Genomic DNA, 144,179 nt, shown 5'->3' on the forward strand with positions numbered 1-144,179 from the left:
TTAAGAGACCTGTTTTTTTCATGTAGGATCCGGATTCCATTCCCAGCACACACACAGTTGCTCAAAACTGTCTGAAAATATAATTACAAATGACTGTACATAATATATGACCTCTATGTTATGCAAGTAGTTTATAGGCACATATATAGACAAACTCACATGTGCATAAAATCAATTTTTAAAGCCCAAATATTTATGATTAAATTTTATGCCATCACCATTATTTCACCCAGATTTATCTTGAATTTGATGTGGTATAAATATTTGTACTCCTTGGTGCTTTAGTAAAACGGTTTTATTTAATAAATTCTTTTTAAAGAAACCACACCTGTTTGGACCAAAGAAAAACAAGAAAGTCACAATATGAGTCTATATACAACATTCTGCGCCATTCAGCTCCAATTCCAGAGAGAGGTGATATTTCGATCCATTAGTATTGTGTAGGTTCATGTATTTTAGTGCTTTCTCTCCAAACAACAACTTTAGGAAATATAAAAGAGCAAGAAAATAATCTTGAAGGAACATGTTTACAGACTAGAAAAGTAGATTGCGTGTCTATCTGGAAGATAAAGTAGGGAGATGACATTTGTTTCATTTCTGTGCTTCAATTTTAATGCAGTTCTTCTTTCTAAAAACTGAACTTCTACCAAATGCAATCAATAATAAATAGAATCAGTGACACACACACACACACACACACATATACATATGTGTGGGTTGATATTAAAACAACACCATGTCATTGTTCTTTACCTGTACATGCCCAAATGGGCTACTCTACTTGAAGCAAAGACAAAGAAGTTATCCAGAATTGGGAACATACAATTTTGAAAGCAATGTTTTTCAGTGTTTTTTAGAGTTAATATTCTGTAATACTGTATGAATCCCAAGTAAATATATAAAGGATCAATTTGACTCATCAGTGTGAAGATCATTTGGGGCACTCAAGAATGACAGTGTTAGTATCCCTTTCATCTGTGTCAACTTCTGTGGATATCTGCTGAGTCCCATCAAATTTTAATGGAAACAATCAAGCAACAGATAACAGGATGGAATACGGTAGAACACAGATAGAAAAATATAAAATCAGTTTGGCTTCATATTAGAATAAATAGTTAAGACTAATTACTTTTAATTTAGCAGACTATCCTTCTATGGCATAAATTTTCCATTTCTAAAATATGCATTTTATATGGAAAAGTTCCTCTGTACATTTATAAATAACAAATTGATGTTGTAGGATGCGATTTGATGGAAACACCACATGTACTTACCATACTGTAAGTTACTTATTTAAAGCAATCTTCTATCATGATTGCTTACGCAGAAGACCTATGAGAGCAGTTATCAACATTTCACATGCCTAGGAAACCTGCGGAAACCCCTGGTATCTGCAGTGATTGCTTTTTCAGGAGACTCTGATAATATGCTGTCAAAAGCCAAAGATGTGCAGGATAAAAATCAAGAAATGCTAGAAGGAACTAAGGCCTTACTTAGCAAGATAAGCTGGCTCTTCACATTTCTTTGCTTATCTCTAGCCTGAAAGAGGTGATTTTTATAATGAGAAAATAATTTTACAATATTTCACTTGAAAGAATGAAATTTAGGTAACCAATTTGTTGATAGTGTTATTATTAAGGGTCTGCTTGCAAATCCAAAGTCCTCCCAGGTTTCTCAGTAAGAAACCTAATACCAGTGATCACAATAAGAAGCAACTTTACCTTACTGTAATTTAGATGATAGTTTTCTGAATGGAGTAGACCTTCTTTATGACAGTCATGCTTGAATACTATGTATTCTAACATATTAAATGAAATATTTACCATGTACACTGATTTGCAAATATATTTAATACGAAAAACAGATTTACTTGATAGATGGAAAAGCATTAGGAAACTTTACAAGAACTTCCAAAGTATAGACGACACATCAGGAAAACTAAAATTCTCTGAATTGAATGAAATAAGACTATACCCTACATTGTCCTTTGATTAAATCTGTATCTACAATCAAATAACATTTTTCATATTCTCCATATGTCTGTTTGTGCATAGATATACCTCATCTGAGATAAATATAACATAAGAAAATATATAGCCATCTCTTCCTATTTTACTTGACTATTGTATTTATAATACCTTGGGTTTAATATGTAAAAATCCTTGATTTCTACTTTCTCAATTTCTCTTTCTCAATTTCTTCCAAACTTCATTTGAAATCTAGAAAGGAATGCTCACTGATTCAGGGGAGAAGGTTCAGTCTGTAAGTGAACCTTCTAAATGTGAGGACCTGAATAACCCCAAAATATTAAAAAGACATGGTGGTTTCTACTTTCAATTCTAGGAATAGTGAGATAGACATAATCAGATGTTGTGATCTATCTATCTATCTATCTATCTATCTATCTATCTATCTATCTATTTATCTATCTATCTATCTAATCTCATTGAATCTGTCTTTGTTTCCACATTGGAAAGGTTTCTTTTCATTTACTGATGATTTTTAGAGAAGATAAAGAGCATTAACATGCAATTGGATGAATAAGAATGTGGGAGAATCTAGGTGAAGTTAGAAGGGAGAAAAGAATATAATGTTATAAAATATACAGTATGTCACTACTATGTACATAACAACATTTGATGATAAAAGTGTATTTGAAAGAAGTCAATGAGAATTTTATAGTAAGGTTTTGAGGAAAGAAAAGGAAAAGTGAAATGAAGTAATTATATCATAATCTTAAACTTAACAATTAATTAAAACATTTTATATGTAATTTTTTTAATTTTAAAAAAATTAGAAAGTAGTCATCAGAGGAACTTTCATAAGGTTGACCTCTGATCCCTAAATGATTAGACAGGCTAACCCTTGCACAGTCACATTCAGTCATGTATTTACAAATTTACACCGAGACACACACAGAAACACACAAGAAAATAATAACTAATAAGCATTAATAATATAAATAATAACTGTCTTTTTGATGTTTCAATTCAACATGAAACTTATTATTTCATAAGTTTTATGAAAGAAGAAAATTATTGCTCTGCTTGGTTGGGACAGGCCAATGAAGACATTCATCTTATTGCTCTTTATAAACTCCTCCAGTGTCTGCTCAGGTGTACACATAAGATTTCCACTATCTCTGTGTACTAAATTGGCAAACTGTCCATGACAGCAACGACTAATCACATATCCATTGCGTTTGCCAATGAGATGATCCTGGATCAAACAGACTTTCAAGACTTCTAATGTTTACCTTTTGTGTATATGCATGGCTATAATGTCTGTCTTCTTATAAAAATGACCCTTTATAAACGTCAAATTCAAACTGACAATTTGTCAAAATTTCCTATGATGTTCTACAAAAATTAAGCAGTGTTGTGATGCCTATAGACACTAATAGAGGTGTAAGGATCTGATTCCCTGGAGGTAGAGTTCTAAGGGCTGGATAGAAAGCCCATAGACAAACTTGGCAAACATATCTAACAGTTTATCTAGATTATTTTGTGATACACTCCAGTTTAAATCTTGAACACAAACTCTGAAATATTCACACATTGTTCAAATCCCACCCATCCATGGCTCACAGTTCAAGAAACCTGGTAATCTGCTGGAGCACACGCTGCAGTTTGCAGGGGATGACCTGCTTGGAGAGTCACCATTCTAGGCAGCATCTTTGGCCTCCAATTCTTCCAGGGACCACAACTAACTTCTGTTGTTCTTTTTCCCAAGCAATTGAGCTCATGTGAGCCTCTTCCAAGTAAACAACGTTGTTTCTTCCAGGCATTGCAGGGTTTCTGACAGCCATTTGGACAGTGCATTGTGTCTGAGTGTTCCTCAGCATTTCTTACAATGTATGCATGTTTGGAAAGAGGTTCCTAACTAATTTGGCCAGGTTCATGTTTGGAGACCCTTGAATATTTATTTCCTGAGCATAACGAGTTATCCTGCAGATTGGGGGACTGTTTTCCCTCCCATTAAAACCCATCTTGTTTCACCTCCTTCCATTTTAACATCTGACATCATAAGAAGCTTCCCTCCAAGATGGGAGGCTTTAATCTCAGAGTTCAGAAGTTATTCCGAACTCCCATAACAGACAACTGAACTAGATGAGCCCACATGGTTTTGACATCACACATGAGAAGGCAAATATAAAACACATACATATCAAAAAACTTTAAAAATAATAGAAACTGTATCAAAACAAAGGAGATCTCTACTTCTTTTGACCTCTTCATCCAGTCTCTGTCTTCATCATAGCACTTGGGAAAGCTTACCAGCATCAAACACTCTCTGACACAATGAGTCGCCTAAATGTCCTATATTTCAGCCACAGAGGCCAGTTAAATTAATTTATAGAAGAGTTTATGATTTTCTACTTCCACCCTTATCTGCAGACATCCAACACATTGTAAAATATACAGTGCACCTATGGGTCATACCAAAATGAAACTATGAATAAGATTAACTGATATTTTCTGGGGGCAAATGCTGTGAGATAAAGGTTGTTCCTGTTTGCTATTGTAGGGGAAAAATGGTGGGGTGTAGAAAATTGACCCATCCTGGATTTGTATAGTTCTGTCCTTAATAGGGAGATAATAAAAAATTCTTATTTCATTTTGAATGTCGGTTATCCAACCTCACTGCTGCATAGCTGATCAAAATGTGTCATTAAAATGTGTCAATGAAAAATCCCATGATCAGTTAGACAAAAGGTGTGGCACACTACCTGTGCCCAGAATGTGTTCACCCACATGAGAACACAAGGAAGATGATGGGTGCTGTAGGAGAAGTTTTTGGATTGTTAAGTATAAAAGCAAAGAAGATGGCAGGACAAAAGGAAAAGGTTCATAAAGGGAGTCACTGGAAGGCATGTGTGTTGAGATTAGACAGGCTATTCAAGGTTAGTTCTGCATCTCTGTGCACTTTTCCCTTTGACGTCAGTACACTAAAGGTGAATGATATACAATGACATCATAGGTTAAGAGATAACCTTGAGGCTGAACTGTACGTGGAAGTTGCTTTACTGGGAGAAATGGGAATATGCTAAGTTGAAATTGCTGATGCATCCTTCGTCAATTTGAGCTGAAATCTCGGACAATAAACATCCTGTTTGTACCAAACCATCTAGTACCTGTCAGAATCCTTAAGGTAGTTATTGAGGCAATAAGTATAGCAGAACAGAAATGGCCATGAATTTACTAACTACCTTAATGATCTATGTGTGACACTTCAACTGATTCTACTTTATTAGCGCTATACCAGATGGTAGCATAATGTTGAGGTCTCAGGCAACTGAGTACCAAGTATGGACAGCCAAACATAGTACAGTTTCTCACCCCGGGTAAGTTAATCTGCTCCAGTTCTCCATTCTTGTTAAGACATGAGATTTCTTCTTCCTCTATTGTACCTTGATACAACACTTCTGGATACTTATAGATTCTCAACATCAAGAGCATTATACATTGTCCTGAAGCTGGTCACTCACTGTATGCAAACTTTTCATGATATAATGCTAACCTCTTCATGGCTTGTTATTTTAAAACTATGAGGAAAAGAAGCAAAATAAAATTAAAGATTGAGTAGAAGATACCAATCATATTTGCTAAGCATCCCCCAACACTTTCAAGTTAACTGAAAGCATTAAATGTGCCCTTTGCTTACTTAACACTGAGGAAGTATCTAATATGTAAGAAGAAAGTCGTTTGAGTTTAGAGGATACATCAATAAATTCATGTCTTAATAAAATGTTGAGAACAATTAACTTTCTAGGGCATGCTGGCATCAAACTTCAAAGATAACTGAGGGAGGGCATTTGTCACCATCTGAAATTTTTGTGGTACTTTATAAATGACATGACAGAAAGAATATATAAGTCCCATCTAAAGAAAAATTAAGAGGAAATAAGTATATTTTCCTCCATGACATGATTCTGCGTCATTGATGAACTGAGATGACATTTGTGATTTCCAAAAGAATTTGAATCCTGAACATTGTTGCCCAAAGCAAAAATAATACATACAAAGATAGCACTGTGACAAGAGTAAGGATTGTTTGAATACTTCTTACGTGGATAGTCTTGAAACTTTTACCTAGTCAAAAGACACTGCTTCCATCTGCACTTAGACATAAATGGTCTTAAGTAGGGAGATTCTGTTAGTATATATAAGAGGAGGTGAACTGCGAGAAGACAGCATTCAGGTGCAGAAGCTTTCTTGTGCTGTAGTCTACACTGCAGCAGATCTTCTCAGAGATGCAGCTGTCACTGGCTCAACTGTCCTTCTGTAAGTAGTAATTCTTTAATGTTTCTCTACTCTATTAGTGTATTATTTTGTGAAAATGGGTTCGGATAGAATGCATTCTTTGGAGTTATTGGTGTTGTAATATTTGAGAAACTGATGCATTTTATTACTTACCTGGCGTCAGGTCAACAATGTGCTGAAAATTAATTGTTGAAACCAGTTGCTGAATTAATCTGGAGTTCAGTGGTTCTCTCAGGGAATTCTTTTGTAAAGGTGTATGCCAAACATTGTGCACATACTTATATATCACTTTAACTTAGTTTATTCTTATTTTCTTGACATAACAATAACAGTAAAGAGTGTAACTGGTTTTTGATGAGCACTTTTACCAGCACAGGACACTTTCTAAAAAAGAAAAAATAGTACAAAAATGACAAAATAGCTGAAATTGAGAAGTTGAACTTTCTTGAAAACACAAGCTCAATGGCATAATTGTGTCAATCACAGAAGGAGAAAGTAAATTATGGGTTGTCAGGGTTTGGATGTTTTTCTCCTCAAAAAATAATCCACCTGAGGAACAGTTAGATTTTGGCACATGATTTAAACAAATTGTGAGTTTACCAATTTGTTGTATACAAATAATTGGTGGAGAGAAAAGCTTGTTTGCTTTTTAAAGTCATCTTAATATTCAAGAGATGTTTGCATGAACACTAACTTTAATGAGATAGAAAATTAACACAAATTACCAAACCTTAAAATTATTAGGAAAAAATGGCTTAAAATCTCTGTCTCAAAACTAATTTCATCTCAAAATGTTTGCAAATTTTAGAAACTCTACAGGGGCAAGCAAAAGCCAAGGTGATTCTCTTACCTCACAATCTGTGGCTTTGGGAAATATTACTGTTTACCTGTGCTTCCACGTTGGACTATTTAGCCCAGATTTCATGTATATAAACCCAAGTATTATAGGACAGAGAACTCAGAACAGACTTGCAGCCTATACAGTGTCACTAATATATTCTCCATTGAGTGGATCGTCTCATTTTCATTTCTTTTTCTAGCTGGGACACTCCTTCTGCTGGCAATTTCAAATCTGCTCCTTTGGGAGCATGTGTCCTCCTCACCGAGTCCCCGTTTGTCCACTGGAAGCCTATACCAACGTGTGGTTGAACTATCTCACTACACCCACGATCTGGCCTCAAAAGTCTTCACTGACTTTGTAAGTACTGGATCATCTCTGAAGGGACAATCAGAACACTCAACTAATGAAAGAGTAACCTATTATGAATCAAGCTTCAAACACTATATATTTGATGGTGAAATATTAATATATTTCATTAAAACTTTAATATTAAATAATTAAAAATTTCAGTTGACATTGAGACATGGGCAAGAGACAATTGCTTCTTGAAAACTTAAACTTGTAAAAGATGAAGTAACTGTGCAATTTTTAAGATTTTTTTCAAGAAACTTAATTAGATATAAAGTACAAAATACATGGATTAGGGCCCTTTGAACTCCTGTCTTTTGTGAATGGGTCCTATCTTCACGAGTGCTTTCACTTTGCACTATATAGATATCTGACATAGGAGAATTATTTTGTAATGAATTGCATGAGTGGATTTGAACTAAATTACAAGAAACGATGTTAAACAGAAAGAAATAGCTACTCAGAACACCCAACATGCTTAGAATTGTTGTTTTTCTAAATGCCCCTTGACTGGAGAATGGATAAGGAAAATAAGTACATAATGAAGTACTACACTGCAGACAAAAATAATGACATCTTGAATTTTGCAGGAAAATGGATGGAGCTAGAAAGCATTATTTTGAGTGAGGTAACCCAGACCCAGAAAGACAATTATCACATGTACTCATTCATAAGTGGCTTTTAAAACAAAGCAAAGAAAACCAGTCAAAAAATCACAATCTCAGAGAACTTAGAGAACAATGAGGATCCTGAGAGAGACATCCATATATCTAATCTACACGGGAAGTAGCAAAAGACAAGATCTCCTGAATAAATTGGGAGCATGGGGACTTTGGGGGTGGGTTGAAGCAGAGAGGAAAGGCAGGGAGTGGAACAGAGAAGAAAAGGTAGAGCTCAATAAAAATTAATAAAAAAGAATTTTTGTTTTCAAATTTCCAGGGATAAAAGTCTCAGGGCAAAGTACAGGCTGGTTTTCATGGAGGAAAAGCAAGGTTTTCAAAAAAAAATTATCTACATTTGTAATGGATATGCTAGATTTCATGGGGGTTACTCATTAGTAGAAAAAAAGAATTCAGTGCAAAGTTGGAATATGAAGCATATATTTTCAGAATAGTGGTGAATATACCTTATCCTTGACTTTTTTCTCACAAGCATTTCTTTCATTCTAAAATCTATATCCATAGTTTTTCAATTGTACATTATTCCTAGACATTCATTAAACTTTTACAAATTAATCAATTGCTAGTACTAAAAATATGCACTATAGATAATAAATTCCTTAAGTAAATATAATCTTCAATTGACTGATATATGTGTGCGTGTGTGTAGATAGATATATCTTAATTCTTCATTCACTCACTGATAAATATTTCTTTAGAATATAACTAGATTTTTATGATTCCTTTTGGCACCATCAATACAGTTGCACACTACTTTTATAACTTAAATGGATACTTAAAGTAAATATTTATTTTACAATATCTGTTTAAAGGAAATGAACTACTGAGTGTCAATGGTACCATAACTATGAACATACATGTGCTATTGTATGACACTCATATCCATAAATAGAAAGGTGATGCTTAAATATTCGATGTTTTACAGTATATGTGTTACTTGGTGCTCTTTCTAAACAATACCATTTAGGAAGAGCAAAATGACAAGAGAATAGTAAAGAGGGGAAAAATATTGGTGGGTAAAAAATTAGATTGGTTCTCCCATGGACAAAAAAAAATGTAGGCAGTGTTCACATCATTTCTCTGTTTCAATTTCTACATACTTTTCATTTGCTAAGACATTTACAACTATAAAATCTGTTACTGATGTGGTTATAAATGTATTTGTTCAATGTTTAACGCTGAGATATCAGACCTTTCAATTTCTTCCAGAATATGAAGTTTGGTAGGAGCGTTTGGAAACAGAGCCCCATGATAAGCACCTGCCACACTGCTGCTATCCCTACTCCAGAAAACAGAGAACAAGTCCACCAAACAAAAGTAGGTTTCTTCCCTGATTGTGACAAAAACAACCAATGTAATATACAAGGGAGATCTGCTGTGTGTGGTTACTGAGGCCATAGCATATGTGACAATCTCGGAGTCAAGAGAAGGGAAGAAGAAGCAACAAACAGAAAATGACATCATATGGTTAATAATTTCTCTCTAGCAAGTTAACAAATTGATCATCTAGAGTACCATGTTTTAAAAACTTATTGTCTGTGGAGTTATCCTTAATAATATCTGGGAAGCTTTAATACCAGTTTGAAATTACCAGTTGACTCTAATCTTTGTCTTAAAACTTCTGAATATGATTTACCCAAAATTTATTATGTGTATGCCTCTTACACATGTAATGTATTTCTTCTTCATATTTGTTACCAGAACTAGTAACATATACAAACTCCTCTCATACACAAAATGTGAGTATGATATTGGCAATTGAAGGATGAAAAGGTACAGGCAGTGATCAACATTTCCTCAGATCTTCTTATAGTGAAGCCCCAAAAAGCAGTCCGTTTCATGGACTCATTTAATCCTTAGAAAAGTTCTCTATTATGTGGTATTATTAAGACCATAAAGAACTGAGCATCACCTGAACTTCAGATGGTAAAACTCACAGTGAAAACAAAACATGATCAGTTTCACATTTCACAGAAATTATTGTTAAGGAAAATCAATTCCTTTTGAGAAAATTGTGATTCTGTGATAGAAAATTATTTCTAGAATACACATCGCAGGCTAAGAAGGGTTTCTATACTCCTATTAATAACAAATCAATACTCAAGCTCATAACCATCAGTCAGTCTCTACATGCGTTAACCCTGCTGTGATTCACTTATTTCAATGGAATCCTCTTCATGATCATTTAGTCGGAAGACCTTCTGAAAGTGACGATCAGTATTCTACAAGCCTGGCAAGAACCTCTGAAGCACATGGTGGTTGCAGTGGCTGCACTTCCGGATGCATCTGATGTTATGATGTCAAGAACCAAGGAGTTGGAGGAACGAATTCTAGGCCTTCTGGAGGGACTACAGACCATACTCAACTGGGTAAGCCTACTCACCTTTCACATTCCTTTGCTGCTCTCCTATGTGAAAGAAATGATTTGTTTAATAAAAAGTGAATTTTTTAATACTTCATTTCTGGGAGATATTTGTATATATCTCCAATTCACTTACAGCCTTGCCAAAAAGGAGAGGCCATTTGTAGATTCTTTCTTCATTTTCTGTACTGAAAACCACAAATATGAGTACTCTCAACAGAAAACATCTACTCCTCATAGTAATTCAGAGAGTAGCTTTCACCGGTGGTCTGGCTATTTCTAAATAACTCAGAAACTCTGATAACAGTCTTGGAACTAAACTTTTAACAGTTTGAAAAATGTTTGATATGTTCATGAGTTTGAAAGAATACATTCTATAAAGAATAGATTGAATTTAAAGATAGAAGGTTAAAAGAATATTCTCCTCAAATTTACAAGTATGAATGGTGCCAGAGAGAATAAGTTGAGAAGGCATCAGCCCTTATATTCTCCTTTGGTTAAATGCATATACACCATGAAAAGCATCTTCCAGTTTGTTGATCACTCAGTCTTCTTTTACATGGATATACCTCTTCTGGTACCAATGATACATCAGAAAATATGTTTTCATGAATGATATTTACGAGGCTTTATGCCTTCTAGATAATATATGATAGATTCATTCTATACTAATAGATTTTCCTTCTAGTGTAATCAGTCTTTGTCAGTTTTATAGAATGAGGCTAAAGAAAGACTCAATCTATAAATGTCTTCTTTGGCAGCAAGGAATTTGATCTCAGAATTCACATCAAAGTAAAGAGATGTACTGAGTACTCTGCAGTATCTAAGCATTAGGCAGGCAGAAAGATGGAGATCACTGGTGAGAGTTGGCTAAAATATGAGTAGATGCCTCAAAAAATAATAGTGAAATATAAAAGCCAACTGTTGAAGTTTAAACAACACTGATTCTGTTCCACAAATACTGGTGCATAAATTGTTCAAATGTGTACCCCAGTCATATACATACACACACACACACACATGTGCGCACACACATATGCACATACACACACACACACACATATCCATGTACAATAAGGTATTACTACCAATTAATGATATTTGTAAATAATCTCTCTCATTTCTATGTTTAGATTCAGCCTGGAGCTGTTGAAAATGAAAACAGTTTCTGGTATGGATGGTCAGATTTGCAGTCGTCTGATGAAGACACTCGTAACATCGCTCTGTACAACCTTGGCCGCTGCGTGCGCAGGGATACACATAAAGTTGACAACTTTCTCAAGGTCTTGAAGTGCCGAGATGTTCATAACAACAACTGCTGAGCTTTTAGCCTTATCCTCTGTCATGGAGAAGGCCTTTAATAATTCAGGCCTTCAAAGCGCCACTGAATCTCTACCTTTTGGTGCATTCCTAGACTTGATGCATTTGTTATTCAAAAATAAACATTGACTATTTGAAAATGTGAAATTCAAAAAGAGGATTTGTCAATGTTCCTTTTACATTTAATGTAGAATTTAGTAATGGTATTATGACATTAATATCAAATATTTGAGGGCTGGAGAGATGGCTCAAAGTTTAAGAGCATTACCTGCTCTTCCAAAGATCCTGAGTTAAATTCCCAGCAACCACATGATAGCTCACAACCATCTGTAATGAGTTCTGGTGCCCTCTTCTGGCCTTCAGGCATACATGCAGACTGAATATTGTATACATAATAAATAAATTAAAAAATAATAATAATATCAAATATTTTTCACAAGTAAGTTTAGTTTGCAAAGACAAGAGAGTACTTGGTTAGTTAGAATGAGTGACCATGACTTAGCATGTTAGAACCAGAGCAAGAGTTTCCCAGTAAGCAATGGATCCATACTGCCAAGAACATGGATGTTTATGAAAGCAAATGACAGGCAATGAACACGTTCTCAAACGTTCAATTTGAGACAGACAGTACAATTGTTATAGTAACATTAAACATATTACATAGACACATGTAAACACATACTTATCATATATGCAAATGCAATGGAATTATAATATATTACAACATTTCTTCCAGTTTTTTCCTTCCTCCAAGCCCTCTGTATTTCCTTATTGTTTCTTTCAAATTCATGGTACAGCATGGATGCTCTTTATTGAGCTGGGCACTCACTTGTGTGCAGGGCTAACCTTAGAACCACACAGTCACGGTTCCCCAAGTCATTTTTTTTTGGTTTCAGAATTTCTATTTAATTTAGGTGGCAATAAATTTTGAGACTGAGGAGTCCTGGGGAGACACTACACACATGCATGTGCACTCTTCCCAGATAGAGATTCTTTGAGAGACCAAATTATAGAAATTGCCTAAGCTCACTATGGTGAACCAGTGACGTTTATTGTGGTTTTATAATAATATGGGTGAGAAGCACAAGAGTAGAAATGGCCCAAAGACTGATTCATCACCAAGTTGCACACTGACATGTATGACACCTAAGGAAACTGCAAACCTGGGGCACAATACACAGCCAGCATACAACTCAACAGGAGATAGGTTGTCCTTTCCCAATGGCTCAGTTGGTCTGATCCTTTTTTGGAAAACTTAGTTGGTCTTTACTTCTTCTATGCTGTTTAATGGTCACTGCTAGTTCTAGGCTTTTAGGCTCTGTCTTGAGTCTTCCAGGCTGCTCCCCAAGGTCTCTATCCCATCTGAGTAGCTCGACTCACCTTAGAATGATATTAGCAACCATTACTGCAAATATGCTTTTGAGAATGGAGAGGCCTAATGAATCTCTTCAGTTTCAGGGATTTCTGAAGAATTTTGAGGCGTTTGCTTCCTGTCCTAAGAGAACTTCCTTGCAAACAGTCAAGATGGCCAGGAAAGGAGGAAAAAGAGCAAAGACTTATTTTTTTAATTAATTAATTAATTTATTTATAAAAATTTCCACTTCCTCCTCTCCTTCCAATACCCTCCCAGTACCCCCACTTCCTCTCCTCCTCCCTCTCCAGTTCTAAGAGCAGTCAGGTTTTCCTGCCCTGTGGGAAGTTCAAGTTCCTCCCCCCTCCCTCCAGGTCTAGGAAGGTGAGCATCCAAACAGACTAGGATCCCAAAAAGCCCGTAAATGCAGACGAAACAAGACCCAGTGCCATTGCCAATGGCTTCTCAGTCAGCCCCCATGTCAGCCACATTCAGAGAATCCGATTTGATCACATGCTTGTTCAGTCCCAGTCCAACTGGCCTTGGTGAGCTCTCTTTAGATCAGTCCCCTTGTGTCAGTGGGTGAATGCACCCCTAGCGGTCCTGACATCCTTTTTCATGTTCTCCCTCCTTCTGTTCCTCATTTGGACCTTGGGGGCTCAGTCTAGTGTTCCAGTGTGGGTCTCTGTCTCTATCTCCATCCATCGTCTGATGAAGGTTCCCTCTGATCCTGCCTTCCTTGCTCACGTTCTCCCTCCTTCTGCTTCTCATTTGAACCTAGGGAGTTAAGTCCAGTGTTCCAATGTGGGTCTCTGTCTCTATCTCCATCCATCGCCAGATGAAGGTTCTATGGTGATATGCAAAATATTCATCAGTATGGTTATGGACCAAGGCCAGTTCAGGCACCCTCTCCTCTGCTGTCCAGGGAACAATTTGGGGACCTCTCCTTGGACCTGGGAACCCCTCTAGAATCAAGTCTCTTGCAAACCCTAAAATGGCTCCCTTTACCCGGAAATACAGGGCACACAGTAAAACTTAGATAAAGCCCAACTTAATAGAATCTTCCTTGATCTCAGACTGTTCCACGCAGTAACTGGTCTCTGAGGCTTCCGTGAAGCCCAAGTGATCTCTCTCTTTTTTTCTTTTTTTCAAGCAAATAAGTTCATGTCAGCCTCTTCTAGATATCAGACGGTCTCTTCTTTCTTCTTGCAGTATAGCATATCAGAGAACATATCTCAGCATTATTACAGTTTATACATGTGTGGGTTTAAATAGCCCTAATTAATTTAGTCAAGTGAAGGTACTTTCTGAATATATCCAGGTCCCCCATTTCCCCGGCACATAATGAACAGGATGAAATGTTTCTGTTTGTTAGAACCCCTGTTCTTTGACAACCTCTGCTTTTATTAACTGACATTAATAAAAAATAAACTGCCTCCTAAGATGGGAGACTTCATCTCAGAGAAAACTTTCAAAAGTGGGTTCACTTCCTAACTTCCATGACAGAAAACCTATCTCAGATGATGTCACAAGGTTTTAACACCACACATTAGGAGACAAAGATGAAACCCAATCACAGTAATATCAGATAGACTATTTAGAATCCAAAAAGCAAGTGCTCAGTCACAAAACCTAAGCTTTCCTGCTTCCTGGCCAACCTCTCCTTATGCAGATGGCTCAATAGACTATGGAATGTATATATTCTACAAATTGTCACAAAGAGAATAAAATAAATTAACAACAAACTTAAAGCATTTCCTACAATTGTGAAAATCATGAAATTCAACAATCTAAGCAATCTTTATATGATCACCATCAGGCTGAGAGGATAGATCTTTGGATAAACTGCTTCCCTGTCATCTTGAAGAAAAGTTTGAGATCTAAAATCAAAGTATAGACAGATACCTGGCATGCTGGCCTGTGCCTGAATACTAGTCCTGGTGTGAAAATCACAGGAGGATCCTGGCTCACACCCCGGCTATGCTACCCTGATTTATGAAATTCAAGGAAATGCAACTACCTTTGAAAAAAACGAGTAAAAAAATTCCTAAAATTGACAAGAAGGTTGTATCCTGAACTCTGTCTTTATGCATACACAGTATTTTAGAAAACCACACAAAAAGACCTAGAAACACTGGGATAATACCAAAATCAAAAGGTTCCCAATTCTTTTTAATCTGTCTATCCAATGTGTATTTATATAAAATGAAAGCCTCAGACTCAAATTATAGCATCAAAGAGAATCTATCAACAAATACAACTTCCTGGATTACAACCACAGAGAAGTTCATCATGAGAGTTCCTGATGGATGCTTTTGGACCAAAAGATCCATGTGCAGACAGGTGGATCTGTAAGCCCATAAAATGAGCTTCTATGGTCTCTATAAAGCAAGAAACAAGACGACAAAGATGACCTAGTTGTTGAAATTGAGAAGTTGAACTTAATTGAAAACATAGGATTCAATAGTCTAATTGTTTTAGCCACAGGAGGAAGTAAATTATGGTGTTTGAGGGTTTAGATATTTTATTCCATAATCCACCTAAGGAGAAGTTAGGTACTGCAACCTTAATTAGAAAATGACAGTAGATCTGGAACTTTACCAATTAATTATGTGAGATAAATGGCTAATGGAAAAGAAGGCCAGTTTTAACAAGTCACCTTAAGTTTCAGTGATATTTGCAAGCAAAATTAATTAATAAAGTAATTAAAATTTGTTTAATGAAGTTAAAAATGAATTTAAATTCCTAGTCTTTTAAAATACACAGAGAATGGCTTAAAGACTCTAGCTCAGGATTAATTTCAACTAAAATTTTATTGAGTTGTGAGACTCTGATGAGGCAAGTCTAAGCTGAGAGAATTCTCCTACTTCTCAACCTGTGGATGGGAGAAACACAGATATTTACTTGTTTTCTCACTAGACAGTTATTCCAAACTCTATCTGTACAAATCAAATATTGTAGCACAGAAAACTCTCAACAGACAGTGTATCCTACACATTGTTACTAACGCAACTTCATTTGCCTAGGTGATCTCAGTATCATTTCTCCCTATAGCCAGGACACTCCTTTTGCTGGCTGTGTCAAACCTGCTCCTTTGGGAGCATGTGACCACCTCACCAAATTCCCTTGTGTCCACTGGAAGCCTGTATCGATGTGTTGTTGAACTGTCACACTACACCCATGATCTTGCATCAAAAGTGTTCATCGATTTTGTAGGTAGTATACTCCCTTTAGGTTTGTATTATGAAGGGGCAATTAGAAAATTCTACTTATAAAACATAACCCATCATGAATCAAATTTCAAATGCAGCATTTAATAAGTAAAAAATAGACCTGATTACATGAACAAGGAGATTGGTAAGTTTCATGAAAACTTAGACTTGTAAAAAAAGAAAAGTAGTAAATGTTCAATTTTTATCAACAAACTTTAAAAAGAAAAACATGTAGACTGAGGATGTTTGTTCATTTCCTGGCCACCCAGACCTAAAATAAGCACACAGAAATTATATCAATTGCAATACCATTTGGCCAATAGCATAAATAAAGTTCTAACTATCTCTTACATCTTGAATTAATCCATTTCTATTATTCTGTGTATTACCACGAGGCTCATGGTTTACCCGCAAGGATTTGGTGCTTGTCTGTCTGGTATTACATGGTGTCTCTCTCTGTCTCTTTCTCTCTCTCTCTCTCTCTCTCTCTCTCTCTCTGTCTCTCATCTTCTTCTCCCTTCATCTCTGTTCAGATTCCCTGCCTGGTTTTACTCTGTTAAGCCACTAGCCAAAAGCAGATTCTTTATTAACCCATGACAATAAAGCAAATTCATGGCATACAGAGAGGAATCCCACTTCAGCATCATATTTTGATATGTAGTCCAAAAAGCATTGAATAAATACACTGTGAAATCCTGTCTTTTATGAAGGGGTGCTATTGAGAAGGGTGTTGACACTTAACAGTCTATAGATATCTGCTGTAGAAAAATATCTTGTAATGAATTGTGTAAATAGAGTAAAACTAAACTATGGAAAAACCATGTTAAAATGAAAAAAAAAGTTACTCAGAGGCATATAAATGCTGAGAATTGATTTGTTCTTTTTAATTCTCAAGGGAGGAATGTATAATTTAACTTGGAGGACAGGCTTAAAATGAAAATTTATTCTGTATTTATAGTGGATATATTTGATTGGATTAGGATCAATCAATGAAGTTAAAAACAAAGAAACCTCAGTTCAGATTTAAAACTATGAAGCATATGACATTAGGTTGCAGGGAATAGATCCCCCTTGCCATTCTCACTCACTAGTGTTCTCACTCACTTTCTTTCATGCCATAGTCAACTCTACACCATATATAAGAATTCATCACACTTCTACAAATTTACTAATTGCCAGTATTAAAAATATTCGTTTGAACTAATTAATTCTTTCAGTAAATGTAGTCTTATATTGCAGTGATCCTCAACCTATGAGTCATGTCTGCATTGGGATTGCAATGATCTTTTTACAAGGGTAAGGATATCAGATACCCAGTATACAGATATTTACATTGCAGTTCATAACAGTAGCAAAACTACAGTTAGAAAGTAGCAACAAAAATAATTTTATGGCTATGGATCAGCACAACATGTGGATCAGTACTAAAAGGTCACAACATTAGGAAGATTGAGAACCAATGCTCTATAGACTAGTGTACAAATATTTATAAACACTTTTTAAAACCTTCCTTTCTTCATTAGTTAAAATTTGCTTAGAATTTTATGATTTTGTCATCATTAATAAAATTATATCCTACTTTTTATTCTGTATTTTTTATTGATTTTTATTGAGCTCTACATTTTTCTGCTCCTCTCCCTGTCTCTCCTCTGACCCCTTCTACCCTCTCCCAAGATTTCCATGTTCCCAATTTACTCAGGAGATCTTGTCTTTTTCTACGTCCCATGTAGATTAGATCTATGTAAGTTTCTCTTAGGGAACTCATTGTTGTCTAGGTTCTTTGGGATTCTGGTTTGTAGGCTGGTTTTCTTTGTTTTATGTTTAAAAACCACCTATGAGTGAGTACATGTGATAATTGTCTTTCTGGGTATGGGTTACTTCACTCAAAATAATATTTTCTAGTTCCATCCATTTTCTTGCAAAATTCAAGATGTCATTATTTTTTATATGTTCTTATGTAATTAAGGGTAAATATTTAATTTAACAATGACTGGATAAAAGAATTAGACAACTCTGTGCCAACAGTACCAGATATTTTTATCTATGAATATGCATGCATTATTTTATAGCACTCACTTCAAAATTACAAAAAGTGATATTTGAACCTTAAGATTTAGAATAGTCTTGGTTAGTGCTTTAATTTCCAAACAACACAAGAATACTAACGATGGTTAGAGTATTGAAAAGTAGAAAATTATATTACTTATTCAAAAAGTTAGAAAACGCAGACAGATAGTTTTTGCTTCATTCCTTTATTTTTACTTATCATTTGCTAAAATAATTGCTATATATAAAATTAGTTACTGATATGGTCATAACTGTATTTATTCAATATTTATCCCAAATAAAGAAACCTTTGCATTTTTTCTAGAGTCTGACGTTTGGTGTGAAAACTTGTACGCAGAACCTAATGTCAAGCACCTGCCACACTGCTTCTATCTCTGCTCCAGGAAACAGTGAGCAAGTTCACCAAATAAAAGTAGGTTTCCTCCTGGTTTTCCCCAAATCTGAAGTAATGTACAGCATTTTTGTGTTGTGTGGATTCTGGAACCACAGCAGGTGTGGTAATCTCAGAGACAAGAGAAGGGAAAAAGAATCAACAATCATAATACGGTTGATAATTTCACTCTAAGACAAAGGCTTGTTCGTATGATAGCATGGCAATAAACTGACCATCCAGAGACGTTTTCACTGCGCATTTCCTGTGGGTTTATTTTTATGATGTCCTGAGAAGCATTTATATGATATGGAGTTTCCTGGTTGACTATTCATTTATATATGTGTGGAAAAGGTGCAGATACACAGTCTTTATGGAATAATAAGCTCCTCTAAAAACATATTACTTAATGACCATGATTCATTTCTTTTTCATTTGAAAGACTCTCTTGTTTGTACTTCTGTTTCTTCATTATTTGTGAAGAGTTCCACAGCTACTCAGTTTCCTCTTATATCTCAAGTGAATATGAGCAGAAGTGGGGGTTTCTCTCATCATTTATATTACTGTTGATGATAAACTTTGCTACGATGAGGACTGCATATCTTAGCACCTATAACATATAAATGTTTTAACATCTTTCCTCCTAGTTTCTGTAATAAACAATATAACAATAATTTACACAAAACTTTGAATGTGTGCTTGTCTCACACATAAAGTTTGCTTCTCCTTCATGGTCACTATTAGTACCAAACACCTAAACATAAGTTCTTCTTAGGAATAAGTGTGAGTACAATAATGGTAATTCAAGAAACAAGAGGTATAGGAAGACGTAAACATTTGCTCAGATCTACTTATCTAGAATCTTCAAAAAACATTCTATTGAAATTGATAAATTTAAGCTCCACAAAAGTTCTCTATATATAGTCTTATTAGGACCATGAAAAACTGAGGCTCTAAAAGTTTATACAGAGATTATATCATCTGAATCCTAAGAAAGAATATGAATCTGAAATTCATTCACTTCAGACATTCGATTCTAAATCCTAGACGACAAAGATCCAAGTAAAGGATTTTACTATCAACGTTTGGACTGTGCCTTTGTTTCACATACCTTCCATGTCTCTTGTCAAATGTCTATGAGATTCCCTCACCATTTCATTTTTATTTCATTACAAGAACAGTATCTAACAGACAGGGCATCATTATATTCATATATTTTCTGGCAGTGAATACACATTTATAAGGTCAGCATTTCATGCTGGGTTTAAATGCAACACTGTGTCTTTGCTCTTTTCTGGTATCATTAAAAAAATGGGATGCAATACTAGAAGCAAGAAGTCATCTTATACTGAGGGCATTATGATTCTGAATGTCTTCTTTCATTGCACTTATATTTTAATGTTCTCTAATGATATATAGAGCACAGGTACATGAATGAAATAACAATTGTTTCATCAGTGTGAAAATGATTTGGGCCACTGACCTTGGACAGAGTAGTCATCTGTTTTATGTCAGTGAAGTCCCACAGAAACCTATAGTGCTCATGCAAATCTGGTTTCCCAGGGACAAGTGAAGTAATCAAGCAGAATAATCTTACCTTTACTACGGACAGTAGAGTGTACAGTGAAAACATGATCCGCTTGACATTCATCAGAAATCATTGTTAAGGAAAAAAATAGCGATTCCATTTGAAAAAAAAGTTATAGTTCGGTGACAGAATATTGTTATTCCCATATTGTACATCATGTACTTAAAAGATTTTATACATTCCTTTTAATAAAAAATACTGGAGCTCATGACCTTCATTAAACCTCCCTATATATTAACCCTGCTGTGTTTCACTTATTTTAATGAGATATTGTTATGATTGTTTAGTCGGAAGACCTTCTAAAAGTGACCATCGGTGTTTGCAAGCCTGGGAAGAGCCTGGGAAGCACATGGTGGCTGCAGTGACTGCTCTTCCAGAGACATCTGATGTCACGTTGTCAAGACCTAAAGAGTTGGAGGAAAAAGTTCTAGTCCTTTTGGAGGGACTGAAGACCACACTCAGTAGGGTAAGTCCACTCACTCTTCAAATTTCTTTGCCTATCTCCTGCGTGAAAGAGGTGGTTTGTTTAAATAAAAATAAATTTTTCAATACTCATTTCCAAAATTGAAATTTTATATATACATATATGTTTATTCAATTCATTCACAGCATTGCCAACAAGGAGAAGCCATTTGTAAATCCTATCTTTTTTGGTTTCTTTACTGAGAACTACAAAGCCAGTATTCTCAATAAAAGCAGCTGGTCCTCCTAGTTACTCAGAATAGCTTTCATAGATGAGATTGTTATTCCTAACCAACTCAGAAAATCTTCTAATGATCATGCCTGGAACTCTGAAACCTTGACAACATTGTGGAAATATTTGATATTTTCAAGGATTTGGGAAACTAAGTCATATGAGTAACAGGTCAAATTTAAAGAAAGAAGAATAAAAGACCATTCTGTGTAAGCCCAGAAGAATGAATGATTCCTCAATAGTGCGCTTTTTTGGACCTTTTTACAAATACATGTATACCATGCAAATATTTTCCAGATTCTTTTTACTCAGTCTACTCCTGCATGGATATCCCTCTTCTGAAGCCAATGAAATATAAAATACATAATATGTATTATCATATGATGCCTACTTTTCGAGGGCTATTACCTTCATGCCTTAGCCCATATACCCGAAGAAGCCTGTCTATACTAATATATTTTCTAGCCAGCACAATACAATCTTTATTATTCTTACAGAATGAGGCTAATTAAATGGCTCAGTTTAGAAATGGCTTCCTTGCTTGAAGGAATTTGATTAGAGAATGCACATAAAAATAAAAAGGTGGAGTGACTACTCCTTGATATCCAAGCATTAGGAAGACAGAAAGACAAAGGTCACTGGTGAGTTTTCACTAAATACAAGGTATCTCAAGAGAACTAAAATAGTGGAAGAAAGAAGTCAGCAGTGGATGTTTAAACAATGTTGACTTCTAATCTTCTAATGCATGTGTTCCCTTTTGTTTTCCTCCTTTCAATATTGCCATATTGTCATATTCTCTTTATGGCCACTGTTTTTCTTAATTTTAATCACATGTGTATATATATACATATTTGCAGATTTATGTGTATATATATATATATACATAGTGTTACTTGTTGCTGATACATATGTTTTCAACATTCAACATTTGCTTTTAGACAACTAACTGGTGTGTATTTCCTTAGATAAGGCTATTTATCTGACCTTCAACAATCTTTAATTGCCTGAAGCTCTTTGTGTAGAGTTGGTGGCTTTTTAAACATTCTATAAGCTGTTCAGATACATTTATGAAACATCTATGAATCTTCCTAATAACATTTTTATTTTTGATCATCTTTAATTCCACTTTCAACAGATTCTGCGTATTTTATGGTTATGTACTAATATGCATCTAAAAATACCTCATCTTATATACAAGTTTATGAACATCCTACCCTCATGCTCCAGTTATTAATGTCACAAATCAGGAAAGGCAAATTTCATCTGGTCTTGTAACATTTCTGCCTTTTCTCCTTTCTACATGTCAATGCTTCTGACTTTTTCAAAATTCAGTAGTTAAGGATAAATGACACATGGTGCTATTACCCAAGTGCAGAATAAAGTGACTGAGGCTCAAGCTACGTTCCTCTGAGAATCAGAGGCTTATGCTATGGGCACACTAGTGTCTCCCCAACATCCCCAGTGTCTGTGCATAAAGAGACAGTTCTTTACCATGAGCATGCCCTGGCTAGGGACAGTGACTAAGGCTCAAGTTAAATTCCTCTGAGTATCAGGGGCTTCTGTTATGAACACACTACTGTTATCCCAACAGATCCAGTGTCCATGAAGTGACAGTTCTTTATCATGAGATCCCCTGGCTAGGGTCTGTTCTCTTCTCCCCAATTCCACACTGGTGATGTGTTTTAGTCTCTGCTCTGGTTTTCTCATCCTGAAAGCCCACTACTGCAGAAAGCATTAGTTCACAGGATGCTTCCCTCTAACGGATGCAGGATCACTGCGGACCTCTCTAACTGGAAACTAAAGCACCACAAACAATACTATCATAGATCACTCAAATGTATACTGGCTACATCTTCAAGTTGTTTACTCGACTGTAGTAATAATCTATTCTCATACATTCAAATGTTGATAAGTATCTTAACTTCCACATCGTACTCACTTACTAAGGCAATTGGAATTGGTTTTTTATTTAGACCTGTGAATATCTAATTCACAGGTGTTGCCTGAGTTCCCAATAGCAGCACTTATTTCTACCTGTGGAGTTGGCATTAAGTCTATTAAGAAATTTGATTTTAAGTTTTATTTAATTTAATTTACATGTATGAGCTTTTTTGCTTGCATGCATCATAGATATATCTGTGAGCCACATGTGTACTTAATACCTGAGGAGGTCAGAAGATGGTATTATATTCAGTGGAATTTATACTTATGGGTGGCTCTAAAGCACCATTTGGTTCCTGGAAAAAAGAAGTTGGACATCTACAAGAAAAAGTGTACTATCTACTGAGCCATTTCTCATCAAGTCCTTTCTTTCTGGTCTTTGGGAACTTTGCAAAAGAGGAAGTAGAAAGCCTTTAAGAGCCAGTGACAATCAAAAACATCAAGGAAAGAAGGCTTTCAATAAACAACAGGGGATTTCAATACACAACTCTAAGACAAATGTTTGATCCCATGATATCGTGTTCATAATTCGCCTGTGCAGAGTGTCATGTTTTACCATGATAGTTACTTTGGCATCATTCTTAATATTATCTGTACTGTTCTAATCTGAATTGGACATTCCTGGTTGAATATACTTTATTATGTATGTGGAGAATTGACAATACAGTATTGTTTAAGTTATAATACTAAACTTTATTCCTCTGAAAGCATATTATTGGTTGTCTCAGTTTTTCATATTCAAGAATGTCTTGGTCCTTTCTTGTCATTACTTATGCAGCCCTTCATAAAAAAATAGGTGAAAGGAGGACTCCTTTATATACTTAACTTGTTATTGATGATAACTTGTGGTCCTGATGAGGACTGCATACGTTCACATCTGTAACATAAATTCTCATGTTTTTTTTCTCTCCCTGTCTCTGTCATTACCTGAATATGATTTACTGAAAACTTACACACACATGTTACACATATAATCTATTTCCCCTTCGTGTCCATTACTAGAACCAGAAACCAATGAACAAACTATTCTCATGATTAAAGTGTGATTATATAATAACGGTAAATGAAGACAGAAGAGGTAAAGGTCAGAACTTGCTCAGATATACTTATCTAGAATCCTCGAAATTCAGTCCATGGGCACCGATTCATTTAATCCTTATAAAAGTTCACTAATGTGAGGTATTCTTAGGACCATACAGAATTGAGGCTTCAGCTCTTTATAGAGCTTATAGAGATAGCATCACATGAATCCTAAGTAGAATATGAATCTGAGATTTAGTCACCTGAAACCTTCATTCCTAATCCCTTGGCAGAATAGATTCAGGTAATAGATTTTGTTATCACCACTTGGCCTGCATTTCTCTCCACAGGCTATACATATTTCCTGTAAACTGTCCATTAGATTCTCTCAGCACTTCAATTTCATTACCAAGACAGTAGCTAACAGACATGGAAATAAGCAATGTAAATCAGAGATGGCATTGAGATATTTTTCTGACATTGATCACAGACTGAGCAGATCAAAATTCCATTGTTTTTGTCACTGATAGTGACATTAAAAGAGACATTGATTCATTTTCCTCCTCCAGTACCTGTCAAAAGCTGGTTGCTGAAGACAAGAAGATGTCGTCTCTACTAAGGACACTGTGATTTATAATGTGTCATTTTCTTCATTGTACCTCTATTTTAATATTTGCTAGTTGTATATGAAACACTATTGCATATGAGTGATCAGTTGGCTCATTTGTGAGACAGTTGATTTGGGCCACTGATCATTGAATTTGCTGACATCTGTTTTATCCCAATAAAGTCCTGTGAACTCTTCATGTTTCTAAGCAATACTTGGTTTCTAATGGACAATAGAAACAACCTAATAGATAAATCTCTCATAGAGTTCAGATGATAGCATGTACATTGAAAACAAATCAAGATCAGTTTGACATTCACCAGAATGTTAAGGTCTATTTTTCTTTGAGCAAATTGTAATTCTTTGAGAAAAAAATAGACATTTCTATAGTGCACATTATATGTCAAATAGATTTCTATATTCTTATTAATAACAAAGAGGTACTGGAACTTACAACCTTCATGCAGCCACCACATTTACCTACCCCAATGTGTTTTACTCATGTTAATGAAACTTTATTTAATGCTGTATACTCAGATAACTAAAATTGAGCATCATTGTTTTACAAATCTCTGAAGTACATGATGCCTGCACTGTGTACTCTTTCAGAAACATTGTTGAGAACAAAAGCGTTGGAGGAGAGATTTCTAAGACTTTTGGAGGAATGAAAACTGTGTGCAGCAGGGTAAACCCACTACTCTTCACATTTCCTCGCTTATCTCGTGCCCAAAAAGGTCATTTCTATGATGTGAAATAAATTTTCTTATACATTTGCAAGAGTGTAATTTAAATATCCAATTCATTCAAAGCCTTGACATTAAGGAACTGCTGTTCAAAAGTTCTTTTTCAAAGATCTTTACTGAGAACGTCACACACCCATGATTGCTACAGGAAGTAGGTGTTCCTCAGAAACCCAGAAAGTAGTTTTTTAGACAGAATGTATACCCAACTCAGTCCTGCCTTGGAGCCATACACCTTAACACAATTATGGAAATTCTCACCATATCTAAGAATTATGGAGAAATACACCATATGGAGAAAAGACTGAGTTTTAAGACAGAAGAATGTAAAAATTTTCTCCTATAACCCACAAGTATGAATAATATGAAAGGGAATTGGCTGAGAATAAAATAACCTTCTTACTGTCCTTTAGTCAAGTCAATGTCAGTACATTTTCCTCGTTCTTGGTTATTCATTCAACTCCTTATGGATATAACTTTCTGCGTCCAAGGTATAATACCAGGAAAGTATTTCCCCACTCAGGCCTAGTATTAAAATGCTAATGTCTTTATGATACCTTGGCCTATATACATGACAAATTCACATTTCTAATCAAGCTCTGTGCTCATAAATTTTCTTTCTAACATTTATAAATTTTTACCGAATGAGCCTAAGAAAATATATCACAAATGCCTGCTTTGCTAACAAGAGGTTCTGAATTGAATTCCAGAACCTACATAAATCAACAATGTAATGAGTGCTCCTTAGAACTCAAACATTAGGAAGGTGGGAACATGAAGCTCCATGATGAGTCTTTGATTAAAAAATAGAGATGTCACAAAAGAATAAAATAGAGGAAGTCAGAAATTATCTGTTGATCTATAAACAATATAGATCTCTGATTTAGAAATGCAAGTTCATGTCTTACCATAGATGAGCAAAACCATGCACATACATGCTTCTATATACACACCCATGAAGGGAATGAGGACCAAATAATGGTACTAATGTAAACAATCCCTGCCCTTTCCATGTTTAGGTTCAGCCTGGAGCTGTAGAAAATCACCATACATTCTGGTCTGCACGGTCAGACTTGTAGTCTAATGAATACACTTGCTATTTTCACTTTTTACCCTGTGCCATTGCATGAGCAGGAATCACATAAGGTTGACAATTATCTCAAGGGTGAAGTGCTGAGACGTCCACAGTAATAACTGCTAAGCACACATCCATCTCTTCTGTCAGTGAGAAGGTCCGTGAAGATCCAGAATTTCACACCACCATTTCACCTTTACTCTTTGGTGCATTCCTAGGCTTGAAGGAATTCTTTTTACAAAATAAACTTCAGCTCCTTTAGAAATATTGTACTTGATTGAAGATGATTGAACTTAGAACCAAAGCAAGATTTTCTTAGTAATCAATTGGTCTGTGCTGTGGGACAATGGCTTTACCTTGTAAAGATTTATTTCTTGTACTTGTTTAATAAAATGTTGATTGGCCAGTAGCTAGGCAGGAAGTATAGCTGGGGCAATGAGAACAGGAGAATTCTGGGAAGAGGTAAAGAGTCAGTCTACAGTGGTCACCCAGACACAGAGGAAGTCAGACATAGAGTAAGCAAGATGTGACTGCCTCACCGAAAAAGGTACCAAGCCACATAGCTATCACAGACAAGAATTATGGGCTAATATAAGTTGCAAGAATTAATTAATAAGAAGCCTGAGCTACTAGATCATTCAGTTTATGATTAATGTAGACCTCTCTGAGTTTATTTCTGACTAAACAGCTGAGGGACTGGGTGGGACAGAAACCTCAGTCAACAAATGGTGTCCAACGTGTGTGTCCAGGACTGCATCCAGGAACATCTGAGAGTACTTGAAAAGAGATTTCAACCACAGGTGCCAGTTGATTACAAGTTTTCCTCAACTCTGGTTATTTATGGGAAGGTTGACGCCGAACTCAAACCTTGAGTTTCTGTGATTTCCACTCAACCTAGGAAAACAAATTTGCTACAGAAAGAGGGTTTGTTTCTTTCTTTATCTTTTGAAGAATTGGGGAAGAGAGAAATATGTAATTTCTTTCATTCATACCTGGGGCTATTCTACAATTTATAGTATACATCATTCCTATGTGTGACTGTGAATCTGATTAACTGGTTCCTTCCTGAGCACTAGGGGACATGGGCCTCAGGTTGTTCTTTTTTTTTTCTGTAGACACACTGGAGTTGGGATGTAGAGTCTTCATGCATTTAAAGTGCCAGAGTTTTTGAACTCAGAGGTAGATAATGGACACTTCTTATCTCTTTTTGGATCTCAGGTTTAAATTCTAACTGTCACATATCTTTTAAAGGCATTAAAATGTGTAAGTTATAAAACAAAAGGGCCGGTCTGGTAGCCTGGAATGGCAGAGTGACGATAGAGTATAGACAACTAAATAAACCAGTGTCACCCATCCAAACGGAACTCATCAACTTTCTCTCTAGAGGAAACAGTTGATACATGTTTGAGTCCTATTTTGAACTGTATTAGAACCCGTGAACTTTTTATTATCCCAGACAGGTGCTGGATTCCAATGGCAATTTGCACTGTCTTGTATCTAGCATCTAGTCACCATCTGTAAAATTTTTTTGTACAGTTCCAGTATCAATGGTGATTACTATTTTGAAAATGTATCTTAAGAATAATAAAGACGGGAGTTAAAAAAATTGTAAGAATATAACCATCATGCATGGCAAAAAGTGTACTTGTAGTCATACGTTTATTGTACAAAATTTCAGTATCTAGGGTCAGTTTCTCCCCTAAGATTAATTGAAAGGGGAGGTACATAATGCCTGTAATCCATACATTCTACTGGTATGCTCACTGATTGCAAACCACAGCTAAATGGTTAAACCACACAGCTTAAACAATTACATGGTGATTTCATGACATGAAAAATAATTATTCTTAGAGTGATCTAGTGATGCTGATTTACTTTCATAGTGTCATAGGCATAATGAAAGTTATTTCAGAAGGACCATCACTATAGCTACTAGTGATACATATGTTAAAGTTATCATCAAGCCTGGAAAGTGTGTCCAGTTGGTAAACACTGGAATGACAGTTATGGTTTCACTGAAAGACTCTCTGATATGATTTAGGACCAACCTGCCAAGAAGAAACCAGTGTTTTATATTACGAGAGAACCCAAAAGCATGTGTGTTGTAGAATATTCTTTTAAGGTGTGTTACCTTTGTTTATGCTCTGGAACATTTGTTTATTGATGCAAAGATGTGTTTGATTAAATAAAATTCAACTGTGGCCAGGAGGTTGCGACAGGAAGTTGTGGGGAAGAGCCAGGTTGAGAAGGTGAGGTGGTGATCTAGGTGAACTGCTTTCTACTCAACCTCTCTTGGGAACAGAATTTTGCTTCACATAGTGGCATTTCATTTGTATTTAAAAAAATAAAGGTTAACAAATAAATCAGGGAATAAGACAGTCTTAAAGACCAGGCAGTGGTAACATATACTTTTAATCCCAGTAGTCAGCTAATTGCCATAGAAACCAGGTGGTATACACCTTTAATCCCAGCCCAAGAAAGAATTATAAAAACTGGAGGAGACAGCCACTCAGACACAATTTCATTCTGAAGTTTCCTGAAGGCAAGATCACCATTTTCAGACTAAGGTATAGGTAAGAGCCAGTGGCTGGCTGCTTTGCTTTTGTGGTCTTCAAATTGAAACCCATTATGTGACTCTGGGTTTCTATTAATCATGCTTCAACTTCAATCTTTGAATCTTCAGTTCTTTAGAGGGACCTAGATTTTGATAAACTTCTTTTGTAGTTTTGAGGGTTCTTGTAGTTGAACCACTGATAGTGTCTGTGGAGTAGTTTTGTTGACTAGGATAGCCATACCTTAAAAAGACAGCAGCAATTAAGAAAAGGGCATAGCACTTGTGCCCAAGAAAACATAGGTGCCAATAATGCTATTATAATCAGAGTTTTGAGAAATGGACATGCATGTCAATGTACTTTCTAAACACTTATTATTTTCATCCTATAGATTATGTAAGCTTTCACTGACTTTTTGGTAACACTTTACAATGTTTGTTGATTACTGGGAAAAGATTTTTGGTCAAAATGCCAAAAATAATTGACTATGACATAAATATGGGGGCCCAATACTGGAAAAAAATCATGTGCACTTACAACCTTATGAAAACTTAAGGAACATTATAGAAGACGTGACAGAAAGAACATAAGACCTTGGAATAAGGGAAAGGTATTAAGGAATAAGGTTGCTTCACCTGCCAGACAAAAATATGAGTCATCTCAGAACAGAGATAACGTTGATGACTTATAAAATAAGTTGGACAACAGAGACATCATGGCCCAAAACAAAGCTGTTTAGAGAGGTAGGGTATGGTAGTACTAAAGAGGATGTAAATATTCCTGAAGGAGCAGATAATTACACCATCAGCTAGATATATTGCTTCCCTTTGTGCTCAGCTTTGCTCATCTTTGCAGACTGTATATATAGAAAGGAGTGTTCGGGTAAGGCAGAACTCAAGTGAAGCAGCTTTCCAGAACTGCTGAGGAGACTGAGGAGCAACTTCTCAGAGATGCAGCGATCTTTGTGTCAACGATGTTCCTGTACGTAGCCCTTCGCTCATATTCCTCTGAGTAAGGTTTATAGATGCATTATATCCAAGATGGTTCTGGATAGTTCTTACAATTCTTTGTTGTCGTTGGTGCTGTATCTGTTGTAAATTGAAATTTATTCATGCTTCACACGCAGACACCAATGCTGCTGGAGCTCCTTCCGCTCCTTCAGCCAATAGCCACTGAGATACCAGCCCATTGGGGCGTGGTCTCTCTCGCTTTAAAAAAGCAGCAGCTGTCCTCCACTCTCTTTCTGGCTTCCGGCTCCGCTTCCAGCTCCTAGACTCCTTTCCTGTTGGCACAGAGGGGCTGCTGTCTGGGACGGTAATCTGTAAATTTTTTCCCCTTTGAATAAATAACCATTCTATTAATCATAATTCCAAACAGGTGTGGGATTGTTTGTGACTTACGCCTTCACACCAAACACAAGAGAACAGAGAACAACTTTCTAGAATGTAATTTCACAATAATATTTGAGGACAGTGGTTGGTTCTCTTTGAGAATGTTCCCTGTGGTAAAGAAGCATGAAAATGCTCTGAGAAATTTTGTATGGTCGAAATTGACATGAGGATAAAAGGTGGATTTTTACAAATATCTAAAGGGAAATGTTCTTGAACACCTTCCCGAATAAGACATTGCTCAACTAAAAGTGACTAGCTTCCTAATTGGGAAATCAGTCTTTACTGAGAACACAAGATTCAATAACACAATTGTCTCACCTGAAGAAGGTAGAAGACATGATCTTTTGATTTCAGAGTCTCTTAAATCTATTTTGTTACTTGAGTGAACCTGAATAAATGCTCAGTTATAAAGCCTTATGCGGGTAATGATGGAAGATTTGGATCTTTAACTAATTAATTACAAGTCAAGTCTTGTAACAATCAGAGAATCAAGCATGTGTTAACAAATCAGTCTCTATGTAGATTTTATTTTTATGAAAAATGTATTGATGACAACCAGAATTTATTTTAAGGAAAGTTAAACAGAATTATTTGCTATTTTACTTTATCTTTTTTAGATTTTAAAAAATACCAATCCAAATTTCCACTGCTTTTCTTCCTTCTATTCCCTCCACACATCCTCCTATCCCACCCCCTCTAATCCTAAGAGAGGGTAAGGCACTTATCTTTGTGGAAGGTCCAAGGCCCTCCCTACTACATCTAGCATGTGGGGGGTGGGGTAAAAGGAAGTGGAGAAAGGGAAGATGAGGGGAGAAGGGGAGAGTGTGGGGAACTTGAGGGAATGAGATAGTCACAATGGAGGAAGAACAAATATGAGAGCAAAGAAAGAGATACCTTGACTGAGGGAGCCATTATGGGGTTAACAAGAAACTTGGCTCTAGAAAAGTTCCCAGGAATCCACAAGGATGACCCCAGCTAAGACTTTAAGAAATCAAGGAGAGGGTGCCAGAATTGGCCTTACCCTGTAGTCAGACTGAAGATGATCTTAAATATCAACATAGAACCTTCATCTAACAACAGATGGAAGCAGAGGAAGAGACCCACATCGGAACATTAGACTGAGCTCCCATGGTCCAGCTGAAGAGTAGACGAAATGAGAGTATGAGCAAAGAGGTCAAGACCATGACAGGTTCATCCACTGAAACAGTTTACCTGAGCTAATGGGAACTCACCAACTTCTAGGAAGTTGGACTTCCCAGGAATGGGAAGGAACAAGCTTAGGACCAAATTAGTCCCTCTGAATGTGGTTGACAGTTGCATGGCTGGGGCAGACTGAGGAGCCACTGGCAGTGGCACTGGGATTTATCTATAATGCATGTACTGGCTTCTGGGGATCCTATACTCTTCTGATGTATTTACTTTATCTTATACTACAAGCATCCCTAATAAGCATGTTACATAAAGTAAACTCTTCTTTTTTACTTTTGAGATTAAATTTGGAATATTTCTCCCTTTCTGTTAATTCTTCCAAACCCTCCTCTATACCTCTTCTATACCTCTCATTGCTCTCTTTGAAATATATTGCCTCTTTTTACATTAGCTGTCATTACTTATATGAATATATAATAAAATATATATTACTAAATAGAACTGCTCAGTCTGTATACTATTACTTGAAAGTAAGTGTTTAGGGCCGATCATTTGGTATTGCATAAACAAATGATGTGCTTTTCCCTGGGAAAACCATTTCTCTTCTTCTCAGATCACTTAGTTGACTTTAGCTCTTTGTGTAGCTGTAAATTCTTATTTTTACTATTCTTTAAAGAAATTAATTAATGTAATGAAAATAGCCATTATTTTTATTCTATAACTAAAATAGTGTTTACTTACAATGCATGTTATACAAATTTTTGAATATTTCAAGATTTAGAGTATTAGTATTTAGCTGTGTTTCTGGGTACAAATTATCAGAAATTGCCTAGTTATATGTTTGCTACATTTGTGCAAGGTTGTATGAAACTTAAGTTTCTTCAAAATATACTTTGTGTTTCGGGAATTGTTTAGGAGGGTCACAAATGATTAAAAAAGTATGAGAAGCAATATTCCCCAGGGAACACCTCACCAGTTGGTTATCTGATACCAAATAGTAATCCTTGAATACATATATACAAGTAACATTATATAAACTTAACAGGTTATATTTAGGTTATATATTAGGAATATATATGTATACATATGAATATAATAATAATTAATGGGAAATGAGTCCATGAATTTGAAAGACCAAGGAGGAGTATATGAGAGAGTTTCAAGGGGTAACAGAAAATGGAAAATAATATAATTATATTATCATCTTAAAGCATGAAATAAATATTTTCTAAATCATACTAGATAAAAAATGTATTTATGATATTTCTTTTTGCTTATTGGGATCAGCCGTATTTAACCCCAAGTTTGGACATTTGTGCTTCTGATTTTTCCCCTGTATTAGGGCTCAGATGAATAGAAATGAATTTGAAATGTTACAAATCCTATGAGATAGCTGTCTAAGCATGACTTATTGTGTTAAAGAAATGTACATTTTAACACAAACTGCATTATAGCAATTATAACTTTCAGTTTGATAAATATTTGAATGAGTATATTCGAATAATATTATACATAGCAAAAATAAGGGAGGGGAGATTTAAACATGGCACTTACATATTTCAAACCTCTTGAGGCCATAACTATGGATATGTTAAAGTTCTGTCTCTGACCACGACTGAACCAACAAATTGATGAAATCATCACTTATCATTATCAAATATTTTAAAGGGAAGTGTTTTATATAACAGGAAAATAGATAATATGAAGTCTTCTATGTTATCTGTAATGATGTGTAGAATGTAAGGTTTTCTAGGATGTATGTAATCAAAGACAAAAGCATATGTTCTTCCTTGTAATAAGCGAGAATGATCTTGGGTGGTATGGAGGCAGGTTCATGGAAGTCTCTACCACACAGATGCATAGTGAAACACTATCGGTGTACACTGTGGGAAAAGGTGAGGCAACAAGTCTGTGGTGCAGGTGTTCTGACTCTCAGCAGTTTTGGTAGCACTGTGGGGAAATCACTTGCTCTTGCCAGCCTTATACAGCCAATAGAGTTTGAAGAAAATACAAAGATCCTGTGAACTCACAGATCAAGTTGAAAGGAAAAAGATCAAATGGTTTGTTAAATGGCAAACATACAAGATTATCATTGTAAGCTGGAAACTCTAGGCTATAACATCATTTTTATGACAGAACTCTCTTCCTTCTTATTGTCAGTAATCCAAAAAACATGCTTCTATTCTCAACAGGCATGAAACCAAAGCAAAGAGAACTGTGCTCCTTGTGACATCAGTGTCCAAAATGCAGGCATTAAAAATTTAGTTTTTAAAGTTACAGAATCCTAGAGGATGTTATAAATTAAAATGAGCATGAATTCACAAACTATTAAAATAAGTGGCGGACTAAATATTGTCGATCAGTATCAATGTACGCTTAAATGTTTGCAAAGTTGGAAAATAATTCAAGAAGAGCAAATCAAAGATGTGGGAAGTCACACAACTCTCAAATTACATTTTGGGGAAATATTATCTACATTTTCACCGTGAACAAAGCTTATGACCTACTGCAGTTATATACAAGCAAATCATGAAGCTCAGGGATTCCAGAATAGACAGAGCTTGTTAAATAGGTTAACTCATGTAACTTCACTTAAAAGAATCATCAGGTGTAATTTCTCTTTTCATAGCAGTGATGTTTCAACTTCTGCTAGTGTCAAGCCTCCTATGGGAGTCCGTGGTCCCCATGCCTATGTGCCTTGACTTAGAAGGATACAATGAGTTGTCCATTGAAGAAATCTTTGACCATGCCATTTTCATTGCTCAGTACACCTCTAACCTCACCACACAAATGTCTGAGGAGTTTGTAAGTACTTAATTTCCTTCTGGTTTCTTCTCTAGAGGGCTCTTCAAAAATTCTACAGATTAAACAAGAAAACATCAAGGACAAAATTTCAAATGATATGCCTTCCTGGGGTTAAAATCTATGTATCAGATATTGAGAAATGATACAGGAAGAATGGATAATTTGATGAAATCAGAAAGACTTGGAAAGATAGATCTTTACACAAATATTTTATATAATTAGTTTATTTTTGTAAAAAGTGATTTTCTCTCAACTCTGATTTATGACATTAAGTCTGGAAAGTGAGATTGGAGAGGAACTCTGGTTTGCTAGTATTGTATGGAGGGTCTGGTCTCCAGGGTCATTCTTTACTCAGAGGATATGGAGCATAAGAGATGTGCATTGCAGAGACTTGTTTGGATGGAATAGAAATGAACTAATATGAAGCCATATAAAGAAAAAACAACAAAAAACTGTCTAGTTAAGCCTCCAGAGAAAGGCCATCTATAGATTCCAGGTGCTAATTTCTAATGGCATAAGGAGTGCTAGTTTAGAAAGGAGATGTGATCTCTTTCTAATGGAGATACAAGTTCTGATCAGAAACAACATGGGGAAAACAAAGATAACTTCAACACAAAATTGGCCATTTTGATAATATGACTGTAAATTTCTAAGCAATATATATTTCCATTCTCCTTTTCGCTTGCCAGTGTTTGTTTCATTATATACTCTTCATATAATCTTTCAACTTCACATTATTCCTGCTATAAAAAGCAAATCACATAGACAGGATTCTTTCAAATGAAGTCACAAGAGTTAAGCTGTCAACGATTATACTGACAAACAGGCAATGAGTATATTGCCTCGATATGTAGTTTGAGAGGTGGATGACTTCCTGCATTTTTGGATTTTACAAATTTAATGATTGTTAGAAAAATTCTATGTTTTAATAAATATCCTAAGAAAAACTTCAATTGATCATCTATTAATATTAGATAATACTTTTAATCTTCATTCATTTTTGCTATGTTTTCTTTAAAATATGCCTAGATATTTTATTTTAGTTAAAATATAATTGTATCATTCATTTATCTCCTTCCTTTCCCTTCTTTGTCCTTCCATACTTGCTCCCCTTAATCCCTCTCAGATTAACAGCTTCTGCTGTTATGATTACTGTTTTGTTTCGTACATACACACACACAGCCTACTGAGTGCTTTTGATGTTATTTTACTTATGTACATGATCTCAAACACTTTGTGTCATATAACTAGGTATAGGCTCGGGATTCATTCCTAGAAACGTCTACCCTTCAATCAGTCATCTTTAGTTGTCAGTTGTTCTTTGTCTAGGAGTGGGAACCCCTGAGATTCCCCCTTTGGTTTTTATATGTCTGTTGGTGTTACTATTGTTCAGATCTTCATAAGGTAGTCGTTTTCTTGTGGTATCATGTGTATAACTTCCCTGTCATTTCTAAGAGATCTCATTGCAGACTTCCTATTTTTCTGGCTAATATAATCTTTCTGCTCTAATTTGTATTGTTTTCTAATTTTCACAATCAATTTTGACATCATCAACACAATGGCCTTACAAGTTTATCATGAGTTTGGTATTACCTAGACATAAAGATTTCATGATAAGTGAGGAACAACTATAATACCACAACACATAATTAAAACAAATATATCTTCTTAGACCAACAACAAAAAACAGATTCATAAATATGGATACGCAAGTTGTGGCAGTGTCAAAAAATGACCCCCAAATAAAGTGGTACTATTAGGAGGTGTGGCCTTGTTGGAGAAACTGTGTCACTGTGGAAGTCAGATTTGAGTTCTCAAATAAGCTCAAGCTACACCCATTGAGACAGGTCACTCCTCAATGTAGCCAACACCATGTCTGCGTGCACACCTTCATATTCCCCACCACCGTGATCCCCACTATGATGATAATTGACTAAGCCTCTGAAAATGTAAGCCACCCCAATTAAATGTTTTCCTTTACAAGAGTTGCAATGGTTATGGTGTTTCTTCACAGCAATAGAAACCCTAACTAACACACTAGTCTGTATTCACTCAGCTCACCTTATAAATAAAACATGCAAAACCTTTAGTATTTTAGACTGTTAAAATTTGTATGACTTTCTTTCCAAATTAATTTTCAGGAATGGCAAAAATAACAAAGGAATAGTAAAGAGTGGGAAAAGTTAGGTGGCTAGAAATTGATACTAAAAATGAAATTGTGTATCTATTGGGAAGAATATATAAGTAGATTGTTTGCTTAGTTATTCAGTTTTAGGTAAGGCTTATTTGTTATAAACTGCATATCTATAAAATGCACTTAGGTGCACTTATTTAATTCAGAACCTCCAATAAATTGAAATGTTTTATTATTTCCAGGATGAAAACTTTGCCGAAAGCCTGGGGGACAAAGCCAGGAACTCCAGCACCTGTCACACTGCTTCCCTTGCTATTCCAGAAAACAATGAACAAATCCAACAGACGCAAGTAAATGTTCATTCCTGGTTGTCACCAAAACAAATGAAGCAGTAAAAAGGTTTATAGTGATGTAGGTTATTTCAGGTATATTGGAGTGGTTTCAACATACAAAAACAAATATATAAAACAGAGAATGAACCGCCCCAAAACAATAGCATTTATACAGCTAGCAAGTCAGAAGCTAAAACTAATGCTAATTCAGACTGTAGCAGATTCATAAATGGTCCACCCACAGGACAACTTTTTTAGGCAGTGCCGTGCTTGTAGAATTGTGTTTCCTTTAATCTAAGTTAGATCTTCATGGATAAATTCATGCAAAGCTGGTATAGATACAAATACAGCTACATATATTATAATAAAAGGCTCCTCCACTGCAGCATATTTCTTAACTGATCAGAATGTTATTTCTTTCTAAGATTCAATATTCCCCTATTTTTGTTTGCTTTTTCATTGCTTGTGCATTCCTTCCTGACAGCTCTGCCTTCTTCTCTCTTATAATTAAAAATCAGCTAAACAAGAGGCTTTCCTCATACTATATCCTGTGCCTCAGACGAAACTCTGTTTTGATGAGGTTTACTTATTTTGGAAGCTGTAATGTGTAATTTTTATGGTCTCTACACTGTGACACCCTGCCAGAGTAAATCTCAATATAATTTAAACTAAATAAAGAAGTATACACATATCATACACATAATCTGTTTGCTTTTATTTTACTAGTAGTAGATATCACCCAGTTAGAAGGTATTCTCATTAATAAAAATATGATTATAATGAAGCAAGAAGAGAGGTAGGAAAGAAAGAACATTTCCTCAAAGCTAGACACTTCAAAAAGTGCTCTGCTGATACTGATGCACTTAGTCCTCAGCAAAGTCCAGTAAAACAAAATACCATTAGGAAGATTATGGAAGGAAGCTCCAAAAGGTTACACAGACCTTACATTAGTTGCATGCCAGACAAGAATGTGAAACAGTTCTTCATTCACCTCAGAGTATCATTCCTAATCATCATGCGGAAGTGCTCCCAGCAACCTGTTTTGCCAACACAATTTGTCCCTCTTCGTTCTTTTATGTTCTTTAAACATATATAGAATAATATTTACTTGGATTCTTCCCTATTGTCCAATATAATTACTACTAAAGTTGCTAAGAAACATCAAAGTAAATATTTTAAATTGGCGACAAATATCATGTGTGATACTGGCAATGAACACACACTGGTTGCATGTGTGTGTGTGTGTGTGTGTGTGTGTGTGTGTGTGTGTGTAAAATCCAATGCATTTCACATCAATGTTGCTAAAAGCAAAGATGTTCTTTTCATGTACATCTCCATAAATGTGCTACTCGACCAGCGGCCAGGTAAAGGAAGTAAAATAAAACATGAAAAGTCTATTTATGAATGTGTTGTTTTCTTTATTGCTGTTTTAATATCCTAGAATAATATAAAAATTATAGGAAGATATGAGTGAATAATCTGATTTTTTAGTACAGGAATGGTTCAGACCATTTGTCAATGATAATACTGGGGTCTTTTTATTTGAATCAGTTACTGTGGAAACACACCTAGCATTAACAAAACTTTGAGTTTTCATAGACAAGGGAAATAACCATATACAGAAGACCTCATAAAGAGGCCAGATGATGGAATGTAGAGAAAAAAAAAACACATAATCAGTTTGGCTTCTCAGGAAAAAAAAAGATTTTTTATTTATTATTTGCTTTTATTTTAACAAACTGTAATTACATGTCTCAAAATATGTATTTTTATAGTATGTAATTTACCATATCATTTTCTATATACTTATTAAAAACAGGTAGATATTGTAGTTCAGCATGACTGTGCAAATACTACATGTATCCACCATGTTTTATTTCACTTATTTTTAACTTGGTGTTCAAACATGATTGATTAGTCAGATGACCTTCTGAAAGTGATGATCAGCATTTCACGAGCCTGGTACCACCCTCTTGAACACCTACTGCATGCAATGGCTGCCCTTAAAGGGGCCTGTGAGACCATGCTGTCGAAAGTCAAAGAGGTGGAGAAAAAAAATGAAGAACTTCTAGAGGAATTGAAGAAAATCCTTGTCAGGGTGAGTGTTCTCTCTCTGTCTCTTTCTTTTCTTTTTTCCTTTTTTCCATGAAAAAGGTATTTTGTTGCAGTGAGAAACAAATCCAAAAATATCTAATTTTCAAGCATTAAATATAAGTTTCCCACATCTTAACAGTTGTTACAGCATTAAATTTAAGTTTCCCACATCTTAACAGCTTTTACAGTAGGGAGTTGTGGACATTTCCAACATCCTGAGGTTCCTTACTAAAAAACTCATATACCAGGAGATGCAACAGAAAAGCAGTCTTACAGTCATTTGGTCAGTGTCTCGATTTTGACTGAAAAATTTTATGTCTAAATTTTCCTCAAACTTTACTCAAAATTATAGGGAATATGGACTAGGACTAAGGAGATCTATCCACAATATATAGAAGCCTTCTTTCTTTTTATTGCCCTGAATACACATAAGAAATGTACATGGTGATTTATGCTTTCAATTCCAGTACTGGGGTGTGAGAGATCTACAAATACCTGGTAAAAAGAAGAAAACCTATGTAAAAAGAAAGAAAGAAAGAAAGAAAGAAAGAAAGAAAGAAAGAAAGAAAGAGAGAGAGAGAGAGAGAGAGAAAGAAAGGAAAAAAGAAAGAAAGAAGACAGAAAGGAAGGAAGGAAGGAAGGAAAGAAGAAAGAAAGAAAGAAAGAAAGAAAAAGAAAGAAAGGAAGGAAGGAAGGAAGGAAGGAAGGAAGGAAGGAAGGAAGGAAGGAAGAAAGAAAGAAAGAAAGAAAGAAAGAAAGAAAGAAAGAAAGAAGAAAGAAAGGCAGGCAGGCAGGCAGGCAGGCAGGCAGGCATGGTATAAGACACCCAAAAAACTGTATCCAAGTTGACCAGTGCATTCAAATTAATGTCCATAAACACTATGCACATGGGCATTCATGTGAACACATACTAGAAAGGAACGTATAAGAACTACTGAATACTACAAATAATGCATGTCTACCTGGTGATTAGGTTTATCCTGGAGCTGAAGAAAATGTCTACCCTGCTTGGATGGGATTGGCAGAAGTGAAGTCGGCCAATGAAGATACTCGCCATTTTGCTCTTAGTAACCTGTTCCATTGCCTTCGCTGTGATGCTAATAAGATTGCCACTTATCTTTTGGTCCTGAGGTGCAGAGTCATTCCTAACAACAACTGCTAAGCATATACCCATTTTGCTACTACTAGTATTGCCCTTGATAATCCAGACTATCAATGCTTCTTTTGATTCAGTATTCGTTTGTTTTTGTTGCTGTTGTTATTTGAGACAGAGTTTCTCTCTGTAGTCCTGGCTATCCTGGAACTTACTTTGTAGACCAGGCTGGCCTTCAACTCAGAGATCCAACTGTCTATGTCTCCTAATTGCTAGGATTAAGGGTGTACACCAACAACACTAAGCTTTGATTTTTATCTTTTGCATGCATACATGGGTATAATGAATTGTTTCTTAAAAAATAAAAATTTATTCTTTAGAAAAGTTTTTTTGTTTGTTTGTTTGTTTGTTTTTATGGAACTTCTAGTAGTAGGAGTTGGGCTATCTCTGACTTTTTCTTTTTACCTGTTCTTGGGATCCTTTTCTTCCTACTGAATTGCCTTGTCCTAACTTGATATTAAGATTTGTGTCTAGTCTTATGGCATTATACTATGTATGCCCTGTTCGATTGATATCCCTGGATGGTCTGCTCTTTTGTAAGGGAGACAGAGCAGCATTGGATCTGTGGTATAGTAGAGGTGAGAGGGCACTGGGAAGAGTGGGGGGAGGGGAGGCTGCAGTCAGAATGTATTGTATGATAGAAGATAAATAAAATGAAAAAATGTCAAATTCAAAATATCACTGTTAATCAGTAAATCCACTTTTAAAAGAAGATAGAAATTTGAGGGTAGGCTTTCAAAAAACTGCTCTCTACAAGCAAATTTTCAGTCTACTATAAACAAGGTAAGTACTGTACAAGTGTAGTCTCCTTAAGTCTCATAAATTGTAAACATTGCAAAGCCCCTGTTAGGACACAAGTATGGAATGACTTGCATTTCTCCAATAACAGTCCTCAACCATGCCCCCACTTAGCACCATGGCAGACAGATTCCACCTGTTCAGGTCACTGCAGCTCTGACACCTCATCTCAGTCTCAAGTTCCTCCGCACCCTCTCGTCGTCCACCACTCATTAAGGTCACACAGCAGGGAAGGCAGAGCTCATCTATTCTTACAGTGTGTCTGCTTCTCTCCCCTCTCTGCTTTGTGAGCCTTTAGCTTTCTCAGATTCAGATGAGGACAAACGAGAAACAGTGACACAGAATTTGACACCTGAAGTGTATTTCAACTCTGGCTCAAATTACATTCTGCTGAGAATCATGTGCATTTGTTTAGGGGACACAAGGGGATACCAAAAGGACAAAAAAAATGAAAAGAAGTTTTGGGAGTTTCAGTTGGACTTGTGAAAGAAGTTTTCATGAATATGCACACACCTTACTGAATTTAATATACTGCATGATGCTGGAAAAGATTCAAAGTATTTCAAAGCACAATAAGAAGATAACTGAACATCTATAGATTTACATACCAGTATAAGGGCTTTGAGATGCAGACATGAAGGTTTGATGGAATACAGATCAATAAAAAGAAGACAAATAAATACATAAAAATAAAAAGATTTAATTAATCTAGAACATTTCTATAGAATCGGTAATACAAGTAGGAGGAAAAGAATTCAGGGAATAATCCCAGACGTCTTTAAGCAAATACATGACAACTCCTTGTTTTCTGTGTGCATCACTGCTACACCGGGTAAATCATGGTGAAGACTGTTTTGCAGCATAGAGGATGATTAAAGAATCTGGAGACTGTTTATTTATTCAATGAGAAAATAAAAAATCATCACAATTTAAAAGAAGAAAATGTCATTGGAACTAAATATTAAAACTATTAATCTAGTTTGATGGTTTGTAGGATTAGGGAGCTGATATGAAATAAAAGGGTGCTGCTTGAGAATTAAGTTGAAAAACCATTTTGACCTGGATTTAAAAGGGTTCTCTAGAGTCACAGAGCTTATGAAATAAATCTCTCTCTCTCTCTCTCTCTCTCTCTCTCTCTCCCTCTCTCTCTCTCTCTGTCATACATATATATGTATATGTAGTCATTTCATATAAATATATGGAAATTTGTATGGAAGTTTATTGAAATGATTTACAGGCAGCAGTTCCAAAAATGTTTGGCTATATTAATAGAAAGTCCACTTCTTTAGAAGAGCAGAAAAAAAAGAAAGTCCAAGAATCTACGAGTTGCTCGGTCACACAAGGCTGTGTGTCTCAGCTGATCTGGGTATACTGAAATCCTGAAGAAGTAGGTTCCATTGCCAGTGAAGGAATGGGTGTATTGACAAGCCAAGAGCAAGCAGGTGAAGAATGAATGAATCTTTCCTTCTTCCACTGTTCTAATAGACTTCCAGCAGAAGGTGTGGCCCAGATTAAAAGTGTGCCTTCTGGCCTCAAAGCCTGGATTAAAGACATGTTGTCTTCTTGCCTTAAGATCCCAATCATAAGTGTATTCTCCATTTCTGGATTGTAGCTCCTTCCAGGTAGAGTCAAAGTAACAACCAAGAACAGCATCACAATGGGGTAGGTCAACAGAAACTACAGGGAAAAGAACATATCACGAGGAAGAGCTACATGGGGGCATCTACAGACCAGGAGTCCATGGAGAAATGTGAGAGCAGAGGTGTGAAAGAGATTGAGGAACCTGAAAGTAGATAAAAAAATCAAATGTACAAAATTCAAGAGAAATGTTGTTTGGTTTTTTTTTTTGGTAAACAAAGCTTTTTCCTAATTACCTATGAATTTGCTTTTCCTGTGATTCCTGTAACTCAGCACCAGAAATCATCAAAATATTCCTATTAAATCAAATTGCAGAAATGAGTAAAATCAAATGATTCTATTAAAGCATTAATGTGGCAGAATAAGAGAGTTTATACTGCTTAGAGATAATGATTTGTAAGCCTTCCACTTCCTTTAAAACTTATCTCAATATACATTGTAAGTGATACAGAGACAAAAGAAAGTAAGATCAGTCCTGTTCTTTACCAAGCAACCGAAAAACAGAATGTCAGGTTTACTAGACCCTTTTCAAGCCCTGCCCACTTTCTCATCCCAGTTGTCATCATTTGGATCTGGAATGTTCCCTCAAGTGTTATGCAGCCTGTTTCCCCTATGGGACTATGGTTGCCCTCTTAGCTTCAGCTGTCCAATTGACTTAGCCTAGAGTTAGATGAGGGGGTCTCAAGTGGGAAATTGCCTCACTCAGAATGGTCAGTAGTAATATTTGTTGGGTAATTCCTTAACTTATAACTGCTAAAGCAGGACCCAGTCACCTATGGGCGTTTTCATCCCTGAATAAGTGGACATGGATGTATGAAAAAAGAAGTTTTCCTCCATGGTTTTGACTTCAATCTCTGCTTCCAGATTCTTGCCTTGGGTGTTTGCCCTGACTTCTCTCGGTGATGAGCTGAAACCTGGAAACTTACTCAACTCAACTGATTAAAAATGAAGTTTTGAATCTAATACTCTGAACCATTCATTCCACTAAATAGTTCTAAGTCAATTAAGAGTAGTAGAGTTTAAGTGAGCAAAAGAACCAAACCATTAGTACTGTTTTATAATTTATCATTCTAGTTATCAGATTGGCTTTAAATTTATTATTTGCAAATACCATTTGTGTTCATGATAAGAAAAAGCAGAAAAAACTATCATAACTGTCTAAAATTACCCCCAAAATATTTTACTAATAATTACTAATATTCATTAGATCACAAAACTTATAAATTAGCCTCTGAAAGGTGTCATTGACTACTGAACTAATATATTCTATACTTTTATACATGAATATATTTAATATAGAAAATTTTTGAAATTATAATTATGACATTTTTTCCCTTTCCTTACCTTTCCCCACATGACTCTCTTTCAAGTTCATGGCATCTTTTTTCTTTAATTATGGTTATGTAAGTGTGTGAGTGTGTGTGAGTGTGTGTGTGTGTGTGTGTGTGTGTGTGTGTGTGTGTACATATACACATACAACTTTCCCTGTTTATATAATGCCAGTTTTAATTTTGAAGAGTCTGGGTTCATACTGGTAAGCAAAGACTAAGCCTCCTGACCTTTTGGACCTCTGATTATAACTTAAAAAGAAATAGAAAAAAAAGAAAGAAAGGAAGGAAAAAAGGAAAGAAGGAAGGAAGGAAGGAAAGAAGAAAAGAAAGAGAAAATTGAACACATGAACTTTGTGAAACATGTGTACTAGAGATCTCTGCTATAGGAAAAGAAATAAGAAGTACTGAGAGATACCTAGGAAGGCAGTTCTAGAGAATTGCTACAAGATTCTATTTAGAAATCTGCAGGAAGGGTAAACTATGATTTTCCTGATATGTCAGAAAAAGGTGTTAATATCTTGTCTAAGATCCAAATTCTCCTTAATTCAGTAAGATTTATCTTTAATTCATAACTTAAAAATAATTTCTCATTCAGTATTTAAGATAATTATGTGGTCTTCAAAAACATCCAAATGTTAAATCCACCCTTTTCAGTTTAACTCAAAAGATTTCTGAAGTATCTTGCTATAAACTCCCGAAAATTAAGTTTATTTTAATGAGGCAATTGTAAAAAATCTTTTAGAAAGCACTAATTAAAAACTTATAGTAAATAAGTGATGTAAATGTTCAGTGTGCCCAGTATTACATATTCTAAAAATATGTCATAAGCATGTGTGGTACATTTATTTATGTGTGTGCAGGAGAAGGGCTCCTGAGCCTCTGTACACATACTGAAGTTACAGGAAGGCCTTTACTATCCTTCTTTATTGATCTCCACATTATTTTCTTGATACAAAGTTTCTAGGTGAACTTCCATTTAACTATTTTCTAGTTGAGGCTCTCAGTCAGCAAATACAAGTATTCTTCCTGTTATCATCATGGCCTCTGGGCACAGACGTTACAGCTGTGCACACCTGGCTAATTATGTCACTGCTAGGCATAAAAAAAGGTCCTCATGATTGTGAAATAAGCATTCTAGCCCATTAAAGCCATATTCCTAGCTCTTGTGATTTAAAACAGCAACACGTACCCCAATCATACATTATATTATTAGATTTTAGCATTTAAGCTTCACACAAAGTATAAATGATTAAACAGATATTAATCGTAAAAATAACTATGCTAAAGGTTTCTTTTCTCAGGACATGATGTATGTTGTAAAAGTCTCTAGTCAATATGTTCTGTATACCGACATAGCTGCATAAATATGTGCATGGATATATGACACGTATTTGACTATCAAATAAACTAATTTATATGAGCAGTCAAAGTTCTTATAATGCTTCAAGTGGGTGAGAAAGAATTGTAGGTGAGCCTCTCTCTTCATTTCTATGTATATGCTTTTGAAGGATAAACTAATCACTCTTGTATCTTTTATTGCTTCTTCAAAAATTCATGTATTAATAAATTATAGTTCAAATTTTACAATAGAATTCTTCCTTAAAGATTGTACATCCCAAGGCATCCTGAAAATAAATCCTGATGTATAAAAAAATAAATAGCACTTATGGTGGCCATTTGTATGAAGAATTAATGAAAACATTCCAGAAGATATTTAGAGAAGGGTGAACACCAAAGCTTCTTAAAACATTTCCCCAAATTCTTAAAGTTGGAAGAAACAAAGCAACTTCACCGTGGGATAGACCTTTGTGTGGTGAAGAATATTTTCTTAGTTTCTTATAGTGTCCACATAAAAAGGGTTCTATGGCTTTTTCTCCTGGCTCCTGACAAGATTTTTCCACTTTTCTCTAAATATTTTGTCATAAAATTCCTTCTTATGATTTATAATCAACTCTGGATTTCTGATAAAAACAGGAAGATATAGAAAATTTCACTTTAGGCCTTGGCAATGCAAGGGAGAACTCCGAGACTTTTCATCAATGAAAACTCTGTGAACTGACTCTGGATCCAATGACTAAAAAAGTAACAGAGAAACACAAAATAAATGACCAAGATCCAGAATTTCCCATAAGACTTGCAGTGATGTATAGAGAATAAGGAGGGAAGATAAGGGATCTCTTCCAACAGAAAGGAACCATGTTTGCCAGAACCCTTGTCTTTCAGACTTTTGTCTTTCACTGGGATTCCATGATTGAAATTACTAAAGGAATATTTCTAAAAGTGTACAAAGGTTTGCAAGAACAAGAAGCTAGCAGGGAAGATACCACAAGCCTGAAACTCCTTTCACTATAGACAAAATTTCAGGGAGAATACACAGTATACAGATACAACCAATGGCAGAACCCAAAGAATCTTTCTGTCTAATAGGGACACTGACACTCCTCTGCTTCCCAGACATTGGGGAAGCTAAGGCAGGAGTAAGGAGATCATATGACAAACTCCAGCTGCAACAGCCTCTTTCTCTATACTAGTATGTATCTGGCTCTGCAACTTAATATTACCCACTTATCCTATCTGGAGGAACCACTTCAGCTCCTACAGGTAGCACAGGTATTGAAATTGCAAACCAAAATGATCAGGTATGTCCAACAGACAAGAAAGGAGTGGCAAATCTGTACCTCCAGCTGCCCTTAGGATCACAGTTTGTGCCAGAAAGTGTATGCTATTGAAAGTTTTTTTTAATTTATTTTTTTCAAATTATGTGTGTCTGTACTTGGATATGGGAACATAAGTGTTGGTTTCAGAGGAGGCAAAATATTTGGAATCTTCTCACTGGAACTGAAGTTACAGGCAGTTGTGAGCTGCCACTGTAGGTACATTAAATTGAGTTTGGATCATCTGGCAGGGTGATAAGTACTTTGACGTGTTGAGCCCCATCTCCTGCCTGGTATATAGATTTTACTGCAAAGGGAGAATCTGGGAAGAACTTTACTTAACCTAACTCTTCTTCAAGGTTGACTACCTGATAAGGATTAAGTCATTAGGAAGCCTCTGGAATGTTGCAGGTACAGAGGGCCCAACTACACTTTATCTTGGGATATCTTTAGACCCCATAATTATCATTCCTTGCATGCTTTAGTTTCTGACCTAATATCCTATGACTAACTGACAAACCTTTTGGAATACAGTAACTTCAGAGATCACATCTTTCCTTTAATAAAAAGGCAAAGACTCTGATCAAAGAGCATCTGAATATTGTAGCAGATATTTCCTCACACTGGTTTAACACAACTACCCAATGTTCCCACCAATGTATTTGAAAACTACATTCACTTATGAGTTTCATTGTTCTGCTATTATAAAATCCAATAAAATTCTTGTCATCTTAGAACAGAGTCAGAGCAACCTAAATTTATGTTCCAAACTCAGTTACTCTTATTTGGCTACAGTATAAACTATCTCTTACCATTCTGAAGAAAATACGTGTTTATGCATCAGCATTGCATAGGATCTCGAGTCTACTCATATAAAAAACCTCCAAGCAAAAACTTGAATAAGCATTTTTCTACACCATTCCCAAAATTAATCAGAGGTTACAATTACCGCACAGAAATCTTAAAACCATAGAAAAGCATTCTACCATGTGGTAAAATTTTTCTCAAGGTTTTAAAATTATATTAAAGTTTGAAATTTTAAAAAACAGATAATTGTCAAAATTGAAGTTAAAAGGACAAAAATACAGATTACTGATTGGTGCAACTACAGAGAAGAAGGGAAGTGATGTAATGTAGAGTAAAAGTCATAGCAAGCATACCAGAGAACAGATAGACAGCGAAGACAACCCAGTGACTGGAGAATCATATTCCCAATAGATAGGAGGCAAAGGAGGGTGCAGTGAGTTCCCTCAAGGAGGCTAAATACAAAAACCTCCAAAATTTGATTAAAGATTAAAATCTTACAGATAAAGTCTTGCCTATTTGAAACAGAATATACTTAAAATAAACCAAAAAAATCACCTTATCTAAAATGATCAAATTTTTGGAAAGGAAAAATGTGCACAATGACAGTCACCTGTGATGTTTGGTACTCTATGGTGCCTTACTGACAAACAGGTTCAAAATAAATAATCCAAAAGAAGGAAGTCTCTGGAGTCGAATGGGGCACTGTTACCCTATTTTAGGGTAATTGATTTTTAGTTCTCTCTCAATCTACACTAGTAGATTTCCAAATGACTTTTTTGAAAGGCATTCAGTGTTATTTAAACATGCTCCATACTCGCTCCATTATGCTCTCCTCCCCTCAACTACCCCAATTTAAATCTTCCTGTTCCATTATTTATTTTTAACCATTTATACTAAGAAATTTTTCTCCCCCTCCCTTGAAAATCTCTCCATGTCCTTCCTTAGTAATTTCATAAACTTTTCTGGTATTTCAAATAAAACACACATATTTGAAGATACGAAGCTAACATAGAGGAGATAAAGCATGTAACATTTGTCCTTGTGGACCTGGGTTACCTCATGCAGAATGATAGTTTTCAGTTCTGTCAGTTTTACCTGTTGATTTTATGATTTCAATTTTCTAAATAGCTGAATCATACTCTAATGTATAAATACATCACATTTTCAGTATCCACTCCACAGTTAATGAATCTATTTAATTTTCTGGCTACTGTTAATAGACCAGAAATGAAGCTGTAGGTGTCTCTAGAGTAGGATACGGAGTCCTTTGGAATATCCCAGAGTAGAGTAGCTGAATCATGTAGCAGATCACTCACTCACTTTTTAAGGAAACTCTACACCGATTTTCACAGAGGCTGTATCACTCTTTATACCCAACAGCAGTGTCTAAGTGTCTCTCTTTCTCCACTTGCATGCCAATATTTATAGTCTTTAAGAAATATTAGTCCCTTGATATGGATAAGATGAAATCATTAATAATTGTAATTTGCTTTTTTCTAATATCTAAACATTAAACATGTTGAATATTTTTAAAGTCGAAGATATTTGTATTTTATCTATAATGCCTCATTTTAAATGAATTTCTTCTTGATGTAAGTTTTTTGAGTTTTATATACTAATGCTCTGATATTTATCAGCTGGTAAATATTTTTCCCATTAAATATGCTTTCTTTCATTTTAATGATGATATCCTTTACTTTATAGAATATCTTTAGATTCATGTAGTCTTATTTATTAATTGTTTTTCTTAATGCTTGTGCAACCTGGAACCTCTTCAGAATTTTTTCCTACGCTGATAACCTAAAATATATCCCTTAATTTCTTCTAATCAACAGATTCAGCATTATTAGGCAGGTTTCACATTGCCTGAGGTCATCGATTCATCTGGAGTAAATTCTGTACAGCACGAGAAGGAAGGATCTAGTTTTACTTTCTATATGTAGTTACCCACTTTGATCAGCACCATTTGATAACGATGCTGTCTTTTCTCCAGTGCACATTTTTTACCTCTTTGTGAAAAACCTAATGGCTTTAGTAGTGTGACACTGTATTATACATTTATTGATGAATGCATTATTTTTATTCCAATGCCATGATTTTTTTTCTCTAACTTTGTAGTCAAAGTTGAAATTTGGGATGGTAATAACTCCTGCATATTTATTTTTAGTCTTTTAAAAAGTTTTTGAGATTATAAAATAGTTATAATATATCTCCCTCTCCTTTCCTCCCTTCAAACCCTCCCATATATCCAACACTGCTCTCCTTCTAATTCATAACCTTTTTCATAATTTGCTGTTTTATCTATTTAAGCATTTAGATAATTATTCTATATTCCCAAATATAAGCTATTGAGTCCATACAATATTTCTTGTATGGATGTTTTCAGGGATAACTGTTGGGAGACACAGTGCTGAAGAGGGAATTGAGCACCTACCTCTTGACCTACAGACCACAGGAAGTATCTGTCTACCACACTCCCTCCAAGGAAGCCATACCTACTCCAACAAAGCCATGAACTTGGAAAATGAATTTTATGCCTTAATAATGCTGAAGTATGCATGGGCAGCCATTCTGTTGAACTTGTCCATATTGGGTTTCATGGTCTAAGTTAATGAGGGTGACTGACCAGATATCTTCCTCAGTAGTGCACCAGATCTCATTACAAATGGTTGTGAGCCACCATGTGATTGCTCGGAATTAAACTCAGACCTTTGGAAAAGCAGTGCTATTAACTGCTGAGTCATACCTCCTAGTAATGCCACTCCAATAAGCTTATTGGGACTAATTACATGCAAATTACCATAAAATTCTTTAGGTTAAAAGGTATTTGGTACATAAAGCAATAGTTAATTCTATAGAAGTAGTTGTGCTCAAAACAGTACAATATGTGTTGATTCCTTCTAGGAATGTTTAGATTTGGTCAAATATACACAGTCTTACTTCTAGAAATCCAGAAAAACGAGGTGTATTAGGGAGTGCATCTTTTAATATATGCTAACAAATGCCTAGCTCCAAGATGAATAAAACAAAATCTTTTCAGCCAAAAAATAATTATGTTCCTCTGGTGTACTTCCTTATGAGAATTCTTTAAATTCACAGGTCCTAATACCCCAATCACCTAGATTCATCCAAATTTGGTCAAATAATACAATTCTTTGTTCTCTTTGATATCAAGGGCACCTTCCTATACATAAAGCTCTAATAAAATGTCAGCTTAATCCATCAACTTTTAAGTAATCATGTGATGTGGGATTCCCCTTTATATGCTGTGAATGTCACTGGTTAATAAAGAAGCTGCTTTGGGCTTATTGCAGTGAAGAATGAGAGAAGTTGGGATTTCCAAGCAGATAGAGGAGAAGAGAATAGGCAGAGTGGGAGAAACCATGCAACCACTACAGGAGACATATGCTGAATACCAGGCAGAACCTTACCAGTAGGACCCAACTGTGTGGTGATACACAGATTAATATAAATGAGTTAGTTTAAGATGGAAGAGCTAGTTAGAAATAGCTTAAGCTGTTGGCCAAATATCATTTGCAATGAATGAAGTTTCTGTATGATTATTTCGAGTCTGGGTGACTGGGAACAAACAAGCAACTTCTGCCAACAGAATAGCAACCACAATCTGGGGGCATGGATCCACTTAAGACCTAAAGAAGTTTGTTTGTTTTTTGTTTTTTTGTTCTTTTTTAAAGAGGACTTCTAGACCCATAAAAATTGGAGTTAAGCACAGTTTCTTGGTAGGCATATTTTTTTATTTTAATTTTTATTTTTTTATTAAAAATTTCCACTTCCTCCCCTCCTCCCACTTCCTTTCCTTCTCCTTCCCCAAACCCCCTCCCCCTCCTTCTCCAGGGCAAAGAGCAGTCAGGGTTCCCTATCCTATGGGAAGTCCAAGGTCCTTCCCCTCTTCCCCCAGGTCCAGGAAGGTGAGCATCCAATAGACAAGGCTCCCACAAAGCCCATCCATGCAGTAGAATCAAAGCCCAGCGCCATTGTCCTTGGCTTCTCAGTCAGCCTCCACTGTCAGCCACATTCAGAGAGTCCGGTTTGATCATATGCTCCATCCGTCCCATTCCAACTGGCTTTGGTGATCTCCCTTTAGATCTGTCCCATCGTCTCAGTAGTTGAATGCACCCCTCGCGGTCCTGACTTCCTTGCTCATATTCTCCCTCCTTCTGCTCCTCATTAAGGCCTTGGGAGCTCAGTCCAGTGCTCCAATGTGGGTCTCTGTCTCTATCTCCATCCATAAACAGATGAAGGTTCTATGGTAATATGCAAGATATTCATCAGTGTGGCTATAGGACAAGGACAGTTCAGGCACCCATTCCTCTGCTGATCAAGGAACAAGCAGGGGACATCTCCTTGGACACCTGGGAACCCCTCTAGAGTCAAGTCTCTTGCAAACCCTAAAATGGCTCCCTTTATTAAGATGTATACTTCCCTTCTCCCACATCCACTCCTCCTTCATCCCAACCATCCCATTCCCTCAAGCTCTCCCCATCCTCCCCTTCTCCCTTCTCTCCCCCATCTCCCCTTATCCCCACCTCACCCCCATCCCTATACTCCCAACCCCTGCCCAGAAATTTTGTCAACTTCCAATACCCAGGAGGATAACTATATATTTTTCTTTAAGTACACCTTCTTATTTAGCTTCTCTAGGATCACGAATTACAGGCTCAATGTCTGTTATTTATGGCTAGAATCCACTTATGAGTGAATACATACCATATTCCTCTTTTTGGGTCTGGTTTACCTCACTCAGTAATCCAGTGTTTTCTATCTCCATCCATTTGCATGCAAAATTCAAGATGTCATTGTTTTTTACCGCTGAGTAGAACTCTAAAGTGTATATGTGCCACACCTACTTTATCCATTCTTCTATTAAAGGGTATCTAGGTTGTTTCCAGGTTCTGACTATTACAAATAGTGCTGCTATGAACATAGTTGAAGAAATGCTTTTGTAGTATGATAGGGCATCTCTTGGATATATTCCCAAGAGTGGAATTGCTGGGTCCTGAGGGAGGTTGACTCTCAGTTTCCTGAGAAACTGCCACACTGATTTCCACAGTGGCTGCACAAGTTTGCATACCCACCAACAATGGCTAAGTGTTCCCCTTACTCCACTTCCTCTCCAGCATAGGCTATCATTGGCATTTTTGATTTTAGCCATTCTGACTGATGAAAGATGGTATCTCAGAATTGTTTTCATTTGCATTTCCCTGATCACTAAGGAGGTTGAGCAAGACCTTAAGTGTCTTTTGGCCATTCGAAGTTCTTCTGTTGAGAATTCTCTGTTCAAGCTCAGTGCCCCATTTTTTTAATTGGGTTAATTAGCATTTTAAAGTCTAGATCTTTATATATTTTGGAGATCAGACCTTTGTCTGATGAGGGGTTGGTGAAGATCTTCTCCCCTTCAGTAGGTTGCCTTTTTGTTTTAATGACAGTGTCCTTTGCTTTACAGAAGCTTCTCAGTTTCAGGAAGTCCCATTTATTCATTGTTGCTCTTATTGTCTGTGCTACTGGGGTTTTAATTAGCAAGAGGTCTCCTGTTTCCATGTATTGTAGACTACTTCCCACTTTCTCTTCTATCAGATTCAGTGTGGTCAGATTAATATTGAGGTTTTTAATCCATTTGGACTTGAATTTTATGCATGGTGATAGAAATGGATCTATTTTCATTTTTCTACAGGTTGGCATCCAGTTATGCCAGCACCATTTGTTAAAGATGCTTTCTTTCTTCCATTGTATAATTTTAACTCCTTTGTCGAAAATCAGGTGTTCATAGGTTTGTCGATTAATATGTGGGTCTTTAATTCGATTCCATTGGTTAACATCCCTGTTTTTGTGTCAATACCAAGCTGTTTTCATTACTGTAGCTCTGGAATAGAGTTTGAAGTCAGGGATGGTAATGCCTCCAGAAGTACTTTTATTATATAGGATTGTTTTTGCTAACCTGGGTTTTCTGTTTTCCCATATTAAATGTCAGTTGCTTACAATGTACCTCCTGTTTATTTAGGTAATATTATATCCTTCTGGAATCTTTGATGTAATGAAAAATGATAACTGTAATTTTCTTTAATTATGATAAAAGATAAAATAGATATAAATATTGTAACTGTATTTCTTGCTTGATAATTTTTTTATGTGTAATTTTAATACGTTAAAGTGAAAACGTCCCTTTTTAATAAGACAGAAAAGAGGAGGCAATGTGGGATCCCTCTCTGTATGCTGTTAATGCCATTGGTTAATAAAGAATCTATATTATGCCTATTGCTTCACAGAATAGGGCAAGGTGAGATTTCCAAGCAGTTAGAGGAGAAAGTAAGAGGAGTTGGAAAATACATGTGGCTGCTGAAAGAGACAGACGCCAGACACTGAACAGAACCTTACCAATGGGCCATAACCATGTGGCAATGCACAGATTAACAGAAGTGCATTAGTTTAAGATGTAAGAGTTAGCAAAAAATACGCTTAAGCTATTGACCAAACAGTATTGCAATGAATACAGTTTCTGTGTGATTATTTTGGGTCTGACTGGCTGGGAATGAATGAGGAGTCTCTATCTACATTCACCAAGCCAATTATTTTAACTAGCTTAATGAACAAAACAGCACCTAAAATGTTACATTAAATCAAAGTATACACTCTTGGATCTTCAAATGGATTCATTGCCCAGAATTATATTTAGAGACCATAAAGAGGGAGTAGATAAGTATTTCTTATATTTACAATAGACTTGTTAAAACTTTTTCTTAAATCTTAAAACAAATGTATAAGTTTTCTAAAAATTTTAACCCTCTGAATCTTTCTTTAGCAATGCATTAAGGTTAGAAATTTAAAATAGTATTCAAGCCTTGAACAGTAGAGATTGTTTATCTCATATCACCTAATACTGCAGTACCCAAAATAAATCTAAATGACTTTCACATTTCCAAAATGAAGATAAACATTATGCCAACACATAAACACACAAACACCAAAACAAAATTTGTAGAATAAGGAACATGTTGAGGGTTCTGCCAAATGCAATTCAAAACTTCCTGTCACATAACCTTTGAAGGCCCAAAACTGTGAGCCTATTTCCACTTTGACCAAAGGTGAGAGAGTTGGAACTTACCTCTATTTCTTCAAGGTTATTTTGTTTCTACCTCAAACAAAGGTCTCCCACCTTCATTTTAATAGAGAGTTCTACTCTCTCAAGGTTATTTTCAACAAGTGTATTTCTAGCTCAAAGAAAAGTCTAAGGATTCAACTAATAAGATTCCAGTTCTCTTAAGGACATAACATTGTATTCCACCCAAGGAGTGGTTTGTCTACAGAATATTTTGGTCTAGGGTGTGAGCGTGACTTGTTTTGTTCTAGAAACAGAATATTTAACTATGGATGTAGCCCCTGACCTTCAACTGATCTTTTCATTTCATTGTATCATGTTAATGCAGGTTTTTATCTTACTCCTACCTCTTGGGGTCAGGGTATTTTAAGCAATTGGAAATTAAACATGGGTGACTTCAGTATTCACTGAAGCTCCCTCTCAGTACTATTCTGTATTTCTGTTTTATTATTTTTAAATCTGCCTTTGTACTCTTTATTCATATTTCTAATCCCTACACCCCTACCGTGGCAAGTGGTATTTTGTTGAGACTGGTCCCCCACCTATCACACCTTCTGAAAACCGCTCAACCGCTTCTAAAGGACATTTGTTTCACACAAAGAGCACAACTACAGCAAGGTTAAAACCTTAAGAAATACCAAAAACTCTCAATATCATGAAAATGAAGAGCCTGTGAACTTCTTACAAAAAACACAAGTTGAAATGGATAACGTCTTTATTATGAACTCATCCAGGTGCACAAGCATTCAAATAACAACCAAGGGTCAAATAAGCACCGAAACCCTACTGTCCACTTAGAATTTCCTCCCTTAATTTATAGGGGCCAATAAACCTACAGGATTTTTTTTCTAGTTTGCTCAAGTCAAAAGTACTCCTGGACATGTAGGTCCTTATTGTCAAACAAATAAGGAAAGAGAAACTGGTAAGGAAAATTGGATTCAGATTTCAATGACTTCTAGGGGTTAATGGACCTTTGTTTCTTTCTTTTATTTGTATTCTGGTTAAACTGAAGGAGAACATACAGTATCGTTTTATCCTTGAAGCCATCCCTGTAACCATCTCATAATTTATAGAAAAGTGTAAAACAGATCGTATCTAACTGTTACGTGTTACAGTGAGTCACATTAGCTGGATTGTTTCTTTGTGTTAGAAGATGAGGACCTCATGTGTTCTTCCTAACTGTAGACACATGTTTTGTGAGAAGTAAAAACATCATTTACACATTTTTGTCTCCTTGTTGTTAGGACCTTTCCTCTGACAGAAAACAAGTAAAAACTTCCTATCATTTTTAGAGTTCAGACTCAGATTCCAATTTTTACAAATGTCATAATCATTCAAAACTTTAATTTAAAAAGAGGACAGCCTGATACACAAAATGATAGGGCTCAAAAATTTTCTGTGTTTATAACATATTCTGCCCAGTCAGAGACTCACTATGAAATCATGGCCACAATGTGAAAGATTAATAAAATCTGAATGTTAATAAAATCAAGATAAATTGACAAAAAAAAACAAAACTAATAAAGGTTTGATGAAAATCTGAATGTGGCAAGAACTCTGCTAAGAATATGCCAGGAATCATAAAAAAAATGTTGACAAGGGACCAGATAATATTTTATTCCATGAACCTCTAGAAGTCATTGAAATCTGAATAATGGATCCTTGAAGTATCAGATGTAGGGTCACCTAACTGAACTTATTACTATGAAAGTAAGAGAAGTTGTTGTTGCATAGGAACCATTACAGTAAATTCCATAAAAGAGTGACCAACAGAGCCTCCAAATGATGTTAAGGAGCCCATGTACTGAATTAAAGATTTTTTTTTGTTTCCTTCTAATGTGCAACCACTTTGGGCTTTTGTTACTGATGGCATGAATATAACCAAATCATAGCTACCTCCTAGAAGATTCAGAGAAATGGGCAAGAGAGGATGGGTAAAACATAACATAGAAAAGGTGAACAATATCGAGTTAGTTTTAGGAATGTACAATCATCTTTGTATCAGAGAGTATAGTATGTACCTTTCTCCTATGAAAATTAGTGTGCTCAAAGTGATTTTACCTTGGTGACACTTATCAGAATAACTATTGTAGAGTTTGAGAGTTACAACTATTGCTATGTGAAATGGGAGTCTGTGGAGAAGAAATTGTCCACCTAGGCACAGGCCTCTAAGAAGATTTGCAATCAACAAACAGTCAATGGCTACAAGGCCAGTCAGAGTCCATCAAAACTGCCATCTGGAAGGAAAATGGCTATAGCAGGGAAAAATGAACAACACTGTTCCTTGGTTCATAGCAATGTCAAGAAGTAACACAATGAGACTACGTAGCCTAGAAGGCAGCCTTATGCAACATACCAGGAAGAAGAGACTGAAAGGCACATACTTTTAAGAAGGGCGGGATCAGAGAAAAATGCAGAGCTGAATAAAAATCAATACAAAAAGAAAAAAGTGTGTTTCCAATTCATGCTGCGTTAACAAACATTGCTCTTTGCAGAAAGTAGTGTAACCAAGCTTGATCCAAGTTTTATTAGAACTCAATAAGATTTTTCAGTATTCCTTTAGATGCTGAGTCCCATTAACAATTTGTACTCTCTTCAAATCGGTCACCCTCTATTAAACATTCATGATATAATACAAACCTCTACATGACTTCCTGATTTAGAAAAGTACCTACAAAGAACAATAAGGACAGCAGTAGAATTTGGAAGCAAGGACCTTTGTCGGTCAAAATGGTATGTCTGCTAGTGATAAAATGTTTGAATAAAATCCCAAGGTCTAGAGTGGGTTTCCCTCTTGGAGTTGTTGAAAATAGAGACTACTGAGGTCTTACATAATATAAACTACTGCCATTACTCATGGCTACACATCAGAACTGTTTAGATAGATCCTGCTGATGAATGAAACGTACAGTTTGCTTCTCCAGCAAGGAAAAATAAGGTTTAGAATAGTCTAGAACCCCTTTCCACATTAAATGACTTTCTTAGTACCTAAACATGCTAAACATGTTTGTCAGACACAGGTGTTACCAATGATACTACTTGACACTTGCTTTGGTCATCAGCCACCCTAGCATGAAGTGGCCAGTAGTGTAGTGATGGCACAATCGACACATGCAACCAAACCAGTTTTATTTGAGTTATCCTCATATATTCAGAAAGAAAAGCCATGATTTGTTTTATGGGTGTAAAAATATATTCTCGGGAAGATAGTAGACTCCAGCATGGATGCTACTGATCCTGTTTGTTAAATGAGAGTGATAGAAGTATTACATTACATATAAAACATTTGTGTTTTGGGACTGTTGATTACAGTGGCTCTCACCCTAGTGTGTATACAGAGATAATCTTTACACATTTTGTGGTTAACTGAAGATTCATATTACTAAAACTAATGAGAAAACTGACAGTTGTGCCATTTTAACCCAGTACTCGCAAATACCTAAGTAATCCTCAAGAAGAAACAGGAACCATTGTGGAGGACAGAATGGTCTAAAAGCCTGACGAAATGTGAGGCAATGTATGAGAATAGTTGATTTCTGTCTAGACGAACATGACCACAAGGCATCTAGAGAGTATATGAATTTTACTACCTAAAATATGATGCAGTCATAGCATGAAAGTAAGTAAAGCAATACAGATACAATTAGGTCGGTAGTTACTGCTGTTAAAACTCCCTGAGGGAGAGTCATGGTACCCTCACCCAGAACTCTAGAACTTCCTTCCTTCTGACGTATGGTGTATGTAGCCTTTGGGGCAATCTGCTATTGCATATAAGAGGTTGAAAGTCTACTAAAGGTAGGATTCCTGTGAAGCAGCATTCACTAGTCAGAACCAAACAGCAGGAGGACTCTTTAGAGATGCAGCTAACTTTGATCCAGCCATGTTCCCGTAAGTAACCTCTTACCTGTGCATGAATGGAATCCTTTCTTTGTATTTCCTAATGTTCTCTAAGACTGGCTAGACATTAATTCAAATCTCAGGGGAAAGAAAACAGTATCACATTTAAAAGAACTTTGCAATCATTTCTCTAGACTACAACTGTATGAGGGCACAAGGAGTCTTTCAATATTAGCCCTTAAAGATGGCAATCCTCCTTGTCTTGGACACGTGTGACAATGTCCACGTCGCATATTAGGTTTTCTTAATTAAAGTGGGGAAGTAAAGGGAATAGTATTGATAGTTTCCAATGAATAGAAACCATGGATGTTTTTAAGGATTTTCCAATGAATAGTGCAGCAAATGAGGACAGGAATACCACTGTACTGAAACTGAGAAATTCGATTTTATTTGGGACATGAGAGTAATTACATACAATTTTTCTTACCTACAGGGAAAAAAGGAACACTTTTAGGTTTGTGGTTTATGTATGAATTTACTCACTGGAATTAATCTGGAAAGCATTCATTTATGAAGCCTAATTGGCACTTATAGCAGATTTGATTCACATAGTGTTGTTTTAAAAGACAAATTTTACTGCAGAAGTAAGAGTGGGGAGGGGCTGAGAAACTGTCTTTTTTGTACATAGAATTTGAATAACTTCTGTTTGAGGTAATAGAAGGTTTTATGAAATAAGTCGATATATGTGTATTTACAAGTTTTATATGTAAAATTACATTAAAGACATCAGTTTTTTGAAAGTATTAGTTTTGGAAAATGAAACTATAGGATAAGTTATTTAACATTAAATTTTAGTTATGGTGTTTGTTTATATTGTAAAAGTCATTGTACTTTAGTAAATTTTATTTTGAATATATGAGTTTAGGTGTTTTATGTGCATAAATCTTTAAATTTTACCCACTGTTATGATTGACTTCTTCCAGAGATACCCATTTCTTTTTCACAAATTATCTAGGAATAGTTTCACTAAAATAACTGCGTGTCTGCAGTTTTGCTCCTTCTTCTTGTGAATGGAACTTACTGCAGAGGAAAGGCCTCTGTCTGCTTCTCTGATGAATCACAACATTGACGAGCAAACCAACACTGGCCATTATGAAAACTTACTAAAGCAGGTGCTTTGCAGGACAGGGAAAAGGGGGAGAATTCAGCTTCCTAAAACTTCTGTTACCATGTCATTGAAGTCAGAGTTTTATTTTCTGTGTTTGAATTTATTTAATGTCATTTTACCTGAAAATTTATTTCAAAAACACTTCATGTACATTACCAGGACCCCTTCCCCTTCCTCTGAATCTTGTGTATCCTACCTTGGCAAAAGTGTGATCTTTCCTTTAATTATTTGTATTAACTGTACATACAACCAACCTGAGTCCATTTAGTCTTCTTCCTAAGGACATATGCCCAGAGATGAACATGAATTTAGACAGTCATTGCAGGTGTTTGTGCCTGAAAGAAAACTTATTCTCACTCTCTCAACAGTCACTGAATGATGTAGGAGGGCCTTCTTTCTATGTGTTGCTTTCATTGGTTAATTAATAAAGAAAACTGCTTGGCCTGATAGGTCAGAACATAGGTAGGCTGGGAAGACAGAACAGAATTGTGGGAGAAAGAAAGCAGAGGTAGGCAGATGCCGTGCTTCTCCTACCCAAGACAGACAGGGGTTAAAATCCTCCTGGTAAGCCATGACCTCATGGTGGCATACAAGTTATTAGATATGGGTTAGTCAAGATGGGAGAGTTAGCCAATAAGAGGCTAGAGATAACAGGCTAGGCAGTGTTTGAAAGAATACAGTTTCCGTGTAATTATTTCGGGTTTAAACTTGCCAGGGAGCTGGGTGGCAGGAATGGGGCCCTCTGCTCTTTATGCAACAATTGGCTACCTGTAATTCTTGTTTTACAGGTGGGATCATGAGGATCTTTCTCTCTATATATTGGCAGGTCAACTGATGATCATTCTGATCTTACTCAGGCTACTTTGTTGCTGAGAGCTCATAGGAATATTTTCCTTGTCATGTCTAGGGGTTACTGTCTAGCTACTGGTGTCTAGAGCTTCTTTCCCTTAAAATATTTCAACCACTTCTTCTATGATTTTTTTCCTGAGTTTGGGTCTAGGGGTTTCTTCAAAGATATATCAGTTTGGGTTGGACATCCACAGATATCTAATACCTTTAGCCATCTGTGGATCTCTGTAATTTTAACATATGTTGGAAAAAGACACTTTTTTGATAAGGGGTTAGAGCTACATTTGTCTCTGAGTATAAAGTTAATCATTTAAAATCACAGATATTATAATGGCTTAAGAAAAACAGATGTAGGTTTTGCTTTTGTGTCTATTATTTTTCCGAAAATGAGTGGTTGACCTTTTCTTTATTTTTTAACAGAAGTAGGTATGAATTCTTTCCTATTAGGTAGTCTTAAATTCTAATTAGACTGCTGTTGATTATCTCAAAAAAATGTACAGCTTTGCAGAATTGTGGCTGTCTGGCCAACCAAATCTTTGTTGTGGGTCCTACGTTTCACTTCTCATTAAGACTAGCAGTTACAGCTTTACTGTAACACTTTGCACAGCTCTTTCTAAGAGTATGAGAGTGAGTTCTGAGGAAGGAGGCCTAAGACACTTCCAGATCTCTTCCTCCAAGTTCAAATAAAGGATATCTTCAACTGGGAGGTAAAACAAGGCTATCAAAGACATAATAATTTTGGACGTCTTGTATTTCTCCAACCAATGACTCAAAAGAGGAGTGCATCTGTAATTGGGCTTTGTTCTCTTGGAGAGACCACTATTGCTTACGTGGTGTGACTCTCCCTCTTTATCTATATACTTGTCTATCTATCTATCTATCTATCTATCTATCATCTTTCTATTCATATTTCTATGTATCTATCATCTATCTTCCTCTATCTACCTACATATGTGTCTTATGAAATAATATATTAGCATATGCCTTTTAAAAGCATCATAAGAGCTATTAATCTATCTTTCTCTATATATATGACCATTCTCTCCTCCCCATTAAAGTTTCACATAATTTCCCTATTAGCCACTTCACAGCACCCATCTTCTGATATGCATTTTTCTAGAACTCCTTCTTCCTCCACTCTTTATGGTCCTTAATACTTTCTTGTCTTCCTTGGGTACTTCAGGTTACGTGATCAAATGCAAAGATTCATATCTACAAATAAAAGAGAGCATGTGATATTCTCTTTCTTGGGTCTGGATTGGTATATTGTATTTTCTAATCCAATCAATTTGCCTGAAAATTCATGATTTCATTTTTCTTTACAGATGAATAATATTCCACTGTGTATATATACAATGCCTTCATTATTTATTTATCAGAAGGTCACTTACATTGTTTCCATTCCCCAGAAAAAATATCCAAACCCTCTTGATTAAATACTGAATATTATCAAATTTAGAATGGTGGTTCACATTCACGACAAGATTCTCTTCATCCCTGGTGTTAGAAATACAGCAGTCATGGTGTTATTCTCAAGCATGAAAATGAAGCAAACTAATGACCTGTGCTGTCCTTGTCATATCAAGGACCAAATTGAGTTTAAAATATTACAAATTCATAGAGTATGAATATTATAAATAAGCATTTATTCCCCAAATATATAATGACCTGAAGAGAATGCCTTTAAAATGTTCAGGTATAATTACTATATTAACTCTTAGTGCTTACGGTTGAAGAACTTCTGGGAGCAATCCCAAAAGAAGGAAGTCACCCATTTCCAAACTATTAGTGCAAAGATAATTATGGACCTACATGTGCACAGTGCAAGAGATTTGTTCTATAGTCCTGTTTTACAGAAACAAATCATACAGAAAGCCCCACAGAGGGATGAAGATTTCCTCCACAGGATTACTGGTTTTTTTAATGGTGAATTGGCTATTTATTGAGTTGAAACATGCAGATTTTGGTGCTCTTGGTAATTTTTTATATTATATATTGATACATAGTGTCTATGTGTTGTACATAGACTTCACATATTTTTATGTTCACGCTATGTATAACTATTTTATTAATAACTGTTGTAGAATATTATTTTAAGGTGTGTTATTTTTGTTTGTGCTCTGGATTGTTTATTTAATGATGCAAAGATGTGTTTGATTAAATAAAATTCACCTGCAGTCAGGAGGTTGAATCAGTAAGGAGCTGATAGGAAGTTGTAGGGAGAAGCCCGGAGGAGGTGGGTTAGCAACACTAGATCAGTGCAAGTGACAACCACCTTTTATTTAGCAGGGACATTCCTGGTGCTGCTGGTGTCAAACCTGGTGCTGTGGGAGAATGTGGCCTCTGTACCTTTGTGCCCCAGCTGGGATGGTTCCTGCCATGGGACCCTCAAGAACATGTTTAATTATGCCCTGAGCCTGTCTTATGAACTCCAAAACCAAACTGCAGAAATGTTAAGTGACTTTGTAAGTAACTCACTTACTTCTGCCTTCTTTCTAATGGGGACTTTCCTGCCAAAGACTACTCTAAAGAATAAATGCAGCAACATCATGGAACAAATTTCATAGGGAAAACAAACCATCAGTGACTGATTAAATCAAGAAGGGAATAATTTCATGGAATCTCAGTTATACTTAAGACGGGAAGAAGCTGAGAGGCTAGACAGGAAGATAAGGAGAGTACATGCCCAGTGATTTCAAAATTAGGTAAAAAACAGATTTTCTTTAATTTTTTTCTTTTAGCTTTAGTCTTTATTTTTTTTAAATTACACCTCTAATTTTAAGAATTATTTTTCACATGCCCAGTGGATAAATAATGTGTTTGGTGTGCAAGCACAAGAACTTGAGGCTTCCAAATAATCCCTGAAATTCAAGACACAGTAAGACACCTCTATAAACCCTGCACTTCTGCAGAGAGATGGGAGACATGGCATGAGAATCCCTGAGTGTTACTGCGCCAGCTAGGCTACCTTGCACAGTGGTCTACAGCCAGGAACTGTCTCAAGAAAGGTGGAAAGCAAACTAAAACAACTGTGGTCCTCTAATTATACATTTCTTACTCTTTATACACTGACATATGGACACCACACACAGACACACAAGCACAAAAACACACATCCATATTTTATATGCACAGAGATTAAAAAGTTATACACTCTTTAAATGAATTAGTATTCTCATCATATATTAACTTATTCATTTCCAAATTTAAGATAACTGTTTTTTTTTATCAGTTGCTGGATGTCCAGTACGCATCAGGCAGGTGGTACCTTGATGGGGCCCAAAGCAGTTGCCACACTTCCACCTTTGGAATCATGCTACCTGAAAAGGAAACTGAACAGATGAAAGTGAGTCTTGAGTGTGTGTTTTAACCTAGAAAATTAAAGAGTTCACTGGCTTGGTCTTGAAGGTAGTCACTGTGGGTGCAATCACACAATCAAAAGAATGGAGGAGGGGGAAGCAATAAAAGAACAATCTAAGTTACATAGTTGATAAATTATAAGTAAAATTTAAAGCTAAGTAATATTGTATCAGATCCATAAATTGTTCATTTAGAGAACCTGTTTTACCAATGCCCACACCTGGGGTTGTCATTGTTATTATATAGGACACTTTGAGCTGAATTCCATACATGCTTAACTGTATTCATTTGTATTCATAGGAATTAGAAACACAGTTTTATTTATAATACATGAGGAAAGGCTCCTATGTTTTCAACTTTGCATGGTATCTGTTGACTTTGAAGGCCCTCCTGTTCTCCTTTGATTTCTAACCTACATGTCAATTTTTCACTAAATTCTCTGCCTTCTCCTGAGCCTTAACTGAAAGTGAGCTGAACAAAATGTTCTTTTAAGATACTACAATTCTCGCCAGGCAGTGATGGTGCACACCCTTAATCCCAACACTCTAGAGGCAGAGGCTGGCAGATTTCTGTGAGTTTGAGGTCAGCCTGGTCTACAGAGCGAGTTTCAGGTCAGCTAAGGCTGTTACAGAGATACCCTCTCTTGAAAAAAGAGGATACTTCAATCCCCAGGATGCAGTTATATCCTGTGTTGTGATATCAGGGTCTGTATATCATGCCACCCCTGCTTGCTTTCCCCAAACATAGCATGATTTAACCTGAATGCCAAACGTCAAACATGAATACATCAAATCTAATTGTTCTTACACCATGATTGTGCTAGTTTATCAGTAATTTGTGCATTAGTGAAAACAATATTATTCTCATTAATAATAAGTATCAAAACATAAGTAAAAGTGAAAGAAGAAAGATGATGAGATAATATATGTAGACATAAACTTCCTTGTTGGAAACTTCACAAAACAGTCTACTGATAATGTTGCAATAGATCCTGCTAAAAGTTATTACCCAAGTCTCACTTGTTTCAGTGGCTTAGATAAGAAAACTGAAGTTCATAGATGTTACTTCACATGCATGGCCAGTAAAAACGGCTCTGTGCGTTGCATCCAATTCAAGTATTATTAAGTATGACTTAGTCATATCATACTATTTCCAGCAAACTTTTTATATCACAATTCACTTAGCCTTTTATCATATTAAATATTTCCTATGTGATACCTAGCAGCCATGTCCAAACTGTGTCTCAAGGGCACATACATGCTAGAAGAGCTATGAAAGGAGCCTAACATATTTGTATGTTATGTCATATCACAATGATGAAATATTGGACACTAGTGGATCATTAAAATCTTTTCTACTCCTTTTACCTCGTTACCAATAAACACCAGTCAGGAACACTTTGATCAGGGGTGGTTTTCATCTGTTATCTTGACAATGAGCACACTCTGGGAGGTCAAACTTTTATTCTGCCCATCAGTTCTTTTTCTTTTTAGAAATTGATGTGGGAGTCCCCTCTGTGTGCTGTGATTACGATTAATGAATAAAGAAACTGCTTTGGCCTGTTGATAGGGCAGAACTTAGGTAAGCAAGAAAGTGCTGGACTGAATGCTAGGAGAAAGAAGGGTGAAGTCAGAGGATGCTATGGATCGGCTGCTGGAGATAGATGTGCTGAAACTTTGCTGGTAGGCCACGACCTTATGGTGATAAAAAGATGGATAGAGAGTTAAATTAAAATGATAGAATTATCCAATAAAAAGTTAGAGCTAATAGGCCAAGCAGTGATTTAATTAATACAGTTTCTGTGTGATCATTTCAGTTCTGGGTGACCAGGACAAATAAGCCGTTCCTTGCAACAAGAAATAATTGTTTTTATTTTATGTAACATATTTTTTCTGGGTGCTACATTGTATTACATGTGTCCCTCATGTCTAAGAAAACCAGAAGAAGGTATAAGGTCTCCATGGAGGGCAGTGACATAGGGCTGTGAGTCACTTTGTGGGTATTAGGAATTAAACCTGCATCTTCTAGAAGAATAGGCAGTGCTCTTAGCTTCTTTGCTATTTCTCAATCTATCACTCATTTTTCTTATTCAAAGTAATACTGTTCATTTGATCTTCACCTGTGCATGTTTAAACATAGGCTCCTCAGCTGAGTTTTATGGAGACTGATGAAAGCAAAAATATCAAGTTCAGGTTTACTTCATAGGATATGTAATATAAGGTGTTAAGATTACTTGAATTTATAAATGAATGCATCAATGAACAATTTCAGGGTTTTATTGTATAAGAAATCCTGTGAGAAAGAATTTGGGCTACTTGCCACTGGATTGTTGGCATCAATTTTATGTGAATGTGGTTCTATGGCCACCTATTTATTTACTGCTCATTCTTAGTTTCTTGTGTACAAGTAAAGAAACCCAAAAACATTGTTTTGTCCAGGAGGGCCAATGGTAGACTCTCAGAGGAAAGCAAAATATTATCAACTATATTTAGTATTGGAAAATGTAATAATCCAATAAGATTTATTTAGTGTCTTTCAATCAAACTACAGATCAATGTCTGAATTTTGTATTTCTATAACATGTACCACCTACAAAATTATTTCATAATATGTAATAACACATGCTTATTTTGGGGGGTGAATGCCACATAAACTACTAATATTGTTGCTGTATTTCAGAAAATGTAATGCAATTCTTTAATTATGGTTGTGTAGGCTATAGTCCTTCTGCAAGAGATACTCATTTTGTTGGGAGCTTGGAAAGACCCTCTGCATCATGTCGTGACTGAGCTGAGTGGTATGGAAGAAGCCCCTACTGCAATCATAGAAAGAGCTAACATTGTAGAAATAGTAGTGAAGGGACTTCAAGAAGGTGTTAGAAGAATACTTCGCAAGGTTTGTAGTCTCCTTATGTTCCTTTGCTTTTTTTGTGCATTTGATAGATGAGTCCTGTAATAAGAAATTTGATACAGCAAAATTTAGTAAGCTAGTGTTTTAGAAAGTCTTGCTTCTAAAGGTTTACTAGTAACACAAAACTTCTCTAGGATATTTTATTCCATATTTCAAGAATCTCAATATAAAATAGATGTTCTTCATAGTCTTCTGAGAACCAATCTTTCTTTAGCAGCACAAAAGGCTCCTAACAATATCACCAGTGCTCTATATCACAACTATCCCTGGAATATTTGCACCTGAAAGAATCAGGTCATGTTCTAACCAAGTCTAAGATTTCCATTCCATGAATTCTGCAGCAAGAGGTTTAGTTGAAATATGGAAATGGGCAATGATTTCTTTTAAAATTAGGAAAGAATAAAGAGTAAGTCAGGGACAATACTTATGATATGTTAAATTTCTTTCATGACAAAACTGATACAAGGTCCTATATTGTCTCTTGGTTAAAAAAAAAAATTTATGTCTATGGGTAAGTAGCACCTTCCCGCTTCTCCCACTGCCTTATATGCCAGAATATCCATAATTTGGCCAGAAAAACTATCTAAGTATCTCTCTTGTAGAATTTTTGTGGACAATGTATTCCCACTACTTAATATACTTATAATATAATAATATAATTTAATATAATTAATCATTTTAATATAATTTAATATAGTTGGGTATATTAAATTCCATGCTTTTGTCTGAAATTCTCCAATCCTAATTCCCACCAAATGTTCATTTACAACTGATAATAAATAAAGATCATCACATAATCATTAATAATAAGTTACTTTGCTTTTCCTCATTAGATTTATTCCAGATTCAAAGAAATTGAGGAGTACCCCATCTGGAAGGGACTGGCATCCTTGCAGTCACCTGATGAAGACCTTCGTGTTTTTGCATTCCATAGCTTGTTTCAGTGCCTGAAAAGGGATTCACGGAAGATTGACTCCAATCTAAAGCTCCTGAAGTGCCGCTTTGTCTATGACAGTGATTGTTTTTAATTTTGACATGATTGCAAAAATTCTTTTATTTCAGAAATTTATGCTTTTATAACCTTTGAATATTATGGACTTTATATTTTTAGTAAAAGTTGACTCTTTAAAGAGATAATGTCTAAAATTACATTTTTTGAACCAATCTTTTGTTCATGTAATACAAAATTTATCAATAGCATTGGGATGTTTGCATCATAATTTGTCATCATTAACTGAGTTTTGTTTACAAGTAAGGCAATTCAAAGTTTACCATCCTATTAACGCAAAAAGTGATACTGTGGTTTATCCATTCTCCTAAGAACTGAAAAAGCTTCAGTACTTTATAAAAGCTGGCACTCTATATAGGCTAATTTTAAAGTAAAATGATAATACAAATGCTATGCAACTGCACAGTACCTAAGTGCTTTTAATTTTTCATGTATTTAATTTTTAATTAAAATATTGTGACATATTTGTCCATCTCCTTTCCTAACTCCCGCAAGCACACCAACATCTCCTGAAATCCATGGCCTCATTTTCTTTTACTGTCTTTTGTTAATAAAAGGACACACACACACATACACAACCCTTGGCATAAGGAGTCTCATGTTCAGATTGTCTCTGCATGTTGATCAGTTTTGGCTTTTTATAACGGTCCTGGACTGATGTAAAAAGATATTTCTTTAATAAATATCTTTATTTATTAAAGATATTTTAATTGCTCTACCTAACTGTGGGTATAAGGAGAAGTATTTAGAAAGCAATTATTCTGGTTTAAGAAGCAAACAGTCCTATGTTCTTCTCTGAGACACAGGACCATACTAAGCAAGGGCAGTTGGCTACGGGTTTAGTAGAGACATTATTTCACTCCTATTGACTGGGCCTAAGCCCGTTTAGACAGCCGTTGGTTACTACAAAGATAGACATGCCATTATTGCCCCTTTAGAGATATCTTCTTGTGCTTTGTTGACATCATGTTTGGGGAGGAATACTGATTAATTTTTTTCCCTTTGCAGTTTAAATAGGAACTACTGGTACTATGAAAAAAGTTCTCAGGGATGAGAATTCCACATAAAATCTATTCTGATTCCACCAAGTTCAATGTAAAAGGTATATACTATCTTAGGCAATAAGGATCTAACTTCAATATCTATAAGAGAAATAATGTGTATTGTTTTGTGAGGTTCCTGGACTCATTGGACCAACAAATTAGGTACACATGATGCAAAGGAGAACGGAGAAAAATATGAGCGGCTTTAATTGGGAAGGGAGGCATAGGCCACACATAATGAAAGAGAGAGAGCAGTAGTAAATAACATTGAAGATGCTTTAAGAAGTAAATAGGGAATCTCACTATTTTATATTTATTCTAAAATTACATATAATACAATATGTTATCCATATATTTTTAATGAATTTACATCAGTTGTACTGATATCTTCCCCCAGTTCACAAACTATCTAATAAAATACATTACCTTGATATTTTTAAACAGTACTGAAAATGTTAAAATACAAATATGATATTTCTGAGAATTACTGGCAATTGCTTTCTGCATGCTCCTCTGAATTGTTTTCTTAACATCAACATAGGCACTAGTCCTCTTGTAGAGGAGACTTTTGTGTCTTGCCATGTCCCACTAGTCTGGTTTCTGTCTGCCCACTGGTACCTGCAGTTGCTCATAAATAATAACTCAGAGGCTAAATATTAAATATAATTGCTTAGCCAATGACTAGAATTCTTACTGGCTAACTCTCACTATAAATTAACCCATTTATATTATTTTATATTTTACTGTGAGACTCATGGTTTGTTACCTCACATCATGCTTCCCTGGTGGTTACATGACATCGCTTCGACTCTGCCTACTCTCTTTCTCTCTCTCTCACTCACTCTCTCTGTCTCTATTTGGATTTTCCACCTGGCTTTAATATGCTAAGCCATTGGCTAAAATACTTTTATTCATCAACCAATAAAAGGAACACATATACAATACTTCATTTTCTCTTTTATGTCTAATGAAGAAGGAAGGTTTTAATTTGCATTTGGCAAAATTAAAGAAAATATTTTATCAACTATTCTATCTTTGTGAATCGAAAGTTTTATAACTAACTTATCTTTTATTATAACTAAGGAAAACTATAACAATCTGTGTTCAGCTCCATCAAAGACCCCAGAAGTAGATAATATTACATAAATAAATAGGAAGTGCATTGTAAGCAACTTCTAAAACTCTCAAATTGACAGAGACTTCTCACTGCCTGAACAGTCACCCAAAGTTCTTTTGCAACATTGGGGCACCATCTTCAGTCTACAGTCCTAGAGCATTTGTCAGACTTTTCTGGAAAATAGGAATTTTGAAGATCTATTCTTCCTTGTACTGGAAAAGATACTCAGTTGCTTTCTTCTGCATCCTGCAGAAAGTCTGGCAGTTTTGACTGTGAAGCAGGCATCCTAAAAAACCATCCTTAGGATGGTTAAGTTTAGCAATCATTTTCCTCTGGGTCCTGTATGTCCTGTTCATACAGCATAAACAGTCCTGGCAAAAGGTCTTTATTATCCAGATGCCTAGCAAACTTCATAAAGAGCTTCTTGGATGTCTATCATACTCTTGAAGTATATTGACACTGCCAGAAGCAGACATGTCTCAGTTTGAGAAAAGTATAAGTTCTTAAAATATTTTAAATGCCATATTCTGTACATCTTTGAGGTGTTGAAGATAATCTATATAATTGAATTATATTTCTATGTATCTAGAAAACCTAACATGATTAAAAGTTTAATTGTTATAGATGACAATCTATTAATCAGTATTTTTAAATTATACATAATATTTTAATGAGCTATACAAATATAATACATTAAGCAAGAGTAAACACACATAAACATACACACACACACACACACACACACACACACACATATATATATATATATATATATATATATATATAGTGTAACACAATTAACCTTAAGTTTGTACCAATAGACCAAAATCTATTCCAATGTATCATTTCTATATCCTATCCCTAATTTTTTCCTTTTGAAAGAGATAGATTATGACCATCAGCCATATATAATCAACTTCTTTAAAATAAAAATAAGCATTTATAAATAATATTTAGGGAGTTTGTGTATAGTTTTCTCCAAACTGCTTCCTGTTGTCTGTGGACAAAGTATCTTTAGGGCTCATGAACACCTTTCAGGGTGTCTTGTTCTATCAAACTACATCAGACTGAAAGAAATCTACAGATTTTCATCTTCTGTGGATATAAAAGCAGAACATCTTACCTAAATCAACACATCTTTAAACTCTATTTTTAAGTCAAGATACCTTTAAAATACATTTATTGGATTAACTTAGAAGACTCCAGAATGAAATCTCTCTGTAGTCAGAAAATTCAATGAAAACACAATAATATACATGATCTGGACTCCAGTGTATTTTTATATTTACATGACCCTGTATGATTTTATTTTTCCTTTAAGAACGTTAGTTTATACCCTTAAATGATTCTTTTTTTCTATGTCTCTGTCTATCTTTTATCTCCCCTCTCTCTCTGAAGCTCATGTGCATTTAGTAAACAGACTGTTTCCTATTTAGAGGTCTTCTTTGTCTGAAATCTGTCCTATTGTATATCTATAATCCTTTTCTAACCAGGAATGTTTTTAAATTGGTAAGTGGCATGGTTGCAGTGGCCTTGGATGTTGGCTCCACCACTCTTAGTCTTTCAACATAGCAGAGGTATGTTCATCAAAACCTGTGCTCACCACCTCAACTCTGGGAAGCACCATATACCACATAAATCCTTCATTTCTGAGTAAAAGATAAAGCTGCCATGTAGCATGTTGTGTGGCCAGAAAATGTCTCTGTACATTGCAGGAATCTGCCATGCTTTCCTGCCTATACATGCCTAGCAGACCTGACCAAGCTGCTTCCCTTGTCAGCCATTGAGTTAGTTCCACATTGGGTGCTAGATGTAGAGAAGACTTCTCAGTCTCACATAGTCCCACTGGACTGGTTTTTCTCTGCCTGCCGATACCCGAGGAACTTATGAAATAATCATTTGGAGGCTAAATATTAAATATAATCGTTTGGCCAATGACTTATGCTTCTTACTACCTATCTCTCACTATCAATTAAGCTATTTCTAGTAGTATATATTTTGCCATGAGGCTCATGGGTGGATTGTTTATCACATCTTGTTTCCATGGCAGTTTAATTATATAGATATAGATATGGATATAGATATAGATACACACACACACACACACTAGTTCAGATTTCCCACCTGGCTTTTTTCTGCTAAGCCATTGACCAAAAACAGCTTTATTCGTCAACCAATAAAAGCAACACATATATAACAGGACATTCTAGATAACATTCTTTTCGCTTCCTGTCTTACAGGACCTATTTTGTTTAGTTTAAATTAAATTTCATTGAGGTTATTTAATATGTTTCTTTTGTTTTGTTGTTTCTCAAGTCACACCCCAAGGAAAATAGAGATAATCAGTCCCTGTAATATCTCTGGACTTGCATTCCTTTGATGTTGTTAGAATGGAATGAAAGAATTAAAAAATCCTCAAATCACTAATTTGTCTGGAAAAAATAAAACACAAATTGCTGACAAGGTCTCAATTTGTATTTCCTATAACTGAAAACTCTTTTTTATGGAGTACACTAGTGTTTTCTCAAGAAACTGACCGTCTGAAATACATTAATTGAAGAAGAAACTCTACTAGAGACAAGTGACTCAAAAAGTGCTATCCATTGACTGACAGACGAGTGTTGTGCATCAGGATCACACCAACAGCAGAGACAACAACACTCAATCAATCACTGCATAACATTTCCTGGCATCTCTGCCGCTTTCTGTCCCTTCCTATTCATTTAGGTTCATAGTAGACCAGAAAATAGAAACAATGCATGCATTATAATAAATACTACTGGAAGAGCAAACATGAAGTGAACGAACATAAATCCATATCTCTATTGAGCCAGTCACAAGTAGAAGTTAAGCCATTCACTTTCAAGCTCTCTTGAATTCCTCTTAGCATTTCTCATAGCTTTCAATATTGTTTGGAAGTAGGGTATCCACAAATAGCTTGGACTTTAAAAACTTAATCCTCAACTGTGTATTAGTAGAAATTCGACAAGAAAGAACATGATGAAAGGAGTTCAGGTAACTGGGGTGTGACTGAATTATTGAGACACTGAGTTTCTGAACCCTCCTCACTATCCCTCTTTCTTCATTTTCTCGTATATGTAGACCCAGTATTGTTCACTATGCTGCCACTGGACCAATACAACCAGCTAATTATTGCTAAAAACCTCTGAAATAAGCATGTTTTTATTTAATATTTTTTCTAATATTTTGTCATAGCAATTGATGGCTAACTAATCACATATTGTTTTCTTGTTTACCACTAAATCTACCTATTATTGTCACTTCTTGTCTCACACTAAGAAGATGGTCAGCCAGTCACTACCTAATGATTTCTTTTGAAACCTATTTCTAAAATTTGTTCTTGCTTCAAGATTGGTGATAGAAAAGCTTTCAAGTAGCTTTCAAAAGATATCCTCCTTGCACAATAGCTCCTCCCTAAAACCTATTCACGAAACCCAGTAAGCAGCCAGACATACCCTTTCTGTGTGGTAATCTTCTGTCATGACCATTGTATATAGAACAGCCAGTAAGAAAGGCCAGCAATGAAATATCTGGGAAACACTTCATCCACACAAGGGAGTCGTACTTGTTTTAACACAAATCTCTATATGCCTAACCACCATGAAAGAAGATGTGTAAGCAGAACAAAGAGGACTTTAGGAAAGACAGCTGTGTGGGAATGCTTGCAGAAGCTTATCCAGCTCTGAGGTTTAAAATAATTTTCTAAATTTACTACTCAGAGGCACTCATTTCACTTAATTGCCCCACGATGAATAGAAGTTGCAATGTCTGATTACACCAATTTTTAGTACCATCTTATAAACAATCACCTTAGCACAATACATTTCACAAGTGTTTTCAAAACTAGTTCATGATTGTTATAATGAGAAAATAAAAAGAAAAACATCATAACATTATATTAAATGAATACTTCACCAACAATCACCAATAACCTAGCGAACCCCTAAACTTAACACCTCAGCCCAAGTAGCAGGCTATTGGTCACTTCAGTAACACGTATGTCCTTGTCCACTTACTCAGGCACTTCTGCAGATGAGCAAAAGGAAAAACACACCTGACTCATCAAACATACATTCTAACTGGAAAAGACACATGACACAGACAGAACACATGAGCACCATGAAGCAGATGAGTCTCTATAAAGGACCTATTAGAAGAGCCTGTGAGTCTCAGGAGACCACGTGCTGTGGAAGCAGATTCAGGTAGAGTTCAAGTTAGAACTCCAAGGAAAAAGGTAAGCCTCATTTCCTGTGCTAATTCACACTACATTGTGCTCTCTGGGATTACAAACTCAGCTTTTGTTCTGTCCACTGAGATTTATGTTCTTCCTACAGCATTTCCCACAATGTTTCCTAGCCTTCGCGTTGATCAACAATAGAGTTTTCCACTCACTCAAACTATTTTCAGTTGAAATGATCCAGTTGATCACTAATTGTATAGTAAACTTCTGAAAAGTCACTACATCTTGATTGCAATTATATAAATATATTTTTAGATTTCAGGAAACTGGTTTTGTTCACTAACTGTTACTAATAATCATCATTATATATAACTTACATTGTAACATACTATTTTTGTTTTTTGCATCTTTTAAAAATCAAATTTGTTTTATTTATTTTATGTATCAACTGCAGTTTCCACTCCCTTCTCTCCTCCTGTTCTCTCCTCTCACCTCCCGTCTACTCCTCCCATCCACTTTTTAGAAAGAGTAAGGTCTTCCATGTGAGCTACCAAAGCATGGCATATTAACTTGAAGCAGGACCTAGCACTTCCCTACTGCATCAAGGCTGAACGAGGCATCCTGCCATAGGGAATAGGTTCCAAAAAGTCAGTTCGTTGCCAGCGACAGATCCTGGTCCCACTGCTAGGGGCTCCACAAACAGACCAAGCTACACTTTTGCCTACATGCAGAGGGCCTGCATCAGTCCCATACATACCCCCTAACTGTCCAGAGTTCATGAGCTTCCACAAGCTCAGGTCAGCTGTTTATATGGGTTTCCCTGTAATGAGCTTGACCCCACTTAGTTCCTCCTCCCTCTCTTTAACTTTACTCCTAGAGCTTGGCCCAGTGCTTGGCTGTGGATCTCTGCATCTGCTTCCATCAGCTACTGGGTAAATGTTCTATGATGACAATTAGGGTAGCCACCGATCTTATAACAGGAGAAGTCCAGTTCAGGCACCTTCTTCACTATTGCCAGGAGTCTTAATCGGAGTCACCCTGTGGTTCCCTGGGAGATTCTCAAGCACCAGGCTTCTTTCTAACACCACATGGCCCCCCTCTATCAAGAGATCTTCTTCATTGCTCGCCCTCTCCATCCCTCCCCCAACTTGGCCATCCAGATAGCTCATGTTCACATCCCCCACCTTTTCCCTGCCCCTGCCCCTAGTTTATTCAAATCTCAGCTATATCCCCTTCCCAGGGCGATCCATGCATCCCTCTTAGGGTTCTCCTTATTACCTATCTTCTCTGGGGCTCTGGACTGTAGCATGATTATTCTTTTCTTTCCATCTAATATCCAGTTTTGAAGAAGTACATACCGTATTTGTATTTCTGGGTCTGGATTACCTCAGTCAGGTTGTATTTTTTTCTAGTTGTATCCCTTTACCTGCAAATTTCATGATGTCATTTTTTTTTAATCCTGAGTAATACTGCATCGTATAAATGCATCCATTCTTCACTTGAGAAGCATCTCATTTGTTTCCAGGTTCTGGCAATTACAAATAATGCTGCTATTTGCAAGACTGAGCAAGTGTCCTTGTGGAATTATTGAGCATCCTTTGGGTGTATGTCCATGAGTGGTATCAGTGGATTTTTAGGAAAATTGATTCCCAGTTTTCTGAGAAGCCACCATACTGATTTCCAAACTGTGCAAGTGTGCACTCCCACCAGCAGTGGAGGAGTGTGGCCCTTACTCCACCTCCTCAACAATATAAGCTATCATCAGTGTTTTTGATCTCAATCATTCTGACATGTGTAAGATAGTATCTCAGAGTTGTTTTGATTTGCGTTTCCCTGATGACTAAAGATGTTGAGCAATTCCTTAAATGGCTTTTGGCCATTTGAGGTTTTTTTTTTTTTTTGGATAATTCTCTGTACCCCACTTTTCAAATTGAGTTATTTGGTATTTGATGTCTAGGTGCTTGAGTTCTTTGTATATTTTAGAGATCAGGCCTCTGTTAGATGTGGGTTGGTGAAGATATTTTCCCATTTGCTAGACTGTTGTTTTGTTGTCTTGTTGACTGTGTCTTTTGTCTTACAGAAGCTTTTCAGTTTCAGGAGGTCTTTTTTATTATCGATTTCAGTTTCTTTGCTATCGTGTTATATTCAGGAAGAATTATCCTGTGCCAGTGTGTACTAGGCCACTAACTGCTTTCTTTTCAATCAGGTTATGTATAACTGGATTTATGTTAAAGTTTTTGATCCAATAGGGCTTGAGTTTTATACATGACAATAGATATGGATTTATTTGCATTCTTCTACATGTTGACATCAAGTTATGACAGCTCAATAAAACCAAACTCCTCTCAAATTTATTGTGAGTTCCAGACTAATTTTTCTTAACAGTAAAAAAAGCCTCTGAAAAACAAACAGAACTACACAAACTACAAAACAGAATAATAAAAATATTTGCTCAATTAAAACTACACATACAAAGAATAATAACATTACTCTTCAATAATTCTTTTTCAAGAAAACAACATCAACAATGAAGCACTTGTAGGTACATGGGTTGATATTTATGTACTGTTAAAGATTATATTGACAAATTGAGTTTTTCTTTGACATTTTGCAAGAAATTAAGCAAGCCATGTAATCATGAGTCAGTTCTGGGAAGGTTTTGGTTCAGTAATATTTGTTGCTTCATGAAGATTTCCTTCTAATAATCCATGTGAGGTTATAAGGGTTCCTTGCAAAAGTGAGAATACTTTTATGTGTAAATGTGAGATTGTAACAAAGCCTTAGTTGTGTTTGCAGTGAATTGCTGTTGTTGTTCCCAATCATGAACGCTAAGGTCTTCTGAAGAGTCTCCTATCAGACCACTGCACATTTTGTGCCAAATACCATGGAAACAGCATTTAGAATTCAATTCCCAACACTCACACAACGTTTTTCTCTGGGATTCCTGGACTCTTCTCTTAGGTTTCGCATGACTGTCAGGTAAATGCATCGCTAAGAGGATTGTTGGTTTAGACATCATTCTTTATCAGTCAGCAGTATAGACAGACTAATACACCAACATGACACATGAATATTACAACAGTACAGAAAAACTTTGGGTGACTGTCCAGGCAGTGAGATGTCTCTGCCAGTTCTAGAACTTTGGAAGTTGCTTACAATGCACTTCCTGTTTATTTAGGTAATATTATATTCTTCTGGAGTCTTTGATGTAGTTGAAGAATAGTTATAGTTTTCCTTAGTTATGATAAAAGATAAAGTAAATAGAAATATTATAACCATATTTCTTGTTTGATAACTTTTTTGTTATATGTAATTTTACTATGTTAAAGTTAAAACCTTCCTTTTTTTAAATAGAAAAGGGGAGGTGATGTGGGAGTTACCTCTGTGTGCTGTAATTACCATTAATGAACAAAGAAATTGCTTTGGGCCTATAGCAAAGCTATAGGGAACAGAGATAGGTGAAAAAAACTACATGAAATGCTGAACGAAAGAAGGCAGAGTCAGGGAGATGTCATGGATCTGCCGCTGGAGATAGACGTGCTGAAACTTTGCTAGTAGGCCACGACCTCTTGGTCATACACAAATTAATGGTGATGGTTAAATTAATATGTAAAAGTTATTCGGTAAGAAGCTAGAGCTAATGGGCCAAGTAATGATTTAATTAATACAGTTTCTGTGTGATTATATCAGGTCTAATTGGCCAGGAACAGACAAGTGGCCCCCTTCAACAATCTCTCCCCAAGAATATCTAAATTTTCCTTTCATATAATGAAATATGTGTTCAACATTAGTTTCAAAAGTCTCTGAATGAAAATGTGCCAATATCTGTGCTCTGAGGAAGACAGAGAATCCGAGAGAAGTACTAACTGAGGGTCATATGCTGCATCCAAGAATTCAGGGGATTTGAAGAGGAAAAGAGAGAACAATCCAATCTCAGGATTCTATATGAGCCAGGGATTCCCACTGCACTCGTTTCTGCACAGAAAATCCTCAGGAGTGGGAACATACTGGGGCCGATCCATAGAAGGGTGAAATATCCACTGCATGCAAGGACATTGCACGAGACCTGTAGACCCAATGTTAAAAAAAAAAACAGCTCAAGATAGCATATAAATGTAGCATGCCTCATTTCACTGCAAGACTTTAAAACCAAAACTTCTGAATCATAGACAACAGTAGATGAATAAGTACAGAGAAGTAAAGATGAAAATGGTTAAATTATCCTAAGTGTGGAAAATAGTGCCTTTCCCAAAGAGTATGTATTCTGTATACAATTCTGTCTGGAACATAAAATTTTGTGGAACAATGTTTACCAGGGAATGTGCTTCACACATATACAGCATTTTGCTTGACAAGGAGAAGGTGTTAGGAAGCCATGATTGTCCTGACATAAATCTATAGAAACAAGACTATTTACCCAACATGGGCCCTTTCAGGAAATAGTCATTGCAGATGAGCAGCTAATGAACACGTGGCCAAACATTCAGTTAAACATGATTGTGTGAATGGATGAGGAATTGAAGTGGAAACTTTTTGGTACACAGCTAGTCTACCTTTCACTTGATATAACTCCACCTCATCATATCAGTGACTACATAACATAGAGGCAGGAAGGTCAAATTTCACAGCTCCTGAAGAATAACTATAAATGGCAAACTGCTAATCTCAGTAGAATCTGATAGTCACACTAATGTACTCAACTATGCCCTTCAGAAGAAACAAGTGATAGGAGAATGAGACTTATTCATAATTTAATAAACTCTCCTAAAGATTCAATTTAGAATACGCCGAGATGCAAAATTCATTTGCTAGTTTACACATTCATGCTTTAAGCATTCCTGGAACTTCAGTGCAACTGCTGACCTCCAGAGCTGACCTATAAATTGATCTTTACCTGTCTTAGCCATTTGTCAGTGTATCAGTAGAAAATTGATAGATTAGCAGTTGAAAACAGCTGTTAAAGAATTGAATGGGGAGATGACAAGGGGGAAGTAAATGGGTGCAGAAGAAGGGGTGGGGCAGGGAGAACTGTGGAGGGAATTTTAAAAATAAACTAAAAAGAATTAGGAAGGTGCTAAACACATGCACTGGGAAAAGGTACTTCTCATAGTTCTAAGTTTGTTTTTTTTTTAAAGAAAAAGTACAAATTCCTGATATATCTTATCTTGCTATGATTTAGTGGACAACATGGTCGCTAAGAACACTTACAGCACTGAGGCTGGTGAAACTACAGCTGGATACATATTAGTATGATTTAAAAACACTTCATTTTCTGGCTCCATGCCATGGAAAAATCAGACTGTTCTTAAACTGGAAATTTTCTCTGTGCTTACTGGCGTTCACAGTCCAAAGATGCCAGGAAATATGCTTGTCTCAGAATTGGCAATGGGAAAACTAAGTTAAATGTTAATGCCAGGAACAAGCACAGCACGGCATGACTACCAAAAGTAACTGATATAATAGTTCTGGTGGCAATCAACAATTTTCTGTTTTTATCTAATGCCACTTCTACACGAACAAACTCATTATATACATAATATATATGTACATGGTAAAAATCTATCTTATACGGTTGCAGACTGCACTATGATGTCATTCTCCTTCTGAAATAGGTGTAACATGCATAACAAACTACCTTCTAAAGATTTCTGTTTCTGCCTAGTTTACACAGAGACAATCTTTACAGTAGTCATTGGTTGTAGAAAAAGTGTAACAATCAGTTAAACCATAGAGAAGAAATGACTGATGCTGTTATAGGGTTCCCTAAATTTAGTAAAATTCATATACATATCTCACCTTCTTCACAGTCAGAAAAAAATCAAACGTTAGCAAATGAATGCAAGAGTCTGAGTAAAGAGGCAGAGTTATTGTGAAGGACAGCAATATACTGATCTGATGTGACCATCATCACTAGTCATGGAATAAAGATGATTTCTGCTTGAAGCCAGTTCATATCTTGTAGTCATATCCTGTAGTCATATCCTGTAGCCATACCCCATAGCCCTACCCTGTGAATGGCAGAAACACAGATACAGCAGCTCTGTGATAATTGTGGTGACAATGCTAACGTTCCCTGCAGCAGGAGAGTAAGTATAACCCTACCTAGGCCTTTAACCCTTATTTCCTTCCTGCTCTATTAGTGAGCAGCCTTGGGACCATCTGCCAGAGTATATAAAAGGCAGTAAGGAAACTGAGCCCAGGACTCCAGTGCAGCAGCCTTCTCCAGTGGCCCAGCTACCATCGTGGAAGTTTTCTGCGATGCGCTTGTCTTTGAGTCAACCTTGCTTCTGTAAGTAAGCTCTTACTAATGCTCTTCTAAGCAAATCTGGTAATCAATCCATCAGTTCTCCAGGATCCTATCCTGTGTGCTAATACATATATTTAATTGAAAAGAAACACAACAAAGACTTACAGGAAAGATTACAACCTAAAAATAACCTGTTTAAGAGCAAAGTAATCATTTAGAACAGTTTTTAAACATGGGAATTATTGTTCTCTCCTTGAGACAAGGAGCAATTTCTAAGATGATTCAGCATCTTCCTTGGGCTAAAGGAAACAAGAGAACGGTAAGAGGCCCATGATATCACTGAAGCTCACAATTCTAATTCTGGAGGTAAAAGGAGAGATTACTCCTTGATTTTGGCAAACTGGTCATCCCAGTTCACTTAGCAACTTTCAAGCCAATTAGTTATCTAACTTAAAAACTAGAAAACATCACACACACAGACACACGCACACACACAAACACATAAGAGGGGATGTTATCATGGTGTCTAATGGTTAGAGACCATGGGTAGTTTTTAAAAATCTTTAAGTCCCAGCGCAGTTCCCAGAGGGAGGAAAAATACAGTACAACTGATGTGTCAGAGAGTGAGAATGTACTGGAAACACTAGAATTGATGTGTTTAAATTGTCATGGCACTAGAAAGAAGAAGAAAGTGTTTTCTTGTTTTCTGAATCTTAAACATGAGTTTGCCCGCTTGAATCAACCTTTCTAATTTACAGCACTGAAGCCCAACGTGGAGAGTGATGGCAGAGCGCTCTCTACATTGTTTTAACCTTTTTGTCAAACTGGGGTAAACTGAATGACACTACCATGTTAACTCTTGCTGGTGTTAAATTCTGTAGATGATGCTGGAAGGAAACAGAAATCATGTCAGTCATGGATTTTATGAAATGGAGAACAGAGCATTTGACTCTTTCCCTCTCTCTTAAATTATGAGAATTTCCTAGCTGAAAATAGATGTCACAAACACACACACACACATACACATAGAAAAATATGCATGTATGCATGTAGATATAATTTTGTATATATGCAAAATAACCATCATATTTACAGGAAATGAAAAATCTATGGACTATGTATTAATGACTTTACTATATAGACAAAATATACTTTTAGCCATATATATACTACAAAATGCTTAGATCCATTTAATTGTGAGCATTTGCATTTAGGAGTTCTTCAAGTGAAAATCTCTGAAAATGACCTGGTATGTTCTGGACTCACATTTAGTGCATCGGGAAAATGGGGAATTTAAGTTTCTGAGAACCACATTTTATATTTCAGTAATTATTTACGAAAGTGCCAAGAAATGTAATGCATAACTTAAACTTGTGTTTTATATCCTGTTTCTTTTGCATAGAGAGTTAAACTGTTTACATGAGATCTGTCTTAGAGGGCTACTCTAGATACTGTTTCTGTAACTCTGTGCTCTCTCCTTAGACTTGGCTATTTGTGGGAAGGGGCTGAGGGCCTCTGGAGTTCCAGGAACAAAGCCTCAACTACATAGCAGAATTCAATTCCAAAGACTTCTCCATGTCAGAAGAGAATTAGGAAAATGTGCTATTACTGTACTCACAGTGAAGATGACATCAATGAATTAGTGAAGGAAGATGAACTGGATGATGAAAAGTTGGTTGAGAAAACCAAAAGAAAAAGAATACAGGCTCAGAGAATTTCAGACTGGAAGATCAGGCAAAGTGGCCTCTTTTAGATTAGGAAGGTGAGGAAGAATTTGGAGTTAGTAGCAGTGAAGATAAGAAAGAAGATAAGAAAGGGAGTTTAGGCCAAAGAATGCAAAGCAAAAGAAAGAAGAGAGATTATGGTCAAATTTCCTTATTGCAGGGGAACCAAAAGGAAAATCAGATTCTAGTTCACAAACGACGGCATCAGAGGAAACTAGAGACAAATCCAAGAAAACTGGTGATCAAAGTAGATAATCTAGGGAAACAGAAAGGGTGAAAAATCATCAAAGTGTTTTAATTTGCTGGGGAAGTAGTGATACTTACCAAGGAAGTAGATACTGCATCCAAAGAAGTCAAGCAATTATTTAGCAAGATGAGAAACAAACCCAGAGGCTAATGTCTCTGCAGCTGCCATCACTCTCTGCTGGGGCGGGGGGAGGAGGGGGGATAAAACAAGAGGTATGAGCAAACCTTTGTAGGGAAAACTGATCCAAAAACAAAACAAACAAATGAAAAACAAAGCAAAACAAGAAATAAACACCCTTTGAGAGGTTCAAATTAGACTTGGAGAGCTTCAAGGAGGAAGAAAAGATTAGTCAAGAACTGGCCCTTCAAAACTGTGGGCAAGGGGATACATTGAATAGAACGATTTCTGGAATGTGTGGTTCAAAGGCAGTTTGAAATTAGTGGATGTATCAGGCTGAGCAAAATCATGCTTGGACATCCTGGGTAGCAGCATCATCTTCCTGAAAATGTGAACTCTTCTGTGTGTCTGTGAAATAGCTCCAGAGTTCAACAGGCTTCCAGGCAAAGCCTGTTTTCTATATCACAGTTTGAATTATGCATCATAGTCTCACGTGGTGGTTGCTTTGATAGTAATCCAAGAATTTGACAATTAATCACCTTTTTATATAGAAATTTAAATTAATTGTTTATTTGAATCGTTCAGTCATAGGTATTTATTTACTACTACATATACTCAAGGACACTAGGCAGAGATTATACTAGTGTTGATAACCTCTGATGAATGTATTTCATTCTAGCTTCTGTTTCTATATAGCAGGGGCTCTCCTGGTGCTGTGGATGTTGAACCTTTTCCTGTGGGAGAAGGCACTCTCTGTTCCTGTGTCTGGCTATGATGGGATGTCTCTACATGAGCTTCTGGATGATGCCATGACTGAATCTTCTAATATCAAAGAGCTCACTGCAGAAATGCACAGGATATTTGTAAGTATCTCACTTATATTTGGCTTTTTTTTTACAAAATGGATCTTCAAATCAGCATTCACAGAGTCCGATAGTTTACCAGAAAGCATGTGTCAGCAGAATCACATAATACATACCATCAGGAAAGCCCCCTTAACTGAGAAAGAGAACAAGAATAGAACTTCTTGAAATCTCAAAGAAAACAATTGGGGCCAAACTGTTTGGGAGGTTAGATGGAGGTGGTTGGGGAGGTTAGGAAAAGGGATTACAGAATTGACGTGGAAAAAGAAGATAAAAAAATCAGTTTGAGGACGTCAGGATCCCCCAAATCTGCAGAAAGCCAGGTTTAATAATGTAAGTCTGTAAGGCCAGTGGGAAATTATAGCAGGGTGATCTCTGGCAGTTCCAGTCCCTTCAGCTTGTTGTGTGCTATGGCAGACAAAAGGAGATAGTGTCTCCAAGGAGATAATGTAAGGACCAAAACCTGAACATAACCTCTGATCTCCCTCTCCCTCCCCATCTCTCTGTCAACACAAACACAAAGGTTTTATACACACACACACACACACACACACACTGCAAATGTATCAATATTCTGGTTATGTACAAATTAAAATTGATTTTTTTTCCTAGATGGAGGATGTACGATATACACCAGGCCGGTGGTTCCCTGAAAGAGACCTTACTGGCTGTCACACATCTGCTTTATCTGTTTTGATACCTAAGGATGGAGCCCAGCAGATCTGGGTGAGTACAGCTTGGATTTTAAGCTGAAGAACTAAGCATAAGCAGTTCCCTGACTTGGCCACACTGAAGGTGGTTATGGGTAAGAAAATAGTTATGGATTTCACACATGCAGAAGAATGAAAAAAGAGGGAATAATTAAAGAAAAATCACATTATACAGTTGGGAAACTATAAGAAAAACTGCAGATTAAATAATATTTTCATAGAACCATAAATTGTATGAAGGTGAACTATTTTACCAATGCCTATAGCTAGGATTATAGTTATTATTTTTGTAGGAACTTTGAACTAAATTGCACAATGCTTAAATATATTCATATTTGTATATAGGGAATACAAATACAGTTTCACTGACTATACATATGATATGCCACTGTGTTCACTACTTTGCATATTACTAATTACCAAGAAATCTCAACTTTCAAGATCTCCCTGGTTGCATCTAACTTGCATGTCCAGTTCTTGAGAAAATATCTGTCTTCTCCCAAGCCTTAACTGAAAGTCAGCTGAACAAGAGGTTCCCTGTAAAACGCTACAACTCTCAGAATACAACTATGTACTCATTTCTGATGACAAGGTTCATGCATCAAACCATTTTCAATTTGTAATCATTATATTTTCTCCTTTCTGATTCCTGCCTTAATCAAACACATCTGTTGTTGATGTCATATCACAGTGTCAAAATGTTGGACACTAGTGGGTCAGTGGAATCCGATCTAGTGTTTGTTTTCATTATTAAGAGATTAGCTATCAGGCAGAGCATGGCACCTTTTACTCAAGGATGATTTTCATGTGACTTTGGCAGTGAGCACACACTAGGGAATCAAATTTTCTTGTGCTTTCCATCAATCCACAAATTTTCTTATGATTTCCATCAATTAAATTACTTATTAAAGGCTATTTCATGGTGCTTCACCTGTACATGGTCACACATGGGCTGCTCAGCAAGAGGAAAGATCTATGTGTCATATAGCATGAGGAAAGCACACATAAAAAGGCCCAGTTGTCTTCATTGAATTCTTGTTCCACTGTCTGAAAGTAAATTTAAATAAACTCAGTCAGTGAGGAACCTGATGTTTTGTTACAAAAGCATTCCTGTGGGGAAAGCATTTGGGCCACTTTCTACTGAAGTGCAGTGTTGGTATCAATTCTGTATGACACAGGTCCTATGACCATCTATTCAGTTCCTGGGAAGTCTTGGTTACTTGTGGAGAAGCAAATAAACACAAGCAAATAAAAGAATATTGTTTATGCCAGGAGGACAGATTGTAGAATTTCAGATGGAAACAGAAATATTATAAAACATATTTATCATAAGAAAAATACTCACTCAAATAACGCATATTTAGTGTGACTCAATCAAACCATAGACAAATGACAAAACTTTGAAATTTTCATAACAACTGACAGCTACATAAATTTAATAAATGCATATTTTAGTCTAGTTTCTTTGAGCATATGCCACATGGGCTAACTCTGATATATTTTACCAATTGATACAATTGTTTAATAATGGGTATTTAGGGAGTATTCCTTCTGAAAGAGACGATTGGCATGTTGGGTGCTTGGACTGACCCTCTGCATTACATCGCAACTGTACTAAGTCATATGGAAGATGCCCCTAATGATATCATATCCAAAGCAAAAGACATTGAAGGAAAAATCAGAGGACTTCTAGAGGCTGTAAAGAGGATACTCAGCAAGGTATGTAGTAGTCTTCTTATATTTCTTTCCTTTATCTCATTCATCAGATAGGTCACCATGGTAGTAAGAAATGAATGCAGAGCTGCCTTATATTACATTGCAAAATTTAATCATCCAGCTTCTTTACCAAAACTTAACTGGCAGTGCTATCCATCTCTAGGGTACTTTACTAAGTACTTTACACATAAGGAATCTCAATACAAAACAAGTGCTCTTTATAGCCCTTTAAGAAACTACCTTTCCGTGGCAAGCGGAAAGACTCCTGACATCACCAGATGTCCTCAACACAAGCTTTTCTTGACTATCTTCACCTGAAAGCATCAGGTGCGGTACTCACCACGTCTGAGATTTCCATTCCATGTATTTTGTGGGCAATTGATTTAGCTGAAAAGTACAGAAGGGCAATGGCTTCCTTCATGATCAGGGAAACAAAGTCTGGGCCATTGCTGAGGACGTTTTTAAATTCCCTCATGAGAGAACAGTTATTGTCCCATGGTAAAGTCCATGTTTACAGACAGGTAGCACCTTCTTGCTTCTCTATCTGCCTTGTATGCAAGACCACCCTTGATATAGTATCTACTGTATACAGGAAATATATCCAAGAGTTTCTCTTGTATAATTTTCATATTGAGTCATACACATTAAAAATTCATACCTTTGCCTGAGATTTTACATTTCTAACTTCATGCCAAGAGTCACTCCACATTTAAAATAAATAACACCAAGCAAACAATAATGATGATAAATGAATGTCTTTGGGTATTTAGATTCAACCTGGATCCTCAGATTACATATATCCCACCTGGAATGGACTGGCATCCTTGCAGTCACCTGATGAAGACACTCGCTTTTTTGCTTTGTTTGACTTACTCCAGTGCCTGAAGAAAGATTCACGTGAGGTTCACTCTAATCTCAGGCGCCTGAAGTGCCAACTTCTCTATGGAAGAGACTGTTAATCTTCCAGACCTCCAATCTAATTTTGAGGTGACTTTTGGTAATTTGTCTTGTTTTAACCAATGTTTAATTTGTAACTTTGAATGGATTTTGTCTGTGTGGAATCCTTCATTAACAATAAAATAGACAATCTAGACATGTTGATATCTACAAGCCAATTTTGTTGACATTTTATTTTTTCCTGAAATATAAATATATCACTAACAGAAATGTAGAAAATCTGTCACTAGCATAGAGATGTAGATAACTAGTCTTTTTCTATCTCACCAGTCAGCTCCTAAATTATAACACAGAAACTTCTTATTAATTGCGAAAGCTTAGCCTACAGCTTAGTCTTGTCCTTAAATAGTTCTTATAACCTGTTTCTATTAAACTATGCTTGTCCTCATGACTTTTTACCTTTCTGTCATTATGTATATCCGACTCCCTTCGTGTCTTCTTTTTATTTCCCTTATGCACCTAGTTCATCACGAGTTCCTGTCGTTTGACCAGGAGTCCTGCCTAGCTCGTGCCTGTTCAACCTTTTCTTACACTAGTCAGAGCAATACTTCACACAGTGTACAGATATCCCAAAACAGTCATCATTACAAGGTTTGATTGCAAATAAGGCAATTCACAATTTCCATAGAATCACAGCAAGTCAGTATGGGTCACCTTATAAAAGCAGGGTAAGATTGTGATCTATCCTACAAAGACTAAGGAAAACCCAAGATTCTTTAAGCAAGGCTCACACTCTATATAGGACAACTTTCATTGGAAATGATTAACAGTGCGAATACTATGATACTTCTCAATGTCTAAATGCCATTAAACTTCTAAGCAGCATAGAAACCATGAGGTTAGAAACAGCCAAATGTCTCCTGTCATGCTTCCCTAAATTTCTCCTTATCATACCCCCCCATGGTATCTCTTCACTCTTGTCTAACAAGGCTTATTTGGTCTAGTTTCAAATTCATCTCATTCAAATTATATAATATAGTCCTCTTGTCTTCTTGTGACTCAAGACATATGTCAAAGAAGAGAGAAACGTTCAGTCCCTAAAACATTTCTAGTCTCCATTCTGTCACTGAATACACATTCATTTAATGTTCTTAAAATAGGATGGTACATTAGTAGAAATGGAAAAAAAAATGTCCCATTACTAATTTGCTAAGTGAACTTGAGCACGTTATTTAAGCAGTAAAATCAATGACACTCAATCACTACTGAACCTTTCCTGGAATTTCAACCACTTCTTTTCTCTTCCTGTTTGTGGAGATTCATATTGGGTCAGAAAGTAAAGTATAATAGGTGCTTTAACTCACAATAACTAGGACAGAAATAATTAACATGAATCACACTGCATATGCCAGCCACAAGTAAAAGATAAACCCTTTTCCCTTTAAAGTTTTCTAAGCATTTCTCATTGTTCTTGTTTAGAACTGGCATATCTACAAATATTTATGTTTTGGAGGATGCTGGCACAGTGATTAGTAGGTAAAAACTCTATAAACTCTACAAGAAAGACATGGTGGAAGAGGGGAATTGTTACTAAGTTTTGCCTGAAATTCTTGAGACACTAGAATGCAACCCCCACCCCCTGTCACACACACACTTCTTTTTGGCTCCAACATAATGAACTGTACTTTCATAGGACTAAAACAACACCTTCAAGGTACCTAAAACCCTATTAAACTGTTAATCAATTATACATATTCTCTTCTTAATGGGATTTCCTCAAGTACTGTGTTACAGCAATGTAAAGTTGACTAGTAATTCTTTGGTTTTCTCTCAAATCTATCAGTGATTTTTTATCCATGTCTTACTCTCAAGTGATGGTCAACCAACAGCTAATGAAAATAATTATGTTCTAAATCTTCTTTAAAAATATTGATCCTTTGATTGATGACCAAAAGAACCATTCTAATATCTTGTAAAACATGCATTAGCAGCATCATGTCTCTAACCTAGCACCTTCCCCACATACCCAGCAGGCAGCTGAAACTGCTGCTTCTATATAAAAATCTTTGCCACAATCATGACCAGTGTGCATGAAAGACAAGAATAAAAAGCCAACCATGAAAAACATGGAAACCACTTCACCACAGGTGTATGATAACTTATATTACTATATATACTGTGAACCTACACACAATGAGGGAAGACGGGTAAATCAAATTAGCCATTACAGCTATGCATGTGCTCCATTGAGAACTCATCTACTCCCATGAATAAAATGATTTTTCCAAAATTACTACTTAGAACCATTTACTTCTCTTAATTGCACAAATAAAATTTAAAAATTGTAAAGATCAAATTAAGCAGAGCAAACTTTTTAGGACTGTTTTAGGAAATTTTAATTCTGTTTAGCACAACTTGTTTAACATTTATTTTCAAATTTAGTTCACAGTCATGCTGGTAGAATATAAAATAGCTTAACCTTGTCACATTAAGTGAATAATACATTTTCAAAAGTTTACAGTAACTACTGATTTCCCAACTTATAGGTCACTCCAGAGAGCTGTTATTGGCCACTTAAGTGATACAATTTTTTCTTGTCCACTTACTTAGCCACTCTGGCAAGTGTTGGGTTTATACTGATGAGCAAAATGTCATGTGCATCTGACTGCATTAAATGTAATTTCTAACTGGGAGAGAAACAAAACACAAATAAGACCCAAGAACACTGTGAAGCAGATGAAGAGATTTTTGGGATGTGTAAACTCCAAGGCAAAGTTTATTTCCTATGTTACATCAAGCTATGTGTGCTCTCTTGGATCATAGATCAAGCTTTTGCTCTGCACTTCAGGATTTAAGATGCTCCTACATGATGTCAAAACAGCTCTTTCAGATACCTTGAAAGAGGGAGCCATTATGGAATTAGGGAGAAAAGTGGCACTACTGAGCAAGTAAAACTGTATAAGAGACTGTAGAATAATTACAAAGAAATGGAACACATATACCCACTTCCTTTCAAGGCTCAAGGGTCCCTGATGAAGTTGGAGGCAGGAAAAAATGTGAGGGCTATAGGATAGGTATAGCTATGATGAAAGTGTCTCCTCTGACAGCGTACAGCACAGAAGCTGGACATATAATCTCAAACTACCTGTGGCAGTATGCAAAAGATTTGTATTTGACCAAGATAGAAAAAAATCCCAATCTAGAAAGGGACTTTGGCAGAAAGTTGTACCCCTACCCAAGGACCATTTTTATTGATAGTTACTGAGAGATAGAGAGACAGAGACAGAAATAGAGACACACAGAGAGAAACAGAGAGGCAGAGAGAGATAGAGACAGAGCAAGGCAGAGTAAAACAATGAGAGACAGAAAGACAGAGAAACACACAAAGATAGAGAGAGAGAGAGAGAGAGAGAGAGAGAGAGAGAGAGAGATCGATCCAGAGTCATTTTTCTCTAGAGGTTCAGACTATTGGAAGATGATCATGCACCAATAAAAGTCCATACAACCAAGAATATTTTGGCAGTACAAATTGGTCTTGAAAAGTTTAACAATAGCCACAAAAGGAAACAAAAGCAGCAACGGTGGGTGAGTATAATATAGGGTATATCTTGGAATAATTGGGGAGATAAATGAATAAATTCAAAACATGTATAAACTTCTCAAAAACAAATTAAATATATTTTAAGTAGAAGGAGGAGATTAGTAAGGAAGCAAGAGATCATTAGGATGGGGAAACCAGTTAATAAAGTCATTGTGATCAAAGTACAAAATGTTGAAATGGAACCCATTATAATCACTTTTAGTATATGCTAATAAAAATTTTTAAAGAGGTAGATTTGGGAAACACAAAATCATCCTAAGTATACTCTAATTCATGACTACGTCCTAAAACTAAAATCATCTGGATTATCACTGTGGACAGATAAAGAGACATGAAGATGAACAAACTGAAACTTACGTATGGACCATGGTTCCCTCCTCAATGAGTACATTGTGTGCAGCTCTGTCCTACGCATGGAATGCTTAGGAATGCTGCATACGAATGTTCAGGGGAGCATCTGCTGTATAATCTTTTATAAGCCTCTTCTCTGAGAATGTGAAATATTATGCTATCATTTGTTTCACCAGAAATTTATCTGTGGGGAAGAAGCTGTTCACCCAACTCTAGGCCATTTTACAAAGCACACATTGCAGTTAAACAGCTCTGCTACACAGGGCTAACCAGGGCTAACCAGGGCTAACACAGGGCTGACTGTGGCATAGCTGACCTACATCTAGCAAGGTTGGTGAAACCATGTCAAAGAATCAGAGCAAACAACTCAAGAAAAAATGGATTATAGGTCTGAAAATAGGTATTGACATCTATTGATAAACATTCTATTATATCTGAAAATCTGCTTTAGAGCAGTGGTTCTCAGCCTGTGGGTCATGACCCTTTTGGGAGGGTGGGGGTTGAATAATCCTTTCATAGAGGTCACCTAGCACCATTGGAAAACACATATAATTACATTAAGATGCATAACAGTAGCAAAATTGTAGTTATGAATTATCGATAAAACAATTTCATGGTTTGGGGGGGTCACCACAACATGATAAGCTGTAATAAAGTGTCAGGGTACTAGGGAGGTTGAGAATCACTGCTTCTGAGGGAAACATTGATATGAGAATGGGACCTGTTCATGACATTCTGAACAATTATGAGGATTTTGTTTAGCATCCACATAGATGAAAATTTCCGATGCAATTCTACACTTTCATGAAGTAGGCCATGCTAGGCAAGAGGAAAGCATACTAACCCTCACCAAAGCTACTGTTATCCACTGTGTGTCTTAATAGTTTAGTGATGCATCAGAAGTAGACTGACAGGTTACCAGCTACAATTAACTGTTAAAAGAAGGAATAAGATAGTATACAAAGGCATATGGAAAAAGCATCGCTAACAGTTATAAGTTTATTGAATGAAATGCCACTGTCTGGTATGTGTTACCTCATTGTGATTTAGTGAGCATCATGGTTTCTACGTCTTCTTACACCATTCTGGTTGTTAAAACTACATTTAGACACTTGTTAGAACGAAGTGATTGAACTCAGTTGCTGAAAGACATTCAATTGTCTTATTACATGATGTGGAAAAATCAGACTGGAGTTGAACTGGAATCTTCTTTTACGCTCCTTGTTTCACAATTTAAAAGACACCATGGGATCTACCAGAGGATAACTGGCACCAGTGAAGGAAGCAAGGCTGGATCAATGACAGGGGCATCTCAGAAATGTTTCACTGCAGAATGTGGGCCTCTGGAGAAGGTTGGTGCACTAGAGTCCGGGTTTCTGTGTACTTTTGAACTCATGTATACTCTTTTAGATTGCCCAAGGCCACTCACAGGTATAACAGCAAGGAAATCAAGTTAAAAACCCTGGATAATTTTCCAGTTTACTCTCCTGCTTCTGGAAATGTTAGTAGTGTTATCACTATTATCATGGAACTGTTGTATCAGTGTGTGTCTGCTATTGGTAGAGTTAACTAGTGACTAAGTCAATTTAGAGTTCCCCGATGCCGAGTTGACTACATGATCACTGATGGACATATCAGACCATGTTTAAATTTTGTATGCTAATTACATGCTAATACCAGGAGCAAGCGTAGCAAGGCATGTCCACAACAACCACTGGAATACAGGAGTTTGGTTGCAGGAGTAACAGCTAGTTAAACTGCTGCAAGACAAAATGGATGGGGGCTGTGACATACTGGCTCAATATTGAGTAATAAAGCATACACATACATCATCCTTTCTAAGAGGCATGCAATTTATAATCCTTTACTGAAAAAAATGCACGAGTGTAAGGAAGGAGCAGATGTGATAACATACAAGAATGTTACGCCTGGTCTGACATGTCCATCAATGATCATGTACTCACCTTGGCATTGGGGAACTCTAAATTAACTTAGACACTAGTTATGGCCTACATTTAGCAGCCACACAGACAAAAGGGTTCCATGATAATACTGATAACACTACTAACATTTGCAGCAGCAGGAAAAAAATACCCAAGGTTTTTTAAAACTTATTTCTTTCCCACTGAAGCTGTGAGTGGCCTTGAGACAACCTGCTGGGTATATAAGAGGTCAAAAGCAAACAAAAACCAGGACTCCGGTGCAGCAGCATTCCAGTGCCCTTCATACTGTCCCACATACCAGAGAAAAGACATTCTAATAGTCAGAAATCATGAACACTGCTTAAAAGTCATCAATTGCCATGACAGTTTCCAGAAAAACATATAGTTCAAATGTTGATTTTGCGGAGATTCAGAAATGGTAATTTGCAGAGAACACAAGAGTCAGTGTGTTCAAAATGTCACAACTCAGAATGAAGAAAATGTTTTTCTTGTTTCTTGCATTTTATGCATGAGTCTGACTACTTGGATTAACTTCAAAACTTTCAGTGCTGAAGCCCTGAACAGACAATGATAGTGGATGTATTTCTTACATACTTGACTAATCAGGGAATATGGAATTATTTGAACAACATCAATATATTTATTGACAGTGTTGGTACTAAAGTTCTGTACGTGACAAATGCAGGAAAACAGAATTAATGAGATCAATTTTATTATGAAATAGAGAACACCTATATATACATACATAAGCAAGCATCTATAGAAAGATAACTATTTATTTATAATATATATATATATGAAAATATTGTCTGAAACCAAGATATGAAAAATAAAAGTCTGCAATATGAGTTTATCTAATAGCTTAGTTATTTACCTAAGAAGTCTTTAGTCAAATTGCTTAATACAAAGGCTTAGAACCACTTACTTGTGAGCATTTGAGTTTAGGTATACTTCAGTCATAAATCTTTAACATTGGCCTGGTATGTCCTGAGTACATGTTCATGAGCATCACAAAAATTTGTGTAGAATTTAGATTACTGTGAATCACATTACTTTCTTATTTTGCCAATTATTTATGGGTAGTGATAGCAACTTGGTTTCTATATCTAGTTTATTTTTTGTTGAGAGTGTAACTGTTGATATGTTAGAGACTTGTCACTGTCTATTGTTTCCGCAAGTTAGGGAGGAATTCATCAGTGGTCACTGTCAAAGATATAAATATAATAATTTTACAGAACAAAAGATGTGGATAAAAATAAATATTATTAGGGCTTCTGTGCTTATATGACCAAAGGTCAATTTCCATGTGGGGTACAGAGTCAATAGTGCTGGCATTCTGCCTCTCGGCATCTATTAATAGTACTTAGTTCTGCTTTCTTTTGATACTTTTCATCTTATTTTTGCTTGTTTTTATTTCTATATTTTTTTGGTTTTGCTTGTTTTGTTTTTGTTTCAAATAGACAAAGTGTGAGTAAATAAGAGTTTGAACAAGAAGGTAAGTGGGTACGGAAGTTGGAGATTTACAACTCTTTGGGAAGGGGTAAAGAATATAATCGAACTATGTAGTATGAAAAAAATAGTAACAAAAGGGAGAAAAGGAAGTGAGAATAGCTTATCTCTGCCTGATGTCTGCATTTTATCTGAACAAGGGCATTCAGTGTAGATGATGAGAAAATAAATTAGACCTCAATCCAAAAGACGACAACCAGAAAATATATCACAGCATTTGTAATAAATGTCATTCATAATTCTTTTTACTCACGTGTCTTTCTTTTATTTTGTGTTCTGGACTTTTCAGTCATCAACAGCCTATACTTTCTAATAAACCATTAAATGTTCACAAAATATCTGATTTTTATTTTAAATAATATAGTTAAATCAATATGTTTAAAATGTATGTGATAATTAATACATACTAATTCATATTTTTGTATTTTAATTTCTTCTTGTTTAGTCTTTTTGAAAATGTTAAATTAATTTTATCAATAGTAACCCAATTCCATTCAGTATTTATGATCAATTTTTCAAGCTATAATTAAATATATTCGGTGATAATAAAAAGAATTGTCCAATTTAACAATACAGAGTTAAATGAACCATCAGTTTTGAACAGCAAAAAACAAGAGAGTAGTGAGTTTTAACTCAAATCTCAGAGCAAAGCGAGCTTTGAAACATGAGCTTTTTGTTATTTGAAAGACTTCATTTCAAAACATAAATATTGAGAAGGGTGAGAATACATATCAACAGTGAGAGAGGAAATGGTTCAGAGGTTAGACATTTAGATGAAAACAAACTGAGATTTCACATCTAATGAGAAAGAGTTGGTAAAACAGACATTTTATTCCTTAATTTCAGGTTAATTTGACACTCACTTTTAAAATTGCAAATTATTAAATGCATTCAATGCATTCCTATTCCAATCATGGATTCATTTACTGAAGGACAACTACCTCAGTTTTTGTTTTAACATTTACAGACATTAGAATTACTCAGAGATGAAGAGCTCATGGTCAAGACTTTCAACAGCTGCCACACTTTTTCGCTCAATACCCTAGAAACAAAAAAGAAGCCAAAATGATCTCAGTGAGTCCTCAGTCCATGGTTTTATCCTCAAGAGCTTAAGCAGCACACTGTATCAGCCATTCTACAGGTCATTGTGACCACTAGCTACATGTTATAATCACACTGACAAGGAAATGCTGAGAAACTGAGCAACAACAGAATATCGTATTATATAGTTGATCAATTATAAGAGAATAAAATTTTAATAACAAAAAATAAAATTTTGTAACTGAGTAATAAATTGTTCATTTAGATTATGCTAGTTGAGCAATGTCTGGCTACCAGGTTTCATTGATTATTCTGTAGAAAACTAACCTGAATTGGATACCTATTTTAAATATTCATTCATATATGTACATAAGAATGTAAATCCAGTTGTCTTTATTACATATTACTAATGGTACCTCATTAGTAATATCTTATACTACTGAGCACTAAATCAGCTCTTCTTGATTCTGAAGAATCCCCTGGTTTCACGTTTGCGTCTTATTCATATGTTACTAATCTCTGTTTTCATGGACTTTTCCTATGTCTTTACTGAAAGAACTCAAATATGAGGATCATGCAAATACTATATAATGTTCCTCAGAATGAAGCCATGCTCTCAAATATTAGGGAAATATCTACTTACTATGGCAGTTATAACTTGTAATTTATATGTTCATTCCTGTATGACCTTTACCATAACTTCTCTTACAATGATTTGATTTGGTTTGAACATCATATGGAAGTGATAATGAGAAATGAAGGTAGAGGGAGAAATAAGATTTCTATGACATTCTTCACTGGTAGACTCTTCATAAACTACTGTATTGATTTCATTCCAGTGTCCTCAAAAAATGGAAAATTATCATACTAACTGAGGAATGTAAAATGAATATTTGAAAGTTTAATACAAAATTTTAACCACCAGTATGCCCAGAAAGATTAGGAATCTGTAGTTTATCTAACTCATGCTTTAGTGAGTGATATGCCACAATGCTGTCCGGATCTGTCACCATTGGTAAGGTCTTTTCCTTCATATCTTTATATAAAAGCAAAATTTGCTTCATACCTTTCTAGGTCTCATATTTTATTATCACAGTGTTGTTTATAAATACCAACACTGCCAGTATTTTACATCAGAGCTGTTTTCTGTATGGTCCTGGCAGTGAGCACACACTGGGAGGTCAAACTCCACTGAGATCCCCACTGATGCTAAAACTGAAGCCAGCACTGTGCCATGGTTCTTCATCTGCTCGTGCTGACGGATGGACTGCTCCGCTAGAGGCAAGGACGGAGAGTGAAGCAAACTGAGGAAAGCACATTTGTAAATGACAGAACTTTCTTAGTAAATCCTTGTTCTCATATCCCCTACAACCTAACTATCTTAGATGAGTGCAAATGTCAACAATCTAACTGTTATGATGACTCTGAAAATGATTTGGGTCACATATCACTTTGGTAAAAGTCATCTTTCTTAGGCAGGTCATTTGGGCACCTACCAAATCCCAAGAAAGCTTTGAGGTCTTGTGAACAAGCAATAGAATGATATAAGCAAGATCTAAAAGGGGTTCAAATGGTATGATTTCAGAAGGAAAATACAATAAGAGCAGCATGATTTTCATTAGAAAAAAGCAGTTACTATTTAAAATAATGTGTTATTTAGTAAAATATAGGTGAATTTGTTGAAATTCAAAGTTCTACATCATTTTATCTACAAAATATGTTCCATGTCCCCATAAAAATGACAAATGTACATATTAGTTATGCTTCTCTGGTTAAAATGTAGTACATCATCAGTTTCATTTATGTCCATAGGATTGCTTACTTACTGTTGTAAGGCTTGAAGACGTTCTGAGAATGGTTCTCAGTATACAGCATGCCTGAAAAAACCTTTTGCAGCTCAGTATATTGCATGCCTGGAAAAACCCTCTGCATCTCAGTATATAGCATGCCTGGAACAACCCTCTGCCCCACTGACTGAAGGAACTCAGTGCTATGCCAAAAGTCTCTGATGATCTTCTATTAGGAATTGAAGACATTGAGGTAAAAAGTAAACAACTTTGGGGAGAATCATGAGGATGGTCAGCATGGTGAGCAGCCTTCTTCCTCTCCTCCTTTCCTTCTTGAATGACACGATATCTGTGTGTAGTGGGGAGCTGCGGGCAGGCCTGCTTTTCATCCCGCATGGCTCCCGCATGGCTAGCTTAGCCCCGAAAATAATAACACACAAATTGTATTCATTAAAACACTGCCTGGCCCATTATCTCTAGAGAGTTAGTTACTGGCTAACTCTCACATCTTGATTAACGCATTTCTAATAATCTGTGTAGCACCACAAGGTGGTGGCTTACCGGAAAAGATTCAGCATGTCTGACCTGGTGGCTGGCTCCATGGCGTCTATCTCACTTCCCTTCTTCCCAGTATTGTGTTCTGTTTACTCCGCCTACCTAATTTTCTGTCCTATCAAAGGGCCAAGGCAGTTTCTTTATTAACCAATGAGAATAACACATAGAAGGCCCACCTACATCATCTGTGGAGAATAATAGCATTTGAAACATTTCGCTTTGCAAAATCAGAGTTTATGCACAAAGTCTTACCTCTAAGCCACTAATTGATAAAGCCCTTCCCCACAGTCACTGGGGCAGTACCTTTCTTGGCAAAGTGAGTCATTCTCAACAATCTTATTACTAGCATCCCTGGTCTCTGTTTTTCTTACTTGAGGAAACAGATACAAATAGCCTTCTATTGTGCCTTGGACAAACATGTCGATTTCTTTTGTCCTCTTTGTAACTTTCACAAAATAATATGCTTTATCTAGATTAATTTTCACCTATGAAAGTATATGTTTGAGTATTACCACTAGTTTTATATAACTAGAAGGATATATGGTACCCAGGCTTAGACACATGAAAAGTCATGCTTCTGACTGAGGATTGATAACATTATCTTAAGTATAATCCAATACTTCTAAGGGAAAATGACAACCAAATACAAACAGTAATAATAAGACTATTAATTTTGTCATTAGGTTCATCATGGACTTGAAAGAAATGAAGACTACCCTTACATTCTTAGAGCTTGCATTCTTCCAATTGGCAGAGGAAAATGTAGGCACCAAGGTCCTTTTTCCCTTCTCCTGACGATTCGCAGGGCCGTGTGACCTCAGGCTCCCTGGAAATTCTGCACTAGCACTGGCTTCAAGGGATAGTTTAGGAAGAACCTGGCTCTCTTTGTTATGGTGATTCCATCTGTATTCAAGGTTCTAGCAGTGGGCCCATAGCCTGCCTCCCCCAGCTGATTCTGCCTGAGGTGCCGGGGGGCCTTTAATCTTCTCCTCCTGCTCCTGGATGAGAGGAGGCCTTGCCCTTTCGATTCCTCTAGCCCACTGGTATAAATACCCGACTTGAGTTTAATAAAGTGGCCATTTACTCTTGGTAAATGAGCAAAGGTCTCTTTTTTGTGTGTGTCTGTTTTAAACCCTCAGGACAATCGTCCATTCTCGTGGGCCCGAGTTCGGGAAGGTGCGCACGCCTGAATCGGGTGTGGGTATCCACTGGAGGCGGGGTCCAACAGGAAAAACATGCTTTTTTGCTCTTTATAAATTGGACCTACTGCCTATGTGTTAACACATAATGTTAACACTTATCTTAGACTTTTGAGGTGTGTAAATATTCATGGTAACATCTGGTATAACTTAGACGACTTATGTTCTTTAATGATCTATTTTTAATAATTTTTACTGTGTGCTTGAGTGTAACATGTCTCCATAAAAGTAAAATAGTGCTTTATATATGTCCATGTGTAAGGTCACAATTATTAATACCGTGCATTTATTTAGTACTAAACACATTAAAAGCATGGACTTTTTCCTAATAGAAAGAATAGATACTTGATTGACAAATGATGTGATTGACTTTTTCCTACTTTCATTCATGTCAAGCCTTAAGAATTTACATTGATGACTTAGAAATATAAAAACAAAACACATTTTATTTCACAACAGTATTTTTCTCTAAAATCATATCAGTTAATAATCCTAGTAATTTTCAAGGTCCTTACACATTATTTGGGACATTGGATCCATCTTGAGAGAGGAAACCAGACAGTCTCCTAGGAACTCAAATTTCCAAACACCAGCAACACATGGATGTTTGACTGCACAAAGTCAGTATTCCATGTTTTACTGGTAGGAACTCATTCTCACTCTCCCCAAGCCTCCACCTCCTTTATAACAGACTGTGAAAAGTTCTTAAATTCATAGTCTCTACCTTGCAATTGTACATATAAAAAAATTTAAGTTTATTGTGAAAATAATAACATGACATGAAGAGGGAAGATGTCATTCTATGATCTCCTGGGGGTGGAGAACCATGTCAGGTTGCTCTTATACACATTTCCCATGACACAGAGTGAAAAATCTTTCATGGAACAGTTGCTTTCCAAAGATTTCCAGTGGGAAGAAGAAAAACTGATGTCATCTTTAAAAGCATAAAATACGAGTGCCTGAGAAATTGTCAGTTATTCTGTTATCCCATTATATTTTCCTACTGATTCAACCATTTCCTTATTGAACCTATTGGCAATACTTACCTTTTGTCAGTTAAGATTTTCTCGCTCTCTGTTTCGGTTTGATTGTAAACTGTCTCCCCAGGCATTTATGCTTGAATCCTTGAGCCTCAGTTATTGTCACAGTGTTGGAAGCCTCTTGAAACTTTGGTCATAAGATTTGGTGGAGGAAAGCAGGTCACTGGGAAGTGGGAAATAGCTGAAAGAAGCGTACATCTCTGGGACAGGTCTTTATGATGAATCCCTCTTCCTGCTCTCTTTCTCCCCCCCCATATCTCTCTTTCTCTCTCTCTCTCTCTCTCTCTCTCTCTCTCTCTCTCTCTCTCTCTCTCTTTCTCTCTCTGCTTCCCAATACACCCAAAAGTGATGACTCACGTTTTTATTGCAATAATTAAGAGCTACTCTTAACCCCTCTTTCTCTAACAGAATGGACTGTACCTTCAAACTGTAAGGTCAAACAAACAATTCCTCCCTAAAGAAGCTGCTTTTTGCACAATGGCCATTACAGAAAGCCACAATAGGCCAAGTTGCACAGAACATTTGAGTGTATATTTGTATATCCACAATATAATCTCAAAGTTCGGGGAAAATTTCCCAAATAGAGGCAGAACGATTGTAAGAGCTAGTGGACCTCAGTGTTTTCTGTGGCAACTGAATCTTTGCACTCATGAAATATCAACATTCTGGGTCTCTAAACAAGACCCAGGTAAGTACAACAATAGTTGGCAGAGAAGTATGAAGCAGGAACCTCTAGCAAGGCTCAGATGTTAGGTGGAGAAAAGTAGGTAATCAGTGATTTCTGTGAGACAGAAAAGTCAGTCTTCCCTCAGAATGGGCCCTGAATGGTTATTCAACAGAAGTGGTCATTTCAATAAACTTACAGAGAAAAAGATGAGCATTCACCTTATCTTTGATTTCAATGAAGTATCTGTCTTATGACCAACCAAATAAACAAAAACAACAAGCATTCCTTACTTCTCCTCAGCATCTTCTGAGACTTTTCCTGTGTTCTTTATCCTGAATCTAACAGGCTTCCTTTGGGTTTAGTATCTGCTTTGGTTTAGTGTCTGCTCAAATCTCCTTTATTTAAAACATTAACATTGTACTCTTGCGAATCAAGTCACACACCATTGAATTCAGAGAATGCCAGTCAGGCAATTTCCCTTCCTGCCTACTGCTCCACATACAGTCTGTTGATGTGTAGAATGGGGTGAAACATGAGGGGAAATAAAAATTTCTCTAATCTCCAACTTACATAGTGATATGATAGATCTATTTTAGACAAGATCACAATTTAGTTTCCTCTTGGTGGCAACTGACTCTCCCATGGGTCATTCAAATGGTTTCCAAAGATGCATACAGACAGGATACAACAAGATGCAGTACATTAATAACCTTGCTGAACTTTCCTACCCACTGCCTAGTTCTGACATTTGCATTGTCCTTTACATCCTTTGTGTAATTTGGGCTCAAGTTAAATCCATAGTCCTAGAGAATGGTCAAAGTGATCTTTATGATGAATGGCCATGGGAGTTATCTTCATCGGGATTACTTGAGCATGGAAGTAACAATAGCATTGAATCATTGCTGTCTCTTCACTGGGGCCTCTAAGAGCTTTCTTCTCCTGTTCATACGAACATAAACTAGCAAAGTAAGTCAAATGCTCTAGCACTGATCACCTGAGGAATGATCTGCCATTCTTCCTTTCTTTCGAGTCCCACGTGTACTTTTGTCTGGGAACAATCTCCTTAGAGTCATTCACACAGACATTCCTGAGCAGCTCACTAATCCTAATAGTCATTCAATACAATTAGTCTGAACATCTGATATTTGACTTATTCAGTCTGCACAGTTATGATTAGTTGATGGGAGCTTAGCTTGTCAAATGTGACTAAGCCACCTAAGATAAGGACTCATCACACTGTCAGATGCCCCTGGAGGAAGGTGGGTTACCAGGTACTATTTCAAAGTATCGAAGATTTGCAAGGATTTCCAGACAGTAGGAGGTCATGCAAACAGAATTCTAATGAACAGAAAATGGAGACAGTGGATGAAATAGAGAAAATAGAAAGTTGGGGGATGGAGCAAGGAAAAGCAAGACTCAATACAAGCAAATCTTTAAAAAGCATGTTAAGTTTTCATCCTGTGGTGATGCTAGTATATTTTGATGCTAGCAATGATACTACAGGATTAGGATATTAAACTTCATGATCACTTAAAGATACTTTAAGTTTTAGACCATCATATAAACTTTTTATATCATCTTCTCCTTCCACTTGCTTTTTCTAGACTTATGTGTTCTATAAAGTTTCCTTGCATCAGAAGTACCCCTTCTACCGGGCAGTGATGGCACACACCTTTAATTCCAGAACTTGGGAGTTAGAGATAGGTGGATGTCAGTGAGTTTGAGGCCAGACTGGCCAACAAATCAAGTTTTAGGACAGCCAGGACTATTACACAGAAAAATCCTGCCTCAAAAAACAAAACAAAACAAAAAAACAAAAAAAAGTACCTCCTTCTCTTCCTTCATCCATTGAGTTGATAGAGCTTTAGAGACAATCAAAACTAGATAACACTCCATGACAAAATTCAAGAAAAATTTTTGCTGTATAATAAAAATTCCTAATATTTATAAGTAACAGTTCAGGTGAAACCTATAGGATTCCTCACGGTCAGGCTCACTTGCACCTGAATCTGCCTTCTCCCTGACTGTGATGATCTCGGTCTTTTAGAACACATCAAAACACCATGCTTCCAAATGTCTCAGTTCCTCTATTTTCTCTTGAATACATTCAAAACTATTAAGCTCTGACATAATTCAAACTTTTCTTCAAAAGATAGGTGTATATCATGAGATCAAGGGATGCTTTATATATGTTAGTTTTGGCTTCTTACCAGTCAATTTATGCATGTATGATGATAACTAAACAGGGAGGAAATTCAGGAATGACTAACAATGATAAAGCATGTAAATTTCATGGTATTGTTTAAAGCATGGATTTATGCTAACATTTAATCAATTGTGTATGATGAAGAAAGGCCTCTCTTCAAAATTGGCATATAGCTGAAACCGATTTTTTTTCAGAAAAAAAAAGTTATTACAGCCATAAGTGTTTCACAGAATCAGCAAAGAAGAGTGAAAAATAATGTTTCAGAAGAACATAGCAGTCAACTGTCTCTAATGAGAGCATTTGTGGTTGCTTCTACAGATTTCAACAGAAAGTAACGTTGGAGTGAAATAAAAAAGTAATTGTTTTATTGTAGGAATAAGAGCTATGATACTAAAACAGAAAGAAACACACTCCACAAACTGAAACTTTAAAATGTCATGTCATAGGCGCTACAAGTACCAAAAGAAAGAATAAAAAAGAAATGGCGACTGGTAGTTTTAGCTGAACTTGGATAAAGTGTTAAGCAAATGTGCAAATTACTGCACTAATGTCAGAGTAGTGGATACTGCTAAATTAAAAAAAAAATATGAGCAAAGACTATCATCAAAGAAATTACCGAATGATCAAGTCATTTCTTTCAAGGCCTCAGAAGTTCTGATGGATTGATGAAATGCTGATTTATCAAATAAAGGAAGAAAATGTATTCATGAATTCATTTTCAATATTTCTATAACATATGCATACCCTGACTTTTAATAAAGAGGAGATGAATTTTATTATAATACATTAGTAAGTAATCAGTGTTTAAGTTTTTGTAGATATTCCTATAGAGTGAGAAATGGGAACCCCTGATGCTAAAAGCCTTTCCACCATAGACAGTGATAGCTATCAGTTTTGAGTTGTAGGACAGCAACACAAGGTACTACAAAGGAAGATAGATGGAATTTGATGATATACCTAGAATATATGGGTGATCATGGGCTAGAGGTTATTTTGGAATGCAAAGCGAGTAGAAGAAGACAGGCAAGCAAGTCCACATTCAATGCTGACTATATAAAAGAAAGTCATCATGTACTCTCCAATGCAGAAGAAATCAAAGCAGCCATCAGCAGCCCATGGCTCAACAGTGGAAGATGGTACATGGAAATGACAAAGGATCTTCAGAGAATAAGAATAGATACAAAAACAAATGAGGGAAAATCCATGAGATTAAGATGAGATCAGTACCCCTATGGCCAGTTGCTCATGAACTTTATTTTCCAATATGAACCAAATTTACCAAAATATTGTAACATAAAACATTATTAAGCTGAACTTAATCAAATGGTGCTTTTACCTATGTTCTGCACAGGATGAAAAGACTTATCATTGTTATCAATAACATGACAGAAGTCATTATCTTCCTTATTCCTCATTGGATTTTAATAGCACACAAGAACTGTCTATTCTCTTTAACTTATGACAACTTTACAATACATTGTGCAACATTTTGTATCTGCAGGAGTTTCCAAAAGTACCTGTATTGAAGCTGTTGTATTCAGCCTGTGGCACTACAGCAAGGTGGTAAAAATTTAGGAAATAGAACCTGGTAGAAAGAAGTTGTATCCATGATTATATACTTTGAAAAAAGATATTGAAATTCCCCCTTTCTTCTCCCCCCCTCTCACTCCTTCCTGACCATGGATATATAAATAAGTTACATGTACCCACTGATCTCACCATAATATCCTGTGTTGTCAAAGGACAACTAAGTGACTATTGACTAAAACCTTGGAAACTATAAAACAAAATTAACTTTTTCTCCATTTAATTTAGTGAGGAGCTGTGGGCAGGCCTGCTTGTCGTCCCACACAGCTCCCGCATGGCTAGCTTATCCCTGGAAATAACAGCACACAAATTGTATTCATTTAAACACTGCCTGGCCCATTATCTCTAGAGAGTTAGTTATTGGCTAACTCTCACATCTTGAGTAACCCATTTCTAATAATCTGTGTAGCACCACGAGGTGTAGCTTACCGGGAAAGATTCAGCATGTATGACCTGGTGGCTGGCACCATGGTGTCTGCCTCACTTCCCTTCTTCCCAGCATTCTGTTCTGTTTACTCCGCCTACCTAATTTTCTGTCCTATCAAAGGGCCAAGGCAGTTTCTTTATTGACCAATGAAAATAACACAATAGACAGATAACCCTCCTCCATCATTTCTCCTTTTTCTGTTTAAACAAAAAAGAAAGGCTTTCATTTTAACATAGTAAAATTACACATAACAAAATAGTTATCAAGCAAGAATTACAGTCACAATATTTATAACTATATTTTTATCATAATAATGGAAAACTATAACTATGACTATTCATTTTTCAACTCCATCAAAGACTCCAGAAGGATATAATATTACCTAAGTAAACAAGAAGTAAGCAACTTCCAAAACTCTAGAAATGACAGAGACATTTTGCTGCCTGGACAGTCATCCAAAGTTCCTCTGTACCATTGGAGCATCCATCTTCGGCCTTCAGGCCCATAGTATCCAGAGACATTTTCATGAAGCAGGAAATTTCAAAAGCAGTTTAGTCACTATCTGCTGTGTCCTGCAGAATGTCTCGCAGACTCTTTCATGAATCAAGAACCCTGAAAGATCATCTCACCTTTAGGCAAGTTCAGCAGTCCTCTCTCTGCGGGTTCTCTATGTCCAGTTTATACAACAGTTCAGGCAAGAACAGTTTCTTGCCCAAAATGGCTAACCAACTCCATAAGGAGCCTCTTCAATGTCCATCTTCCTCTTGAAGTAGGTTGGTGCTGCCAGGAGTAGATATGTCTCATTGTCATGAAAAGCCCTAAGTCATTAAAACATTAAATGCCATGTTCTGTAGTCTTTGAAAGATATGAAGAATGCCTATCTGAAATATATCTATGCAAATCTAGAAAATCAAACTAACATTACTACAAGCTTGACTATTATCAATGATTATCCATTAACAACCTATATTTTTAATTATACATTGCATTTTTAAATGAACTACACAATCACAATACCTCAATCAAGATCAGAAATATATATATACATATAACAAAATTGACCTTAAAATCCATACCAAGGCAAATTATTCATATCTATATCATATCCCCCTTTAAATGTAAAAGAACATTTATAAGCAACATTTGGGAACATGGATGTAGTTATTTCTCTACAAACTTCTTCCGGCTATATAGGGGTGCTGTTAATCAGGTCTTTCATGGTATAAACTGTGTGCTAGATTCATCTCAGTTGGCAGTTGAGCAAAGTAATATCTTGAGGGTGTTCATAACAACCCTTCAGGAGGGTGGGGTCTATCATACCATATTGGGATAGAAAGCAATCCACAGGGTCTCATCCTCTGTGAAAACAAAAGAAGAACTTTTCCAAAGCATCATAACCTTAGATCCAAATTTTGAAGTCAAGGTATTTTCAAAATATCTATCTTGGATTAGTTCATCAGCATTTATAAACAAATATCTTTTAGCAGCTGTTGCTCCTTCCTCAGCATTCAAACAATTCAAAGAGAGCATAATAGCATACAGTATCAAGATTCTCTGTGTATTTTCCATCTTTAGGTGGCTTTATTTTTACCTCTATTTCTTTTATTTTTACTTTTACTTTTTGAGACAGGCTCTCTGTATATTTTGTCCTGGAATAACTCTGTATACCAGGCTGTCCTTGAACTCACAGAGACCCACTTGTCTTTGCCTCCCCAGTGCTAGGATTAAAGGTGTGTGCTACCACACCTTGAAGTCTCAGAGGTCAATCTACCTCTGCATCCCAAGTGTTGGGATTAAAGGCCTCTGTTGCCACACCTTGAAGTAGCAGAGATCTGTCTGCTTCTGCCTCTCAGGCATTGGGACTAAAGGTGTATACCACCACACCCAAATACTCTCTTTTTCTTTTTAACTTTAAGAACTTTAACTTTTAGCTTGCATATATTTTTAATACACTGTAAAACATTTAAAGGTTTTCTTCATCTTTGAATCTATCTTTACTGTATATCTCTCTATTTCTGACCACATGAGCCTTTAATTTACTAAGCAATATGGAGAGCTGTGGCTTTGACGGCTAGATCCAGCCCATTCCTCAGCGTTCCAGCCTCATGGCAGAGAACTGCTGGAGTCATTTTGACTGCCCAATTTAAGATGATTTTCTTAGGTATTTTGTCACAGCAATGGAAACTTGCAAACTCAATACTTTGAGAAGTTACCACGGATTGGATCATCGCTTTATATGTTACTATCAAATGATAAATGAATATTAAATATTTACACTTATCTATCACTTAAATAGTACTCATATTTAATGCTTGTTGACTGCATACATTCTAATCTTATGGAAAGAAAATCTCAGTGGCAGAATTTATCTCCATAGCATTTTTCAAAAATACTTTATAAGCAGCAAAATAGCTCTTCTGTATGAAAAACAATCTGTCATAATCATAATTGATTTAGCTAATAGAGATAGAAAGGGAAAAACATTGTGAGCCATTTTTAAACTCCCATATTTCAATTAATGGTGCTCCAAATCTTGCAGTAAACACTAATGCTGAAATAGACATTTGCAAAAGAACAAAACATTTGAAAAAAATTAATTATTATTAATTTATTTACTTTTTTGAGATTATGATTATATCATTTCCTCATCTTTTTCCTCTCTTCATAACCTCCTACATATACTTCGTTGCTCTATTTCAAATTTGTGGTCTCTTTCCTTCATCAATTGTTGTTTCACATGTATTGAACATACATACGTATTAATAAGTAAATAAATAAAATCTGTTCAATATGCATAATGTCACTTATATGTATGCTTCATTTGATGTTGGATATCATTTCAAGTGCTCTTACACAATGAAGGCTATTTCTCGTCTCTCAAAATTCCGTAGTAGCCTATAGACCTTTGTAGAAGGTTGAGGTCTCCTCAGTTGTCCTCATTTCTACATTAATGTTTCATTGCACAATTAACCCATTTATATTTTAAGGGAAAATACAAATTTACCTTCTTTAAATCTATTTTTAATAGATAAAATATCTTAATGCAGTTCTTGAATTTTTGACACATTTAAAACTTTATTTCTTTTCTATATTTCCTTTCTTTAGTTTTTTAATTAAGTAATTAGTACAGGAGTAAAAATTGTTAATTAATAAGTAATAAGAAGACTACATATTTTACAAGCATGTTCCCAGTAGGGATTATAGTACCTATAAATGACCCAACAGAGCCCAATTTGAGTGATGTCTGCAGTGAGTTCTGTGTGTGGACTGTGTTGAGAAGCTCTTTTAACTTGACAGACTTAAAAATAGTTCTGCAATCTAAGACTAAGAACTACTCATCTCAGTCAATTTTACTATGGCAAATAAAGTTTGAAAAGTTTGTATCAAAACAAATACATATTCCAAAACTGTTTTGTTAGTGTTTAATTCTGTCTATCACAATAGTTTTCAAAACTTAAAGATGGTATCAGGAGATATTTTTCCTTTTTTGTAGAGATTGTACACGTATTCTAGGACATAAACCCAATTCCATAGAATCCACATGACTAGCAGGACCAAACTGCCAATGATTGTTTCTCTGTTCTGGGAAGGTGGAAATAAAGGGATTTCTGGGGCTTGTAGTTGACCAGTATATCCAAGCAATGAGCTCCATACTCAATGAAATAACCTATCTTAAAAATAGGACACAAAGTGATTAAGGAAGTCATTCAGTATAAGCCTTCAGATGTGTGTGTGTGTGTGTGTATATATATATATATATATACATATATATATATATATACATAATTACATATCTAGGTACACACAAAATACATACATATACATAGCTGAACATATATACATACACATGTTAGCGCACATACACACCTGGAAACATATAGACACAAAACACACATACATACTCACAGAGACAAACACTGACTTACTTATCCTGTTTAGGTGATAAAATTCTCCGGAAGAACCATGATTGAGCATAAGACTACCCTTTCAGAAGAAGGGGTAGAATATAAATGACTGGAACATGATTTAAATATCATTTAAAAAGTGCTAATACAGTTGATACAGGAAAGGAAAAATGTTGAGAACAGGGCTCAAGCAAAGTCAAATGTGGCAAGATAAGGACTCTGACCAATCTAGGATTTGCAGTGGAAATGCTGACCACATGAAACATGTGGAGGTTATGAGCAAATGAAAAGCTATAAACTGAGTAACATTCCTCCATAGGGTAGAAAACAAGGGAGAACTTTTGTTATTGGGAGGACTTTCCAATAAACTCCCAGCTGCAGCAAACAGATGTCTTAGAGGGAGGGACAGCACATCAGATAAAATCAGCAGGTTGGCCAATATTACCTTTGAGCAAGAGAGGGCATTACAGAGGACCTGAGGACATCTCAGAAGAATCTTAAAGGAAAGGCATATTGGTTTTTCTCAATTTGCCTAGTAGACTAGACTCTGTGGTTTTCTAAAATCACTGTGGACCAAAGCCAGCACTATTAGGAGGAGGAGATAGATTGGTGGACATAAACATGATAGAGCTTGCCCTAGGGGTAGGCAATTAGCTCTGCATCAGAGAGAACTCTGTGTGCAGTTCTCTCATGTGGATAGGAACACTGGACGTGAGGATGCAACAGGGACAAAAGTTACAAAGCAGGGTGTGAATGTTCTCTGGAACCTGTGAAATTTATGTCGAACTTGTATGGTTGAGAAAAGGGGAGTTTGTAGGGAGGAGATTACTCATGCAGACCAGGACCCTTCCCTCAAACACTTGACAACAGAGAGCTCCATGTCCTAGGGCCAAACAAGAGACTCTCAAAAGGTGGAAGACATCTGGAGGGGCAAGATGTTTTTCAGGTCTGAATGTTTGTTGCTTCACATTGGCCATTAGCCAGAGAGAATCTCTTTTTAATCATTTGTCAGAGTTTCAGGTGGAGCATCCCAAACAGTTCATGGAGCTGTATGTAGACTGTAGAATTGTAAAAGAAGTAACAATGCTATCTGTACTACTCTACAAAACCATGTACTTTGGAAGAAAGAACTGATATATGCTTGAGGATTTACACTGGATAGCTCCAGTGTATGATTAGTGTCCATGTAGATGAGGAATCCGGAAGTGAATCTATGTTTTCTTGAAACAGATAACAGTAGGTCTATGGAAATGAAAGTCAGCAAAACTCAATTTGCATTAATCCAACCTCTATATACTTTATTCATTTGAGAGAAATTCAGAAAGAATATTAAAGATAACAGTTAAGGAATCTGTGAGAATGTACATACAGGGATTCCTGAAAAACCATTGGATTATTGAATTAAATCCCTGAAATCAGTGTGAGTTACTGTTTTAAGAGATAATTGACAGTTTGGTTTCCAAAGTAACTAACATTCTTAAAGCTATATCTCCTTTGGAACATGCACCAGAACTAACTGATTGGCTTAACTTTTTAGACAGCAAACGCTCTGTTTTAAGAATATGAAAAAAATTTGTTTGGCACTAAGGTAGAAGATCCTTGGATATCAATTGGCTGTCAGAGTCTGGAAGCTACTATGGAGTTATTTTTTGGAGAATTGTCACCAGTGATACTATGGCTCAAGTACTAATGCTAGCAGCAAACATATAAAACTATACTCATTAGGGAAACAGTGGCACAAATGTTTTTTGGTGCAATGAACAAAGCTGATATGATCAAGGCCCATACTAAGGAAATAAGCCACGTTTTGTATTTTAAGCCAATGCACAATCATTTCCTTGAGAAGTCACAGACTCTCAAGAGGAGTTAAAGATGTTTGTCTGTTATATATATTTGATATCTTTCAAAATGACTTCTAAACATAATTTAGTCGTGTAGATTACTATGTCAGTTTAATTCAAAGAGAAACACTCTTCAAAGTAGTCAGAGATTTCTGGCAGAGATTCATGATAACACTACTGATAATTTACTAATGTTATGGCATAATGGTCAAATATTAAATAAAAATTCCCTTTTTGTCCATAAACATAGTAAAAAAGATGATATAAAGAATGTAACTATCTAAGGGGGATGTAATTATGAACAACAGTTTCCTCGTGGTCTAACAGGACCATCTGTCATCAGGCAGCTGAATTGGCTTTAGAGATATCAAAAACAATTAGGACAAGAATCAACACGTAGAAAAGAAGTGAAAAAAAATTCCAGACCTAGATAAGTATGTGGTAATAAAACTGCTTGCATTCCCTGAAGATAGACAGATGTAGTTCACTAATAAAGGCTTCTCCATGTGACTTCTTGTTGTCCAATGACTGTGCATGCCCTTGGGGGTATCAACTAGAATATATAGGAGGAGGAAACCAGCCGAATGTACTACTCCAGTGAGCCAGTTCTCCAGAGACAGCACTCATCTTCTTTGGGAACTTCTCAGAGATGGAGCAGCCCTTGAATCAACTTCACATCTGTAAGTAAACTCGCCCCTACGTATCTCTAAGTAAAATATTCAGTTTAGTGCTTAAGAGTTTGCTTTATTGGATATCTTTTTTTGAAATCTTTGGTATTATATCTAGTATGAAATGATATTTGTTGATAGGTTTCCAGAAGACTCAGCATGGACTTTCTAAGATCCTTTAAAATTACTTGACTTGAAAGCAACAGTGCAGGGAATAAGTGACAATCAGATCAGTAGTTATCAATATCTTTTACCTTGACACATGTTACAAATGTTCAGGGATAATCTATGTTATCTCTATTGAAGTGAGAGATGGGCAGTGTTACTGGAATCCAATGAGTAGAAATGATGGGGAACATTAAGCAACTTCCAATGCATAGGGCATCTTCCAGAAAAAAAATAATACCACTCAAAAGGACAATGTATCAACATTGTCATGTCAGTGTGTCCAATTCTTCTTATCTCAACTCAGAAGAAACAGAATTTTTTTTTGATCCAGTGTACTGTTATAAGAGTTTTCACCTTGGAATAAACCTAAAGAATCTTCAAGTTTAGAAACCTGAAGTGGACAAATGGCAAATTGTGACTTGTATTCTTTTTCAGTTAGCACAAGTCAAAAAAATCATAAAAAGATGAGTAAAGAGTGTGGACAAAGTGCCATCTCTTGTAGGTGATATTTTGTAGAAAAATGAGGATATCTATTGAAATGGAATAGGAAGATATCTTTACATTTTTGAGAATTTCATTGATGATTAATATTGTATTATTTCATTTTTCTAACTCTTCAAAAAACTTTTCCTATGATTCCTCTAAAGTTTAGGGGCATTTTCTTTAATTATTATATTTGCATTTATGCATACATATAAAGATAGAAAGAACTTGCTGAATTCATTTAGTGTAACTCAGTTATCTATGAATTCAGAGCAGATCATTTGATATTACATCAGCAAAGGACATTTTCCAAAAGTAAACATTCTGGACCTCTAGTTTTATACTGATTCTTCTTCCTCTGCTTATGTTCCTTCAGCCTTATGTTTTGGCCTTGTGTTGTACTGCTTAATGTGTGGAACATTTTAGATTGAAGTAAATCCTGTCATTGTCAAAACTTTTAAATGTGAGTGTTTCTAGAGAGCAAAGGCAGTAGTGCAAACCATCTTCTAGATCTGCTATTATAATGTCCCAATGACAAAGTGTATCTCTCCAAAGATTGGCAATGAGCTCTGAGAAAACAGTCTCAGAACTGGAACTATGTTCTCTGCCAGAAAGAAGCATGGTGTGAACCAATGCGTGATCTTTCTTTGATCAAAAGTGCAAACTCCTGATTGTTGGTGTCCTACTTTCACCATTTGCCAATAATAAGCCATTAAGAAATTCATTAAGTCATGTAAACCTTCTCCTTCATAAATATATTCATGTACAATAATGACAATCTAATCTGTTCGCTTAGAGAATTGTCATGAAGATTAACTTTAAAGAAAATAATCTGGAGTTTTTGAAGAATTTGTATTCTGTTGAAGTTTTACCATAAATTAGCACTTCCATGCTAACATCAGTTTTAGGACAGCATTCTCTTCATCAGCTGTATTAATAATCATCATATGTTCTGATGTAACATGTGGAGAAAGCAAACACATAAGGTGTGCTGTCCTTTCTCGTCATTTTCCAAAATGCTGATAGAATTCTTGAAGTTTAAAAATTACAAATTCTTCAAGAGTTTGGTAACTGATAATGAACTTAAACTTTAAAGACACAAAACCATCTAAAGGGAACGATTTTATAATACTCGTTGAGAGTGAAATTCAGTTCCAGACATTTATAAATTCCAGATTCACTTCAGGAAACAATACAAAATAATAGGAAGCCACCTCTTTCTCAAACTGTTATACAGGAAAATATAATTAACCGCTAAAGTACTCACAGTGATTTTATCTGTCATTCCAGATATTCAATATCAAATCTTGCAGTAGACAAATCTTGACCCAGATAAACCTTTTCTGACGTGGTTAAAACTTGAAAAACTCATATTACTGCATTATCCCTAAGTGACTCTTGTTTCTCTGTAGCAGGGACACTCTTACTGCTGCTGATGTCGAACCTACTCCTATGGGAGAAAGCTGCATCAGTTCCCCAGTGTCAGACAGAAGTGGGGGGCTGCTGGGAGCCCCTTGTGGAAACCTTTAACAGTGCCATTGACCGAGTAAAAACCCTCCGGGATGTGGCTGAGAAAATGCATCTAGAGTTTGTAAGTGCCTTAACCTTCATGCTATTGTCTGAACTGCACTGGGAACTGAGACACTACCGTGACATAAATATGAGAAAATAAGTTTCTAAAGAACATGTGTTAGTAAAGGAAGCACCAACTACTGAAACATGGACAGGGTCAAAGAGATAGTTTCATGAAATTTCAAAGAATCTAATGGCCTTTTTAATATTTCCTCTGAATTTATTTCTCCTAAAAAATAAAAATATATGGTAGAAACCCTTAATATATGATTGGATAAGACACTTGTTTCCTTACATTTCATTCAGGATCACAAATTTGCACTGTTCATCTTTATTTAGCACTGTAGAAAATGCACATTGCAGTAAAATATGTATTTGGAACAGAGATGACATAATGCATGCAAAAAGGCAAGAGAGAGAAAGGAAGGAAGGAAGAAAAGGATGAAGGAAGGAAGGAGACAGTGAGAGAAAGGAAGGAGGTGGAGGGAAAGAAGAAGAAGTAGAAGGAGGAAGAGGAGGAGGAGGAGAGGAGGGGAGAGGAGAGAGAGAGAGAGAGAGAGAGAAAGAGAGAGAGAGAGAGAGAGAGAGAGAGAGAGACTTTAAAGAATCCCCTAAATACTAGATTTGTGGTTTAAAGAGAAAATAGGCAAACCTTCAATATGATGGACATCAGGAGAATGTGTCCAGTTGCAATAAACATCTACTCATGTTGGTTTTTTATTAACTAGATGTTATTTTTTTTCCCTTAACATGACTCAGTTCGGCAGTGAATTCTCTGCCAGTTCATTTCATTATCTGGTAAGTATCCTACTTCTTTACAGCTACTTCCCCAAAGGAGATCATGTCAGTGATCTCAAGTTAAACGAGAAAGCCTTACACTGAATTTTTACTTTCAGTTCTGAAGTGACAGTTTTTCTACATCCTAACCTTCATAATAGTCTATTAACCTTTCTTCAATTAGCTGATTATTAGAAAAAGTAAGATATTATAAATTTATATTTAAGTAAATTTAATGTATAATTAATAAAACATTGAAAAATAAAACACATGAACATTAATTCTTTTGTATATTTGATTCCTCATTGCTTCATTGTATTCATAGTAACAAAATTACACATGAAAGAGTATTTTCTAGGAAACTCTTTTATGTGTAATTTTGTTACAATGAATACAATTTTATTCTAAAAGTATTATAAAATCTTTACTACACAGCTATATGTATTCAATGTTCATTGAATAAATTTGAAATTCTGATGTTTGTGTAAGGAAATTTCAATATTTACTGACAGAAAATAGGAATATTAATCAATATGTGTCATGGTCTGCTGCTGAAATACTAGAGAAAGATAATAATTAAAACACTCACTTCTTGATAAATATGTTTCTTTTTATGTTTACCTTCCAAATAGTAACTTTTAGGAAGAGTAGGAAGACAGATGATTAAAAGTGGAGGTAAATGCTTCAAAAGATAGTGGATTGCCAAATTAAGCTGCAGATCCAATATTCCAATTAGGTGATGTGCATTTTCTTAATCCCTTAATTTTTGTTTCTATGAAGTAATTATTGTTAAAAATTACATATACATCAAAATGCATAAATTTTTCTTGTCATGAAGTCATTCCTATAATTTCTGAACTCTCACTGAAGTTTGTTTTAAACTACAGATGGAACTAATGATTTTGAAGAATCCAACTATTCTCAGGGCCGGAACACACTGCCACTCTAATGCCACAATACATCCAGATGGAATTGTCAACACAAATATTAAGGTGAGTCTCCATCTTGGGTTTTTCACTAAACATCAGAAGCAATACAGTGAGCTTTTAGTCTTACTGTTGCTTCAGCCATTATGATAGATGCAGTAATCATTCATGCAGAAGACAATGGAATTTAAGTATGTTAAAAATTACATTATATTGTCATTAAATTATAAATAAAATCAAATAACTAATAACAGAAATTATTAGTTATTCTTAAATAGTCCATTTAGAGGGTGACATTTTAGCAATGTCTTGAGACTGAAATTTCACTCTCAATTTTTTAGGACTCTTTGAGCTAGACTGGCTGTTTATGTTTATAAACTCACTTCTACTTAAGTGACCAAAATGTAGTTATCTTCATTATATATTGCTGATGGCTTCCTCATGGTGACTTACTACATTCCTGAACACTACACCTTCTCTATTTTCCATTCTGTCTTGGTTCTCATACCATTTTTAACTATCTCCTCCCTTTCTAATTCTCTATGCCTTACCTGAAAGCCAGATGAGAAGAATAGTCCTGTAAATACAATTATATGTTTCTTAGGATGTAACAAAGTTGGAATTCATAATGAGAATATCCACATATTACAGCAGTTTTATTTTATGGTAACAATCATCTCATCTCCTTTCAATAGCAAATCTGAATATTATATAAATTTAATATTATATGACAACTATGAGGAAAAATAGGACAGAGATATAAAGGAAGTGCTTTTTTAAAGCTACAATATTGCAAAATATATCGAAAAGCACTTTCTTAATATTTCTGTATTTGAAGCTTGCCAAAAATTAGCAGAAGATGATATTAAATGTAAAAAAGGAAAGGAAGGTTATGAAAAATTGTATTTCCACTTGTATGAAAATTAAGAATTCAGATGTGCACTTCATCCAACCACAGATCTCAGTTCTAGCCACATAAGATCATGCTCCCATGTGTTGCCATCACCATTTGCCTGCTCCTTTTCCTAATGCCCTTTACATCTTTCCATTGTAATAAATAGGCTCTAGTCTACTCTCATTTTCATGACCATGAGAGATACTAACAAACATCAATACAGAAGTAGTTTAAATCAAATATGAACATTAAATACTAGAGGGGCAATTTCTGTTGTAATTCCCATTCTTCTGCTAATAAACCCTGTGTTTTTCATATATACACAGTTCTTCAGCTGTTCTTACCAACAAATATCCCACTCTGTCAGAGACAACGGGACAGCACATAATGAGTACCATGCAGTTCACTCTATCCTTGTTCTGTTGTCTTAAATACACCTAGAAATCATAAATGAGTATATTAATGAATGAATGATGTATTGATATGTACTAATCCCTGGGTGAAAATTATTTGAGTCACTTTTCCCTGGCTGGTGGCATCTATCTTTTCTGAGTCAAATTTTATTGACCTCTATTTAGTCACAGCAGGACCTGGTTTACCAATTGATAAGCAAAATAACCAAATAACAAAGATCTCAATAGGAAGTCAGCTGTTAGATTTCATAGGGAAAACAAACATGATGACATAACTTCTGAAAAATGCCTATTTATAAGTGTCATAATTTGTTTTATTTTTAGACAATAGACTAACAGTTTAAAATTTACATTCCCACACTATGTAACATCTATACAATATGCAAGATACATAAATAGTAAGAACATGTTTGAGTTCAGTTTCTTTCCATAAACTATACAAGCAACTCACTTGCTGCATTGAAATTATTTTAATTCAATGGTTCTATTGTGTTTTTTTAGACCAAAAAATATTTGAAACAAGTGATTCATTTAATGGGTGCCTGGAGTAGGCCTTTATACCATCTCGTGATTGAACTGAGTGTCATGAAAAATGTCCCAGAAAGTATAATTTCAAAAGCCAAGTCTATTGAAGAGAACAACAGAGAACTCCTGGATGACCTTAGGTCGATACTCACCAAGGTAAGCAATTTTCTGTTAGTTATTCTCATTCATAAAAGAGGTAGGTTTCATATTTTTTAAAAAAAATATTCTGAAATGTCCTACTTTGCCAGAGTGAAACATAGATATCTCATCTTGTATTTAGTCTTCTCTTTAGACATTGATTCTCAACATGTAGGTCATGAACCCTGTGAGGGTCCAATGACATCTTCACAGGGGTCCCATAAGACCATTGGAAAATGTGAATAGTTTTATTATGATTCATAACAGTATCAGAATTACAGCTTAACCCCACAACAAAAAGAATTTTATGGTTGGGGATCACCATTACATAATATATTTTAGGGGACACGTTCTTCAGGAGGACCAGGAGGAATTCAGCTCTTCTCATAGTCATCCCTTGGCTCTGCATATTAAGGCACCATCAGATCTTCATCATATGTGAAGTTTACATACACAAACTACATGGAGTGTAGATTTAGTTGAAGTGCATAAAAGAATAGTACTGCACAACAGCTTCTATGAAATATAGAGAACACATAAAAGTTTCCTGAGTGAGAAACTGACCACCCTGTCAACTGACCAAAAGTCAAACACAAATTTTCTACCTTTCCTCTGTTTGTTTCTGAAGGAGAATTCCTTCATCAGCAATCAATTCCATGTTAGGGCAAATGCACATGGATGAGTTTTAATCATAGTTATTACAAGGTTAACTGCTTAGGGGTCTCCTGGCCAAGATAAATGAAACTCCATACCTTTGATGGAAGCATCATTTCTGTATGCATTTCTGTGGTGATTAAGCATGTAAGAAGCAAGGAGAAAGAAACATTACTAATATAATCAACAAGAAACTGACTATCATTTTGATTTTTAGGCATTTCCTACAGCACAGATAAAGGAAAAAGATCCTGTCTGGGACTATCTTCCATCCATGAAATCAAATGACAAAATGAATAAATTTGTGGCAATGTTTAACCTTTCCTTCTGCCTACGCAAAGATATATTTTACACTGTACGTCATCTGAGAACACTGAAGTGTCAAATAACTGGGAAAGATTGCTAAGTGCTCATCTACCCTTTCTGCTTTGGAGATGGTCCATAACAGTCCATTGCCAAGATGTTTCTTTTAACGTTATACCATGTGAATGCATGTGTACATACAAAGGGCCACTTTTTGAAAAATAAAAACATTCTCATTCTCAAATCTAAAAAGTCTATTTGTCTTTTGTTCATTGAATAAAATATCTACATAACAAAGTTAGGTTTCCCCAGTCAAATTCATAACAAAATATAGATGTTAAGTATGCAAAAAATTTATGACTTACTTCACAGGAAAGTAATGAAGCTCAAGTTACTCAAGCAAAGTGTAAAACTCTCAATTAAGTAATCCATATACCATACTAAGAAATGTAAATTTTATAATGCTTCACGAAATCGAGACTGTCCTTAGGAAATAATGTTCACTGTGAAAGCTTAGCCAAGAGAACACAATTTCTGTGTGATCCCACAGTCTAATGACAATTTGGGGGGAAGGGGGACAAGGATTAGATGCAATAGAGGTATAAAAAATCCCTGAGCGGCTTGCATGCTGGGACTGGGCTGTAAGTGCAACTGGGCAGGAGGGAGTTTCTGTGTTTCAATAGCCTCCCAGAGGAAAGGTAGGCCCTGTGTCAGCTCAGCATGATTTCTGGCCAGCAAGGGGCACTGATCCACTAGCAGAAGATTCATCAGAGGGGTGAGTTTGTTCCTGACTTGTGGCAGAAGCCCAGCAAAGAGGAGCTCAGACATTCCCCGATCCCCTTGACTCCCTGGTCACTCTGCAGGGACTAAGCCCTCTCGCCTCGTATCTCATCCCAGCTTTCACCCAGGAACCCCTTCCTTTTCCTCCCTTCCTCCTCAGGGCCATAAAGACCCCCAGCTCAACCGGCTTGTGTGCTGGGACTGGGCTGTAAGTGAACCCACCAGGAGGGAGTTTCTGTGTTTCAATAACCTTCTTGAGGAAAGGTAGGCCCTGTGTCAGCTCAGTGAGATTCCTGGCCAGCAAGGGGTATGGATCCTCTAGTAGAAGATTCATCAGAGGGCGAACCTGACCCAGCACCAGAAGATCCATTAGAGAGCATTTGAAGGAGGAGATGGGCAGATGCCAAGGCAAGAATTCCTTCAACAGTCTGAAAAACAACATGAAAACACCAGATTCCAGCGACCCTACAACAGAAGGACTTGAATACCCTAATACAGAAGAAGTGGAAAAAACTGCCATTGTGAAAGCAATAGAGTTCCTTAAACAGGATATGTATAACTCCCTTAAAGAAATGGATGAGAAGTATAACAAAAAGTTTGAAGAAATGAGTAAAGAAATGGAAGAGAAGTGTAACAAAAAGTTTGAAGAAATGAGTATCCATAAATGATACCCTGGGAAACCAAGAAAAAACAATAAAACAGGTAATGGAAACAGTTCAAAAATTGAAAACTGAAATGAAGGCAATGAAGAAAACACAAACCAAGGGCCGGCTGGATATGGAAAATCTAGGTAAACGAACAGAGACTACAGAATCAAGCATAACCAATAGAATACAAGAGATAGAAGAAAGGATCTCAGATTCTGAAGACACCATAGAGAAAATAAACACTCTGACCAAAGAAAACAGCAAATCCAACAAATTCTCATCACAAAACATTCAAGAAATCTGGGACATAATAAAAAGACCAAACCTAAGAATAATAGGAGTAGAAGAAGGAGAGGAATTGAGGATCAAAGGCCCGAAAATATATTCAACAAAATTATAGAAGAAAACTTTCCCAACCTAAGGAACGATATTACTATGAAGGTTCAAGAAGCATACAGAACACTGAATAGACTGGATCAAAAAAAAATCTCCTTGCCATATAATAATCAAAACACACAACATACAGATTAAAAAAAGAATATTAAGAGCTGCAAAGGTAAAAGGTCAAGTAACTTATAAAGGTAAACCTACCACACTTACACCAGACTTCTCTATGGAAACCATGAAAGCCAAAAGGTCCTGGATAGAGGTACTGCAGAAACTAAGAAACCATGGATGCAAGCCCAGACCACTATACCCAGCCAAGCTATTGTTCACTATCAATGAAGAAAATAAAATATTCTAGGATAAAAACAAATTTAAACAATATGCAGCCACAAATCCAGTCTTATAGAAAATAATAGAAGGAAAATCACAACCCAAGGAATCTAACATTGCCAACACTGCCTACAATAACTCAGACATCTAGTGACCCTTCACAAACATAACTCAAAGAAGGGAAACCCACAAATTCTACTACACACAAAAAAATAAGTATATAAGATAACCGGAGTCAACAACCACTGGTCATTAATATCACTTAATATTAATTGACTCAACTCACCTATAAAAATGCACAGACTAAGAGATTGGATACGAAAACAGGATCTAACATTCTGCTGTTTACAAGAAACACACCTCAACCACAAAGACAGACATCTACTCAGAGTAAAGGGTTGGGAAAAGGTTTTTCAAGCAAACGGACCTAAGAAAAAAGCAGGTGTGGCCATTCTAATTTCCAACAAAATTGACTTCAAACTAAAATCAATCAAAAGAGATGGAGATGGACATTTTATGCTCATAACAGGAACAATTCATCAGGAGGAAGTCTCAATCCTGAATATCTATTCCCCTAATATAAATCCTCCTACTTATGTAAAAGAAACACTTCTAGAACTCAAGGCAGTCATCAAACCACACACACTAATAGTAGGAGACTTCAACACACCTCTCTCACCAATGGACAGGTCAATCAGACAGAAACCTAACAGAGAAATAAGAGAATTAATAGAGGTAATTGATGGAGGAGGATTATCTGTCTATTGTGTTATTTTCATTGGTCAATAAAGAAACTGCCTTGGCCCTTTGATAGGACAGAAAATTAGGTAGGCGGAGTAAACAGAACAGAATGCTGGGAAGAGGGCAATGGGACAGAAGCCATGGAGCCAGCCACCAGGTCAGACATGCTGAATCTTTTCCGGTAAGCCACCACCTCGTGGTGCTGCACAGATTATTAGAAATGGGTTAATATCAAGATATGAGAGTTTGTCAGTAACTAACTCTCTAGAGATAATGGGCCAGGCAGTGCTTAAATGAATACAATTTGTGTGTTGCTATTTCTGGGACTAAGCTAGCCGTGTGGGAGCCCGGTGGGATGAAAAGCAGGCCTGCCTGCAGCTCCCCACTACATATGGCGCCCAACGTGGGTAACTAAATCCACAAAAAGCTTGAGAAAGCTTGGAAAAAATAGAGTAAAGCATGTTTTCTTGGTAGCAGCAATTTCTCGGGTCTGCTCTGCTTGTAAGAGGCAAGCAAATGCTCTCATCTAAGAAAGACTTCATGACTCAGCTTTAGCTGCAAAACTTTGTAGCTCCTTTAAGAGGTCCTGCCGTAAAACACTTAAACAGTGTTGATAAAAAGCTAAACGCACGCTTTTCGGTTTTCAGCCTTATCAGGAAAAAAGCTGTGCTGTTTTAAAATGTCGTCTTTCTGGGCTGCCCTGCCAGGGCAATCTCTGACTCTTTCAGGCAGGCAGGCCGACTGAGTGTGGTCTGTGAACAGAATGCTGCAGCTTGCTTGCTAGCAGGGACCTTAAAACGCCATAGAGTTGTGGCAATAAAAATGGCTTTAGTAGTACCTCTGCCATGAGGCTAAAAAGCTAAAAAATGGCCTAGGTCCAGCCGTCAAAGCCACGGTTTTAGACTCATGTGGTCAAAAAAGGAGAGATACAGTAAAGGGAGGTGCAAAGATGCAGAAAACCTCTAAATGGTTTACTATGTGTTAAAAATATATGCAGGCTGAAGGTTAAAGTCATTAAAAATAAAAAAGAAATAAAGGAAGAAATAGGGTGTGGTGGTACACACCTTTAATCCCAATGCCTGGGAGGCAGAGGCATATTGACCTCTGTGACTTCAAGAGACAGAGGTAGAGATTGACCTCTGTGACCTCAAGGTGTGGTAGTACATGCCTTTAATCCCAATGCCTGGGAGGCTGAGACAGATCTCTGTGAGTTCAAGGTGTGGTAGCACACACCTTTAATCCCAGTGCTGGGGAGGCTAAGACAGTGGGATCTCTGAGTTCAAGGACAGCCTGGTCTACAGAGTTATTCCAGGACAAAGATATACAGAGAACCAGTCTCAAAAAGTAAAAGTAAAAATAAAAGAAATAGAGGTTAAAATAAAGCCATCATAAAGATGGAAAATACACAGAGAATCTTGATACTGTATGCTATTATGCTCTCTTTTAATTGTTTGAATGCTGAGGAAGGAGCAACAATCACCAAAAGACATTTGCTTTTAAATGCTGCAGAATTAATCCAAGATAGATATTTTGAAAAGATCTTGACTTCAGAATTTGGGTCTAAGAATATGATGCTTTGGAAAGGAGGTCCTTCTTTTGTTTTCACAGAGGATGAGACCCTGTGGATTGCTTCTATCCCAATATGGTATGATAGACCACGTCCTCCTGAAAGGTTACTGTGAACACTCTCAAGAAATTACTTCACTCAACTGCCAACTGAGATAAACCTGGCAGACAGGTTATACCATGAAAGACCTGATTAACTGTGCCCCTATACAGCAGGAAGAAGTTTGGAGAGAAATAACTACGTCCATATTCCCAAATATTGCTTATAAATGTTCTTTTACATTTAAAGGGGGATATGATATAGAAATGAATAATTTGCATTGGTATGGATTTTAAGGTCAATTTTGTTATATGTGTATATATTTCTGATTTTTATTATGTAGTTCATTCAAAAATGCAATGTATAATTAAAAATATAGGTTGTTAATGGATAATCATCGATAATAGTCAAGCTTATAGTAATGTTCGCCTGATTTTCTAGAAGTGCGAAGATATATTTCAGATAGACATTCATATCTTTCAAAGACTACAGAACATGACATTTAATGTTTTAATAACTTAGGACAATGAGACACGTCTGCTCTTGGCAGCACCAATCTACTTCAAGAGGAAGATGGGCATCGAAGAGGCTCCTTATGGAGTTGGTTAGCCATTTGGGCAAGAAACTGCTCTTGCCTGGACTGTTGTATAAACTGGACACAGAGAACCCGCAGAGAGAGGACTGCTGAACTTGCCTAAAGGTGAGATGATCTTTCAGGGTTCTTGATTCATGAAAGAGTCTGCGAGACATTCTGCAGGACACAGCAGATAGTGACTAAACTGCTTTTGAAATTTCCTGCTTCATGAAAATGTCTCTGGATACTATGGGCCTGAAGGCCGAAGATGGATGCTCCAATGGTACAGAGGAACTTTGGATGACTGTCCAGGCAGCAAAATGTCTCTGTCATTTCTAGAGTTTTGGAAGTTGCTTACTTCTTGTTTACTTAGGTAATATTATATCCTTCTGGAGTCTTTGATGGAGTTGAAAAATGAATAGTCATAGTTATAGTTTTCCATTATTATGACAAAAATATAGTTATAAATATTGTGACTGTAATTCTTGCTTGATAACTGTTTTTTTATATTTAATTTTACTATGTTAAAATGAAAGCCTTTCTTTTTTGTTTAAACAGAAAAAGGAGAAATGATGGAGGAGGATTATCTGTCTATTGTGTTATTTTCATTGGTCAATAAAGAAACTGCCTTGGCCCTTTGATAGGACAGAAAATTAGGTAGGCGGAGTAAACAGAACAGAATGCTGGGAAGAAGGCAATGGGGCAGAAGCCATGGAGCCAGTCACCAGGTCAGACATGCTGAATCTTTTCCGGTAAGCCACCACCTCGTGGTGCTACAAAGATTATTAGAAATGAGTTAATATCAAGATATGAGAGTTAGTCAGTAACTAACTCTCTAGAGATAATGGGCCAGGCAGTGCTTAAATGAATACAATTTGTGTGTTGCTATTTTTGGGACTAAGCTAGCCGTGCGGGAGCCAGGTGAGGCGAAAAGCAGGCCTGCCCACAGCCTCTCACTACAGGTAATGAATCAAATGGACTTAACAGACATCTATAGAACATTCCACCCATAAAAGGAAAGAATATACCCTCTTCTGCAGCTCATGGAACCTTCTCAAAAATTGACCACATACTTGGTAACAAAGCAAACTTCCACAGATACAAAAAAAATATTAGTAACCACCTGTGTCTTGTCGAATCACCAAGGGTTAAAGTTAGAATTCAACATCAATGCTACCCACAGAAAGCCTACAAACTCCTGGTAGCTGAACAGACATCTACTGAATCACCCATGGGTCAAGGAAGAAATAAAGAAAGAAATTAAAGTCTTTCTTGAATTTAATGAAAATAAAGATACAACATACTCAAACCTATGGGACACTATGAAAGCAGTGCTAAGAGGAAAGTTCATAGCACAAAGTGCCCAATTAAAGAAAACCGAGAAAGCACACATTGGAGACTTAACAGAACACCTGAAAACTCTGGAAAAAAAGAAGCAGACTCACCCAGGAGGAGTAGAAGACTGAAAATAATCAAACTGAGGGCTGAAATCAACAAAATAGAAACATAGAAAACAATCCAAAGAATCAACGAAACAAAAAGCTGGTTCTTGGAGAAAATCAACAAGATTGGCAAACCCCTATCCAAACTAATCAAATGGCAGACAGAGAACACGCAAATTAATAAGATCAGAAATGAAAAGGGGGACATAACCACAGACACAGAGGAAATTCAGAGAATCATTAAATCTTACTACAAAAGTCTATATGCCACAAAGTTGGAAAATGTACAATTAATGTACTTGTTTTTAGATAAGTATCATTTACCAAAGTTAATTCAAGACCAGTTGAACAATCTAAATAGACCTGTTAGTAACATAGAAATAAAAGCTGTTATCAAAAACCTCCCTATCAAAAAAAGCCCAGGACCAGATGGTTTTAATGGAGAAGTCTACCAGAACTTCCAAAAAGAGCTAATACCTATGCTCTTAATGTATTTCACAATATAGAAACAGAAGAGTCATTGCCAAATTCTTTTTATGAAACTACAGTTACCCTGATACCAAAACCACATAAAGACCCAAACAAGAAAGAGAAGTACAGAGCAATCTCACTCATGAACATGGACGCAAAACTTCTCAACAAAATACTGACAAACCGATTCCAAGAACACACTAGAAAAATTATCCATTATGATCAAGTAGGCTTCATCCCAGAGATGCAGGGCTGATCAACATCTGCAAATCTATCAATGTAATCCATCATATAAATAAACTGAAAGAAAAAAACCATATGATCATTTCATTGGATGCTGAAAAAGCATTTGACAAAATTCAACACCCATTTATGATAAAGGTGTTGGAGAGACTGGGGATACAAGGATCATACCTAAATATAATAAAAGCAATATACAGCAAGCAGACAGCTAACATCAAATTGAATGGAGAGAAACTCAAAGCCTTTCCACTAAAATCAAGAACACGACAAGGCTGTCCACTCTCTCCATACCTCTTCAATATAGTGCTTGAAGTTCTAGCAATAGCAATAAGACAACATAAGGAGATCAAGGGGATTCGAATTGGAAAGGATGAAGTTAAACTTTCGTTATTTGCTGACGACATGATAGTGTACATAAGTGAACCCAAAAACTCTACCAAAGAACTCCTACAGCTGATAAACACCTTTAGTAACGTGGCAGGATACAAGATCAACTCCAAAAAATCAGTGGCCCTCCTATACACAAAGGATAAAGAAGCTGAGAGGGAAATCAGAGAAACATCACCTTTCATGATAGCCACAAATAGCATAAAATATCTTGGGGTTACTCTAACCAAGGAAGTGAAAGACCTATTTGACAAGAACTTTAAGTCTTTGAAGAAAGAAACTGAGGAGGATACCAGAAAATGGAAAGATCTCCCTTGTTCTTGGATTGGGAGGATCAACATAGTAAAAATGGAAATTCTATCAAAAGCAATCTATAGATTCAATGCAATCCCCATCAAAATCCCATCAAACTTCTTCACAGACCTTGAGAAAACAATAATCAAGTTTATATGGCAAAACAAAAAACCCAGGATAGCCAAAACAATCTTATACAATAAAGGAACTTCTGGAGGCATTACCATCCCTGACTTCAAACTCTATTACAGAGCTACAGTATTGAAAACAGCTTGGTATTGGCATAGAAACAGATAAATCGACCTTTGGAATCGAATAGAAGACCAGGATATTAACCCACAAACCTATGAGCACCTAATTTTTGACAAGGGAGCTAAAGGTATACAATGGAAAAAGGAAAGCATCTTTAACAAATGGTGCTGGCATAACTGGATGTCAACCTGTAGAAGGATGAAAGTAGATCCATACCTATCACCATGCACAAAACTCAGGTCCAAATGGATTAAAGACATCAACATTAATCCGTCCACTTTGAACCTGATAGAAGAGAAAGTGGGAAGTAGTCTACAAGATATAGGCACAGGAGGCCTCTTCCTAAGTAGGACCCCAGCTGCACAGACAATAAGAGAAACAATGAATAAATGGGATCTACTGAAACTGAGAAGCTTCTGTAAAGCAAAGGACACTGTCAGTAAGACAAAAAGGCTGCCTTCTGACTGGGAGAAGATCTTCACCAACCCCTCATCAGACAAAGGTCTGATCTCCAAAATATACAAAGAACTCAAGAAACTAATCACTAAAGCTCTAATTAACCCAATTTAAAAATGGGGTACTGAACTGAACAGAGAATTCACAACAGATGAACTTCGAATGGCCAGAAGACACTTAAGGTCATGCTCAACCTCCTTAGCGATCAGGGAAATGCAAATCAAAACCACTTTGAGATACCATCTTACACCTGTCAGAATAGCTAAAGTCAAAAACACCAATGATAGCCTATGCTGGAGAGGATGTGGGGTGAGGGGAACACTCATCCATTGTTGGTGGGAATGCAAACTTGTGCAGCCACTGTGGAAATCAGTGTGGCGGTTTCTCAGGAAACTGGGAGTCAATCTCCCTCAGGACCCAGCAATTCCACTCTTGGGAATATACCCTAGAGATTCCCTAGCATACTACAAAAGCATTTGTTCAACTATGTTCATAGCAGCACTATTTGTAATAGCCAGAACCTGGAAACAGCCTAGGTGCCCCTCAATAGAAGAATGGTTAAAAAAGGTGTGGAACATATACACATTAGAGTTTTACTCAGCGGTAAAAAATAATGACATCTTGAATTTTGCATGCAAATGGATGGACATAGAAAACGCTTTACTGAGTGAGGTAAGCCAGACCCAAAAAGAGGAACACGGTATGTATTCACTCATAAGTGGATTCTAACCATAATTTAAAGGTCTTTGAGCCTATTATTCGTGATCCTAGAGGAGCTAAATAAGAAGACGAACCTGATGAAGATTATTTAGCTATTCGCCAGGAGGTAGGAAATAGTCAAGAGTCCCAGGTAACCTTGGGTGCATGGGGGGGTGGGAGGGTTGTTGGAAGGGGAGAGGGTTAGAGAGAAGGGAGTAGGGGAGGAATGGAGAAAGCTCGGTTGACCGGGATGGGGGGAAGGGAGGAAGGATGAATGTGGGATCAGGGAAGAATATATTTCAACTAAGGGAGTCATTTTAGGGTTTATAGGAAACTTGATTATATATGGGATCCCAGGTCCAAGGAGAGATCCCCAGATTGTTCTCTGGACAGAGGAGAGGGTGCCTGAACCGGCCTTGGCCCATAACCATACTGATGAATATTTTGCTTATCACCATAGATCCTTCATCTGGCGATGGATGGCGATACAGACGGAGACCCACATTGGAGCACCGGACTGAGCCCCCCAAGGTCCAAATGAGGAGCAGAAGGACGAAGAAAATGACGAAGGACTGCGAGGGATGCTATCACCCACTGATACAAGGGGACGGATCTAATGAGAGTTTACCAAGGGCAGTTGGACTGCGACTGAACGAGCACGTGATCCAACCAGATTCTCTGAATGTAGCTGGCCCGGAGTCTTTCTGAGAAGCCATTGACAATGACACTGGAACTAGTTTCCTCTGCATATACTGGATTTTTGGGATCCAGTCTGTTTGGATACTCACCTTCCTGGACCTGGAAGGAGGGGGGACGAACTTGAACTTCCCACAGGGCTTGAAACCCTGACTGCCCTTAGGGACAAAGAGGGAGGAGGAGAGGCGGGGGGGGGGGGAGTGGGAGGGTGTTGGGAAGAGGGGCGTAAATGGAAACTTTTATAATTTAATAAATTACTTTAAAAAAAAGCTATTTACAGCAAGCTGACAGCTACATCAAATTGAATGGAGAGAAAATCAAAGCCATCCCACTAAAATCAGGAACACAACAAGGCTGTCCACTCTCACCATACCTCTTCAATATAGTGCTTGAAGTTCTAGCAATAGTGATAAGACAACATAAGGGGATCAAGGGGATTGGAATTGGAAACGAAGAAGTTAAACCTTCGTTATTTGCAGATGATATGATAGTGTACATAAGTGAACCCAAAAACTCTACCAAAGAACTCCTACAGCTGATAAACACCTTTAGTAATGTGGCAGGGAACAAGATCAACTCCAAAAATCACTTGCCCTGCTATACACAAAGGATAAAAAAGCAGGGAGGGAAATCAGAGAAACTTCACCTTTCACGATAGACACAAATAGCATAAAAACTCTTGGGATAACTCTAACCAAGGAAGTGAAAGACCTATTTGACAAGAACTTTAAGTCCTTGAAGAAAGAAATTGAGGAGGATACCAGAAAATGGAAAGACCTCCCTTGCTCTTGGATTGGGAGAATCAACATAGTAAAAATGGCAATTCTACCAAAAGCAATCTATAGATTCAATGCAATCCCCATCAAAATCCCATCAAAATTCTTCACAGACGTTGAGAGAACAATAATCAACTTTATATGGAAAAACAAAAACCAAGGATAGCCAAAACAATCTTATACAATAAAGGAACTTCTGGAGGCATTACCATCCCAGACTTCAAACTCTACTACAGTGCTACAGTATTGAAAACAGCTTGGTATTGGCATAAGAACAGAGAAGTCGACCTATAGAATCGAATAAAAGACCCGGATATTAACCCACAAACCTATGAACACCTGATTTTTGACAAGGGAGCTAAAGGTATACAATGGAAGAAGGATAGCATTTTTAACAAATGGTGCTGGCATAACTGGATGTCAACCTGCAGAAGAATGAAAGTAGATCCACATCTATCACCACGCACAAAACTCAAGTCCAAATGGATTAAAGACCTTGACATTAATCTGACCACTTTGAACCTGATAGAAGAGAAAGTGGGAAGTAGTCTACAAGCCATGGAAACAGGAGACCACTTCCTAGGTAGAACCCCAGTAGCACAGACAATAAGAGAATCAATGAATAAATGAGACCTCCCGAAACTGAGAAGCTTCTGTAAAGCAAAGGACACTGTCAGTAAGACAAAAAGGCTGCCTTCTGACTGGAAGAAGATCTTCACCAACCCCTCATCAGACAAAGGTCTGATCTCCAAAATATACAAAGAACTCAAGAAACTAATCACTAAAGCTCTAATTAACCCAATTAAAAAATGGGGTACTGAACTGAACAGAGAATTCTCAACAAAAGAACTTTGAATGGCCAAGAGACACTTAAGGTCATGCTCAGCCTCCTTAGCGATGAGGGAAATCCAAATCAAAACAACTTTGAAATACCATCTTACACCTGTCAGAAAAGCTAAACTCAAAAACACCAATGTTAGCCTATGCTGGAGAGGATGTGGAGTGAGGGGAACAGTCATCCATTGTTGGTGGGAATGCAAAGTTGTACAGCCACTGTGGAAATCAGTGTGGCGGTTTCTCAGGAAACTGGGAGTTAACCTCCCTCAGGACCCAGAAATTCCACTTTTGGGAATATACACAAGAGATGCCCTAACATACTAAAAAAGCATTTGTGCAACTATGTTTGTAGCAGCACTATTTGTAATAGCCAGAACCTGGAAGCAACCTAGGTGCCCATCAATAGAAGAATGGTTAAAGAAGGTGTGGAACATAAACACATTAGTGATTTACTCAGCGGTAAAAAACAATGACATCTTGAGTTTTGCATGCAAATGGATGGAAATAGAAAACGCTTTACTGGGTCTACGGAAAAAAAAAAAAAAGAAAAAAAAAAGAAAACGCTTTACTGAGTGAGGTAACCCAGACCCAAAAAGATGAATATGGTATGGACTCGCTCATATGTGGATTCTAGCCATAATTAAAGGTCTTTGAGCCTATAATTCGTGATCCTGGAGAAGCTAAATAAGAAGGTGAACCTGAAGAAAATCATATAGTTTTCCTCCTGGATATTGGAAGTAGACAAGATTGCCAGGCAAAATTGGGTGCACGGGGGTGGGGGGTGGAAGTAAGGGGAAATGGTTAGAGAGAAGGGAGAAGGGGAGGATGGGGGACAGCTTGCTTGAATGGGATGGGGGGAAGGAGGAAGGATGGATATGGGATCAGGGAAGTATATATCTCAACTAAGGGAGCCATTTTAGGGTTTGCAAGAGACTTGATTCTAGAGGTTCAAGGAGAGGTCCCCAGATTGTTCCCTGGGCAGCAGAGGAGAGGGTACCTGAACTGGCCTTGGCCCATAACCATACTGATGAATATTTTGCATATCACCATAGAACCTTCATCTGGCGATGGATGGAGATAGAGACAGAGACTCACATTGGAATACAGGATTTAACTCCGTAGGTCCAAATGAGAAGCAGAAGGAGGGAGAACGTGAGCTAGAAGTCAGGATCAGTGGGAACCTTCATCCGACGATGGATGGAGATAGAGACAGACTCACATTGGAGCACTGGACTGAGCCCCCAAAGTCCAAATGAGGAGCAGAAGGAGGGAGAACATGTACAAGGAAGTCAGGACTGCGAGGGTTTCGTTCACCCACTGATACAAGGGGACTGATCTAATGAGAGCTCACCAAGGCCAGCTGGACTGGGACTGAACAAGAATGTGATTAAACCGGATACTCTGAATGTGGCTGACATGGGGGCTGTCTGAGAAGCCATTGGTAATGGCACTGGGTCTTGTTTCGTCTGTATGTACTGGCTTTAGGGGATCCTAGTCTGTTTGGATGCTCACCTTCCTAGACCAGGAGGGAGGGGGGAGGAAATTGAACTTCCCATAGCAGGAAACCCTGACTGCTCTTAGGACTGGAGAGGGAGGAGGAGAGGGAGTGGGGGGATTGGCACTACAGCAAGGTGATAAAATTGTGGAAATAGAACCTGGTACAAAGAAGTTGTAAAAATTATTATATACATTGAAAAAGATATTGGAATCTCCCCTTTCTTCTCCCCCCTCTCACTCCTTCCTGACCATGGATATACAAATAGGTTATATCTACCCAAAGATCTCACCATAAGAAACAGTGTTGTCACAGGACTACTATGTGACAATTGACTAAACTCTTGGAAACTATAAAACACAAATAACTTTTTCTCCATTCAAGTTGATTTTCTTGGGTATTTTGTCACAGCAATGGAAACTTGAAAACACAATATTTTGAGGAGTCACCACTGATTGGATCATCCCTTTATGTGTTGATATAAAATGATAAATGAATAGAAAATAATTACACTTATCTATCCTATTACTTAAATAGTACTCATATTTAATGCTTGTTGACTGCATACATTCTAATCTTATGGAAAGAAAATCTTAGTGGCAGAATTTATCTCCATAACATTTTTCAAAAATACTTTATAAGCAGCAAAATAGCTCTTCTGTATGAAAAACAATCTGTCATAATCATAATTGATTTAACTAATAAAGAAAGAAACAGCCTAGGTGCCCCTCAATAGAAGAATGGTTAAAAAAGGTGTGGGACATATACACATTAGAGTTTTACTCAGCGGTAAAAAACAATGACATCTTGAATTTTGCATGCAAATGGATGGAAATAGAAAACGCTTTACTGAGTGAGGTAAGCCAGACCCAAAAAGAGGAATATGGTATGTATTCACTCGTAAGTGGATTCTAACCATAATTAAACGTCTTTGAGCCTATTATTCGCGATCCTAGAGAAGCTAAATAAGAAGGTGAACCTGATGAAAATCATGGAGCTATCCTCCTGGAGATTGGAAATAGACAAGAGTCCCAGGTAACCTCGGATGCATGGGGGTGGTGGGAGGGTTGTTGGAAGGGGAGAGGGTTAGAGAGAAGGGAGTAGGGGAGGAATGGGGAAAGCTCGGTGGACTGGGATGGGGGGAGGGAGGAAGGATGGATATGGGATCACGGAAGAATATATTTCAACTAAGGCAGTTATTTTAGGGTTTACAGGAGACTTGATTATAAATGGGATCCCAGGTCCAAGAAGAGATCCCCAGATTGTTCTCTGGACAGAGGAGAGGGTGCCTGAACCGGCCTTGGCCCATAACCATACTGATGAATATTTTGCTTATCACCATAGAACCTTCATCTGGCGATGGATGGAGATAGAGACAGAGACCCACATTGGAACACTGGACTTAACTCCCTAGGTCCAAACGAGAAGCAGAAGGAAAGATAACGTGAGCAAAGAAGACAAGACCAGAGGGAACCTTCATCCGACGATGGATGGCGATACAGACGGAGACCCACATTGGAGCACCGGACTGAGCCCCCCAAGGTCCAAATGAGGAGCAGAAGGAGGAAGAAAATGAAAAAGGAAATCAGGACTGTGAGGGATGCGATCACCCATTGATACAAGGGGACTGATCTAATGAGAGTTTACCAAAGACAGTTAGACTGGGACTGAACGAGGACGCGATCCAACCAGATTCTCTGAATGTGACCAGATTCTCTGAATGTGGCTGGCCCGGAGTCTTTCTGAAAAGCCATTGAAAATGACATTGGGACTTGTTTCCTCTGCATATACTGGATTTTGGGGATCCAGTCTGTCTGGACACTCACCTTCATGGACCTGGAGGGAGGGGGGAGGAACTTGAACTTCCCACAGGTCAGGAAACCCTGACTGCTCTTAGGGATGGAGAGGGAGGAGGAGAGGGAGTGGGGGGAGTGGGAGGGTGTTGGGAGGAGGGGCAGAAATGGAAACTTTTATAATTTAATAAAATTACTTTCTCAAAAAAAAAGAAAGAAAGAAAGGGAAAAACATTGGGAGCCATTTTTAAACTCCCATTAATGGTGCTCCCATATTTCCCTTATTGGTGCTCCAAATCTTACAGGAAACACTCACCCTGAAATGGACATTTTCAAAGGAACAAAACATTTGAAAAAATTAATTATTATTAATTTATTTATTTTTCTTGAGATTATGATTATATCATTTCCTCATCCCTTTCCCCTCTTCATAACCTCCTACATACACTTTGTTGCTCTATTTCAAATTTGTGTTCTCTTTCCTTCATCAATTGTTGTTACACATGTATTGTACATACACATGTATCCATAAGTAAATAAATAAAATCTGTTCAATATGTATAATGTCACTTATATGTATGCTTCATTTGATGTTGGATATCATTTCATGTTCTCTTACACAATGAAGGCTATTTCTCCTCTTTCAAAATTCCGTAGTAGCCTATAGACCTTTGTGGAAGGTTGAGGTCTCCTGGGTTTTCCTCATTTCTACATTAATGTTTCATTGCACATTTAACCCATTTATATTTTAAGGGAAAATACAAATTTACCTTCTTTAAATCTATTTTTAAAACATAAAATATCTTAATGCAGTTCTTAAATTTTTGACACATTTAAAACTTTTCTTCTTTTCTATATTTCCTTTCTTTAGATTTTTAATTAAGCAATTAGTACAGAAGTAAAAATTGATAATTAATAAGTAATAAGAAGAGTTCATATTTTACAGGCATGTTCCCAGTAGGGATTATAGTACCTATAAAGACCCAACACAGCCTAATTTGAGTGATGTCTGCAGTGAGTTCTGTATGTGAACTGCTTTAAGAAGCTTATTTAACTTGACAGATTTAAAAATAGTTCTGCAATCTAAGACTAAGAATTACTCATCTCAGTCAATTTTACTATGGCAAATAAAGCTTGAAAAGTTTGTATCAAAACAAATACATATTCCATAACTGTTTTGTTAGTGTTTTATTCTGTCTATCACAATAGTTTTCAAAACTCAAGGCCTGTATCAGGAGATTTTTTTTTTGTAGAGATTGTACACATGTTCTAGGACATAAACCCAATTCCATAGAATCCACATGACTAGCAGGACCAAACTGTCAATGATTGTTTCTCTGTTCTGGGAAGGTGGAGATAAAAGGATTCCTGGGGCTTGTAGTTGACCAGTATATCCAAGCAATGTGCCCTATACTCAGTGAAATAACCTATCTTAAAAATCAGACACAGAGTGATTAAGGTTGTCATCCAGTATAGGCCTTCAGATGTATGTATGTAAGTATATATATATATATATATATATATATATATATATATATACACACACACACATAATTACACATCTAGGTACACACAAAATACATACATATACATACCTGAACATATATACATACACATGTTAGCACACATACACATCCGGAAACACATAGACACAAATACACGCATACACACTCACAGAGACAAACACTGACTTGCTTATCATGTTTAGATGATAAAATTCTCTGGAAGAAGCTGCTTAAGGAGGAAAGAATTTTTTTTCTGGCTCACTTCTAGGCATCATCTCAGGATTAGGAGGACTTGTATGTCTGAATGCATTCTAACTCATGGCTTACAAATATGTCATTCTCATGCCTTGTCACCAGAGACTTCTACTCTGCAGCTGTTTATATTTTTTTAAAAGGAAAAATGACCCATGTACCTACCTAGCTCAGAGCACTATTTCTGTATTTGTTGTCTTGCCTTTCCTAAAAAGCATCTAAGGTTCTTGAAGGAGGGTCTTCCACTTCGTTCTTTATTGATATGTACCCATCAGTAACTGCAAAAGTGCCAAGTATAGAGATAAGAGAAGCCATATTAACAGAGTGACGTTAGTAGCAGACTATGTTGACCTGTAAAAGTGGGGATATGGGAGTTATTTGCGATTGTCTGCAAGATTTTCTTTGTTTAATCTCAGTTTAAAGTAATTTTTCTCTTTTCAGTGTGAGCATAGACTGCATTTTGAGATCATACTTCTCTCTAAGTATATGTGTGTAAATGTATATGCGTATGTATATGTGTTTGTCTGTATGAGTGCATGTATGGGGGGCAGAACATGAATAAATGTTTGTGATAGTGACTACTGAAAACTTTACAAAATCTAGAATGAGAAAATGTAACAGAAAAACAATTCCCAAATCTAGTGAAAGTCACCAGACTCCAAACACCAAGAGGCTTTTAGAAGACAAAATAGACAAGATTAAACTTTTATTGAACATTATTGTCAGGTAGCTGTGATGTATAGAATCTTCATTTAGACAGGCTAAGAATCAAGTAGAAAACTTGTGTTTGAGCATGGCAATATTAATCCCCTTGACTTTATCAGGCAGTTATAGATCTCAAGTTCTGCATTCCTGAAAAATGCATTCACTTTGTGAGAAGAGATGACAGTCTGGTCTTCAAAACTGTGACCAAAGTGTTTGAATATATCTCTTCTTCAACCATGATTGCGCATAAGACTACATTTTCAGTAGAAGGGGCAGAATATGAGTGATTGGAACATGACTTAAATATCTTTTAAAAAGTGCTAATACAGTTGATACAGGAAAGGAAAAATGTTGAGAACAGGGCTCAAGGAAAGTCAAATGTGGCAAGATTTGCACTTTGACCCATCTAGGATTTGCAGTGGAAATGCTGACCACATGAAAGATGTGGAGGATATGAGCAAATGAAAAGCTATAAGCTGAGTAATAATCTTCCATAGGGTAGAAAACAAGGGAGGACTTTCCAATAAACTCCCAGCTGCAGCAAACAGATGTCTTAGAGGGAGGGACAGCACATCAGATAAAATCAGCAGGTTGGCCAATATTACCTTTGAGCAAGAGAGGGCATTACAGATGGCCTGAGGACATTTCAAAGAAATCTTAAAGGAAAAGCATATTGGTTTTTCTCAATTTGCCTAGTAGACTAGACTCTTTGACTTTTTGAAATCATTGTGGACTAAAGCCAGCACTATTAGGAGGAGGAGATAGATTGGAGGACATAAAAATGATAGAGCTTGCCCTAGGGGTAGGCAATTAGCTCTGCATCAGAGAGTACTCTGCATGCTGTTCTCTCATGTGGATAGGAACACTGGACGTGAGGATGCAGCAGGGACAGAAGTTACAAAGCAGGGTGTGAATGTTCTCTGGAACCTGTGAAATTTATGTCGAACTTGTATGGTTGAGAAAAGGGGAGTTTGTAGGGAGGAGATTACTCATGCAGACCAGGACCCTTCCCTCAAACACTTGACATACAGAGAGCTCCATGTCCTAGGGCCAAACAAGAGACTCTCAAAAGGTGGAAGACATCTGGAGGGGCAAGATGTTTTTCAGGTCTGAATGTTTGTTGCTTCACTTTGGCCATTAGCCAGAGAGAATCTCTTTTTAATCATTTGTCAGAGTTTCAGGTGGAGCATCCCAAACAGTTCATGGAGCTGTATGTAGACTGTAGAATTGTAAAAGAAGTAATGATGCCATCTGTACTACTCTACAAAACCATGTACTTTGGAAGAAAGAACTGATATACACTGGATTTACACTGGATAGCACCAGTGTGTGATTAGTGTCCATGTAGATGCAGAATCTGGAAGTGAATCTATGTTTTCTTGAAACAGATAACAGTAGGTCTATGGAAATGAAAGTCAGCAAAACTCAATTTGCATTAATCCAACCTCTATATACTTTACTCATTTGAGAGAGATTCTGAAAGAATATTAAAGATTACAGTTAAGGATCCATGAGAATGTACATACAGGGATTCCTGAAAACCAATGGATTATTGAATTAAATCCCTGAGATCAGTGTGAGTTACTGTTCAAAGAGATATTGGACAGTCTGATTTCCAAGGTCCCTCACATTCTTACAGATATATCTCCTTTTGTACATGCACCAGAACTAACTTATTGGCTTAACTTTTTAGACAGCAAACGCTCTGTTTTAAGAATATGAAAAAATTTGTTTGGCACTAAGGTAGAAGATCCTTGCATGCCAAGTGACTGTCAGAGTCTGGAAGCTACTATGGAGTTCTCTTTTGGAGAATTGTCACCAGTGATACTATGGCTCAAGTACTAATGCTAGCAGCAAACATATAAAACTGTTCTCATTAGGGAAACAGTGGCACAATTTTTTTTTGGTGCAATGAACAAACCTGATATGATCAAGGCCCATACTAAGGAAATAAACCACGTTTTTATTTTAAGCCAATGAAAAAACATTTACTTGAGAAGTCATAGACTCTCAAGAGGAGTTAAAGATGTTTGTCTGTTAAATATATTTGATGTATTTCAAAATGATTTCTAAACAACTAATTTAGTCATGTAGATTACTATTTCAGTTTAGTTTAAAGAGAAACACTCTTCACAGTAGTCAGAGATTTCTGGCAGAGATTCATAATAACACTACTGATAAATTTACTAATGTTATGTCATGCTGGTAAAATATTAAATAAAAATTCCCTTTTGTCCATAAACATTATAAAAGAGATGATATAAAGAATGTAACTATCTAAGGAGAGGGGCATAGTTATGAACAAGAGTTTCCTGCTGGTCTAACAGGACCATCTGTCATCAGAGAGCCAAGATGGTTTCAGAGATATGAAAAACAATTTGGACAAGAATCAACACGTAGAAAAGAAGTAAAAAAAATTCCAGACTCAGATAAGTATGTGGTAATAAAACTGCTTGCATTCCCTGAAGATAGACAGATGTAGTTCACTAATAAAGGAATCTTCATGTGACTTCTTGTTGTTCAGTGACTGTGCATGTCCTTGGGGCTATGAACTAGAATATATAGGAGGAGGAAAGTAGCTGAATGTATTATTCCTGTGAGCCAGTTCTCCAGAGACAACACTCATCTTCTTTGGGAACTTCTCAGAGATGGAGCTGCCCTTGAATCAACTTCATATCTGTAAGTAAATTTGCCCCTATGTATCTTTAAGTAAAATATTCAGTTCAGTGCTTCACTGAGTTTGCTTAATTAAGTATCTTTCTTTGAAATCTTTGATATTATATCTAGTATGAAATGATATTTGTTGATAGGTTTCCAGGAGACTCAGCAAGAACATCCTAAGGTCCTTTAAAATTACTTGACTTAAAAGCAACAGTGCAGGGAATAAGTGACCATCAGACCAGTAGTTATCAATATCTTTTACCTTGACATGTGTTACAAATGTTCAGGAATAATCTATGTAATCGTTATTTAAGTGAGAGATGGGCAGTGTTACTGGAATCCAATGAGTAGGAATGATGGGGAACATTAAGCAACTTCCAATGCACAGTGCATCTTCCTGAAAAAAAATACCATTCAAAAGGACAATGTTTCATAGTTAGGAAAATTGGAAATTATCAACATTATCCAATCAGTGTGTCCAGTTCTTCTTATCTCAACTCAGAAGAAACAGAATTTTGATCCAGTGTATTGTTATAAGACTTTTCACGTTGGAATAAACCTAAAAATCTTCAAGTTTAGAAACCTGAAGTGGACAAATGGCAGGTTGTGACTTGTATTCTTTTTCAGTTTAGCACAAGTCAAAAAACATCATTAAAAGAAGAGTAAAGAGTGTGAACTAAGTGCAACATCTTGTAGGTGATATTTTGTAGAAAAATGATGATATCTTTTGAAATGAAATAGGAAGATAACTTTACATTTTTGAGAATTTAATAGATGATGAATATTGGGCTATTTCATTCTTCTAACTCTTCAAAAACTTTTTCCTATAATTCCTCTAAAGTTTAGGACGATTTTTTCTTTAATTATTATATTTGTATTTATGCATACATATAAAGATAGAAAGAACCTGTTGAATTCAGTTAGTGTAACTCAGTTATCTATGAATTCAGAGCAGATCATTTGATATTACATCAGCAAAGGACATTTTCCAAAAGTAAACATTCTGGACCTCTAGTTTTTATAATGATTCTTCTTTCTCTGCTTATGTTCCTTCAGCCTTATGTTTTGGCCTTGTATTGTACTGCTTAATGAGTGGAACTTCTTAAATTGAAGTAAATTCTGATCATTGTCAAAACTTTTAAATGTGAGAGTTTCTAGAGAGCAAAGGCAGTAGTGCAAACTATCTTCTAGATCTGCTATTATAGTGTCCCAATGACAAAGTGTATCTCTCCAAAGATTGGCAATAAGCTCTGAGAAAACTGAGTCTCAGAACTGGAACTATGTTCTCTGCCAGAAAGAAGCATAATGTGAACCAATGCATGATCTTTCTTTGATCAAAAGTGCAAACTCCTGATTGTTGGTGTCCTGCTTTCACCATTAGCCAATAATAAGCCATTAAGAAATTCATTAAGTTATGTAAACCTTCTCCTTCATAAATATATTCATGTACAATCATGACAATCTAATCTGTTCGCTTAGAGAATTGTTATGAAGATTAACTTCAAAGAAGATAACCTGGAGTTTCTGAAGAATTTATGTTCTGTTAAAGTTTTACCATAAATTAGCATTTCCAAGCTATCATCACTTTTAGGACAGCATTTTCTTCTTCAGCTGTATTAATAATCATCATGTGTTATGATATAACATGTGGAGAAAGCAAACAGATAAGCTGTGCTGCCCTTTCTCGTCATTTTCCAAAATGCTGATAGAATTCTTGAAGTTTAAAAATTACAAATTCTTCAAGAGTTTGGTAACTGATAATGAGCTTCAACTCCAAAGATACAAATCTATCTAAGGCGAACGATTTTAAAATACTCGTTGAGAGTGAAATTCAGTTCCAGACATTTGTAAACTCCAGAATCACTTCAGGAAACAATATAAAATAATGGGAAGCCACCTCTTTCTCAAATTGTTATACAGGAAAATATAATTAACCGCTAAAGTACTCACAGTGATTTTATCTGTCATTCCAGATATTCAATATCAAATCTTGCAGTAGACAAATCTTGGCCCAGATAAACCGTTTCTGAAGTGGTTGAAGCTTGAAAAACTCATATTACTGCATTATCCCTAAGTGACTCTTGTTTCTCTGTAGCAGGGACATTCTTACTGCTGCTGGTGTCGAGCCTACTCCTATGGGAGAAAGCTGCATCAGTTCCCCAGTGTCACACAGAAGTGGGGGGCTGCTGGGATCCCCTTGTGGAAACCTTTAACAGTGCCATTAACCGAGTAAAGACCATCCAGGATGTGGCTGAGGAAATGCATCAAGAGTTTGTAAGTGCCTTAACCTTCATGTTAATGTCTGAACTGAACTGGGAACTGAGACACTACTATGACGCAAATATTAGAAAATAAGTTTCTAAAGGACATTTATTAGTAAAGGAAGCACCAACTACTGAAATATGGAGGACAGGGTCAAAGAGATAGTTTCATGAAATTTCAAAGAATCTAATGGCCTTTTTTATATTTCCTCTGGTTTTATTTCTCTTAAAAAATAAAAATATATGGTAGAAACCCTTAATATATGATTGGATAAGACACTTTTTTCCTTACATTTCATTCAGGATCACAAATTTGCACTGTTCATCTTCATTTAGCACTGTAGAAAATGCACATTGCAGTAAAATATGTATTTGGAACAGAGATGACATAATGCATGCAAAAAGGCAAGAGAGAGAAAGGAAGGAAGGAACGAACGAAGGAGAGAGGGAGAGAAAGCGAGGAGTGGGGAGGGAAAGAAGTAGAAGGAAGAGGAGGAGGAGGAGGAGAGGAGAGGAGAGAGAGAGAGTGGGAGAGAGAGAGAGAGAGACTTTAAAGAATCCCCTAAATACTAGATTTGTGGTTTAAAGAGAAAATAGGCAAACCTTCAATATGATGGACATCAGGAAAATGTGTCTGTTTGCATTAAATATGTATTCATGTTGGTTTTTTATTAACTAGATGTTATTTTTTTTCCCTTAACATGACTCAGTTCTACAGTGAATTCTCTTCCAGTTCATTTAAAAATCTGGTAAGTACTCTACATCTTTCCAGCTACTTCCCCAAAGGAGACCATGTCAGTGATCTCAAGTTAGACGAGAAAGCCTTACACTGAATTTTTACTTTCAGTTCTGAAGTGACAGTTTTTCTACATCCTAACCTTCATAATAGTCTATTAGCCTTTCTTCAATTAGCTAATTATTAGAAAAAGTAAGATATCATAAATTTATATTTAAGTAAATTTAATATATAATTAATAATACATTGAAAAATAAAACACATGAACATTAATTCTTTTGTATATTTGATTCCTCATTGCTTCATTGTATTCATAGTAACAAAATTACATATGAAAGAGTATTTTCTAGGAAACTCTTTTATGTGTAATTTTGTTACAATGAATACAATTTTATTCTAAAAGTATTATAAAATTTTTACTACACAGCTATATGTATTCAATGTTCATTGAATAAATTTGAAATTCTGATGTCTGTGTAAGGAAATTTCAATATTTACTGACAGAAAATAGGAATATTAATCAATATGTGTCATGGTTTGCTGCTGAAATACTAGAGAAAGATAATAATTAAAACACTCAGTTCTTGATAAATTTGTTCCTTTTTATGTTTGCCTTCCAAATAGTAACTTTTAGGAAGAGTAGGAAGACAGGTGAATAAAAGAGGAGTTAAATGGTTCAAAAGTTAGTGGATTGCCAAATTAAGCTGCAGATCCAATAGACACATTATTAGGTGATGTGCACATTCTTAATTCTTTAATTTTTGTTTCTATGAAGTAATTATTGTTAAAAATTACATATATGTCCAAATGCATAAATTATTCTTGTCATGAAGTCATTTCTATAATTTCTGAACTCTCACTGAAGTTTGTTTTTACCTGCAGATTGAACTAATGATGAAGAGGTATCAAAATGTTCTCAGGGCCAGACTACGCTGCCACTCTAATGCCACAATACATCCAGATGGAATTGTCAACACAAATATCAAGGTGCGTCTTCTTCTTGGGTTTTTCACTAAACATCGGAAGCGATACACTGGGCTTTTGGTGCTACTGTTGCTTCAGTCATTATGATAGATGCAGTAATCATTCATGCAGAAAACAACGGAGTTAAAGTATGTTAAGAATTACATTATATTGTCATTAAATTATAAATAAAATCAAATAACTAATAATAGAAATTATTAGTTATTCTTAAATAGTCCATTTAGAGGGTGGTATTTTAGCAATGTCTTGCCACTGAAATTTCACTCACTATTTTTTAGGACACTTTGAGCTAGACTGGCTATTTATGTTTATAAACTCACTTCTACTTAAGTGAACAAAATGTAGCTATCTTCATTATATATTGCTGATGGGTTCCTCATGGTGACATTCTACATTACTGAACACTACACCTTCTCTATTTTCCACTCTGTCTTGGTTCTAATACATTTTTACCTATCTCCTCCCTCTATGATTACTGTGTCTTACCTGAAAGCCAGATGAGCAGATAGTCCTCTAAATACAATTATACGTTTCTTAGGATGTAACAAAATTCCAATTCATAATGAGAATATCCACATATTACAGCAGTTTTGTTTAATGGTAACGATCATCTCATCTCCTTGCAATAGCAGATCTGAATATTATATAAATTTAATATTATATGACAACTATGAGGAAAAATAGGACAGAGATATAAAGGCAGTGCTTTTTGAAAGCTACAATATTGCTAAACATAACGAAAAGCACTTTCTTAGCATTTCTGTATTTGGAGCTTGCCAAAAATTAGCAGAAGGTGATATTAAATATAAAAAGGAAAGGAAGGTTCTGAAAAATTGCAATTACACTTATATGAAAATTAAGAATTCAGGTGTGCACTTCATCCAACCACAGATCTCAGTCTTAGCCACATAAGATCATGATCCCATGTGTTGCCATCACCATTTGCCTGCTCCTTTTCCTAATGCCCTTTACATCTTTCCATTGTAATAGATAGGCTCTAGTCTACTCTCATTTTCATGACCATGGGAGATACTAGCAAACATCAATACAGACGTAGTTTTAACCAGATATGAACATTAAATACTAGAGGGGCAAATTTCTGTTGTGATTCCCATTATTCTGCTATTAAACCCTATGTTCTTCATATATACACTGTTCTTCACCTGTACATACCGACAAATATCCCACTCTGTCAGAGACAACGGGACAGCACATAATGAGTATCATGCAGTTCACTCTATCTTTGTTCTGTTGTCTTAAATACACCTAGAAATCATAAATGAGTATATTAATGAATGAATGATGTAATGATGTGTACTAATCCCTGAGTGAAAATGATTTGAGTCACTTTTCCCAGGGTTGTGGCATCTATCTTTTCTGAGTCAAATTTTGTTGACCTCTACTTAGTCACAGCAGGACCTGGTTTACCAATTGATAAGCAAAATAACCAAATAACAAAGATCTCAATAGGAAGTCAGCTGTTAGATTTCATAGAGAAAACAAACATGATGACATAACTTCTGAAAAATGCCTATTTATAAGTGTCATAATTTGTTTTATTTTTTAGACAGTAGACTAATAGTTTAATATTTACATTCCCACACTTTGTAACGTCTATGCAATATGCAAGATACATAAATAGTAAGAACATGTTTGAGTTCAGTTTCTTTCCATAAACTATACAAACAACTCACTTGCTGTATTGAAATTATTTTAATTCAATGGTTCTATTGTGTTTTCTTAGACCAAAAAATATTTGAAACAAGTGATCCATTTAATGGGTGCCTGGAGGAGGCCTCTATACCATTTCGTGATTGAACTGAGTGCCATGAAAAATGTCCCAGAAAGTATAATTTCAAAAGCCAAGTCTATTGAAGAGAATAACAGAGAACTCCTGGATGACCTTAGGTGGATACTCACCAAGGTAGGCAATTTTCTTTTTGTTATTCTCATTCATAAAAGAGGTAGGTTTCATATTTTTTTTAAAAAAATTCTGAAATAGCCTACTTTGCCAGAGTGAAATGTAGATATCTCAACTTGTGTTTAGTCTTCTCCTTAGACATTGATTCTCAACATGTAGGTCATGAACCCTATGGGGGTCCAATGACATCTTCACAGGGGTCACATAAGACCATTGGAAAATGTGGATAGTTATATTATGATTCAAAATGGTAACGAAATTAAAGTTTAACCTCACAAGAAAAATAATTTTATGGTCCGGGATCAACAAAGCATAACATACGTTAGAGGACACCTTCCCCAGGAGAAATAGAAGGAGCTCAGCCTTTCTCGTAGTCATCCATTGGCTCTGCATATTAAGGCACCATTGGATCTTCATCACATGTGAAGTTTACATACACAAACTACACGGAGTGTAGATTTAGTTGAAATGCATAAAAGAATAGTGCTGTACAACAGCTTCTATGAAATATAGAGAACACATAAAAGTTTCCTGAGTGAGAAACTGACCACCCCATCCACTGTCCAAGAGTCAAATACAAATTTCCTACCTTTCCTCTGTTTGTTTCTGAAGGGGAATTCC

At 36.3% G+C, this 144,179-nt stretch overlaps 6 protein-coding genes across 7 annotated transcripts in view; all 6 read left to right on the plus strand.

The window, feature by feature from the left end:
• Positions 1-6,253: 6,253 nt before the first annotated feature.
• On the plus strand, positions 6,254-11,816 carry LOC125396340 (prolactin-3B1-like). Its single transcript, XM_048428175.3, has 5 exons — positions 6,254-6,284; positions 7,304-7,461; positions 9,342-9,449; positions 10,322-10,501; positions 11,628-11,816. The coding sequence occupies exons 1-5, from the start codon at positions 6,254-6,256 to the stop codon at positions 11,814-11,816; spliced, it is 666 nt and encodes a 221-aa protein (XP_048284132.3).
• Positions 11,817-16,506: 4,690 nt separating this feature from the next.
• Positions 16,507-40,232, plus strand: LOC125396341 (prolactin-like). The gene is made up of 7 exons (XM_048428176.3): positions 16,507-16,522; positions 20,690-20,868; positions 33,325-33,466; positions 34,201-34,376; positions 36,753-36,860; positions 38,761-38,940; positions 39,910-40,232. Exons 1-7 carry the CDS (start codon positions 16,507-16,509, stop codon positions 40,096-40,098), a joined length of 990 nt encoding a protein of 329 aa, XP_048284133.3. The 3' UTR covers positions 40,099-40,232.
• Positions 40,233-58,288: 18,056 nt separating this feature from the next.
• Positions 58,289-67,583, plus strand: LOC125396296 (prolactin-6A1-like). Its single transcript, XM_085698879.2, has 5 exons — positions 58,289-58,319; positions 62,572-62,750; positions 63,518-63,631; positions 66,361-66,540; positions 67,389-67,583. Exons 1-5 carry the CDS (start codon positions 58,289-58,291, stop codon positions 67,581-67,583), a joined length of 699 nt encoding a protein of 232 aa, XP_085555005.2.
• Positions 67,584-80,183: 12,600 nt separating this feature from the next.
• LOC146892006 (prolactin-8A9-like) lies at positions 80,184-117,730 on the plus strand. 2 transcript variants are annotated; one of them, XM_087896697.1, is made up of 6 exons: positions 80,184-80,214; positions 112,837-113,015; positions 113,756-113,794; positions 114,661-114,765; positions 116,509-116,688; positions 117,542-117,730. In XM_087896697.1, exons 1-6 carry the CDS (start codon positions 80,184-80,186, stop codon positions 117,728-117,730), a joined length of 723 nt encoding a protein of 240 aa, XP_087752823.1. The 2 variants fall into 2 exon arrangements, with proteins under 2 accessions (XP_087752823.1, XP_087752825.1); XM_087896699.1 differs by lacking the exon at positions 80,184-80,214 and adding an exon at positions 110,755-110,785.
• Positions 81,770-86,508, plus strand: LOC125396297 (prolactin-6A1-like). Its single transcript, XM_087896730.1, has 5 exons — positions 81,770-81,843; positions 82,940-83,123; positions 83,736-83,849; positions 85,373-85,552; positions 86,320-86,508. The coding sequence occupies exons 1-5, from the start codon at positions 81,770-81,772 to the stop codon at positions 86,506-86,508; spliced, it is 741 nt and encodes a 246-aa protein (XP_087752856.1).
• A 19,883-nt stretch (positions 117,731-137,613) lies between the features above and the next one.
• LOC146892007 (prolactin-8A9-like) overlaps positions 137,614-144,179 on the plus strand; it is a 7,122-nt gene continuing 556 nt past the window's right edge. Inside the window, exons 1-5 of the mRNA XM_085698881.2 lie at positions 137,614-137,674; positions 139,752-139,930; positions 140,628-140,666; positions 141,536-141,640; positions 143,382-143,561. Of these exons, the coding sequence (XP_085555007.2) occupies positions 137,644-137,674; positions 139,752-139,930; positions 140,628-140,666; positions 141,536-141,640; positions 143,382-143,561 (534 nt within the window). The 5' untranslated portion in view covers positions 137,614-137,643. The remainder of the gene's footprint in view (positions 137,675-139,751; positions 139,931-140,627; positions 140,667-141,535; positions 141,641-143,381; positions 143,562-144,179) is intronic.

Source organism: Myodes glareolus, chromosome 14 (assembly GCF_982192425.1).
Source record: "Myodes glareolus chromosome 14, mMyoGla1.1, whole genome shotgun sequence".
In the NCBI taxonomy this organism is placed as follows: domain Eukaryota; kingdom Metazoa; phylum Chordata; class Mammalia; order Rodentia; family Cricetidae; genus Myodes; species Myodes glareolus.

Coding starts and splice junctions, on each gene's coding strand:
- LOC125396296 (XM_085698879.2), top strand. CDS start 58,289: ATGCAGCTAACTTTGATCCAGCCATGTTCCC. Junction 58,320..62,571: donor TTTGATCCAGCCATGTTCCC/GTAAGTAACCTC, acceptor CCTTTTATTTAG/CAGGGACATTCCTGGTGCTG. Junction 62,751..63,517: donor CAGAAATGTTAAGTGACTTT/GTAAGTAACTCA, acceptor TTTTTTTATCAG/TTGCTGGATGTCCAGTACGC.
- LOC125396340 (XM_048428175.3), top strand. CDS start 6,254: ATGCAGCTGTCACTGGCTCAACTGTCCTTCT. Junction 9,450..10,321: donor AACAAGTCCACCAAACAAAA/GTAGGTTTCTTC, acceptor ATGATCATTTAG/TCGGAAGACCTTCTGAAAGT. Junction 10,502..11,627: donor TACAGACCATACTCAACTGG/GTAAGCCTACTC, acceptor TTCTATGTTTAG/ATTCAGCCTGGAGCTGTTGA.
- LOC125396297 (XM_087896730.1), top strand. CDS start 81,770: ATGTGCTATTACTGTACTCACAGTGAAGATGACATCAATGAATTAGTG. Junction 83,850..85,372: donor ATGGAGCCCAGCAGATCTGG/GTGAGTACAGCT, acceptor ATGGGTATTTAG/GGAGTATTCCTTCTGAAAGA. Junction 85,553..86,319: donor TAAAGAGGATACTCAGCAAG/GTATGTAGTAGT, acceptor TTGGGTATTTAG/ATTCAACCTGGATCCTCAGA.
- LOC146892006 (XM_087896697.1), top strand. CDS start 80,184: ATGCGCTTGTCTTTGAGTCAACCTTGCTTCT. Junction 114,766..116,508: donor TTGTCAACACAAATATTAAG/GTGAGTCTCCAT, acceptor GTGTTTTTTTAG/ACCAAAAAATATTTGAAACA. Junction 116,689..117,541: donor TTAGGTCGATACTCACCAAG/GTAAGCAATTTT, acceptor TTTGATTTTTAG/GCATTTCCTACAGCACAGAT.
- LOC125396341 (XM_048428176.3), top strand. Junction 20,869..33,324: donor TGAAGACCACACTCAGTAGG/GTAAGTCCACTC, acceptor AAGGTTTTCTAG/GATGTATGTAATCAAAGACA. Junction 34,377..36,752: donor CACAAATGTCTGAGGAGTTT/GTAAGTACTTAA, acceptor TATTATTTCCAG/GATGAAAACTTTGCCGAAAG.